The 136,588-nt window shown below is 37.5% G+C and overlaps 1 protein-coding gene and 1 long non-coding RNA gene across 13 annotated transcripts; one reads left to right on the plus strand and one right to left on the minus strand.

The window, feature by feature from the left end:
• Positions 1–32,816: 32,816 nt before the first annotated feature.
• CSNK1G3 (casein kinase 1 gamma 3) lies at positions 32,817–98,002 on the minus strand. 11 transcript variants are annotated; one of them, XM_039334176.1, is made up of 17 exons: positions 97,864–98,002; positions 97,166–97,311; positions 89,725–89,866; positions 89,148–89,219; positions 86,240–86,660; positions 72,095–72,135; positions 60,953–61,022; positions 59,438–59,586; positions 57,589–57,823; positions 56,087–56,172; positions 55,903–55,987; positions 50,171–50,319; positions 48,935–49,030; positions 46,215–46,310; positions 42,348–42,454; positions 40,684–40,732; positions 32,817–35,052 (listed from the first exon to the last, which is right to left on the minus strand). In XM_039334176.1, the coding sequence occupies exons 5-17, from the start codon at positions 86,412–86,414 to the stop codon at positions 34,894–34,896; spliced, it is 1,497 nt and encodes a 498-aa protein (XP_039190110.1). In that variant the 5' UTR covers positions 86,415–86,660; positions 89,148–89,219; positions 89,725–89,866; positions 97,166–97,311; positions 97,864–98,002; the 3' UTR covers positions 32,817–34,893. The 11 variants fall into 11 exon arrangements, with proteins under 11 accessions (XP_039190110.1, XP_039190115.1, XP_039190117.1 ...); XM_039334181.1 differs by having other exon boundaries at positions 50,171–50,316; positions 97,166–97,401; XM_039334183.1 differs by lacking the exon at positions 40,684–40,732 and adding an exon at positions 40,988–41,011 and having other exon boundaries at positions 50,171–50,316; positions 97,166–97,401.
• Positions 98,003–98,878: 876 nt separating this feature from the next.
• On the plus strand, positions 98,879–116,054 carry LOC120304068. 2 transcript variants are annotated; one of them, XR_005555602.1, is made up of 3 exons: positions 98,879–99,016; positions 112,528–112,627; positions 115,194–116,054. It is a non-coding gene; the product is annotated as an uncharacterized LOC120304068 (long non-coding RNA). The 2 variants fall into 2 exon arrangements; XR_005555601.1 differs by having other exon boundaries at positions 115,498–116,054.
• Positions 116,055–136,588: the final 20,534 nt, after the last annotated feature.

Raw genomic sequence — 136,588 nt, forward strand, 5'->3', positions numbered from 1 at the left:
AGGAGCTTGCACAAGGTGATCACGTGACCCCAAGACAGTGCAACTGTCATAAATGACTCAGTTGCCAAGCATCTGAATTTTGATCACATGATTCATGGGGATGCTACAACAGTCAATAAGTGTGAAAAACGGTCACAAATCACTTTTTTCAGGACCATTGTAACTCGAACAGTCACTAAGTGAACTGTTGTAAGTCAAGGACTACCTTATCTATTTTATCACTGCCATGTTTACAGAATGCTTACTGAATGCAAAATGGATGAATTAGGCCAAGGATATATTTTCTAACATAGAGTTTAATATAACTGTGTGGGGAAAAGAAGCAAAGCAAAGTAGGACACTGGACTACTGGCTCCAGATTCAGCGCTAACAGTATGGAAGAGATGAGGTAATTTTAATATGAATCTATTCTACAATGCCACTTGATGGCACATAGATGATTACATTTGTTCCAAACTATTTGCTGAGCATAATAGCTGTTTTTTTCCCCATATTCACATGACGGCCATCCTACTACTGGCAGATTGTGTTCAAAAAGATCATTCACAATGATTTTGCTGTCATTTTAGCCAGTCTTCCACATTAGCTTTCAAAGAAAGGGAATGTCAGAGGCAAGCTGCCTTTGCAAATTACTCACAACTCCTGTGCAAGTTGGCAATAAGAAACAAACCCTAACTTAGACATAAAACACAGATAGGACGCTCAAGCAGAAACCAATAACCCAGCTTGAGCAAAAAAATCAAAAGATGAGAAACACACTGAGCAGATCCCTCATTGTATAAGGTAACAAACACCCATGGATTTTTTTTTCACATTTATGTCTTTAGATATCGCAGCTCTCAGTAACACCCTTATGTGCCCAGATGTCATATGTTCATACATGGAAAACACCAACCAAACAGGAAAGGGTGACCATAAGGAAAAGGCAACTTCTTTTCCCAATCCTCAACTGCTTTATAAAGTGTATAGGTAGGACAATACATATATTGGTGTGAGAGTATATTAAAAATGAAGGCTTAGAAGTAATAACTTGGTAAATGGTGCCAGAGTTTGCAAATTGCTATATTGTATACTATATTGTATATAATAATATTGTATATTGTTTCCTAAGTTTATTTTCTTGCAATACTTAACAATCCTAAACAAGGGTATTTTTTTTTCCTCCTCTCTAATAATTTTGTCTCATTTTCTCTATATGGGTGTTAACGGTCCCATTCCCTGAAGCTGTAAGAAACCAAAACCATGAGGCCTCAAAGACAGCTTCCCCCCTATAGCTTATTGTTTGCTGTGTGGTTTATCCATGGAATACATTGACCCTCAGTGAAGACTGAGGAAAAAGTGTATTGTTGGAAAATGGAGAAGATGAAATCAGATGAAATCAGGAGAACAATTGACTGCAGAGATATTTATTTTTCAATGGTTTTCATATGCGGAAGCAATGAGAAACAAGAAACAATTAGGAACTTTTGAGAAAAGATGTTATGGAAGAAGGATCTTGGGAATGGGGTTGAAAGATTGTTTGAATCCGAGGGGATGGTTGAATTGGCCTGATGAACAGGATGAGGCAAGGAGTGAAGGTTTCTTATACTTAGCCTACCTAATGAAGCATCACTTTCTGGCCATACTGGAAACCTTTCAATTCAATTGACCAAGACTTTGATACCTCAATCACATCTCCATGTTATCCTGATATATTTCCAAGGCCAGAATACTCACTTCTTTCTATGATTCATTTAATTGCACCACTACCTAGAGTGAGCCATTTATCATGTTACTTAAATAACACTTTTATCTTCATGCAGTGTAGTTTCCTTGTCAGTCCTTTGTACTTTCTTTTGATATCTGGAAAATGTTTTGTCTTCCCTCAGATTCTTGAGTGCTTAAAGCAGTGCTTTTAGTGGTCAGTTAAAGGCTCTACAACAGGGGTCTTCAAACTTGGCCCTTTTATGACTTGTGGACTTCAGGTTCCAGAATTCCTCAGCCAGCCATGTTGAAGTCCACAAGTCATAAAAGGGCCAAGTTTGAAGACCCCCTGCTCTACAACATATGAGATATTGCCATCTAAGATCTTACACTAAATTCTGACTGTTGGCATTAAAACTACTAGCAATTGTTGTTTAAAGCAGCAGGGGCCCCATTATCAGCTTTATTTCTCCTCAGTTTTAAGTAATTTCCCATAGATTTGCCCTGTAGTACACATTTCCTTAGTGGATAGTGGCGTTTTACACTGTGTTTTGAAAGACCTGAGAAATTTGAGAAACAAAGCTTCAGCTCTAAATCCGAGTTTTCTTTTGTCTTAGAGGCAACTCATAAATATCCCATAATAAGTAAGTGTAAACTATTCTCTTTTTTCCTCATCATCTCTGCATTTCAAATGCATCATTCCTGTATTCAACCCAAAATTTCTCCTAGTACACATACCATAGCCAGCCACATAAATTTTCCAGTGCCACTTTTCACTGGTATTTGTTATTTATTTGTTATTTCTCAACCCCCTCCCCAGTCACTCTAACATGATGGGCAGTATAGAAATTTGCTGAATAAATAAATAACATAAATTTCTATATTTTTTATCATTAATATAAGCATTGTAAATTGATGTCATGGTACTTGTGCTAGAAATGATAAGTATTTTCCTCTTTGGAATATTAAATATTATTCCCTGCAGTTTTTACTGTGTGTTTATCCTAGAACTTTGCAACTTTGAAGTTTAAACTAATTCATCTTAAATATGAATGAAAATGCTTGAAGTCTGAGTGCTACATGGAAACAATTTTTATCCATAACAAGAGTGAGAAATAACTATTTTTCAGGAGCAAATCAAACTGCATAAATCTTCTATGTGTATGTCATATCCCAGTTAAAAGATCCTTGGGTTTAACATATGCCATTGTGGCTGTACATTAGGACAGAAACTAACAATAATATTCTTGATTACATATACCATATAGCATATAGATTACATATAGCAATATATTTTTATATTTTATAAGTTTAGATTTTAAGTGTCACCAGTCATTCTGCCAAATAACCTCTTCTTTGAAGGTCATATATACCTTTATCAGGCCCTTCTGAATTCTACAAGAAAAAAAAAACCAAACTTTGTTCCAAAGAATAAATGAACACATGATATGAGAACTCCAAGCAAGGACAAAGTAATGTAGGGCATTTTAATCTCCTGGGACATGCCATTACATATTTCAAAAGTAACTATTTTGGTAAAAGGAAACTTGACCATCACAATTCAGCAAGCAACTGCTGAATTCACACATACTGAAAGGTTTTCAAGTTATCACAGAAGGTTTCAGAAACCCTGATACAATTGTTAATCTATTATAGTGTTTCTCAACTGGTTGTCTGATGAATTCTGGGAGCTGAAGTTCATACATCTTATGGATCAAGCTTGAGAAACACTGATTTATAAAGTAATTGTAATCTATTTTACACTTAATCTGCATGTGTATAACTAACCTGTCTTCCATCCCTTTGCCTCACACATTCCAATATCAATCCCTATACCAGTTTAACCAGTCCATTTGTTGAAATGAGGTGTAACTCAGAAAAGTTTGTGTCTTTTCATCACATCTGTTTATCTGAAAAGGGCTATCAAACTGCCCCAGCTTTTTCTACATAAAGAGTGAAAGTTAAACTGGGGCTAAAGCAGGATTTGACACTGTTGAAGCAATCTCCCTTTAAGCCATTATGTAAAACATACATCCACATAGTGAGATAGAATCAAATAGTGTATTTTCCCCTAAACAAACATCCGGGTGAGGTTGCTCTAATCTAGCCCTTCACTCCAAAGAATGATGGTATTCCTCCAAACATTTAATGGCAACCAGTTGTTTTATCTTCTTTCTCTGGTCCCCTGCTCCCCAATTGGGCTTTTTCCAAGTACGGCTCAAACAGCCGCAATTCATCTACCTCTGCAAATCACTGATAGAAAAACATTTACACATATCACATATAATGCAAATCTGCTTTTACTTACTTTAAGTAATCTATCTTTACTTGAAGTTCTATGGGATGGAAACATTGATATTCTATATTTGCCTTTGTCAAGGCATTGCTGGCATACACTTGTCTTGAACTTAAATTGATTCTTATCATATTGTCCTTTCATTCTTGGAAGTTTATTTAAGGAACCCCATATTAAAATTTTCTAATCACAAAGACAACTATTCAAAATCCAAATGGCTAGAGTCACACAATGTGGCCTCTAGAATATTTCTATTTGAATTGAACAATAAAAATGTGCTCTCTGTCCAATTTAAAAATACACTAAATGTTTGGGGAGCAGATGTTAGTTTTTAAAAATTCTATTTATATTAGGGATATTAGCCCTCTAAATGTGAAACTGCTTATTTGTTCTACTTTCATCATGTTTTATTTCAGTATTAATGATGTCAAAATGGGTACTGTTTCCAATATACTGATTAAAATCATAATTGGTTTCCATCTGATAACTCCATACCATTCAAGAAAAGTGACCTGAAGAGAGAATATTTGCATTCTAATTTAATCCAGACAATGCTTTCCAAAGGTGATAGACAGGTACAGCATAGAATTGTACTTTGTATTCTCCAGTCTTTCAGCTTAAGGCCATTTATAACAGTTCCAAATGCTGTTAAAACAGAAATCATAGTGGGGTAAATGGCACCAAGAATGATTGATTTAAATTCAAAGCACCATGCAGAATGATTTGTTTGACATACCCAGTAGGAAAGTGTTATTTGTTGAACTTATTATTCATTTATGTATTCATGGGTGGTGGGGGAGAGAAAACAATAAGATTGTAATCTCTCTGCATCATACCTGGATACTCACATAAAAATGAACTTAGAGCTTTGAGGGGCTATGAGGTTTTTAACTTCTACAAAATAATTCTCCATTGTTCTATCATTACCTTTGTCCAGAATTTAGATTACATTAACAAATCAGCAAGGGAAATTTAACTTGCATGTAATTTAAACTTCTTTTGAGGATTGCACATTAAAAATGAATATGCAATGTGGCAAGTGTTCATGTGGCCTTTTTCAACATTTATTTACTCATTTATGTCCTGAATGCCTCAATTGTCAGGAAAATACTATTATCATTCCTTGTTTACTGGAAGCAGATTCAGTGCATTCAAAGAAATATCACTTATGGTGAAGAACATTCCCTCTATTTCTTCAACTTCTGAATCACTATTTATTTAATTGATAGTTGACTTCACAAGTTAGATGCCCAACTGGCAATTTCTCTCTAGCTTATGATAAGTTTGCAAACTCCTTGTATGTTTGCACCTTCCCATCAGATATACCCCAGATGTTTTAGGCTGCAACTTCCATCACCCTTACTGTGGTGGTCAGAATAATTGGAAATGTAAAGCAGCATTTCTGGAAAACATCAAAGTGGTTTATTTAAGAGGTACTGCATTCTTATGAATTAAATAAAAAGAATGAGAATGCAATGCAAACCACTAAGATTATAAGAAAAGATTGTATAGAGTAATACTGTTGGATCTAGCTGTTGAGCAGCTAATTGCAAACATCTTGCACTTCCCAAGCAATGCAAAGAAAGCAGTTGTCTATGTTATCTTTAGCTAAGTATTCCAATCAGGACAAGCATGCAAGCTCAAAAAAGTGGGATTGCTATTGCATTGCATTGGTGCATATTATGTTATATAAATTTATTAAATTTATGTATTGGTTAAATTCATATTCCACTTTTTCTCCAGTAGCTCAGGCAATGTACATACCATGCTTTCCTCCTATTTTCCCTATCACAACTCTTTGAAGTAGATTGAGCTGATGGGAAATGACTGGCCCGAAGTCATCCCATGAGTTTTCATGACTGAAGGTGGACCAAACCTAGTTCTAGTCCAATGCCTTAATCAACACATAATGTTGGCTTGACACAGATATACTCACATAATTTTTGAACAATACCTAATGATAACGCTAAGTCTCTGTTAATGTTATAATGGGTAGAAAAGACCTTGGGAGAAAGGGCCAAGAGATGCCACCTGGGAAACGGTCAGATAAGAAACCGTTGAGACACACAGCAGGATAGTGGGCATGATATTCAGAAAAGACCCAGCCTAGTTTCTTTCAGTCTTATACTTCCAGAACTTGCAAAACTTTATTGTCAAACTACATTAACAGAATTATGCAAGTCTAAAAGTATAATTCTCCTGCAGTCTTCTTTACAGCTCAAGAAACTAGGGAGGACCTTTTTTGAGCTTGCCCCGCCCACTGTCCAGCTGCACGTTATGCCATCTCTTATCTGCCAGTTCCCTAGATGGCATCTCTTGGCCTGGTCTCCAAAAGTCTTTCCCACATACTATTACAGTTAAAAACTTCTCAAAGGTCCAACATTTCCTGAGGGTTTTTTTTTTTGTTTGATGACCCTGAAATGTGACTACAGCTGGAACCAATCAAACCATTTTAACTTTGTTCCCAAATTTCCTGTCATAACATTCAAACAGCCTAAAAGCTATAGCACAGTGTTGGAATACATGTTAGAATGTATTTTGCATTGCAACAACTACAGAATTGTTCAGCCAGTAGTTGGCAGTGTTTAATTTACATCAATGGCTATAATCTATGGTTCCTTTATATTCTGAGAAGAGTTTCCTGTGACAGTTGAAACTGTTAAATGGCAAGAAACATTTGATTGTACACTGTACATTTTATTTGATCTGTATACCAGTAGCTACATAACCATCCTCTGCTAGTATCTGTATGGCTATATAATAATCCTCTGCTAGTATTTCTATATAATAAAAGAGAACAAAAGACATGTAATCATTACTTTTCTCTCATTTCTGCTGGCTTTGGACCAGTCTGTCATTCATTTGACTGGTGATCTGCAGTGAGTTGCTTAAAGGTCAAGGGGAAAGACCTTAAGGGGCACGAGGAGGAAAAGGGATTAAATGTAATCAAAAGGAAGGAGAGTTTGTATATGTATGCATCTGTATAAGAAACTTTTTATCCCAACCCAATAGTTTCATTTAAGCCACCTTGGGACTCAGAACTTTGTCCATCAAAGGGATGTATAAAGCAAATACTTAGTAATGGAATAACAAATAACAGAGTTGGAAGAGACCTTGGAGGTCTTGTAGTCCAACCCCTGAACAAGCAGGAGACCCTATACCATTTCAGACAAATGGCTGTCCAGTCTCTTCTTAAAAACGTCCAATGATGGAGCATTCCCAACTTCTGGAGGCAACCCATTCCACTTGTTTATTGTTCTCACTGTCAGGAAATTGCTCTTTAGTTTTAGGTTGCTTCACTCCTTGATTAGTTTCTATCCATGACTTTTTGTCCTGCCTTCGGATGCTTTGGAAAATAGCTTGACCTCCCTCTTCTTTGTGGCAGCCTCTCAAATATTAAAACACAGCTATTAGTCCTTCTTTTCACTAGAGTAAACATGCCCTATTCCTGTAACCAGTGCTTTTTTTGTAAAACAAAAACAAAAAAGGTGCCGGAACTCACACATGTCATACAACCCGCCTTGCCTACCCTACAAGGTTCCATCCAAAAAAGATGCCAGAACTCCATTCTGGGCATTCTATGACAAAAAAAGCCCTGCCTGTAACCATTCTTCACATGTTTTAGCTTTCAGCCCCCTAACCATCTTTGTTGCTATTCTCTGCACTCTTTTTAGACTCTCAACATCTTTTTTATATTGTAGTGACCAAAACTGAATGCAGTATTCCAAAGATGGTCTTACCAAGCCATTACAAGGTGGTACTAACTCTTCAAGTGATCTTGATTCTATCCCTCTTTTAATGCAGGCTAGGACTGCATTAGCTCTTTTGGTACCTGCAGCACACTGTTGGATCATATTTAAGTGGTTGTCCACTAGGACTCCTAGTTCCCTCTCATAGTTACTACTATTGAGCCAGGTCCCATCTATTCTGTACCTGTGCATTTGGTTTTTCTTGCCTAGTGTTCAATCTATCAAGATCCTTTTAGAACTTGAGCCTATCTTCTGGGATGTTGGCTATTCCTGCCAGCTTTTCTGCAAATTTGATGAGTTCCCCTTCTTTTCCCCTCATCTAAACCATTTATGAAGGTTTTCTAAATCATTTGTGGATTATCTAAATCATCTAAATCATTAATCTGCCTTGTAATGTATAGTAAAATTAAATCTTTGCAATGCACGTATTAGGTCATTCTCATGACTTGACAACATAAGAGAAAGTATAAGAGAAAAGTAATGACTGTACTATAGCTTTAAAGCTATTTAAATGTTAGTTGGTTCATTATGACAGGAAAATTCTCCTTCCTCATAAATCATAAATTCATCCTCATCTAAATCATTTATGAAAATCTACTTGAAAAAAATAAACCAAATTGTACTGGCCATGAAAGTTTTGTAGGTAATTTAGATAATGGTTTCCAAATTTTTATGGTATAGATTCAGTAACAATCTTCACATATGTGCTGCAATATTTCAATTATATTTTGAGTAAAATAATTGTGCACAAATACCTTAAATAGTGAGGACTTTCAAAGAGATTAAAGTGACAATGCCTTCTGCTCAAGAGGATTTTGCCAAAGGATTTATTTTTCCTTGCAGACAAAGAAAATAAAAGGAAATTACTTCATTTCTAGCTCTTACAAGAAAGAAAGAAAGAAAGGAAGGAAGGAAGGAAGGAAGGAAGGAAGGAAGGAAGGAAGGAAGGAAGGAAGGAAGGAAGGAAGACAACAGAATAGTAATGAATTGTTGATTTGCTGGAATCTTTTGCCTTCTGTATCACATTCAACAATTAACCTGAATGCCAACCAACATGTAAAGGCAATTAAATTTCATAACTTATTTACAGCATCTAAAAGCACTGGGTGTATTTACTTATAAAATGGATGAATATCAGATTTTTAAATATATATATATATATATAAGTCATTCCTAGAGGGTAAGTGCTACATTGACAAAGACACTTGAATGATGCTGATTGTTTATGCTTGCCTCTCTCTATTGCTATGTCAGCAGTAACTCAAAGAAAACTGTAGCAATTAAACAGAGCTTCAGATTGCACAACATTGCCCTGAGGCATGTATGACTTGCAAATTGTAGCAGGAAAATGTGCACACCATCTTCTGCACCTAATCAAAAGAGGTTCAGTTTCCTCCAGCGGTGGCCCAAGGCATTTTGAAGAGCACTACCTTGCCTACTGGAACACATGGGTAGACACTGGTCATTATGTGTTTTGTGAGATGAGCTTAGATAAGAGATCCTTGTATTATAATGGTATCCAAATAACCTTCTAATGTGAGTAATTTCCAAAGTCAAATGGAGGAATATTTCCTTGATGGAATACTCTAAGATACGATGGTGTCATCTTCTGCTTCCTATAGAGAATCCTATAGAGTATCATACAATAATAAGTGCATAGTGGCAAGAAGGTATCTGCATATAGAACAAACCCCTCAGTATATTTATTTAAGTGGTCATGGCAGGAGTGTCTCCAGGGTTCATTTTTTAAAAGTCAAGATGGTGGCAAGGCACATACAAATAGACAAGACTTTAATTCCATTGTCATGGTTACTATCTTGATTTTTTTTAACCATATCCTATAGATATTTCTGACTTTTGTCATAATTGGCATTTTTAGATTGCCCAGAACTCCTTGCGGGAGATTTGGAAATCTTAGAAACAAAGTTGTACAAGCAATTCTCCAAGAATGTTTCTTAATACATTTCAGTTTGAGGGAGAAAAGGCAGTGGTTTACCTAGAAAATTCATTTTCATCCTCTCAATGATATAATCCATTAAACAGCACGCACCAATCTATACATATCAGGGGGAAAAGTGGAAATAGAATTGACTAATGTATATTTCTGCCTTTAGTGTCTTACACATAATTTAAATACAGCTATTTATAAATAAATCAATATCAAGCATAACTTCTGTGTCTGGTGTCAAAACGAGCAGCTTATTTGAGGGTAACTCTAGCAGGCTTTAAGTATGATTCAAGCACGTATACTGGCAATATCTTTGTTAAACGAAACTAGTACATTAAGCATTGTGGACAACTTTTGAAATCTCCAAATCTCTTTATCAGGCAAGAAGAGGAGCAAGGTAATTGAACTTCTACTTCATCATAGTAGAAAAACATCGTAAGAAAGTCATAAGGAATTGCATGAACGGGTACCTTCAGAGGTGGAACCATTAAGGTGTCAATACATCTTTAGAAGAGGTGCAAAATGCTGTTTCTTGGCAATGTCAGACTGCAAAAATCATGAGAAAAGTATTACTTGTTGGGTCAGGAAATGGACATTTTTGTGAGAGGCCACTGAAAAAACACTGAAATATGAATATCTGGTTAAGATCAGTGATTTGCAGACTGCTCCAGTTCCTCCTATGTAATAATGAATTCTACAGTGCTGGAGCCAATTATGGAATTAGATTTAAGGTTTTAAATATTTATTTTTATAATGGCTTTGATCTGATATTTATTGTTCCTAAGAAAATGAAGAAAATGTGCAAGATAGACAAGCACAAACCAAAAAATTTCAAATCCAGTAAGTGAAACTATACTGATAGAGACATTTTTGAATAGTTTTTCTAATGTGTATTTTAAAATGCTACCAAATCTGGGCAACAAATATCCAGAAAATCAGTAGATGGTGTCAAAGAAATGACCACATCGCTCTTCTGAATGTTTGAATCCCAGATCTGCTAACCTTATGCAAACAAATCTGAGAAGCATCATTTGCAATTATGCCAAGGCTGACCTTTAAAGATACAGGAGAGAACCTGTGTGCCACTGAGGATCTAAAGCATATCATTAAGTATGCTAGGAAAGTTATTTTAGGAAGCATTCTCCATACTGTTGCCCTACTGTCACTGCAATGCTGACCGTACACACAGAAGGTGAAGATAGTATTTTAAGCAAAAGAAAGAAAGAAAGAAAGAGAGAGAGAGAGAGAGAGAGAGAGAGAGAGAGAGAGAGAGAGAGAGAGAGAGAGAGAGAAAGAAAGAAAGAAAGAAAGAAAGAAAGAAAGAAAGAAAGAAAGAAATCTATTGAAATGCAATTATTCTTGTGAATCTTCCTCTTGCCACACCCCAGCATGCACTATATTTCTTAGTTCAGTAATACTTGGTTCAGGATTAATTGTACTTGCTAGCATAATATCAGTGTGGTAAACTGAGCATGCTAAACAAAACAGAACAGAACAGAATAACAGAGTTGGAAGGGACCTTGGAGGTCTTCTAGTCCAAACCCCTATTCAAGCAGGAGACCCTATACCATTCCAGACAAGTGGCTGTCCAGTCTCTTCTTAAAAGCCTCCAGTAAGGGAGCAACCACAACTTCTGAAGGCAAGCCATTCCACTGGTTAATTGTTCTCACTCTTACGAAATTTCTCCTTAATTCCAGATTGCTTCTCTCCTTGATTAGTTTCTATCCATTGCTTCTTGTCTTCCCTTCCGGTGCTTTGGCAAATAAGTTGACCTTCTCTTTTTTGTGGCAGCCCCTCAAATATTGGAAAACTGAGGAATATAGTTGTGGTTTTTAAAGGTCATCCTGTATAATTATGCTTCAATAAATAGCAGGGTCTGACTGACCTTGTCTAACTGACCAGCTAAATAGGGATGGTCTTGGATAATACAGATAATCCTTAACTTACAACAGTTCATTTAGTGACCATTCAAAGTTACAATGGCACTGAAAAAAATGACTTATGACTATTTTCCCCACTTCCCTATGGTCATGGTGCTCAAAATTCGGATACTTGGCAACTGATTCGTATTTTTGATGGTTGCAGAGTCCCGGGGTCATGTGATCACCTTTTGTGACCTTCTGACAAGCAAAGTCAATGGAAAATCCAGATTCACTTAACAACCATGTTACTAATTTAACAACTGCAGTGATTCACTTAACAAGAAAGGTGGTAAAATGGGGCAAAACTCACTTAATAAATGTCTCACTTAGCAATAGAAATTTTGGACTCAATTGTAGCTGTAAGTTAAGGACTACTTGTACTTGAATGAGAAAACAACAGGAAATACTATAGCTATAGGATAAACTGGAAAGTTGACCAAAGATCCCAGGACAAGGTAATAGCAGGCCACAAAGTTTCATGAGGGAGTCCAGGAAGTCTGGAAGAGTTAGGTTTGACTTAAGGACAACACTCTATTTAACATTACAGTGGTATCCTTTAGCTTTTAATGAAGTGGGAAAAGGAAGGCAGGAGATATTTAGATATATTGGATTCCTAGTATTTTAAATAGTAGTTAACAAAATAGCACTCTTAATGTACTATAATACACAACTCTTTATTTTCATAATAGCCAGAAACCTCTAAAATGAGTTTTGACTGGCCTAAAATCCCTCAGTGAACTTTAATGGTTTCCACTCTGAGCTCCCCAGTTTAGTCCAACCAACCAATCACAGGCTTCATCAGCCATCTCAGCCATCTCTTATTTGCTTATCTTAAGCATGTTTACAGGCATAATGATATCTAATTGGTCCAAATAATATACTGAATTATAGTTCTTCCATTTAGTCCCAAGATAAAAGCACACGATTTGGCTTTCATCTATATATTTATATATTTTTCACCATAAATACCTAGTGTCTTACTGCTTCTCTTTTCCTTTACCTTGCATTCCACCATTATTAACTCATTAATGATGGTGGAAAATATCCTGCATTATTGATGAGTTCACACAGCACGTTAGTTATAGTAAAATTTGTTCATTTTCATGTGTTTTATTAAATGAGATTATTGTTTTTGTAAATCAGTTTATGTTTTGAGGAACCCAGACAAGGTTAGTCAGAAGCTTCCAGGGCACCTGAAGTCAACTCCATCTAACCCAGTGGTTCTCAACCTTTCTAATGCCGCGACCCCATTATACAGTTCCCCATGTTGTGGTGACCCCCAACCACTTATATATCACTGGGTGCCAGGGGCGTGGCCAAAGAAAAGGGGGGGGAAATGGCGGACAGCCTTGTTTGGCGACCCCCATGAAATGGTCGTTTGACCCAAATGGGGTCCCGATCCACAGGTTGAGAACCATTGATCTAACCAGTTTAATTCCTGGACATTTTCTATAAACCCTTTTCCATGACCCTCTTGATTCTTATCAATCTATCACTACATTCAGGTATCTGGAGTTGCCAGGTCCTGATCATATCCCAGTATGGCTGGAGGTGAGGGAAATAGGATGCTACCTATTTGAGAACCAGCAGTGTGGCTGTAGCACTAATAAATCAGTATTTTCTGCAATATCAGCAAAAGTTGAATTGTGCAGACTTTTCCACATACTGAGGATTGCAAGACTGTCTTCCTCTCTGCTTAAAGTTACATTCTAGAAAATGGCAAATCTGTGTTCCTCCTTTGTTTTTTTAAAAAATGAATACAACCTCTTGATCATAATAATTTCTGCTGTTCTTCTTTCTTTTTTAATGTTTGGGGGAAGTTTGTTGCACACTGTCCCCTTCTTCCACTGCATCTTGATATTCTTAGTATGCTGTACAGCGGACATGTCAAACTTGTGACATCACGTGACGTCGCGCAACATATTGGGACTGTTTTGCCATTGCCGGCAGTGGGGTGGGCGCGGCTTCTGCATGATGCATCTGGCCTGCAGGCCAGCAGTTTGACACCCCTGCTGTAGAGAGGCAAAAGGAACAAAAGCTAGCTATCTCTACTTTTCTATCATCTCACTATGCACACACACACACACACACACACTACACACACAGAGAAACAATAGCTATTGCAAAATTCTATTTTATTGCAAATAGATATATATTTTTAAACAAAGTGAAGGCATAGTTGAGTCTTATCTTAAACAGCTAATGTATGCTGTGGATATTAAGAACACTCAGGGAGCAACATTCAGGTAGCAATTAATTAAGGGACTACTAATATAAGCCAGAGAGCCAAAAATAAAGCTACTTTAAATCAACCTAATGAATTTATAATACACATTAAGAAAGGAAGAGAGGAGAGAGGGTGAAAATATGATTTGCAAGTATGCACTGCAGGACATGAAATGGTTCTACAATCTTTACTTACACTTTATTATGGCCAAAGACCAGCATAGCGTAATACAATATAAAAAGTTTATAAATCATGATGAAGAGAAGGAAACATTTAAAACCCAACAGGTTATAGTCAAAATTGTATCTACAGTAAGTACTAAAAACTAAAATAATAAAAAGATAAAGATAAAAAAATATATAACAAGAAAATTCTTCCTGTACAGAAATAAAATGGACAAAACGGAAATAAAAATACCCTATACAATATAAAACATGTGTAAAGTAGGAAAATACTGATACATGAAAGAAGTAAATCTAAAACAAAATCCTTGCTGAAACCAGAAAATATATATGTTAAATACGATTAACATTATTTTTAAAAGTTATTACAAGTAGCTTAGGGGGGGGGGGGGGAAATCCTGTCTGAAGAAAACAAAGTACAGGTAGTCCTCGACTTACAACAGTTCATTTAGTAACCATTCAAAGTTACAGTAGCACTGAAAATGTAACTTATGACCATTTTTCACACTTAGGACCTTTGCAGCATCCCCATGGTCACATGTTCAAAATTCAGAGGCTTGGCAACTGATTCATATTTATGACCATTGCGGTGTCCCAAGGTCATTTGATCTTTTGTGATCTTCTGACAGGCAAAGTTCAATGGGGAAGCCAGATTCACTTAACAACCAGGTTACTAAAGTATCAACTACAGTCAGTGGTGGGATTCAGCCTGTTCGCATCAGTTCGGCAGAACTGGTAGCTAATTTTTTGTTGCCCAGGCCCAGAATGGATTTCCGGAATTGGGATCCACACAGAGAACAGGTTGTTCACATCTTTGAATCCCACCACTAACAGCAGTGATTCACTTAATAATTATGGCAAGAAAAGTCATACAATGAGACGAAGCTTACTTAACAAATGTCTCACTTAACAACAGAAATTTTGGGCTCAGTTGTGGTTGTAAGTCGAGGACTATTTGTAATAATTTCCAGGAACCAACATCTTTCTCATCTTATTTGCCACCACACAATTTTTTACTGGATTGTATATTATGGTGAAGCTCTTGCCAGACAATAGGAAAAAGACACAGATGTCTCTGGGATGACCTGGAAAATCCACCATCCATGGTATAATTAATACAATATATTTATTATATTATATAAAATAAATATATATTATATATATTATAAAAATATAATTAATATTTATATGTTACTTATATGTAACATATGTAGGTCTATACATATGTTGAATATAGTATGTTTTAAATGTGTGCCATGTATGTGTACACTTAAGAGCAAGCAACTAAATTTCATTCTTAATATGTGCCATTGTGCCCACAGGAAAAAAACAACAATAATGGTGATCTGAATCTGAATAATATATAGTAGATTCTCAATATATGGCTATATTATTGGCAAGCAAGTGGCACATGCTCAGTTGTGCCTAGCTCCCCAACAATCAATTTGAACTGGAAATATTTTTATGTCTCTTCTCGAACACTGTGAAGGAAGGGCCGGCAAAAGCACTTCTATGCCTTGAATAAACCAATTCTGATTCTATCATCAGAAATTCCCAGTTGTCAAGGAATTAAAGCTATGCACAACATATCATTCATTTGCCAAGGGAAAGTTTCTCTCACTGTGTCTTAATTATCCAATTTTACTTGCAAAGAGAATTATGCTATTTTTCTGCTTAGTGAATTGGTGCAATCAGACTAAAAAAGATAAGCCAAACAACAACAGAAACAAATAACTCCATCAGTCATTTACCTGATATGTGATTCATAACATACCTGGAGGGCAGGTTTCTTTAACTATTTGTTCCCTTTCAGATTTTCTGAATTTTTGCATATTTTTTCTACTAAATATGATCAGAATTTCGTGCAGGCCCAGCTGATGTATATAGAGAATTTGGTTGAATAAATAATCAATTTTGGTTGTTACTTCCTTCATTTATCTCATCAAATGAAGTCTTCCAACAAAAAGTAATTATCCCTCAAATTCTCTAATTAGTTGTCCACCTTTGGCTGCAATAAGTGCCAATTAAATTCTTCCCGTAATAAGTGATCAGCCTGTCTTATCATTGGGGGTGGGAATTTTGGCCCATTCCTCCATGGCTGTCTGCTTTGACTCACTAATATTCGAAGGCTTTCTAACATAAACTATTTGTCCCAGATCCTGCCACAATATTTCTTTGAGTTTAGATCTAGACTTTGGTTATTCCAAAACAACAAATTTCTTATTTCTTTTCTTATACCCTTGCTTGTATATTTAGATTATTGCCTTTCTGTATAACTCCTTTCAGTTTAGCCTCAGAGGCCTAATACTGTCTTATACAATTCTTTGATACAAAGCAAAATGCAGTCTTCTTTCAATGAAGGCAAGATGTCTGGGTAGCAACATATCCAGCGATGGGATTCAAATAATTTAACAACCGGTACAGGCAGGGGGTAGGGGGCATTGCCACAAGGCAGGTGGGGCAGGGGGGAGCTGCCCCATGAATCCCGCAATCACTTACTGTGCCAAAGGCCCCCTGCCTGCAGGCCTACCGTGCCCTGACACCTGTCATGTCTCGCCTGTTTGATAGTGATTTCTCCCACTTTGCAGCTTCTTTCTCCTCCTTTGAACAGCTCTTCACTCTCACTGCTGCTTTTTCAGTCCCGGAGTTTTGATCAGAGCCTGTGGAGGGGGTCTTTGGAAAACAAGCCCTGCAGCGATCAGGTGGGGTGGAAGCCATTCCCTTTGCCTTTGGACCAGCTTCAAAATGGGCTGGAAAGAGCAGCCTGAGGACTCCAATCTGGTTTTGCAGCAACCAAGAGGATTGGAGGCACATGAATGCACACTAGTGCCATCTTTGTTCTATGAGAAGGTCTGAATTCTGGTGGAAAAAAATCGAGTGTATGACAAAATACTTCAAGTTTCTTAGAAATCTGCATGATGTGCACTTGGAATTCTTTTCATCAGGGTGCAACCAATCATTTTAAACCAGTTTATCTAAGCCTCAGTTTAAAAGTGAATAAATATTTTCTAGAATTAGCTCCGTACATTTACATCACATACTGTAAATGGATGTGTTACAGGTGTGCCTTAATGTGATCTATTCTTAGCTCATTTGCTTAGATGTTAGATTGTGCTTTCTATGGCCCAATTGTTTTTGCAATAAAGAAATAGAAATACCAATTCAAATATCAGCTGAAATAGATTATATGTGTTGAATAAAAATGCAGTCTAAAGTAGGAAAACTGCAAACACAGTATCTAATATATTAATGTGTTGATACATAATGCCAAAACAGGAATAAAAAATAGTGGAATATATAATCAAACTGACAGTTAAAATTAGATCAGTTTGCTTGGCAGTCTAATTCTTGGCCTTTCTATTGAGAAAGAGCCAATTCAAACAATGAGAGAGAACATATACCAACAATCTATTGCTACAAATTGGGGTAGAATTATTTTTCCAATGCTCTATAATAATTCTTTTAGTTCTTTGCCATTTAACTTATTATTGATACATAAAAATAGATTTCATATGCTAAATACAAGAAAACAGATGCATGTTTAACAAACAGCAATAATTTTAAAATCATATTAACAGCGTTATGAATTTCTTCTCAAAATTAAATAATAGAGGAGGCCAAATTAAATGTCAATAATTTTTCTGGAACTCAACTATAATTCAAGCTACTTGGAATCTGTAGCTAATAGCAAGAGCAAGAGCACTTAGACTTATATACCACTTCACAATGCTTTACATCCCTCTCTAAGTGGTTTGCAGAGTCAGCATATTTCCTCGCCACAATCTGGGTCCTCATTTTACTGACCTCAGAAGAATGGAAGGCTAAGTCAACCTAGCAATGGGCATTCTGGGCTGTTGGTTTGATCTCTGAGCTTGGCAATTTGGCTGCAAACATTTCATCTCCATTTAGGGGGACATCTTCAGTGCACTTTGAATTATGCTCCCACTGGCTTTTAAATACTTTTTTGTGTGATGTAAATTGGTGTGGGTGTTATTTGGATGTTTCTGAGTTATGATCTGGTTTCAGGTTGTTTGGTTGGCTGGCTGTCGTTGAGATGTGGTCCAGTTTCTAGTGAGGGTTGTGATTTTTTTGCTGTGTGGTGAGGTGCAAACACACCTCATACTGCATTCTAACCACTTACCACCTTGGCTCTAAATAATATTTATTTAATATTCAAAACTTTTGGGACACAAAAATGAATAAAGTCTTCAAATTATGATGGCAATTGGAGCTGAATTGCCACCATTAAGCGGTCATACAGTGTGGTATCATGTGTCTCTTAGTGATGGCACTTCCATAAGTCTTCTGTGTTGTAATTAAGCAAGGACCACACAGGTCATCAAGTGACTTCCTGCCAGCTTCCCCACTGAATTTGTTTGTGGGACATTATCAGGGAATGTGGGAAATTGTGATCACATGGCCAAGAGATACTGCAAAAGCTGAAACCATATCACACTTTGTAACTAATTTCTCTTCAGCGTGATTGTAATTCTGAGCAAATGATTGTAGCCGAAGATCTCCTGTATGAACATATTTCTATTGCATTAGCCTTCCGCTAGGAACCTGATAACAGCAACCCTCCATTGTAGGTAAAACTGTACCAGATGCTACACATAATAAATCCAAGGTAAAAAGGAGAGCAGTTGTAGCATTGTGCTGCACAACATAACTTTTTCCAAATGTTCTCTTCTGTGGGCAGTATCGGTCATCATTCTGTTACCTGCCCATAGATAATCCCTACATCCTCTACATATCCCCTACACATAGATCAAGGCGAACAGTGTGTTTGTCTGTCCGCTAGTGTGACTACCATCCAGTTGCTTTGCCCTTAGTGCTACTTTTCCTCAAGTCATAACCACAAGGATTATGGTTTTCTTCTCAGTTTGCAGTTCAGTTCAATAAGACTAAGACCTGTGTCTTTGGATACAAAACTGAAACATGCCCTGAAAAAGGCCACAGCTTCCTGTGTTATTCTGATAACATAGGCTTGGTTATATATAATTAAAAATTCAAGACACACCAAAAGAAATGTCTCAGGGAATATCTTTTGTCTTCCATTAATTCACTGTGAAAACATTAAGCAGTTCTCTTCCTTAACATTTCTTAACAAATAAACCCTGTTATTTGTTTAAAATATACAGGAATAGATATGATTAACATACCATATGCTTTTGTACTCTATCACCACTTAATGTAACATATCCAATGCTCTACCAAAAGAAGATGGAGAGCAGTCAGCATCTTATTGACTTGCAGGCAGAATTCAGAAGAATGTGGATATTGTTTTTCTCAGCACTTTGAAATGTTACCATCCTAAATGGTCAAAGTTTACTTCATTTTACATTAAATTAAACTCAAGAGCAAGAACGTAACTCACATGCTCACCAAGTCTTCTTCCGACAAGCCTTTGTTACCATGGAAACATTTTTTTTCCACAAGCATCAATCAATGAGCTGGTGGAAAACAAAAGATTATAGTGCACCAATTACATTTCAGCCAAATTATAGAGGAGAAAACTGATGGAAAATAAGGGAGGAAGAACAACATATAACAGGAACTTTACAGAGAAAAGGAAAGCTTCATAATAATATCTTATAATGTTAATTTTAAAAGCTAGAATTTTGGAGGCATACACATACATACAGAAACAGTTAAACATGAGTAATAGGAACATGTTTTTGTACTATTTATCAAAGATTGTACTGGCTATAAATGCCTTGTAGTTCCCTATCTGCCTCCCAAAATAACACCTATTGGTTCATATTTTTAAGAGAAAATGTTTTGGAGAAGCTGCTAAATTTCCTTATTTAAACTTTGCCGTTTATAAGACAATTATACTTCTATGCCTAAAAGAGGGCCATGAGTTGAATATTAAAACGGGCAAGATGCTTTGTGCTGATGCATTGGAATGACTGTCATTCTTTGAGGAGCTGGCAATGTGACAGACAAGTTAAGGCCAAGCTTAATGTAAGACTATGAGCCTTTAAAAAGGAAAATACATCCTGCCTGTCAAGACAGCCTGACTGGGTATTCAGCAAAACAGTCCAGACAGTGACCCCGAGCAGCACACAGTGGGGGTCACGATTACATGCCCCTGTGCTTGGAGTCATAGCTTCAGGCAAACAATAGACATTGTTCACACTCCATTGTTCAAGAGCATTTGAAACATTCCATGGGAAAAAAAATCAGTGTTAAAACACAGCTGGAACATTCCGCTATTCTTTAAGGAAATTAATAGTATCAACATTTTATATCCTGTTCTTTCTTCAGTAATGCTGCATGGTACATTTTATCTGAAGAATAATTATATTCTCCAGGATAGGCGAAGATGTGATAAATAGACTGATGTTTTTACAGAGTGATTCCAGATTTTTCCTGGTGAAAATTGACCATAAAATCTGCAAAAATAAGTTGGTAATTCTTACAAATACCTTTATCGTATTTGTTCTTTATTGCTCTAACAAGCTTTCTAGCAAAAGCATTTGGGATCACTTCAACACTTATAACTGAAGTATGGATGTAATGGATTTCTATATGCCTTCTTTTGGATATGCTAGTGTTCCTGCCATTCATTTGAAGATTATTACAATACATAGAAATATATATATATATATATATATATATATATATATATATATACCCAATCCATGGCCTGCAGGCTACATACTGCCCTGGACAGCTAGTAATGCAACCTCACAAGATATAAACTTTTAACATTATTATGTGATTTATAGACATTAACTATATTATGTATTTTGTATGCAGCTCAGGACAATTCCTCAGTGGGGCCCCAGGCAAGCTAAATGTTGGACATATGTGGTCTACACACACATACACAAACACACACATTTGAACTCTAGAAGTGTGTTAGAAGTGATAGAATTATAGTCTAGTTGTTGTTTTGAAGTGGCCCAGAAACAAAGCAAGGTACAGTAACTGGTATGTCAGAAACTTTCTCCCAAGTTAGTGCTAGAGATAGAATGCAACCTCAGAAAGGCTAGTGCTTTAACCTATGTAGTAAACTTGGTTAGCTGATTGGTTTAGTTGTGGTTTGTCGGAGTTTGGAAGTTTTTATGTGCAAAAATATATTTGCCAATATTTCAGAATCTAAACAGGAACATGATTAGTCTGAAACTTAAGCAAGCATTGAGCCTATTTAGTGCTTGGATGGGAGATTTTTGAAGGAACAATGGGATGGAAGGTAGACTGAAAAGTCAGAGAATGTGGCAGAAGAGGACTGCAGTGGCAAATCACTGCCAAACTATCCCAAGAAAACTGCATGATTGGGTTTGTGTAGACCAGAAAAAGCATAATTCATAATTCACCAAACATTTCCCTAGAAGCACTCTTTGATTCCTTACAATCCACTAGGATGTTGGAAAGGAAGCCAGCAGTATAATTGTGAAAAGTGAAAAGTACCAGCCGGCATTTGGTAGGGCAGAAGAATCCATGAACAAGTTTAAAATGAGTAGAATTCAGAGAGGGAGGGATGGGAGAAAAACCCCTTCCCCACAGAATCACAATGGGAAAAGCAGTTAGGGAACTGAGAGCCAAAACAGCAAATGAATTTCTTAGCACAATTATGTGTTTGGGAGCTAAACATTTCCTTTTGTTTTGCATTTAAGCTTTGAAAAGTAGTAGTAGTTGTTGTTTTACACACACACACATACACACACACAGAGAGAGAGAGAGATAGACAGACAGACGGACAGGGGAAATAAGTGAACTGTTAGTTGTTAGGTCTGCTCACCATGCCATCATCATAAAGTATTTATCTAAAGATAAAGTATTTATAATAGGTAGAATGGATTCATAGAAATTCTTCATAACACACTTTCGGTGTATTTGATACACTGCTAGAGAAATGAGGTTATTGGGTGAATGTAATGAATTTGAACAAAATATGTGCTGAGAAATTGAGTTTCGTTATACCATCTGGGAAATCTTTTACTCAATAGTTTATAAAGGCTTCAGATTTCCAGTATTCTGTAGAAGCTTCTTGTTTTCTTTTCTTTTTAAAGGTGAAGAATATTTTAAAATAGAGGTCCCAAATCATTTTTTTTATTTTACTTCTTTAAAAGATTGGATCTACAGCTTGATTTTTTGCCAGGATTACTCTCCAGAAGTAGGCAGTGCTGAAAGTCAAGGCAGGTTATTGTGATTTATAACAGATTTTATTTACTCAAGATAGATTGTAGGGCTTTAAATGGCACAATCCATTTCAAAATCATCATCTTGTTCCACTGATTTAATACATTGCAAATGCAGATACCTTAAATACCATTCAGTAATATAATATGCCAGAGTAAGGAGGGACAGCGGTGAATATTGGTTTTAGTGATCCACAGTTCTAGGTTCAAATTATAGTAACCCTGTGATCAGAGCAATAAGTATTGCCTGACTTTCAATGACTTTGGAAAAATGGAACCCCTAAAGTGATTTATATAGCCTGCAGAGAAGGCCATATTTCATGGGCCAGGAATGAAGATTGGAGTAGGGATATTTGGGAGTGTCACAAAGGTCAAGAGGGCAGCAGTAGCCCTGTGACTGAAGCCTCATCTTTTTTTAACAGATGTCAGAGATGTTTAAATGGTTGAGAATAATCATGTGGCCTTAGCCACAACCTTGATTTTGTTGGATCCCCCTGTCCTCACATCCCTGATCAGATGGACCCAGATTCAGACTGCACAATTTCTCAGTGCTCATGACCTACCATTTCTGCCCAACCCACTCCAGTCAAATCACATTGAAAGGCAGGACTGAGTCTTTTTTCTCCAGTTTTCTTGGCAAAAAATAACATTGGGCTCCTCTTAGTTTATTTTACCATGTGAAACCTGATTTACAACACAGCTATTATTTTGTGTATCAAAAAAGTTGTTGTTTTGGTACAATTAATTAGTGTCACTGGAGAAAAAAAAGGAGACACTTGGCCCAGAGGCTACAGGTTCTCTATCCCAGATGGTCATGATTAGGGTGAAAAAAGGCAGAATAATCACAATAAATATATATTTATGCAACTATTACATATTAAAATGTGAATTTGCCCTTATATACTGCATAATAAACTATAGAAGAGTTAAACTATGGAGTCTTGGTGCTACCTGAGCTTGTTGTTGGCTTTCAGATGTTTCATTATCTATGCACTGATGATGTTAACTAGTCAGGTAATGAAATGTCTGCAAGCCAACAACCAAACTCAAAGAGCACCAAGGATTCCATAACAAATTATGTTACCATATGATGAGATCATATTTGGTGAATATTACATAGCTAGCCATCCTTTTCTTTTACACTTGTACCTACAGGCCATGCACCAATATATATTCACAATTTGTGATCATTGGTGATTATGTCATCACTTCATTGATTTAAATTGGGTGGCTATTCCCATAAGATTCCTGTTATCATTGGGAATGTAAAATGGCAACCTGCATCTTTTTACTACTGCCAGAGAGGCTCAGAAATTCTTGCAAATCATTTCATCAGTTGACTGATATAGGCAAGAGCCATAGCATCCCCATTTTCCCTAAATACAATAGAATCATATATTATCACTAAACTTACCAGTAAACTAATGTTTGTTCCTTTTCCACAGAGCCAGAGAAAACCAAAATCAGTATAATGGTTAAAAATGACCTATGCCTTATTACAAACACTCAAAAATTAAATCTGAATTAGTACCTCACTTTATTCTATTTATTTACTATGCTAAAAGCAAATTAACTCAGAGAAAGTTGGAAAGGTCAGGCTTAACTCAACACTGGCTTTCACACTAATGGGATTTTATGGACTTTATGTTACAGTAGAGCTGAACTGTTTGCAATTCTTATTTGCTCATGCTGAACTTCTCTCATGCAAGACAGCTTATTCATATTACAGCTAGAAAATAGCTTTTTATGATATTGATCCAATGTTAACTAAGACAAGAACAAACTTATAGAAGAAGACTTTTATATATATAGCAATAATAGACAGTTAATTGCATCAATCCTATACCTGTCAATCCTTGTTTCATTGGGTGGGGTACTTAGATGTTTCTTCTGACAGAAATCCTCAACAACTATGACTTAATACTTGTTCTGGCAAAAATTGATGATTCTAATTTTTTTACAAAAATTCTCTCAGCAGAGTTTCCTCTTTGGTTTCAACTCTCACACAAATAATTGTTTTGCTATCATATTATGCAATTAATTGTTTTTCTTTCAACAGAGAAAAGGCCCCGAGCTGTCATACTGATCTGCTGAGATATGGTTCAGTACCTGCAGGTTATTATTTTTTTTAACAAAATAGGCTTTATTTCAAAACTATAATTGATTTCTGCTAGCTTCCATTAAAAAGTGGTTTTGGTACATCACTTCTTTTATTCTTATAAATAAATCTTTCAAAAACACAAGTAGAAAGTATTTTCGAAAATTCAACAGAATTTCTTATACATAATTCGTTCTAATCAATGCATTTTAGATATAGCATGTTACTCTCCCACCCCCTCTAGGTAATTTTGGTTCCCCCCCCCCTTTTGTCATCTTATATTAAGTTTACACATGCAAGGTTTCTGCCTGCACAAATTTCCCAAAAACATCCTGAAATAATGTCACAGAAATCCGTAGAGCTGTAATAGATGTTTTTCCCTCACTAAATCAATTCAGGGGCTAATTGGGGTGGAAGGTGACTATCTCTAGTGGTTATAAATACATTTGCATTGCTATCAATCTTTTTACACAGCCAACATTTAAGTAGGCAGAAGGAGAAAGGCCCATCAAGTTTAACTACATAGGCAATGCTGCCATCAAGTGGCAGAAATATTAGTTGGCACCACTGTGAAATAAAACAAGAGTGCATTAACAGCGCAAAGCAGAGGAAAGAAAGGAAACTGGATCTTAAATTAGAATGTTACCGGAATGGACTGAAACATTTACAGTATAACATTGTTGTGATTTATGCTGGTACCTTCCAGATTTGACTACTAGAACATAGTTTTGTCAAGTCATATTTGAAAAACTGTCAAGCCCCTCTGCTCATTTTTGGCAGTTCCTGAACAGAGCATGTGGGCTGCTGGTCCTCTTCATGATTGCTATATTAAAAATACTCCTATTTAACCTTTCATGACTTTGACAGCCTCAAGAACTGAGTATTCAGAAGTCTGCTACGTGTTTGCATCTAAACCTTTTTACGTCCCTATTTAAGACTCTTGAGGGACAGTTGAATTCTTACATACCCAGCCTCCCACATTTTTCTCTGCCTGCAAAATAACACATGTGATCAAGCAGCCTTAAAAATGTAATAATGGAAGTTGTTCCATCTCAAAAGACTTTAACTAGGCAGATAGTAATTCAAAGTAAGATGCTTAGCTGTAGATGAAATACCAGATTGCCATAACATCAAAGATAATGTCTGTCCTGTGTCAGAATCGTTTTTCATACAAACAGCTTTTCCAGGATGCCAGATAATTTTTAAACTAGATGGGCTTTTACAACTTCAATTGTTTCATTTGTTTGATAGCACTCTTGCTACTTGCACTGTTACTTAAAAGTTTAAAAACATTAGTCTATGATTGCTTTGAGAATTCATTTAAATTTAAAGGCAGCATCTTAAAATCAGAATGCACCATTTTGTGATCTGAAAGTCACATGCACATCTTGAAAGTCTGGAATTTAACCTTCAAGATCATTTTGAACGATTGCCACAGAATTGTGTTTAAAGTGATGGTACAAATCACTACAAACATGGGATTATAATCACATTAATTGTATTCAATTTTAATTTAATTATATCTCTGCTTTAATTAAAACATTTAATTCTAGCCTACCCTGGCAATACTATTCTCTGTTTTATTTAATGCATTCTAGCCAGTGATGTCCAGGTGAACTTTCATTCATATAAAGGGGCCTTTCATTCCCATCTCCCAGTATTGCCTCTTGTGAAGAGCAGAATTGGGAGAGAAAGTTTAGGGATACACTGAGCAGGAAACTTTGCTTGGCCAGCATTTTCACACAAGGATTTGGGAAACAAGTAGCATACTACCTCTAACTTCAGAATACCTTTGCAGAAGCAGCCATGGATATTTCTTCCATTGGTTTACCTGATTTAAATTATGAAATGATAGCATATAAGATAATAAATATCTAAAGGGAATCCATAGAAGACAGTGGTCTTCTTCATAACCTTCCTCACTGCAGGATAAGGAGTAACTGTCTTAAGTTAAGAGAAAGCAGATTCTGGTTGAGCATAGTAATCGTTTTTTTTTCTAACAAAACAAAACCAGTATAACAGGTTTATCAAGCTAGTGAAGAAATTGGTAGGGTCCCCTTTAGATGTGTTCAAGCAAAGGCTAGCTACCATTTTTCAAAGTTGCTTTGATTTGGATTTTTTCAGTAATAAGCTTTTACTTGGGTGAATGGTCCTTACCAACGCTATGATTCTACCTGAAGCTCTTTGTATTATTGTACATTGAGTAATAATTCTGTAAGTGATTGTATTAGAAAAATAGAAAAGTAGATGTATGGCTGTTCAGTTATGTTATACTTAATTTTGCTGAATCTTCCTCAGATCTGATGTGTGATTCTTTAATAAATGACTCCTTTTCACTCTTGGGAATAATCTTGTTAGAGTTTTAGATATCAAATTTATTATACATTTGTACCTCTGGAATACTTAGAAAGACTTGTTTCATCATTCTGAGTAAAGGTTTTGTACATGTCATTCAAAATGAAAGTGAAGACATTCTTCAGAACACAGTTTTAAAGAGGCATGCACAATACGTAATAATAATAATAATAGTAGTAGTAGTAGTAGTAGTAGTAAAGTTAGAAGGGACCTTGGAGGTCATCTAGTCCAACCCCCTGCTCAGGCAGGAAACCCTACACCATTTCGGACAAATGGCTGTCCAGTCTCTTCTTAAAAATTTCCAGTGCTGGAGCATTTACTGCTGCTGGAGGCAGGTTGTTCCACTGATTAATTGTTCTCACTGTCAGGAAGTTTCTCCGTAGTTCTAGGTTGCTTCTCTCTTTGATTAGTTTCCACCCGTTGCTTCTTGTCCTGCCTTCAGGTGCTTTGGAAAATAGCTTGATTCCCTCTTCTTTATGGCAGCCCGAGATGGTATACAAACATGGTATACAAATATGTGAACGATGTAGCATATGAAATAAATATTGGCTTATTACAGCCAAGCAGTATATAAAAAGATAAAAGCTTTTAAGTTGCAGGAAAGTAAAGAGATCAGTGTAAAGATTACAAATATGCCTTTTTAAAGAAACAAGAAAAAATGCCTCCCTTCACATGCCAAATTATGTTACAAAGCAAGGCAATTTATTTAAACTCTTTTCTATTTTATGTTGGCAATTAATAACATCAGTAAGAACTCAGAAATAAAAACATCAAAATAGCAGAGAATGGCTAAAGCAGCAATTAGAATTTTAAAAGAGCAGTTTCATTTTAAAAAAAATTATATATCGAACATGCTCTAAAAAGGGAGAGATTCTTCTGGAAGTCTGTTAGCAGCAAAATGGGTTGGAAAGAACTTCCAGAGTACAGAGTCTTGTTCTTGGATATTTAAGAAAGAGAGACAGACAGATAAGGTGCTACAGAATAGGAAAGCACCTTGGACGTCTTCTAGTCCAACCCCTTGCTCAAGCAGAAGATCCTATACCACCAGTGATGGCGAACCTTTTAGAGACCGAGTGCCCAAACTGTAACCCAAAACCCACTTATGCATCCTCGGGTGCCAAGTGGGTGTGGCCCATTGGGTGGGCGTGGCTGCAGTGGTAACAGCAGACTGGGTGGGACTAAAAAATTCAATCAATCAATTCCAACTTTGCAAGATTTTTTTTTTCCTACGAGAAGTTGAAATTGACTGATTGATTGGACCTTTTTTTTTTTTTTTGCACACGGCTGCGGAGGCCTAAAGCGAAAAGGTTTTATAAAGCCCAGCTGAAGGCCTAGGACTGGGGCGACGGCGCGTGTGCCCACAGAGAGGGCTTTGAGTGCCGCCTCTGGCACCCGTGCCATAGATTCACCACCACTGTCCTATACCATTCTGGACAAATGGCTGTACAATCCCTTCTTAAAAGCCTCCAGTGATGGAATACTCACAACTTCTGAAGGCAAGCTGTTTCACTGATTAGTTGTTCTAGCTGCCAGGAATTTGTCCTTATTTCTAGGTCGGCTCTTTCCTTGATTAGTTTCCATCCATTGCTTCTTGTCTTCACCTTAGCCAGGCTGGATGCGTTGCCCTTGGCAGTCCTTTTTGGACGGTTTAAGGGCATTCCTATGTACCTTCGGTTGTGTCCATGTGGTGATGGCTCTATAGAAACCCTAAGCCATATAGTGCTTCATTGTTCTTTATATAAAGACTCTAGACAGATTCTTATATATCCGATATTGAAGAAGTTTCCAGGTAGGGGATATGAATTTTATCTAAAGCTGCTACTTATATCAACTCAGGTTGCCCAATTTTGTGCCACCATTTGCACAATACGTCGCACCATTATCAAGGTCTGAAAAATTTTAATATGATGTTTTATTTTGAGAAATTTGGATTATATTACATTGATTGTTTGATGGTTTTATATTCTGTAAATATGGAAGTAAAATTGTCACTGTTGTTATATTTTGATTATGTCTGGCCTTATGGCTGTAATAAACAGATTGATTGACTGCTTCTTGTCTTGCCTTCAGGTACTTTAGAGAATAGGTTGACCCCTCTTCTTTGTGGCAGCCCCTCAAATACTGCAACACTGTTATCATGTCACTCCTAGTTCTGTCTCTTTATGCTAGAAGCAGAGTCCCAGTTAAGCCCTGAGCATATTTATCCATATGTAAATATGCTTCCAATTTCTCTAAGTGGAGTTAGAATTTAATTTAATAATTTAAATTTACTCACTCCATTCTAAGGTTGTCCACACTCAATTAATAATGGTTCAAATTAACCATCATCTCAGAAAGGGTGCTTTACAGCCTGTAAAACTTTGGACTGTCACAAAATGTCATCTACACTAACATTGTATAGTCACATGATTGTGATCTGATTGCAACTAGTTGTCAAGCAGTCATGTGATTGCTATTTGCAATCTTTTCTGCCAGCTTCCCAAGAAAATCAATTGGGAAGCAGTCAGGGAAGGTTGTAAGTGTTTGTAGCCCCCTTCTACCAATTAACATGTACTTATAAGGTGAGAATTGTAAGGAGTGTGCAAAAGGTTGATTTTAAATTTAATTTTCCTTTCAAACACAATTATTTAACCATTCACAGAATAGTATTACACAGAATATCATCCCATCTATTCATGTTTCAATCAAATGGGTCAATGAAACATTAAATTGGTAGAGTCAATGCAATTGACTAATAGACTAATTTGATTAGCAATAACACTTAGACTTAAAAACCGATTCATAGTGCTTTACAGCCCTCTCTAAGTGGTTTACAATGTCAGCATATTGCTCCCAACAATCTGGGTCCTCATTTTACTGACCTCAGAGGGATGGATGGCTTGAGCCGGTCAGGATCAAAACTCCTTACAATGGGCAGTTAGCTTGCAATACTGCATTTCTAACCACTGCGCCACCATGGCACTGGCTAAGGTGTCAGATTAGCATGGGGAAGATACAGAAGTTCAGAGATACAGAAGTTCAGACATATTTTACATGTTACTCTCAAACCAATTTACAACAAAAGGTTGTTGCGGTGGACAATGGAAGGACTGCTATGTATGCCCAGAAACTAAAGATACTAAAGTATACGGAACACCTAAGAAATAAAGTTAAGAATATTAATTGTCTATGGAGATTCGCAGAAATCCAGGTCATGGTTGTCCCAAAGATGTTTTTTCAAAAGGCAACTGGAATTTTTTTTCCCTTGAAGATGTTTCGCTCCTCATCCAGGAAGCTTCTTCATTCTGACTGAATGGTGGAGAATAGGGGGATATTTTCCTTGCAGACATCTGATCATTAGCATTCAGTTTCTGAGTTGTTGAGACCACTTGAAGGTTTATCTGTGCCCTCAGGGTCACCTGAATAGTGCAAATGAGTGTGGAATCTTTGAACTGTTGACATTGGATTACCCAGCTAAATTCTTGTATACCAGCGGTTCTCAACCTGTGGGTCGCAACCCCACTTGGGGTCAAACGACCATTTCACGGGGGTTGCCAAACAACGCAGTCCGCCATTTTTTCCTCTTTTCCTTAGCTGTGCTACTCCCTTTTATTCTATTGGCTTTTGAAAGCCAATAGAATAGACTCTCTTGAATAGAATCTAATTTTATTGGCTTTCAAAAGCCAATAGGAATTGTCCAGGCTGTCTCTGCCCTGCTGAGCCCGCCAAAAGTCCCATTCTGCAAACGGTGCTGCAAGCTGTCTGCAGCGAAGGTGAGCTGTCTGGAAGTTTCCACCCCTCCCTGCTGAGAAACTACTAAAAATGTAAGTAAAAGAGGGCCAGGGGCAGGAGGCCAGCAGGCGCAGGGAGGGTTGCTGGTGCGCGTGGGGCCTGTTGGGTGCCTTACCTGCCTTGGGCTGGGCCAGCTGGTGGCCCAGTCGATGGTCGGCCTGCTCTGTCTCTGCCGCTTGCCAGCTATGCCTCAGGCAGCACAGGGGGTGGCATCACGCATGCGCGGCACTCCCGGGAAGGGAAAGTCCTCGACTTACGACCAGTTGGGGGTCGCAGCATTAAAAAGGTTGAGAACCACTGTTGTATACAATGAACTGTGCTTTCCTGTTTTTGCCCTTTGCTTTGCTTTGCTAATTTCTGCTGCCTTGAGCACTTTGAGCAGACCTCAAAGTTTCTGCTGGTGCAGTACCTCCACTGTCATGCAATTTCAATTTGGGTGCCCTGCAACTGCCCCAGATTTCCAACTGTCACAGCATTCTATGGCCACATGCTTGTGATTTGTGATCTTCCCTCTAACTTCCTGCAAACCAGGTCAATGAGGAAGCTGTCAGGAAATTGGAAGTTGTGATCACAAGATTCCTACTTAATGATAGTAACCATGAATCTCTGTCATTAAGTGGTATAATCATATATAATATTCTGCTATATAACAAAATACTTAGCAATAGAAATTGAGTGGTGCAGTGGCCTAGAGGTGAAGACGTTCTCTCCCCACTTGGAAGGTTGAGCGTTCAAAGAGAAAATATTTGCTGTGAATTCCGTATAGATGTCAAGAAGGGCATCCAGCCAGAAAACACTGAGCTCCACTCAGTCACCCTGACTCCACCCCGAAACAAAGGATTAAAGGGTTGTAAAAAGAAAAAAAAAACCTTAGCAATGCAAATTCTGGTTCCAATTACTGTTGTTGACCAAGGACCACCTAGTACAAGTAGAACAAATAAGTACAAATAAAGATTTCACTTTGTTTCATTCAGCATAGAAAATATATGTGAGCTAATGCTTTGAGAATATCTAGGAGGTAAGAAAATGAATATTAATAATTACTCATACGTAACATATTATTTTTCTAGAGTTCAGCACAGCTATTAGAGACTTTTATTTTGAGCAGCTCTAACTCCAGTTGGAATATTCCCCCTAGTAAGTTTGAATTTGTGTCCTATTAAGGAAGTAATTTAGAAGTATTAAATAAAGAGTCAGTGGGATTTTGAAATATTTCTGGTCCCCCCCTCTAGTCACAAAAAAGGTAGAACAATAGACACACACACACACAAATATAATAAAATCTTATTTTTTAAAAAAGGGCAAAAGGGATTTTTCATCCCAATTCTCATACTAAATATGAAATCAATGATTCAGTATATTAGGAACAGATTTACTTGGCAGAAGATTCTTAGGCATGATGAACAGATTAACAGCTTTATTGTAGACAAGAATATTATACAGATGATTTGGCCCTTTCATGCAAAGTCTTTTCTAAGTTAGTATTCCAGAAATTAAACTCTAGGCTTTTTCCTTCCACCAATGAGCATTAACTTGGCAGTTTGCTTGGTGCCCTTAGGCTAAGTAATAGTCTTCTCTAGCCTGAGAACCACTAGTTGCTGCCTCACTAGAGTTAGCTCTTTTTAAAAAAATAAGGTCTTGCACTCTGCCAATACGAATAGCTATGGAACTGAGCTAAGCAAAGAAACAAAAGCAATGAATTCATTCCAATGTGCTTCATGAATGTAAGATCAAAATGTACATTTCTCTAGCAATTTTGTGTGGTTTCAAGCATGGAAGCCTTGCATCAATCTATTTCAAGGTTGGAATGGTTCATTTCAGTTTTCTGTGACTGTAACATTTGAAATTTGCTGCTCATAATAGCTAAGTTTCATTCTCAGTTTGGAACAGCATATTTTGTTCTGACCTTGAAACAAACCCTTGGAATACATGAATATTGTTTCAAGCTCATACACTTGAAAAGGTATCTTGAGCTTCATACATTTTTACATACTATTAATCTAAAGTATGCTGATGATATTTTATCTTTCCACCTTGCCACCCATCTCTCTCCTTTCTTGTTTTTTTTTTTAACCAAAACTCCTTTCTGTGTCAGTGCTTGAAAAAAGAGGATCTACAATTCTCGAAGATGAGGAGTCTTTGATCCCTGCAGATCTACTTCCCTTTGGCCCATTTCCTACCATTTTTTCATTTTCAGAATTTTAAACTAGTTTAAGATGGATTTTTAATACTAGGATCACGTTCACCCATATCCTTCTACTTTCCTATTATTCCAGGCATAGGCACTCAACATTAGAAAGTATGTAATAAAATTAAATATCTACGATATCTGGCATAATCGTTAAATGAAAACACCAATACGTGAAGCTGTCTGCAAACATCCACTTTCTTATCACTTCAATAGTTCAGTGCTATGAAAAGAATGAAAGCAAGGGTTAAAAAAAACTACCTTTATTTTTTCTTCTTCATCCATTACATATTTTTAAACAGGGATGTGTTTTATTATTCATACATTCAGGCAATGTTGATTTTATTAGTTTAGACCGGGAAAAAGCATATAAATGGAGACATTGTTGATTTAACCTGAACACAACTGTGTAACTTTCTACTGACCAAGTCGTTTGTGAGAACATTCTCCTTAGCATTAAAATGGTGTACTTAAAATATTGCTAAACAGCAATGTCTAGATTCCAGTCTTTGCAGAAAACAAACAAGCTTTACATTGATTTAATCTTCACCATAACTGGATTAATATACACAGTGTTATGTGTAAGGAATTCAGATCATATAAACACTGTACAGGGCAAAGAAAACCTTGAAAATGAAACGGCTAGGTTATGATAAAAATATATTGCAAGTATTTACAAATATAATAGATAAAAGAAATTTGGTCAAATACTGAAAAGAAGGTGTTAACCACCTACCTTCTTCTTTTAAAAAAAATCAGCCTCTTTTAGTGTTTAAAGTAAAATCAGCTGAAACGGTCAAGTGGAACTTTTTTTACTAAATTATCTAATTTATGCTTTTATTGGTCAGATCAAGTTGGTAAATTGAGAATTTATTACACTAACAGAAACAGTGATTAACAATAGCCAGATATGTGTGCTTAATTCAAGATAACACAATGCAGTTTGGCAGTTAAGAAAAATAAATTATAAAACAATCCCTGTAAATGCAATAATGAATTCAACTGGTGTGCATTTATCAATTAATACACATTTTGAATGTTACCATAAGATATTAAAAATAAATAATTATGCCCAAAGGCATGCACTGATAGACAAAAGTTAGCTCTAGGAAACCCTTTTTATAAGAAGACACATAATTTGCATTTTGGTCAACAAATCTGTCTAGCCATTTTATTTCCTTTACTCAAATCCTTATGATACTGGCAGCTTAACATGATAAACATACGCTTCTGTCATTATGGCTTTAAACAAAGCAAACTGAAGGGAGAAGGAGGAAGAGAAGAACTGCTTTTTCTAATGAATTGTTATTTCATAACACAGGCACTTTAAGGAATTATCAGGAAAGTACCTAATCAATCCAATCAGCTGTATTTTAGTGATGCAGTATTTTGTTGAAATGTAAGAATGTTCTAGAAACCCCCAGCGGCAATCATAAACCATAGGCTAACATTCACTGAAGGAACATTATGGTTAACCCACTTCCATTTTCCTTTCTTAAACCAATAATATACATACCTCAGTTTATTACTTGGCACATCCAGACCTTCATTTTTAAAACTGTCATTCAACAATAATTTTTGATTAACGTTTTGTGATTCCCATTCTACATGTTTGCAGTAATTTCCTAGTAGTGTGGTTTTATAACCCTTAAGCAACTTTCAGTTGATGTTTCAGCATTGATGTCATACATAACTGGAAGCACAACTTGCATTATACAAATATTTGCATTTCAGTACAAGCACTATTGCCACTTTAACTACACTGCATCTCAACTAGAGGTACAACAAAAGCAGATTTGAAAGCCCAGATTTTACAAACACTGATACACCTCCTCCCTTAGAAAGCACAGCATTTAGGCTTTGTCTTCAAATGATTCATCTAGCTTCTGTCTTAGTACCACCAGGCAGTGACTCTACCATATTTGTAATAATTTTAACTGGCAAGTTTGCAAATGTAGTACCACCAGAGCAACAACTGGAAAAAAAGTTTTTTAAAAAAACTATTACTGAGAAAAGAAATCTTAAAGCAAGATATTTTAAATGCTTGGACAATAATAGCTTTATTTCCAGTGTTGTCTCTTTTAATCACTTTCAGCATTCCCCAAACCTTAGCAAATACCAGGTTTATAAATTATCTGGTCTTCAGCTAATCACTGCTAATGTTTTCTAAGTAATTTTTCTGAGGGAAAAAAAAAGCATTTTTTGTATCTTGGTGATCAAAAGGTACTTTTATGTTGACACAGCATTAAAGCTTCCAGGAGAGATGATCCAAATTAAAAATACGCTGAACCACCAAATCAAATCAAGTATGAGAATCTTCTCACTTAAAGATGATGCTGGAAAAATGTGTGGTAACTAGAGAGATGACTTATCATGATATAGCAGATGAGTAAGTGAGTAATTCCACGCCGTCTGCTTTCCTCCAAAGTCATTTGTGACGTTGAATGGTTTTCCTTTTCCTTCGCTTGAAGAAACAGCAGCACCTAAAATTGTTCATAAAAACAATCTTATATAAACAGAAAAAAGCATGCTTGATAAAGGTTACTTCATAGGTTTTCATAAAGTTTTGAAATTGAAGCCATTCAGGTAATATTAAAATGCATTATAGCAAACAAAAATATTTAAAAATGAAGATATATAATATAGGCCACTCCATTATGCATCTAAATAGATGATGACATAGTACAGTCATAACAGAATATCAATATAAGGACAATGCAGGCATTTTCTTATAAATCTGATTTAATCAGTGTGCAGAAACAATATTACAGTATTTATGTCTCATTATTACAATTAGCCTATTATTTTAATACAATGGACAGATTTTATGGGTATTTGAGAGGGTAATCTTAAAAAAAAGGATTCTCCTTTCCCCTGGACAACTGGGAGAGTAGGATGTGTTATTAAAATTAGGACAAGTGTAAAAATACCTCTCCATAATTCTAGGATTTCTAGGTAATTAATATCTATTAATTTCTAGGTAATATCTAGGTAATTAATACCTATTTAATTTCTTTTGTTGTAGCATTGCTAAAAGCTAAATGCTCATAGTACACTGTAGAATTAAGACTGGCAAACAACAAAGGTAGTGAACATTCCTACTAGTTTATCAATAGGAAAGCATTCTGGACTGCTTGTGCTGTTTTTATAATAGCATACAGACCATATTATAAAAGATAATTACATCAAGTAAAACCATGTTATTAACAAAATTGCCTATGATCCTGGAAGCCAAAAAAATGACATTTCTGTTTACTAAAACCTTGTACAGCAGTTGAACTTCAGAAGACTACATTGGGCTTGCATGGTAAAGATAAATATTCAAGTCATTTTGCCACTGCACAATCTATACCTATCATCTCTTCCTTTATTATACTTCTTGTAAATTTGATGCCAATTGCCCCAAAATAAAAGAGCTTGAAACTTTTTTTAGTTAACATAATTCCCTAGCCCTATTCTGAAAAGGATCAAGTATCTTATACAGTAGTATATCTATAACATATGTTATGTTTATACAAATTGCTGGGAAGGATATTCCCGTCCTTCTTAATATTTTTATACTTTTGTTTCAAGCAAAACAAAAACAAATTAATATTAAACTTAGTCCTAAGTAGCTATGGCTTTCTTTGTGAAGTATCATTTTAAGGCAACTGTAGAACAACAAAATGGAATAATTCAAATCTTTTTTGGAACACCTTACATTCTAAAAATGTTGTATTTCAGATGTATCCATCTGAAAATTAACATTTTGGATCTCTTGCTGTGGTCAGTACTGCCTACAAAACGGATGCATCTTCCAAGAAATATCAGCAATTAAATGAATAGCAAATGTATAAAGACACTTGGCAGAAATCTCAAAATTTCTTCAAGATTTGGCATTTTTGTCTATTTTACAAAGAACTATTATTTCTGCAAAGTTCATTCAATTTCTAAGGAAGCTAAAGTAATCTTTGCTTGAATAAACAGTAATCAGAAATTCAAGGGTATGAAACAAGACTTAAACTTATACCTCTAAACTGATTTATTATAAAATCAGGGATTTAAAAAGCAGATCAACTTGAGACTTAACCAAGTCTTGTTTTAGAACATATTTTGTGGGGTTAGCTAAGCATAATCAGAACTCATCCCCTAGTTTTTAAAACCATGATTAAAAATATATCAAACATATTGTCCTACCAGAAAACTGTAAATTGCTCTTTTTCTAAGTATTTTTTTAAATTAATCTTAAGGGATGACATATAGATGTGCTTCATTGTAAAACTAAAGAAAATGAGAAGAGTAGCATGTATTAAATTATAACATCATTTCTGGGCTTAGAGACATTCTGTAACATTTCAGCTATGTTAAAAGTATTTAAATACAACAAAAGAACTAACTGCAGCGAAATGTGTGCTCTTAAGTAAATGATCACTAGAGGGCCTCACTCTCATATGTACTAAATATTTGTTATTTCCAAATTCTCTTCTCTCCCTCTCTTCTCAAGGGCTGAAATATCTATGAAGCCAGCATTCATACTAAAACTGTTATTAAAACTTATAGTTAGTCTACACTAATTTATTCTACCATGCATTAAATATTCTAAAAAGTTTCAGACCTTATACAGGAAATAGAAATGAACTATTTAACAGAAATTTGTTGGGAAACACTTTTCCGAGAAACTACATTAGAGAATGCAAACATATGTTAATCTATTAGCATGAATACAGTGGTTAATGGATCTTAAATGGGATTAATCAACTAGTCCTGCTTAGAATAGTGAATTATTTTTCAAGAAACCATTGTTTGCCTTATAGTAGGCTTTTTGCAGTGATGATCTCTGGAAGAAAGGTATTTTTAATTATGGACAAAACCCAACCATCTGCCATAATATGAAAATAAAACCAGGAAAAGGAAAAAATCAGGGAAGCACTTTCTCTGAAAAGATTATCTTGAAAATGTTGATAATAAAAAAATGTGTATGGAGGATACTAACAAAGAATTTCTTTGGCCTAGTTTCTTGCTATTAGTGGCAGAAAAGAGGAGCTGGAATAGTTTGGTTTAGTTTAGTTTGATCTTGATTGCCAATATAGACATAATGGTGTATTCTAACCAATACAGCAAGTATATTGTGTAGTCTCTGTACCCCAACTGAAGCGTCATTGCAAACTAAAGAGACTCACCTTCAAATGTTAAGCTCTTCATCCTAGCCTTATACATGATATTGTATTATGTGTTTAAAAGGGTTCTTACTCAATACATTGGAGTTACAATACAAAGCATTTCTTTTGAAAGTGTTCACACTTGTCATTTTACATGATATCATGCCTGTTCTGAAAACTTGGATGGTGTATTAAGCATTTGATTAGTTACTTGGGAGTATACAATTAAAAAAATTAGCTACTTTTATCTTCTTAGAATGATAGTTAAAAATGGGATCTTTAACCTTTTAAGACTTGTTACTTGGCTAGGCATCTAAATGTTCTCCAAAGTGAGAAATTTTCCAGCCAAAGCCATCCAATCTGTGAGCCTTTTGGTCTAGTGGCTAAGGCACCAGGTTAGAAAGCAAGGCATTGTGAATTCAAGTCCTGCCTTAGCCATAAAAGCAGGCTGTTTGACCTTGGGCCAGTCACTCTCAGCCCAATTCATTCACAAGGTGGTTGTTGTGGGGAAAATAGGAGGAGGAAGGTTATGTTTGCCACCTTATTTGTAAAAAACAATAAAGGCGGGATGGATGGACAGACAGACAGACAAAGTTTATATAGATGGCAGTCAAACCAAATCTGCACCTGAGGGTAATTATTTCCTTTTTCTTGTCTTCTCTTCTGTCCATATGACAATGAAATACCTAAATGTCCAATTTCATATTTATCTCTTTAGTGGATGGGAGAAAACAAAGCACAATGGCTGACAAACAGAAGACAATGCCTGGAGACAACTGGGCAACTGAGTCCCCATCCTTGAACATTCAATTCAAAACTCTGATTCTGATGGAAGGCTATATCACTCATTTGGCCTCCAGACTGAACAGTGGAAGAGAATTACAGCAGACCAGTACATTCAACTGCTAATCCAAACTCATTATAGTTTCCTTGATTTGGAATCAACTACCCCCTCCTGATGTGATGACCACCAAGAAAAATGATATTGGATAACTACCGGAAGGTAGATTTATAGTCACTGTCTCAGCAGCAGCAAAATAAAATTCAAATATTCCTATCAACCCAATTACCTCCCTCACAATCCTTACTTGTTCCATTTCAGCTATGTGAATGTCCATCTGTATTAGTTTCCAGGTCCAATATATTATATGTTGCTGTTTTTGACCTATAAAGCCATACATGGCTTGGCACCTGGGTCCCTTCTCCACCTTGTCCAACCAAATTCTGACTGACCAATTAGATCTAGATGGAAAGATTGCTGCAAATTCCACACTCTGGGGAGGCTGAGGCAAAGAGTCTCTGTTTTCTGTTGCAATGCTGACACTGTGACATGGTCCCTTGCTGTGGAATTTAGACTGCCCCCTCTATACTGATTTGCTACAAGCACCTCAAGATCAAGATATTTTTAAGAGTCTTCTCCTGATAAAAGTTGTTATTGTGGCCATCTTTTATTTTCTTCCTATTTTTCTATGCTGTTGTAATTTTATTTCTTTTTAAGGTTGTATTCTTTTTATGTAAGCTGCCAAGAGTCATCTTTTTATTTGCAGCAGCATACAAATATGTTTAATAAATAAATAAATAGGGAGATAAAATTAGAACTTCCTTATGCATACTTTTTTCCATCTAAAATCTGCAACCGAAAGAACATTATTTGTGTGCATTACTTTATTTTTCCTATGCTTTCAACTCCCTGGTAACCCACTAACAAAACTCATTTCATAAATTTATTGAATTCTGTAAATTGTGATGGGTTGTACAAACAAATATAATGGAAAAGACAAAATTATTGTGGTTACCATACGGAGACTGTATGGGCTGAATTATTGGTAGCATAGAAAATGAAATATGCTTCACTATATAAAAATACAGCATAAATTCAAAATAATGCTATCTGTAAAACATACAAAATAAATACTAAATATAGTTACATAATATATATTATATATTATCATATATATTAAAAATGTTTAAGTGTATTTATAGGGACTGCAACTGATAATTTTTCATCAACCTAAATATAGTTGCATGATTTTTTAAAAAATATTATTTGAATAATCCGTCCTAGCCACAGCAATTAAAATTTAATTTCAAGCATGAAAAACAGGTTAAAAGAAACCAATTGACAGAAACTTTAGACATAATCGACTGTATTGTATTATTTAATATATTCTCCTACAGATATCTTAGGATATATTATCATGGCTTCTCCAGGATCTTCCTTAAAAATGAAGGTGTAATAATTTATTAGAAGGGTTAGTAGCTTTATGCAACATCACTGCCACTGAAAGTGCTTTCTGTAGTTTTACTGTAACATTTTTATACACTATTATATTTGAAGGTATGGTTTTTATAATATATTTATGGTACTTTTATGTCATGATTAGTAGCTAGGAATTAACTTTTTTAAATCACTATTTTCACCTGCATTTTTCTGTTTATATCATGTATGGAAGATTGAAAACTGGAGGAAATAAATGTTTAATGAATTTATTTCCTTCAGTTTTAATAATGAAAAGGATGAGAAGTTATGAGGAGAGAGGCTAAAGAGTAGGGTGCTTTTTTCAAACCAACAAATACAATTTCATTAATTATATCCAAATATTTGATTATTTAAAACATAAAAGAACTTCCAATGATATTATGAATACAGCTTCCCTATCTGGTGCAATTATTAGCATTCATAAATTAGAAAAAAAACAACCATCATTTTAGAAAATTTGTCATTCTATCAAAAACTAAAACTTGCCAATAATAAATTAAAAGTGAAAATATTTTATAGACTGCTTTTTGAGGTGAGTACAATGACTGAAATGTGGAAATGTACTAAAATACAAATTGTTCCTTGAGTTTATTAGTTAGCAGTTACCAATCACTAACAACTCAGTAAATATGGGTGAAAACATATACTGTAATTTAGTGCTATTAAAATATTTAATTATTTATGAAGTTAAGGTATTACTGCGGAAATTAAAATACCTGAAATTGTTGTTTTCCCTTTAAAATGGCAAATCGATGGGCAAAACAACTGTATTAAAGCATAAATTAAAATTAAAGCATAAATTCAGGCATATTAGATAAAAATACATTAAAACTACATCACTTCAAAACAAATAAGAATTGAAGCAGGCAAAAGTGCTCCTCAATAAGTTAGCAGGTTTCTTATATTAAAGAAGACCAATATTAAAACAATTAAATTTATTTTGTTTTTGTTTTTTCCAATTGTACTTTTGTTTTTAAATGCTCTGGAGCTATTTCTGCCTGCCTGTGCTTTAAAACTCACCACATGTTCAACACTTTCTGGCAGCTAATATGAGGAAAATACAAGGAAGGGGGGAAAAAAATCAGAATGCAGTATATTTTAAAGAAAACTTTGAATATATAGTCATATAGTCAAGTAATGAGTAAGATAATAACACATCAGTTAAATTAATGAAGACCAAATGAAGCAAACTAACAAGGCCATTCAAAATATTATATTTCAGCTTGTAGTTTAGGAATTTCTTCAAATAGTTTAGGGCACAACAAACGTGCATGTCTTGCTTATTTATTTGTTGCATAGATCATACTTCTTTCTGGGTGTTTTAATGTGGTATAGAATTCCAAACCAGAGATTGAAATATTTTCAGTTACCGTAAATGCCGGCGTATAAGGCAACTTCCGCGAGCACTGAAATCGGTGCCAAAGACGGGGTCGTCTTATACGCCGAGTCGTCTTATACACCGGAAATACTGGTAGTTTCCGGCGTATAAGACAATGTTCTAGGAATGCGGCCCGGCTATAAAGACGGGGGTCGTCTTATATGCCGGGTCGCCTTGTATGCCGGCATTTACGGTAATTTCAATTGTGCCTGTCACTAACACCATCCTTTATAGATGGCAATCTTGACTCATTTGCAATGCAAAAAAGAAAGCTAAATGGTTAGATATACACAAATATCCCACTACTTGGAGATTTTTGGTGCACGTCAGGAGGGGAAAATGAACTATTCTGAAGTGCTTTCATGTATAAAAGCTACACCCTTGCTGAAATACACCTGTATTATGAATGAGAGTATTTTGTACATTATTTTAAAAAGTTCAGGCAATTTTTTTCCTGAATGCTGTTGCAGACAGCAGCAAGCTGCATAATGGCATAAACCCCTCTATCACATTCTTGTACTAGTATTTATTCTACTAATATTCTATATGAAATATATTGTGGGGAAATTGTACTGCCTGGAAAGTCTAATAGCTTCAACTAAGAAACCATTTTATAGACAAGTAAATGGAATTTCTCTCATACACATTTCCCCTGTCTCTTAGAGCAGAGGTCCCCAACCTTTTGGGCACCAGGGACCGGTTCTATGGGGAGAGGTTTCTCCGCAAATCCGGAGGGAATATGGGTTTTGTGTGCTGCCTGCATCACGCGGATGGGGTTTTGCTTGTTTGTGCGGACCGGTTGCTGGCATGCCGTGGACCGGTACTGGTCCACGGACCGGGGATTGGGGACCCGTCTTAAGAGTTAAACAAAAAAATAAGTTTAAGGGCTTCATGTATTACTTGTCACAGTTAAGAACTTATATATCATGGGAGTTTCAATTGGAAAATTCAATCTCATAAAATGAGCTGTCTCCAAAGATATTATTTCAAAGCAATACATACTTGGTTTCATCCATAACTTCTACTTCAGTAGGGGCTGTGATGGGTGCATTTGAACGGCCAGCAGTAGGATCATCAGTGTTGAGTTCTCCATTTGTTGAACTTACAACCTGCAATGGAAACAGATTCAAAAATTATATAATAATAATTGTATAACTTATACAATTATTACTACATGGTAATTCCAATGTAGAGTTGAAATTAATGTATGAACATATTATTTCACAAGTGGTAGTACTTTTTTTTATTCACTCATGTTTCTCTATTACTAATTATTGCAAGATCCAATCTGGATCGGTCACCGGGACCAGAGGTTTACTCTTCCAAGCTTTTAGACTCCTCAGGGAACTTCTTTCTACTGGAATATGTGCTTTGGTCCTCTGAGGATGGGGTCCAGAACAAGTCTAAAAGCTCAGAAGAGTAAACCTCTGGTCCCAGTGTAGACCCAGATTGGATCTTGCAACATTATTCTGGGACACATATATCTGCCTTCATTCATTACTTATTATTCTCCAACTGCTTGTAGAAAAAGCCATCTACAAAATAGGTGCTAGCAATACAAAATATTACAATCCTAATATATAGTAGTTATCCTTGAATAAATCTCTGGCTAACTACCCTGGAATAAATTCAATGAACTTCACTAGATACATAAGATTGATTGATTGATAACAATCACGCTTTAAGCTGATAAGCAATCATCTGTTCTTATTAAGTAATCCTGTTGCACAGAAAGATGGACATCCACTTTTCAATTGCATATAATAAACTGCCATACAACCATTAAAATCAATTTAATAAATAAGTATGCCTATGAAATAGGCTGCAATTTTAAATAATGACATTCTGTCATTATTGTCTGCATAATCACTAATGCGAAAATCCTAGGTAAGGTAATGTGAATGAGGACACGTATCCAGAAAGAGTAAAACTGAGAAGAGAGGCAAGATAATTAGGTAACATAATACCAAGCATTTCATTACTATTTGGTTTTTATTCCTCATAAGTCTTTCATTGCATCAACAACTTAGTTTTACTTATTACATGCCCTTGTAAACTATACATGATCTAGATAGAGTTCATAATGCACGTATAATAAATATGACTTTTCCTTTTAAGAACATCACCTGGTACATTATTTATTCATTTAATGCCTTAAAGTCAGTTTTTGACTTCTGACAGATGTCTGGACTAGTCCCTGCAATTTTCTTGGCATGGTTTTTCAGAAGTGAGTTTTATTGGTGGCTATATAAACTGTATGAATAAATTAAATGCATATCTGTTGCTCGTTTGTTGCACACATCCTCTTCACAACTTGTTTTCCGTGTTGCCTTCTGGGAGGAGGCTTCGTGGTATCTGAAGCAGAGCATCCAGATTCAGCCAGAATTTCATTCCATACAGCATTAACCTTGCGAACTCTCAAGCTTCCTCCTTCCATTATATATTCAAGATGGACAATATTTAATATTTATTTGCTACATATATGTAAGGATGTGGGTCTATACATATGTTGTTCATAGTATGTTTAGGTGTGTGTCATGTATGTGTTTCACTTTGAGAGCGGGCAACTAAATTTCATTTTTGTTGTGTGCCATTGTGCCCACAGTATAAAAATGACAATAAAGGTTATCTTATCAAATTTCAAATTTCTTTGGGATGTTTTTAATATGGGATCAAATCTATAGCACAGCATTTTAAACTCAGTCAAGACAGGAAAATGGAGAATGAATTCAGCTAATTTCTCTCTATAACATGAATCATATTTTCTTTAGTGGAAATGCAAAACACAGAATAAAACTGAAGGAAGAGTATAAAAACAAACAAATTGCAATTCTAAGTGACTTAAAAATATAATCATTACCAATTGATTATTTCAATTCAAGTCAGAGAATTTTGATTCCAAAAATATTATCTTTAAAGATGCTGTTAATTGCTTAATGATTGCCAAATTCAGTAATGTAGACTAGTATCTTAAATGCTAGGAAACTATGTTAAAGAAAGAAAATGATTGTACCAGGAACAAAGTGCACAAACAAATAAACCATTTTGCATAGATGAACTACTTCTCTCATCACTGACAACCTTTAGTAGAAACTAATACTTATGTTTCTTAGCATACAGTTCTATTTTCCCAAAAATATAAAACAGGTCATGGTAATGGCACTAGATTCCCACTCACAGTACAAAATAACAATTATTTCCTATGCCCATTACAAAGGTTGACAAAGTGATTACGGAAGGTTGAATAAGGTGAGAAATACCCCAAAGAGAAATCAAATCATCTTTCTGGCATGCTGTTAATGTATATTAAAGAAGTTTGTTACATGTTTTCAAAAACTGTAGTAAACAACCCTGAAAACAATTTAATTGATGGAAAACATTTTTAAAAGTCTATGAGCTGAAGACTACAATCTAAAAGATATCCTACAGCAGAGGTCCCCAACCCCTGGTCCATGGACCGATACCGGGCCGCAGTATGCCAGCAACTGGTCCGCATAAAGAAGCAAAGACCCATTTGCAGGATGCAGGCAGCACACAAAACCATATTCCCTCCAGTTTGCGGAAAAACCCCTCTGGTCCATGGAAAAACCTTTCTCCATGCAACCAGTCCCTGATGCCCAAAAGCTTGGGGACTTCTGTCCTACAGCAACAATATAAAAAATAATAATTAACAAATAATGCATTTCCTTGGAGATGTTATACTTCAATATTAGTTACAATGCAAATATCTTTTTTTACTTAGGAATTATGGCCAGGTTTCAAAAAATGAAGCAGTCTAATTTTCTTTCAACAAAGCAGAATGTATGATGCATAAAAGCATTATTATCTCTATGGCTTATCCCTAAATTACTAATCCTGTCTCAGATGCAAATTATAGTAATTTAATACAGGAAATTAGATTATCATTAAGTATGAGAGACAACAGCAGACAAGCCAACTACAGCTACACAAATGATTCTTCAAATATATCTTTTTTGGAAGGTCTGGGTGATTTGAAATTGCTATATAGCCATTCAAAAATATACAAGTAAAATATATAATTAGCAATGGAGAGATATTGGTGGTAAAAAAAATATGAAACAAGCCCTTTGGCAGAAGCAAAAGAAAAGGACATCAAGGGAGTAAAAGAACTGCTGGGAAAGCAGCAGGACATTATCCAGATCCTATTGAAACAGAGAAAGAATAGTAGGTGACAGGGAACTTTCCATTTACTTCTCCCTTTTGCACAAATTTATATAATCATAGATACATGAGCTCTCTTTACATCACACAGACTTGCAACAACTTTTACTGTATTTAGTAAACTTGTTTTTCAAGACCGTTTTAGAGAGAATGAACAGCTACATAGGCATAATATATTTGAAATATATTACTCACTAAGCAATTACAAAGTTCACAAGCCAGGCAAATGAGACGTTGAGGCAGGGAATTTGACTATACTTCCAATGGGTTATTATAACAACAGGAATATCAATATTGTTTTCAATCATAAGCATAAAAGGACATTAAATAGGGACTAAAAATCGTTACTATAAATGGTGATTCGTACGATCAAAATATTACTAGTAGTCAGCAATCATTTGAAGCTCTAATGGCACTGCCATTTCCACTACACATCATTCAATGACAATTTTATTGCCTAGGAGTCGTCCAAATATGTTTTCTTCAAAATGCAGATGGCTGTTCTTCTACAAGCACTTGTAGAAACAAAAACAAATGTTGCCTGATTTTTTTATTATGGTTTTTATAACAGAAGACATTTAGTTATAGACACAATTAGAAGTAAATTTTCAGTGGCAACTAAACACATGCCATTTTTGTCCAAGAAGATTAAGATGTGGAAATAGTCATGCAAAAAACAGAAAATACCTGTACCGAGCCACCATGTCTATCTGCTGCCAGGTGAGCTCTCAAGTGATGGGGATTGGCCTGATGGGGGTCCCAAGCTGCCCTGTGGTCTGTTGACTGCCAGTAATATAATGCATTAAGCATGCATACAAGAAGAGGAAAAAGAACCCAAAATATATTAAATACACCATGCAGCTAATCAATTGTATTTTATTCTAAATAAAAAGCACAAAAATTCATAGAAGCCTATGCACATATACTAAAACATGTACAAATGCAAAAAAAAAATCAGTTTAAAGTCCGCCCCCTCCTTTAAAAAAAAAGATGCATAACAATGAGTTTAACAACACTTCAAACATGGAATTCCATACAGAATAAAAATATTTGGGAAACTAATTTTTGGAAACTATACACTTTTATTTAGAAAACTAATTTCTAAATTATTCTGAATAATTAGAGGCATGCAAAATGATTCCAATGAGAACCATTTTGATTATGAAACAGCTGATCAAGAAATATGTTGCTGAAATAAAACACCCATGATCTGAGTGTTTTGAGAGTTTGAGAATGAAACAAAACTCAGCTTTTTTTATTGTCATCATTTCAAGTATTGCTTCAAGCAACTTGAGTGTTTCTTGCTTCCTATGATTGGGATTTTATTTTCTAAATCAAGTTTAATGTATGCTTAGGTAACAGAGAAATGCACTACTGGAACAAAGCAGTGGGAAGGTAATTACACACCACATGTTTAAATCATTACCCATTCCCGACTGAACTTTTCCTGATGGAAGAATAAAAGGAAGAACAGGAGTGCTGTGAGGGACTTGCGATTAGGCTGGAGTCACTGTAGCTGATGCTTGTGTTGCTTAGTTTATATTCTATCTGTGTGCTCTCTAAAGCAAACCCTCTTTGGGGATTCATTTTTTAAATCTTGTTTTAGAGTATTATAGTTATTTTCTGATCTTATCTATTTTGCTTGTTGATGTGGAGTTATCAGAGTGCATTTATAGTGATGAAAAGTTGCTGTCTTGGTGTAGCTTGCTGAAGATTTCTGTATGCAGTCTGGGCATCATCTTCGGCCTACAAATAAGAAATCTCCAGTATGCATTTAGAAATGCAAACATGATTTTATGTTGATTTCACTTACTGAACCAAACTGAACCTAATAGCTAATTAAAGAACACACGCACACATGTACACACACTTTTGGGGAGAAAGCTGTAATAATAGACTGCTATCCTACTTATTCTTGCATCCTCATATGGATGAAAAACAAAGGGGCAAGGGACTTGTTCTGAGTGTCCATTGCTACCAATGGCCACAATACTTGAAACATTTTTAGTTCTGTTCCATTAAGACATGGAATAGCTGGACATAGCCAACTTAAAATATTCTACAGAATGTTTTAGGTGGGCTGTTCTATTGAAAATACTGTTTTGTTTCCCATTTCATAAACACCTCAAGAATTTTCACTGAGGAGCACAAAATAATAAAATGAGAAGAACTTCAGTATTTCCATGGCACGCACACTTAACTTATACATATTGAATTATAGTCAAATTTAATGCCTAAATACTAAAACATGATATGTCCATAACCTATCTTACTATATTTTAAAGTTATAACTTATTTTATATTTAAAGATAATGTCGAGATGGCAAAATTAATATACACTTTATTACTAGCAAACCTGTGACCCAATGGATCACTGTTTCAGAGATACTGTATTTCTTTAGTGAGGAACAGAGAAACAAGATGACCACAAGCAGCGGGGGGGGGGGGAACAGTTGGAGCAGAAGCAACTTCTGACTTCCCGCCAGCTTCCCTATTGAGTTTCCTTGTAGGAAGCTGGTAGGGAGTGCTGGAAATCTTCCTTTCTTCCCTTCCTTTCCTTTCTTCCTGTCCCTTCCTTCCACTCTGTTATTTCATGTCTACCCTTCCTTCCATCCTTGCTTTCTTCCCTCCCTCTCTTTCTTTCTTTCCCCACTTCCATTTCTCAGGTTCCATGCAACAGAGCTGGAAAAACCTGAGTGTATAAAAACACAAAAATTAAGATAAAATACAGTATAGTATGTTATCACTCATTCTTGCTGACAAAAAATATTTTCCATGTGGTTATTTTTCATTCCGAAAATTCTAAGAAATCAAAATTAGTTACAGGAATTATAATAATAATGTTAATTTTACATTTAAAGTTCATTGTTTATTTTAGTTTTTAAAATAAAAAAAAATAGATTCAGAAGATTCAAAATAAACAACTTCAATGATTATAAAAAGATCAAATGAAAGTGGGACTACTTCTACAGATGAATTTTTCCTTTCTTAGACCAAATAAATTATTATCAGTATTATCCCCCAAACGAACAGAATTCAGCAATAAAAATATGTAAAGTATGAGTTTGAAGCTGGCTTCAAATCCTGACCTAAAGAGGATACTGATTATACAGAACTCTAATTAATTCCCATGATAATATGTTTAACCACTGTGAAGACGGAGAAATTCCCTTTGAAGACTGCAATGGGATAATCTCAAATCCACTATTAAACTTTCAAATTCCTTTTAATTATGCCTGTACTAACAATAATAACTTTTAGCATTATATTGTACAATATAGTATTACACAAGATTAAAGTCTAGAGTCAAAACATTGATATTAATAAATGTTTCTGCAAAGAAACAAATGATATATAACTTTAGTCACAAGCTATTACTATTACAATGCAACATGAAACAGGCATACCTGATTTTTGGACTGCTGCATCTTATCTCGGTGTGGATGTGCTTCTCTATTGGAAGTTATCGCAGGATCTGAATGGATGGAACCCACTGGAGTAGGCTGCACAGAATGCATTATAGGTACATAATAAGAAAACTGGGACAACAAATTATTATTATTATTATTATTTTTTGAGAAACAGTGAAAGATTATTTTTTTTTGAGAAATAGTGAAAGATAACTTGACTTGCAAGCCTTTAGTATTGGAACATGTGGACAAAGGGGAATAATTTCATTGGTTTGTTATAAGATTAACTTATAATAAGTTAATGGTATCTTAAAATAATTTATTAGTTTCATAGGTGTATGAAAATTATAATTCAGGAGTGCTCATCAATGTTTTCTCAACAAATTGAAGCAAAGTACTACATGGAATTCAGTAAATCTCTTTATTCTTTAAACCGCTTGCATGAGAAAAGGGAGGCAATGGACCTACAAAATTCAGGTGACACAAAACTGTCCTAACAATAATCTAAAAGAAAGAGATAATACTCAGATTATCTTGCTGGGTTAAAAAAAGAAGCTGAACATAAAAGAATGGAATTTAACTGAGGCAAGTGAAAAGTTCTTCTAAGAAAAAAAGTCAACAGATGTTCATTAAAATATACTGTGGCAATGGTTCTCGACCTGTGGTCCACAGACTCCTGGGGAGTCACAATGTCATCACAGGGGTTCTGGGAAAGCTTGAAGAAATGTTGATTTAAATCTTGAGTTAAGTCTTGGGATCTGTGTCATGGTCTATGGCCACAAAAGGTATTTAAAGGGGTCTGTAGTGAAAAATAGTTGAGAACCACTGTACTATGGGATACTGGAACAGTACTGATTGTAAATTGAATATGGAGTAATAATGTGCCATAGTTCGGTCTCTCTCACCCACACAATATAATTTTTAGCAGAGAGGGGAGGGGGTGGTTTTGTGTGAATGAATCAACATCTTCTATTTAGCAGGGCCATTCTAATTTGAATTAGTTTTAATAGTGAATTGAATGGTTTTTACAAAATTTTAACTATTGTATGCCTTTTACAGCCACTTTGCATCAATGCATAGAAAGCTAGCATATAATCTTATCATAAAGAATGGAGCAATAAAACATTACCTAAGCAATACAATGTAAGCTAAATAAAGGTTACTACATTTTTATACTGTCTATTAGAAAAGTCAATTTTTTAAGAATATAAAAAAATATTGAACTATACTTACCAGTTGTTTACCAATCCAGTCATATTCATAATCAAACATATAACCCTTGCGATCAAATAAGTCTGTAAAAAGCTTTCTTAAGTAGTCATAATCTGGTTTTTCAAAGAAATCTAGCCTTCTCACATAACGAAGATATGTAGCCATTTCTTCTAGGGCAATAAAGAAGCATTGGTTATATTAACTGCTAGAAAAAATAGTGTTCAATTACTGTAAGCCTCAACTTTTTAGCATAAAAAGAGAAAATATCTTTATAAATTAGCATTCAATACACATATTTCCAATCTTATCAAGTATATTTATTAAAATTGTATATGTCTTTCTAACAAATTTGTGATTAGAAGATCTGAAGAGAGAAGGGAGTATAGAAAAATTGTTAGTCAAAGATTGTTTGACTAAAAGTAACATGTTTTTTTTTTCCTAATGCCATTAGTATACCAAAATATAGGAATGGAATGATTAAGCAAGCACAATTTATCAATTAATGTGTCACTCAGATTGTAATGCATCAAATTATTTGCATAGACTTAATAAAAGAAAAGAAAAGAAAAACATGGAAACTACTTCAATATTTTGCTTAATACAGGAACCCAAATTAAGGCACCTCTGACAAATGGCTGTCCAGCATCCACCTGAACACATTCAGTAAAGGGAAGGCCATCATTAATATTATCTAACAAACCCATACAAGTTATAATAGGTACATCTTTTGACTACGTCATTTTGATATAGTCTTATGTAACCAATACAATGCTAATTATCTTCTTCCTACAGTACAATGTTGCTGAAAATTTTCTACAGCATTAGTATCTTCTCTGAGTAGAACTGAAATATGTGTCTGCACAGGATTGTAACAGAAATTAACAATCTCAAAATCACTGGGGAATGTATATGTAATTTTCAGTGGAGAAACTCTGTAGTAGAAATTTATTTCAATTTCTGAAAATAAAATTTATGAAACAGAATGCCAGATCTTCTAAATAAATTCTGTTTGTAATTTGTAGATATTCACAGTATATTTAAATGCCATGCCATAAACATCATGATGCAGGTTACAAAATGAAACCTTTGTTTTGTTTTTTTTTGGGTAATACTTTTATATGAATTACTTTCTGTGTTCTTACACACAATTTTTGAAGTTCCACCAGCTGTACTGAAAAGCTTGGATCTTAATTGATATGCTTACAAACTGTAAGTGAAGTTAGTTCATCAAAAAAATTCTTTTTCATGCCTTTTGGACACCTCAGAAAGTGCTAGAGCAGCAGATATGTGCTGGAAATTTAACATAGGTGATCTGAACCTTCTACTCTTTGGTTGTTTTGTTCTGGTTTAGGTTTTGTATTTTAATCAATATAGTATTCAGAATAGAATTAACATTTAAAATTGCATATATAATGTTGAATGATGTATTGAAAACTTAGAACTTCTTGAGTTATAACAACTTTGGGTATATCAGCATTAGGATGTAGCAAACGAGATACTGGGCAGTTGAAAAAAAATACCTCAGATATCAAATCCTGAATGGAAGCAATTATTATTTTTTAACCTTTGAAGTGGCTCTTTATAAATGTAATGGAAAGACTGACCAATGTAATTCATGAGAGCAAAATTTGATCTGGCTAAAAGAGAAATGGAACAGTGGTTTGTGCATTCATTGTGGTATATTTTTTATAGCAATAAAATATATTGAAACATTTTTTCAGTCCTTAAGTGCATCAAGTGCTTATCTTGATGTTTCAAATTAATCTCATTAAATTTCTGAAATATTCCAGCCAAGTAAATAATATATTTTTTCATAATTTAGTATTTATTGCCGACTTTTTTTCTATATGACAGAATCTTGAATAATTCCACAAACTGTATCAAACAGTTGTCTTAAAAATCTACCAAATATCCATGTTTAAAAAATGAACAGACTTGTGTTTATTATCTTAACAGAGTTGCTGAAATAATTTATTCCTATGAAATTAAATTTAATCTTATTTATTTCATTTACCACATTTAGTGAGTTGTGTACTCTTGGAAATAAAATGGTCAGCAAAGTGATGATTCTTCTGAAGTATACAGTGAATACAGAAACCATTTGGAGCTGCTTCTTCAAAAATGCCATAAATCTGCAATATTTTTCTTCCATAGAACTCTATCAATTACACAAGCAATAATGTTTCTTAATGGAATACTGGCATTTTCAAAGTATGCTTTTAATGCAGCAAAATTGATTTGCTATAGCTATAAGACTTTTTGTAGCTGCATATCTTCTTATAGGATAAAGTTATCTTCAAAATATAGTATATAGTCCATTAATAAAGCTTTGCTGTCCACAGCTTTATCCAAATGTAGGGAGAAAGTTATTCTTTTTAATATCACTACCCATTTCATCAATGCTCCTTTGTACCACTGTACTATTATTTGGTAAGAGTTTCAGTATTTTGGTTGGTTCCTGATGCATTACTATAGAAATAACTTCCTGCAATCATAGCATTATCAATGCTATGTTAGCAATAAACTCTGAAATACCATAAAATGAATAAGTCTGTTTGGCCTTCTTAGAACATTTTTTAAAGTATTGTTTAATGTTTAATAAATAGCCCATGAAGATTTCTGAAATATTCCAAGTTTTTATTATTTTTGCCTGGATGTTTTTCATGAAGATGATTACAGAATTGAGATAGTTTCACTGCTTCATTTGAAAATGTTTGCTGAAATAGTGAACACCTTTGAAGACTCTTTCAACAAGAAGACTTGATGTATATACAAAGTTGTTTGATAGGTAATGAACAGAGTCACTTATATTTGGGAACATGGTTTCAAAACTATCACTTCTTATATTCCTCATGGCATGTTAACAAATATACAAGAATTCAAATAATCAATTTAACTCTTCACGTAACAAGAGTAGCACATGCTTTTAAATTACTGATACTTCTACTGAGTTATAGATGGAATAACTTAGGATTCCAACTACAAATAAAACAGCAAAATGTTCTGACAAACATAAACAAGGAAAACTGAACATATTTTTAAAAAATTAACCAGATAAGCAAATTCATTACTTTCTTCTTTTTCATTGTGTTCATCAAAAATCAAGAAACACTCATTTGAGGGGTGGAAGATGGGATAAACACCAAGATTAAAGAGCATAATGTTAGAGAAATGGGTTAAAAGCAGTAGAATAGGGCAAAATTCTTCATTCAGGGAACAATACTGAAATGTACATACAATGCATTCAGAAAGTATTCAGACCCCTTTCCCTTTTGTTAATTTTGTTATGCTGCAGCTTGATTCTACAGTTGTTGAAATTCATTTTTTCTCATTAATCTATACTCAGTTCCCCAATACAATACAATACAGAACAGAAATTTAAATGCCTGTAAATTTGTTAAAAAGAAAAAACTGAAACATCACAATGCCTAAGTATTCTGACCCTTCACTCAGTACTTTGTTGAGGCACCTCTAGAAGCAAATACAACCTCAAGTCTTTTTGGGTATGACGAAACAAGCTTTGCACATCTGGATTGGGACATTTTCTGCCATTCTTCCTTGTAAATCCTCTCAAGCTCAGTCAGGTTGTATGGTGACCATCGGTGGACAGCCATTTTCAGATCCCTCCAGAGATGTTCAATAGGGCTCAAGTCAGGGCTCTGGCTGGGCCACTCTAGGACATTCACAGAGTTGTCCCTAAGCCACTCCTGTGTTGTCTTGGTAGTGTGCTTAGGATTGTTGTCATGTTGGAAAGTGAACCTTTGGTCCAGTCTGAGGTCCTGAGCGCTGTGGAACAGGTTTTCATTGAAGATACCTCTATACTTTGCTCCATTCAGCTTTCCCTCAATCCTGACCAGTCTCCCAGTCCCTGTTGCTGAAAAACATCCCAACACCATGATGGTCCCACCACCATGCTTCACTGTTGGGATGGTATTGGGCAGATGATGAGCAGTGCCTGGTTTCCTCCAGGCATAACATTTAGAATTAAGGCCAAATAGTTCAATCTTGGTTTCATCAGACCAGAGAATCTTGTTCCTTACAATCTGAGAGTCCTTCAGGTGCTTTTTTGCAAACTTTAAATGCACTTTCATGTGTTTTGCACTGAGAAGAGGCTTCCATCTAGCCTTTCTGCCATAATGCCCAGATCAGTGAAGGGCTGCAATGAAGGTCGTTCTTCTGAAACTCTGTCCCATCTCCACACAGGATCTGTGGAGCACAGTCAGAGTGACCATCGGGGTCTTGATCACCTCTCTTACTAAGGCCTTCTCTCCCGATTGCTCGGTTTGACCAGGTGACCGTTTCTTGGAAGAATCCTGGTTGTGCCAAACCCCTTCCATTTGAGTATTATGGAGGCCACAGTGCTCTTAGAAACCTTCAGTGCAGCAGAAATTTTATTTTGCCTTTCCCAGATCTGTGCCTTGCAATAATCCTGTCTCTGAGCTCCGCAGGCAGTTTCTTTGCCCTCATGGTTTTTGCTTTGCTACCATATGCATTGTCAGCCTTCTACAGAGTGATGTGTGCCTTTCCAAATCATGTTAAATCAATTTAATTTACCATATGGACTTCAATCAAGGTGTAGAAACATGTCAGCAATGATCAAGAGAAATGAGAAGCATCAGAGCTAAATTTAATGTGTTGTTGCAAAGAATCTGAATACTTATACCAAGGTGATATTTCAGTTTTTTAAAATAAATTTAAAGATATTTCAAAAGTTCTGTTTTCATTTTGTCAGTATGGGGTACTGAGTGTAGATTAATGAGAAAAAAATGAATTTCAACAACTATAGAATCAGGCTGTAGCATAACAAAATTGACAAAATGAAGGGGACCTGAATACTTCTTAATGCACTGTATGTACCATGTTTCCCCCGAAAATGAAACCTATTCCGAAAATAAGACCTAATTTGATTTTTACATGTGCGCTTAATAAAAGCCCTACCCCGAAAATAAGCCCTAGTTTTGGGGCGAGGCACACATGTAAAAATCAAGCTAGGGCGGGGGTGGAAAGATGGAGGCAAAAAAAAATATATATATAAGACCGGGTCTTATTTTCAGGGAAACATGGTAATTAGACTGGAGGATAAATTGCCTTAGTAAAGGCACTTGTAAAAAAAGGTCTTTGAATAATTGCAAACTGAATACTATATAGGCAGCAATGTGAATTTAAAGTTTAAAGTAAATTTAATGACAGCAACAAACCAAATCATAGCAAGTAATTATTCCATTTTATTCTACTTTGTTAGGATACCATATGAAATACTATGTCCAGTTCTAGACATTTAATTTTAAAAATAATTCAGTGACAGTGAAACAGGTTCACAGAATACTAGAAATATTAGAAGAGTCAGCATTCTTTAAAATACTTATTAAGTGTATCATACAAAAACTAGGTCAAAACCTGATATCTTTTGTTGCAGACTTAAGACAGCAAATGGTGAATCTAAGTTGCAGGAAGGAAGCTAGATTCTGGCTGAATGTTACATAAAGCTTCCTAACCATATGAGCAACTTCATACTGCAGTTAATTAATCAGAGAACTCATGTGCTCCTCATCATTTGCAGTGTTCAAGGGAAGTCTAGACAGATTTAATTTCAATTCCCAAACTGTGCAGGAAACTATTTGGTGCCCTAAATGGCCTTTCCAACTCTATGACTCTAATTATTGCAGCATTAATTGCACTATCTGGCATTATAATATATTGTACAACAAGCAATATAGCCACCTCATAGCCTCATCAATAGCAGAACACTTTACCTGGAAAGCTTTCACATAGTATTTCAATAGGTGTTGCCCTCTTAGTATCTCCAATTTTCTGATACCGTTCTTTCAATGTATCTGCCTAAGTTGAAAAAACATCAGGTTAACTGCTTCAGAAACATTTTGTAAAACTTTGGTAACATCAGAAGAATCAAGGCAAATAAAAAAAAAATCATACTACCTTTAAGCCTTGCCAGGGAAGGCTGCCTCTTAAAAAATACATGAACATATGACCTAAAGCTTCCAAATCATCTCTTCTACTTTGCTCTGAAAATGTAAATTGAAAATATGAAGGCTAGATTTCTGAACTGATGTATAAAATCAATGGAAAATATGTACAAATATGAACGTGTATAAAATAATATTAACATTTTCTGAAAATTAGAAATAAACAACAAATTGGGAGTTAAGAGCTCCATCAAGTAAACCTAACAAATCTCATGAAATGCAAAAGCATTAACTGACTACATAGATTCATCACTGAACTAATTAGAATGTTACGATTCTTTTTTTTTTATTCTATATCTTTTGACTACAGATGTCCAGGAGACAATGATCCAGAAAACATTTTCTCCAACATTTTAACAAATTTTCACAGCAATTTACAAGCTAAAGTAAGAAAAGAAAATTGTAAGCCTTCTTTAAATCTATATACATCTTCATTAGGAAAATATGGAAGAACTGACACCGTGTTATTTTTCAGGTTTGAGCTGAATGAATTTGTCATTGACTGGTTTCTCCTTGATAACTATTTTCTTTTGTTTTCCAATGTGTTTTATTTTCTGCAATTTGCTACTGATGTTTTATGGATAGTTCTCAACTTATGACTGGTCACTTAGCAACTGTTCAAAGTTACACCAGACTCCCCAAAAGATACTTACAACCAGGTTCCATAGCTTCAACGGCCAGACCCCTCTCATGTGACCATATTTTGGGCGCTTGGCAACTAGTCCACATTCACAGCCATTTGCAGCATCCTACAGTTACATGACTGTGATTTACATTTTTGTTGAAAACCAGCGTTTACTTGTAGTTTTGGGGAAAAATATCCCACAGCAAACAACAGGTTCTCTTTACAACTGTGGCATTCATTTAACAACTGTGAATTCAGTTAATGACCATAATGATTCATGTAACAACTGATGCAAACAAAATCATACAATCAGGCTGGTTATATGATGAGCCAATTTACAATTGTCACTTACAACCAAAATGGACAGGCTCCACTACGATCGTAAGTCAAGGATTACCTGTGATTGTGTTTGCCACCCAGAGCTGTTATATGTGAGGTGGATGGCTATATAAACCTAATAAATAATGCTGCATTATGGATAAACAACTGTCCTAATTACTGGATCTGGTCACAATAAGAAATACTAAGAAATACTAGTTTTAAATCCAGTTTTGCAATAGCACAAAAGGATAACTGTGGAGTTGTACCAGCTGTTTAGAACTAAACTTTCATTAAGAAGAGTATAACTGAACTTGACCATTTATAAAAAAATATTAAAAATTAGAATTTTGCCATGCACTGATAACATTAAGGAATTATATCCATACTCTTACACATGTTTAAATGAAATAGACTGAATTTGTAAAAAAAAAATTACAAATATATAAGCTGCTTACCAAAATAGTGAACCTGCTGTGTTCATTCTTTTACATACATACATATATACATACCTTTTCCTAAATGTGTATTTATACTCATGTATCTAGCAGTTCCTGTAAGGCTTTTGTGTTCTCGATATGGTATGTGCTTCTTTGTTTCTGGATCTATATATTCTTTTGCCAAACCAAAATCTATAATATGAATAATTTGTTGTGTTTTGTTTCCTGGTCGTCCTATTAAGAAGTTTTCAGGTTTTACATCTCTGTATATTAAATTCTTTGAATGAACATACTCCATTCGGGAAATCTATCAAACAGAATGAAAGAAAGTTCTAAAAAATAAAAATTATCACATCTTTATTTGTAAAACAAATGGAGTTACCGTATATGCCGGCGTATAAAGCGACTTCCGCGAGAGCTAAAATCGGTCATCTGATACGCCGAGTTGTCTTATACGCCGGAAATACTGGTAGTTTCTGGCGTATAAGATGACGTTCTAGGAATGCAGCTCAGCGATAAAGACGGGGGTCATCTTATACGCCAGGTCACCTTGTACGCCGGCATATACGGTACTGTGTTTTCCTATCTTGAAATCAAGATTTTTCATGAATGAAATTAAAAATCAAAACATTCCTAATATTATTTTGGTTCATAATATAAATATAGCTGGTGATATACTGTATACCTATCCATTAAAGACAGTACTTTTAAAAAATATCCCTTCATTAAATTATACACTAGTTGCCATTATTTGTTGTTAATGATAGTTTATACAACAAAGGCATTTTAAAGCTTTGAAACACTGAAGAAAAAACAGATACAGAAGAAAAAGTCTTTATTCAATCTGCATAGTTCTAATGTCTTGTAGATTAACTGGCTGCTAGATATCCATAGATTTGAGAATATTCTGCTACATTTGTACCATTTATGTGTAAAAAAGGATACTGCCTGCAGAATCACACTATAATTCAAAGGTTTTTTTTTCATAGTAAATTTCCATTATGGATTGTGCAGTTATTGGCTATATGGAAAGACACTAGTACAACACAGAACCAACAACTATACTACTTTCTAAACACCCATGAAAAGATGCCTTTATCATATATCCTACATCTCAGAAACTACCCAAAAAATTACAATAACTTCTATGCATTAAGGTAGCAATAAATAAATGATATCTATCTAAAGCTATTTAAGCAAAATCCAAAGACCAAAAATATTTACAATATATAATGCAAGAACTGTGAAGACCATTACGTGGAAAGAAAATATCCAGGAATGTCAACTGGCAGTTAGAAGTCATGATTAAAAACTCCTACAGACAAGTTCAACCCACTTTTTGAATAGGGAAACATCTTAAATTAAACTGGTTGAAAAAATGATAGAGAATTCCTAAAGGCATAGCACCCTAATTAATCTCCCATTAAAAGATATATTGAAATAATCTCTATGTACAAACCATTTAAGAAAGCAAACAACCAAAAATAAAAGAAAAAGACGAACAAATCTTTTTTCATCACAACCTATCAATCAATACCCAGATAAGGAACCAGCACTAGTTAAACAGAAAATACAAAGTAAAAGATAATATCACTCTCTATTTTTTTTTAAATAAAAGCAGCATCAAAGTCAAAGATGTCTCCATAGTTTACAATAATAAATGGCCAAAATCAATCAAGGAAAAATAATGTCCAAATCAAATCAGATAATATAACCTACCACTTATAAACAGTTAGCAAACTTCACTCTCCCTTTCACTGATGAAGTTACCTAGACTGGTAATGAAACATTGGCAGGAAGAGAAACAAGCTCAAAAAACACACCAGGAACCTAATAATGATACATTTTTGTGCATTCTTTATATTTTCATATTATTTAAGTATAAGGTGCAGAAGACAATTTATAGAGAAGCTATACTCACCAGTTGTATGGCTATCATAAGTACAGTTTTCAAGGAAAAAGTCCTATCACACAAATCAAATAAATCTTCCAAACTAGGTCCCAGTAGTTCCAGCACCATGGCATTGTATTTGCCACAAGGGCCAAAATAATAAACCTGAGGTATTCCATCTAAAAAAAAATAAAAAATGGTATTCATCACATTAATTGCACTTGGTTCCTAAACAGGTTTTTCTTTATTTTAGCTATAGTATTTGCAAATGAAAATTTATCTTGCTTAGTTGTAATCATTAAATGAAAAACACAACAGACAACAACATCCCTTCATGGAATTTCACAATAGTTCAGTCTCAGTCTTTTATTTAACAATAACACTATCAAGTGAAAAGCTTAAATATATGGAAGAACATTATATTCAATACAAGATATTAATAGGTTTATTAACTATACAAACTATCAATGTCACATTATTAATGCTTTTAATATTAGGATTTCTGTTCTCTTAGATTTTGGGTAAAATGATTCATAAGCAAATCAAATAATGAATGTCGATAATATCTGTACAAAGGCATAACCTGTAACATTTTTCTCCTAAAAATCACTGTATGTCCTCAAATTTCATTGTAACAAATTCCCACTTTATTATAAATAAAAATTTTAATGAAACTATGTTAATAGAAATGAAGGAAATAGCTAATGCTTTTTGCTGCAAGCCTAACCAGTAGATATACTTTAAAGCTTCAAGGACACCTTTCATTAATATCTAAAATAGCAAACAAGTCCATTTTTAAGATGAGTGAAATCTTAATTTATTATAAATTTGTTCTGCAAAACCTTATGTCACAATGACGACTTTTATAATGCAAGTCATAGGAAATATGTGTATAAAATGCTTGTAAATTTTTACCTAGCTCTCTCCATGAGAAATAGAGCATCTTGTTTGAATAGATGATGCCTTATCAAAGATTATTGTACCTTTTAAAAAATTAAATTTACCTTGTGTATGTAGTATCAAACCTATAGCCACATATGACTAAAGCACATTAACTTCTTTTTCAATTACAAGGCAGTTTGAAAAGGATGAATTATGAGGATGAAGGTACTCTGATGGGTGACTTTACCTGTGAATAGCTTATCAGGCAAATGCTAAATGTCACTGCACTGAAAAGTCTAATTTGCTATGTATCAATAATACATATCATTAAATGTTTCACTGTTTAGTACAGCAAAAATGTTCTAGTTAATAAGCATTCATAATCTAAATGGCAATTTCCCAATTTAATACAGATATTACAAAGTAAAATATTGATTAAAAATAAAATTATGTTATTTAAATAATTAAAATATATTTAAAGCAAAACAATTAGAAATAATTAATTAACCAGATTATTTCGCTTTTAGCTGCAAGTTGACTTAAGGGTAAAAGGCTGAGTAAAAACTGATCAAATCTTGTCTGCCAATGAAAGGACAAAAGCTAACCTGACTGCCTTATCAGATTTAGAGAGTCTGAGAAGACTTATTAAGAAATTATACTTACCTCCAGACCCTAGCTGCTTGTAGAATCTGTATTCCAAGTGCAGTTGTGGTGCTCTTGACTTCATTGGCTCCTGGAAAAACCAAAATTTTCCATTCTGAAAGCCAAGATCTATACCAATACTGATAATAAAAAGAGGCAGGCAGAAATAGATTTATTTACAGATATGTAACTCATTTGCTGCACTAGTAATTGCCCCATGGGAAAAAGAATGCCTGAGCACTCTTAATATATGAATCAGATGCATGCCTAAACAGCTACAGAATATATAGTATGGACACAGTGTTTCTCAATCTCAGCAAATATGTGGACTTCAGCTTCCAAAATTCCCCCACCAGCATGTGATATATACTTATTCTAGGGGGCACCATATACTCATATAGAACAAATAATAATAATAACAACAGCAACAACAACAAAGTTGGAAGAGACCTTGGAGGTCATCTAGTCCAACTCCCTGCTCAGGCAGGTAACCCTATACCATTTCAAACAAATGGCTATCTAGTCTCTTCTTAAAAACTTCCAGTGTTGGAGCATTCACCGCTTTTGGAGGCAGGTTGTTCAACTGGTTAATTGTTCTAACTATCAGGAAGATTCTCCTTAGTTCTAGGTTGCTTCTCTCCTTGATTAGTTTCTGTTCTATCCCAGCCTATAGCCGTCCTTGTTAAAGGCACAAGGACCAAACCCCTGTTGATAAAATAGGCTGGAGACTTTAAAACAAAACAAACCCCTTTTAATATGGGTGACAAACCTGCCAAATAGTCCAAAATACAAACAGCAAAACTCAATCCAAATGAAGGAAATAGTCCACAGGAAACACGATGCAAACAGAAGAGTAGTCACAAGCAAGACAAACAGATCAGGATCCAAAGAAGTACTTTGCAAACAGTTGCTTTCAGCAACCAGCACCGCCCACATCTCCTCTTTTTATACAGCAGTCACAAGGCTTTGCCTCTCAGTGCCTTCTCCTTTTACTCTGGAGTTGCCGTATTGACTGCTGCTGATTTACTCTTGCTAATCGACGATGTGTGCATGCATCAATTAGCATGTCCATCATGTGTGAGTCCTCTGAGTCTGACTCATTCTCCTCACACAGCTGAGCTTCATCAGGAACACAACTGGAGGGCTCAGGCTCTGCATCAAACTGTGAGTCCTGTAATACATCAGAGCCTCTCTCTGCCCCTGATGGCCCTTCAAATGCCTCCTCCACCTCCTCCTCAGATTCCTCAGACTCAACTGTTGGGAGCACAGGCTGGCACAGAATCACAACAGTTTCCATCCGTTGCTTCTTGTCCTGCCTTCAGGCGCTTTGGAGAATAGCTTGACTCCTTCTTCTTTGTGGCAACGCCTGAGATATTGGAACACTGCTATCATGTCCCCCCTCATCCTTCTTTTCATTAAACTATTCATTAAACTAAACCCAATTCCAGCAATTGTTCCTTATATGTTTTAGCCTCCAGTCCCCTAATCATCTTTGTTGCTCTTTTCTGTACTTTCTCTCTAGAGTCTCAACGTCTTTTTTACATTGTGATGACCAAAACTAGATGCAGTATTCCAAGTGTGGCCTTACCAAGGCATTGTAAAGTAGTATTAATACTTCACGTGATCTTGATTCTATCCCTCTGTTAATGCAGCCTAGCACTGTGTTGGCTTTTTGGCAGCTGCAGCACACTGCTGGCTCATATTTACATGATTGTCCACCAGGACTCCAAGATCCCTCTCACAGTTACTACTATTGAGCAAGGTACCACCTATACTATACCTATACATTTGGTTTTTCTTGCCTAAATGTAGAACCTTACTTTTTTCACAACTGAATTTCATTTTGTTAAATAGCACCCAGTGTTCAAGTCTGTCCAGATACTCCTCTATCTTAAGCCTATCTTCTGGAGTGTTGGCTATATTGTTTGAAATGCTCAAAGATTCATCAATCTTACTGGAGCATAATGTGACTCTATGGCTATAAACATTTATTACCATTTACCAGATTGGTAACTGAGTTTACTGCTTTCTGGAAAAGAATAGGCTAGCCACCGTCACCCATTTTTAAATTACTGCAATATGATTTATATGGGTCTACACAAGTTCCTAATATTGAAGTTACAGTGACATACTTAGACATGCCCAATGTTGAATCAACTGTGTGACCTATCTATTAGCTCCAGAGCCAGGTTCAAAGCTTTGCTTTCAGCATGTTCAGAAAAGGTCTAAACAACTTTGGGTCAGAAACTGCCTTTCCAGAAACAGGATGGGCAGTGGCTAAGATTATCAGATGCTGTCATAAGATTTTTGAGATTTTTGCTACAATTTCACATATACTTTCTCTGTAATAGTACCTACTTTCTAGAAAGTTTTGTACTGCAGTATTTAGAAGTTACCTACTATTATATAGTTTAGGTTTTTTAAAGAGTTATCTCTTCACATAGGCCTACCTTATCAGATTTTGTTCTGTATCAAGTATTTAAATATCAGAATTTTTATTCTCTGTATACTTCAAAATATATTAACATTCCAATTCAATACCTAAAGTTATTAAAGAAATATTCTACAACTTTCTAGAGCAGACTTGTACAATGTTTAGGGGCATGCAAAAGGAGATAAAACTGCCTGAGGCAGAGTCAAAATCTCCGGAAAATTTGAAACAGAAGAAAACAATTGGGGTGGGGGGGGGAGGGAATTGAAATACATGCAGTACTTTTTTTTAGTACTCTTACAGGTACGTTTTGCTATGCATACTTTAACTAGATTTATCTGTAAAATAATAATCTTTTATTAACTGAAATTATGTTTTATTGCAAATGCAAACTATTATACTGTACTTAAAGAAATGCATTCTCTGTGGCAGATCACAGTCCAGGAATTTCCCCTTGAGAATCAGTCCTGAAATCTATTTTGTTTATCTTTAATATTCTTCCCTTGTGTGCTTCATCCATGCTTGCCCAATAATTATTTGCATTTGGTAATTATTGCTAGGCTTATTAGTGTGAGAAATTAATTCTCACCCAATGCTGATATTCATATCAGTCTTTTGAAGTCTTTGATGAGTACACATAGTTTGCTATATTGAAATGTCTTATTAACGTTTCATCTTCAATATCCTTTCATCACCTCACTGTATATGGTTGATATGTTTCAGCTTGATGGTCCCTTTCATTCTTTATTGTGTTTTCCTCCAGTCTACTGATTCCCAAATTATTCCAGTGTCTTCCACTGGAGCCTCAGGCTTTTGACTTATGTTCATTCGATTCTCTTCCATTTTATGACTCTCACAAAGAAAGTTGTATATTTTTGTTTCATAAGTATTCATAGGATCAGGGAGTTTCTTTTCTTCATTTTTTGTATATATTTTATTAATTTTGTAGGGTTAGGATTACGGTTGGGATTTTTTTAAATAACATTCTTAATATTTAGCAAACAGCATATTGTCTGAGTTCATGTATTTAAAAAACAATAAATAAGAGTTAATTTCTATATTATCATAATCAATATGTTAGTTAATCGCTCAATAATTTTCTTCTTACTAGTATATAGTCCATGTTACATAGTATATATCATGTTCCTTTCTAACTCGCTTTTCTAGCCATTGGTAAAAATTGTCCCATGTACAATGAGTCTTCTTTCTTTTTTATCTTTAACGTCAATCTGTCCATTTCTGCACAATCTAAAACTTTCTTAATTAGTTCTTCTCCCGTTGGTAAGTTTTTATTTTTCCAATATTGGGCAAATACAATTCTTGCTGCAGTTAATACATGCAAAATTAGATATATACAATCTTTCTCGTAGTTTCCTCTATTATGCCTAACAGAAACAGTTCTGGCTTGAAATCTATATGTTTTTTTAATCATTTTTTCCAACCATATGTGTATTTTTGACCAAAATCTTTTAGCTTTAGGGCATGTCCACTAGATAAGATAATAAGTACCTGATCTTTGTTTACATTTCCAACCCTTGTCTGATGTATTTTTAAACATTTTCGCTAATCTCACCAGTATTAAATGACATCTGTAAAACATTTTGTATGTTTTCTTTGTAAGCCACCGCCTTCGTTAATTTAGCATTTCTTTCCCATAATCTTTGCCAGTTTTCTAATTCTATATTATGTCCAAAGTTCTTTGCCCATGTTATCATTGCTTCTTTTACTTGTTCCTCTTCCATCTTTAAGTTTAACCAATATTTATAGAGTTTCTTAATCAATTTTTCATCTGTTTTTAGCAGTATCTGGTCAAATTCTGTCTGTTCTTTATAAAATCCCGTTGTTTTAGCATCTTTTTCATATCTCGTTTGATTTTGAAAGTATGGCCACCATGATAGACCAATACCTTGTTCTTGTAAATCTTGTCAATCTTTCAATTTCCCTTCATTGTCCAAACTAGCTTTATAGGTCACAACTTTCTCGTAATTGATTAAATTTGGGTAAGCAAATGCTTCCATTGTTGAAAGCCATTTTAATATAGATTTTCGCTTTTATTTTTTCCCATTCTAGAAGAAGTGCTTTTCTTATAAAGCGGTTTTGAAAGTATCTATGTATTTTTCTTCCCATACCACAGAAAGGCATGCCATCAAGTTGAAGGTATAATAGTCTTTTATCTCTAAGTATTATCCACTCTTTTAGCCATGTTAATATAGTTGCTTGGTAGTATAGTGTCCAGTCCGGCAGTCCAAGTCCTCCACTTTTTTTTGCTTCTTGTAACATTTATTTTCAACCCTGCCACTTTTCCAAATTCTTCTATTTTCTCCATAAGCTTAATGCTTGTTTCAAGCAGTTCTTCTAATATGAAAACCAAGTCATTTGCAAATGCTTGTAGTTCGTATTTTTCATCTTTTACCTCCAATCCTTTAATTTCTATATCTTGCCTGATATTTCTATTCAATACTTCCAGTGTTAATATAAATAATAGTGGAGATAGTGGACATCCCAGGATCAGGGAGTTTCTGATGCAGAAATCTGGCTTTTTTTCTGGTTGTTTCCCTTGGTTATTTCATACTCAGCTTAGTGCAGTCATCTTTTTGCAGATGCTCCTGACTTCTCTCTCCATCCTTTGAATCCGCAACACTACACTTGGGTATTTCTAAACGTTCCATTTTATACTTACGTCTCATTACTCCAATTCCTATTCCAAGCCAGTTTAAGAGCTTGAAATGCTTTTGTTTAAGAGCTTCTGACTCATCAGTAGTTGCCTGCTTGTTTCTCTACAATCATCCTCTTCCTACATTTGAGCAAGGCATTTTTAATATAGATTATAAATTCTGTACAGATATGGCTTCCCCTGGCCCCATGATGTTGGGGAAACTGGCCCCATGTTGTTGGAATTGGCTTCCTTGTTTCTTTTATTTTTGAGAAAGTTTGATAACCCTTTAAAGGGGGTTATCACAGGGGCGGCGGGGACCCCTGATGATGCAGCAGCGGCCGCCGCTGCCACCGTCCCCGCACTGCCCAGCCTTGTCCTCCATCCATCAATGGAGCCGCGGTGGGGGCTGGTGCCATTCAGCCCCGCCAGCCCCTCCGCCAGCCCGGCTGCTCCCCCCAGGCACCCCTCTTCCTCCCAGCTCCCGCCCGAGCCGCTTTGGGGGCAGCAGGAGGAAGGAAAAACCGCTGCCGCCGCTGATGGCTGAAACATATTGCATTTTTATTTTATACCCTGTGTCTCCACTCTTTTCCCATTTCATTAAAAGAAGCACTTTATTCAACAAATCAGCTATAAATTCCTTATTCAATGATAAAAAGAAAGTAAACTCATTATTGCTTAAATTGGCATAAAGAAGTTCAAATAATGCCTTTATTGACTGAAAGTAATTTGGGCTTCTCAAGTTTATAGCAATAATGGAGGCATAAGGCTATTTGAAGTCTTTAGCATAACAAATACAGAGGCTGCCTAACATTCCAACATCTTAGAAACTTCTGGAAGGTGTACGTAAGCTTGAACATATGCAGGAAAAGAGATTCCTCTTTTTGACAAAGTGTTTTAATCCAAAGACAACAATGGAAGATTTCACTTTCCAACTAAGTAGATAGCCTACTTACTTGACTGCCAATATATTATAAAAGGAAATACAGAAAAATGGATATATTCTAAACATGCAAATTTCAGCAAGATTAATAAAAAATGAAAAACAGATTTAGAAAAAAATTACAAATATTATTGTCAACTGGACAAAATATAACCCATGATGTATATTTGTAAAATCCAAACAAAGCTAGAAGCTTAAAGTTACTAAAATGAGATTGAAAAGCATTATATATCAAAATTGACTTCAAATATATACAAGATATGCTCAAGATATGAATATTTATCACAAAAGCATGTGGGCACTATTCACAAAGTCTTTATACCTTAACTGGTAAGGCTACCAACCACAAGGGATTAATACACACACTCACATATAAATGCTCATGCATGATTCCTAAATCCAAATGAAAATAGCCAAAGAGAAACAGAGAAAGCAAGCAGAAATACAAAGGGAAAAAGGGTACAAACTTTTTTAGGGACAAAAGATAGCAGATAGCATTGAACAAAAAAGGAATCAAAGCACTAACAAAGATAGAATACTTTAAAATTACAAACTGGGAACCAGTTTTGCGTTGCAACAGAATGGACGCAGGAAGGAGGGCTCTGCCTTCCATGCCCAATTTTGCTCTGCTGGGGCCCTGAAAAGGGCCTAAAGTTGCCCCGAAGAGGCAATGAAGAAGGAAGGGTGCCTTGTTGATTCCGGAGAGATGGCTATAAATACTTACTGAGCTTGGACTCTTAATCTCAAGAGCTAGTGGGAGAGAAAGAAAATTTTGACTTTTGAATATATCTGGCTGCAGGGAGGTTAAATATTTTGAACACTTGGAACACTGTGGATTACAACCTTGCCTGACTGATAATTTTCAGGATACATGAGACAAAGGATTACTATAAAATTTTGCCATTAGGACTGGATTATAAAGGCTACATATAAAGACTAGAAAACTAGAGGAAACTTTGTTCCACTCTTACTGAGACTGTTGACACTACTAGAGGATTTCTAGGAATGATGCCTCAAGAAAAAACAAATACCTTTCAGAAGGAAATATTCTCCATGTACAGCTAATTCATCAAACAATTGTTCCACACAAAGAGGACATAAAAAGAAACCATAATGAGACTAAAAATAACCTAGATGATATAAATGACCAAATCTCCAGATTGAAGCTACAATTGGAAAGTTCCTAGATAACGACTACAAAGTATGAACAAATAAACCAGAAACAAGAGGATGAAGCAGAAGAAACGGACCTACAGATGGAGGAGATAGGAGAAGGGAAATATGGACTGCCATACACAAATAAAATACTGCAAGATCTATCTATAACAATGAAAATACAAAAGATCCCTTACTCCTTTCTCCAAAATACACCTGACGACAAGGAAGAAAATTCTAGAAAATGGAACACAGAGTCAACAGGGGAAATGTTTAGGGAATGTGGATGGGCGGAGTTCCCCCAAAAAAATACTCTACCTAAATTGTCTTCTTTATGTCAAGCAGTTTTCACAAAAAGAGCTTTCACAAAATTTTGGGGCGATTTAATTGCCTTGGCCCGGAAATCTACTTGGCAAAGAAAGAAAGCGAGAGTTAGATTTAAAAAACAGAAGATTTGATCTATTAGAGGGGGCCACTATCTGTTTAATATACCTGTTTGAATACGATTAAAAGAATGGATGACCCTTAGATATAACTAGATTTTTATAATGGAAGATATGATTTAGAATTAAAATAGCATTTTTTTTCTTATTTTGATATGGGAAATCTGAAAATAAGAGGAAAATTGGTATGAATATTTTTAGCTATATAAATGTAATTAATATTGAGAAAATTATAAACGACAAAGATACTTTAAATATTAATGTTAAATAAAACTTTAATAAGAGCATGAAAAACAGGATATTGACTTATAAATTGATATTATTTGCATAATACTAGTAAAATATGATGAAGATGTCTATATCTAATTTTGTATACATCAATAGTACCAAGAATTATAATTGTCTAATGAGGGGAAAATGGAAAAATATGGGGAAAAAAGAAGGATCAAGGAAAAAATACTGGATTATGTAGTACTGAATAGATTTATATTGAAGAAGTTAATGTTAAATATGTGAAGCCAGACAACATGCTGTTTACTAAGCTCTAAAGATTGTAATTTTAAAAAAAAAAATAATAAAACTTATAAAAAAATAAAATTACAAACTGAACTCAAACCAGTTATATTAAACTGCTCAGCAATAGGGGCATTATAAGTATTATCTCATGAGAGATCGAAGTTGAGACAAGTGAAAAAAATAGCCAAGATTATCTGAAGGTGGATTATAACCCAGATCTCTAAGTATGGCAGTTCCAATCAATCAATCTGAAGAATTTTCTTTATTCCAAGTTGTGTTTTGTTTCATTCATTCATTCCTAATTAAATTTACTGGCCACCCAACTCCAGCAGATCCTGGAAGGCATGCATAACTTGAAAAAAACCCTAAAAACAGCTAAAGCTAAAGACTAAAACAACAATAGCAAATTCAACAAAACAGGGTCCATTAAACAAATGTGGACAGCAACCTCCAGCACGGGACCAAAGACAAGTTTTCAAAGCTTTCTAGAAACCTAGGAGAGCTAGCACCGCCTTTACACTGTTTCAGACAGTAAAAGACACAATAGAGAAGGCACTATTTCCTAGGTTCCACAAGATGGCAATGTTTAATGGAAGTGACCTGAAGCACATCACTTTGCTGAAATGTACTGGATGGGCAAGTAGTACTTGGAAACAAGTAGTTTCTCAGATATCCAGGCCCTATGCCATACAGGGCTTTAGAAGTAAAAACCAACACCCTGAATTGCACTCAGAAGCCCACGCAGCTCACATAGCAGTGATGACATATATCATACAGTGCCACTTGGGGTAGAGATGTAGAGCTGGGTAACATCAGCATAGTGATTTTATCATACCTTCAACTTCTGGATGACCTAAACCAGTGGCTTCATATAGATATTGAATATGAGAGGAGAGAGCATTGAGTCCTGAGGCACCCTGCATGAGAGGAGCTGCAGACATGATCTTTCTCTACCTGTCAACACCAATCAGAACTGACCACTAAGGAAGGCAGTGAACCACTAAAGCACAGTGACTCCCACTCCCTAACCCCTACAGCCAGTCCTGAAGGATACTGTGGTTGACATTATCAGTTACAATTTCATGTAAAGAGTCAAGATAAATGTAATATAAACTGTATTACTGGTACATTTAATTGCTAGAAATTGCTTGTAGAAATGCTAGAGAGGTGGGAAGCTGACAACAGTTCAGAGTTGACCCAACTTTCTTGGTAAACTTGAAATTCAGATACTATTCTATCCAATCATCATTTGGGCTTTTTTTAAAAAAAAAAATACCTTCATTTTATTTAAGAAAACTGAACAAAGAGAAAACAAAAAACCTGTCAAGAAAAGGACAACAATAAGTGTGCATGTATGTGTGTCTTTGTGAGTGTGTAGGCTTCTCATACATAGTGTGTATGAGATGTAATACTTAAGAATAAATTTCAACAATGCAAAAGTACAATATTGATACTTTGAATAGGAAGTCATATAACATCCATGCAATTAACTAGTGCAGTGGTGGCGAACCTATGGCACGGGTGCCAGAGGCGGCACTCAGAGCCCTCTCTGTGGGCACATACGCCGTCGCCCTAGTCCTAGGCCTTCAGCTGGGTTTTATAAAACCTTTTCGCTTTAGGCCTCCACCGCTGTGTGCAAAAAAAAAAAAAAAAAAAGTTCAATCAGTCAATTTCAACTTCTTGCAGGAAAAAAAAGATCTTGCAAAGTTGGAATTGATTGATTGAACTTTTTAGTCCCACCCAGTCTGCCGTTATCACCGCAGCCATGCCACCCAAGAGGCCACGCCCAGTCAATGGGCCACACCCACCCGGCACTCCACGATGCATAAGTGGGTTTTGGGTTGCAGTTTGGGCACTCACTCTCTAAAGGGTTCGCCATCACTGAACTAGTGATTGCTAGAAGAACCATCAAAACTATTATCATAGTACATACATCTTTTTATTTTATCAGAGAGAGTAGCGTATTGGTTGCTTCCAATAATAAGCAATAACCTCACTCCTGTCCCCAAATCCTTAAAAACTTTTCTATTTTGCCCCATATACAATATATCACTCTCTTTGTACAGTATAAACAGATAGATGAATTGGAATACAGACCAACGGTGTGCAAAAAAAATCATGCTTCAAGTTCAAAAGCTTCATTTGAAGTTCAGAGTAGGGCCTTCAAACAAGCTACATTCAACCACTCCAGAAGTGCTTTGAGTTTGAGCTCAAACATCTTTTTGGAGTTCAGGATATTTCTGGCATGGTCAGAGCACTTGGTTATTGGGTCAAAGTGTTTTGGGGTTTTAAATATTTTGTGCAATTCTAAATATAAGCATGCACATTCAAACATTTCACCTCTTGATATCAATTTTCTTCTTTATCCAGTCAGAGATAAGAGTTTAGGCTACTGCTACAATTCTGGACATGTTTACAACTTTTGCATTACTTTATGAATATGGGATGAAGGCATTCTGTATTTCCTACATTAAAATGTGCATTGCCATATTATTTAATTTTCAATTATTAACTATTAATCATGCAAGAGATTGGAAAAGAGAATATTGTTCCTGGATTGCCTTTTCTTAACTTTATAGAAATTAAAAAGAAAATTTGAGCTATGAAAGAATAAAAGAAAACGCACTTCACAAGAAAATAGTCTAATTTTTTAAAATCACACAAATACTTTTCTTCCAATCCTAAGAAATAAGGTTTTTGGATATGAATAATGAAATTATATTGCTTTCAGAATTATTTCACGAGGCCAAACTCTTACTATGTAACATGGTAAACATCAGCAGAGAACTTCTTTATTTTGACTTTCATGTTAAAGTGTATAATTTCAAGGGATATATATGTTACAGTCTTGTAATTTAAAATCTAAAAGAGTGATGGGGGAGGGATATCCAAATAAAATGAGACAGCCTGTGTATTTCACTGAAATTATTTAAATAAGCTCAATGATTTTTTTAACTTCTTGAAAACAACAGAATAAAATCTTGTGCATTTTTATCTAAAATAATAACTAATGTTAACTTACCAGTTTAATTGCCACATATTCATTAGTATACAAATTTTTTCCTTAAAAAATGAAAAAAAAAAACAGGAATGTTAGAATTTATACCTCTATATATAAGAAAATTCATCCTATTAGTCAAATTATCTTCAATGAAAATATAAGAAAAAAAACTTAAACATATTTTAATAGCTTATGCAAAAATGGCATGCATTAGTTTACAGATCAAAACACACTAATATAATTCAATCTTTTGGCTTATCTTATTATTTCAATGTCTGAACATTATTTTAATATTCTTTTACTTGTGCTCATAGTAGCTAACAATTTAATATATTCAAATGTTACCTTATAGTTAAAAAATAGCAGTGCACATCTTAAAACAATGTTTTTAATTCTCACCTTTCTTCCATAATACACAAAGGACCCTCTCTTCCCTTTTTTAGAGTTATGTGGGAGCTTGAAAATCTGAATATTAGGATTTGTAGGAATGAGTGAGAGGGGAGCATAGATGAAGAGTTCTTCCATTATGTTAATGGAAGAACAAGCCACAGCAAGTACTGTACATTATTAATATGTACAATATTGTGCAAAAGTCTTAGGCCACCACTCGCTTTGTTTTAATGACCATCCATAATTATTTTTCAGTCTCTGAAACAGAAAATATAGGAAATATGTACACAAAAATTTAAACAAACACAGTTTTTAGAACAAAATGGCTTCTTCAGGCAAAATGTCAATATTTAGTGTGACCTCCCTTGGCTCTAAGTACATCTTGAACTCTTTTGGAAAGATTGTCCTGAGGTTTTCTGAGGTAATCTTCTGGTATATTATACCAGGCTTCTTTCAGCACTTCCCAGGGTTCTTCTTCAGATTTAGGTTGTCTTTTATTTCTTTCTCTGTCCAGTTGATCACATACTGCCTCTATAATATTCAGGTCTGGACTCTGTGGAGGCCAATCCATGACTCTCAGTGCTTTATCTGCTGTTTTCCTTGCTAAATATGATTTAACTGTAGTAGCAGTGTACTTGGGATTGTTATCATACTGAAAAATAAACCCATTCCCAATCGGCTGTTTTCCAGAAGGAATGGCATGATGAATTAAAACTTGTCTGTACTTTTCAGCATTCATGATACCCTCAATAAGGACAATATCACCAATACCACTGGCAGAAATGAAGCCCCAGGACAGACCTTCCATCATGTTTCACTGAAGGCCGCAAGCACTTATTTGTCCATTTCTCTCCAACTCTTCTTCTCACATATTACCAAAAATGTCAAATTTGGATTCATCACTCCATAACATTCTTTTCCACTGTTTCCAGTTTTTGTGAGCTTTAGTATACCTTAGCCTTTTCACCTTGTTCCCATTCTACAAAAGTGGTTTCTTGGCTGCTACTCTTCCATGAAACCATTCCCAATCAAGCTTCTCAGACTGTAGAGGGGTCAACTTGGCATCCTGATGAAGCTGCTGGATGCTAAGTCAGGTCCTTGCTGGACCTTTTCCAGTTTCTCAAAAAAGAAACTCTGAGGAACTACTCATAAGAATTTGGAAGTTTCCTTGGCCTTCCAGTTCTTTTTCTGTCCTTGAACTCTTCTGATTTCTCAAATTTCTTTATAAAAGATTGAATACCATATCTTCAATATCCAGTTTGTTTGTTGAGAGTGGCCTTGCAAAACTATGATTTTATGTCTGTTACATTCTGCATTTTGAGTGGAAGGGGCGTTGTCTTACCGGAATGCCTTTTCTCAGTACGGACATGGAGAATCCACCAATGGGTTTTCTCTGTCTGCCTGCTCTTGAGAACAAGTAGCCAAACTTGACATGCCCCCTGATGCTAGGAGATCCAGTCTTGATGAGGGTGAAAGTGGCTGATGCTAGGAGGAGGTGTTGGCTCTCTACCCCCTAATACCGGCCTAACAGACCTGAGAGGTGGATGTGGATTCTCCATCTCCGTACTGAGAAAAGGCGTTCAGGTAAGACAATGCCCCTTCTCAAGTACAGGAGATGGAGAATCCACCAATGGGACATACCAAAGCCTTACTGTCCCAATGGGTGGGAAACAGATAATGCCGGATCTACGTCCCTGGAAACCACCTGTTGGAGGACCCTCCAACCAAAGGAGGCGTCCGCAGAAGTGAAGCAGTCAATCCTATAATGGTGTACAAGTAGGGAGGGTGAGGACCATGTCGCAGCCCTGCAAATCTCCTCGATGGATGCCTGAGTGGCCCATGCCGCAGATGTCGCAGCGCTGCGAGTGAAATGGACTATGATATGACTGGGAGCTGGCAGGGAAGAAGACTGGTACGCCTCCGTGATACAAGCCCTGATCCACCTGCCTATAGTGGCAGCGGACACCTCTGTCCCAGGGAAGCCGGGCGGAAGGAAATAAAGAGGGCCTCAGATCTGCAAAAGGCTTCTGTGCACTTGATGTAATGCCGCAGGGCCCTGCAAACGTCCAGTGTGTGCCACTGCTGCTCCAAGTCATGGGAAGGATTGGGGCAAAAGTTAGTCAAAATGACTTCCTGTGCCCGATGGAAGAGTGAGTTGATCTTGGGCATGAAGGTGGGATCCAACCGAAGGACTACCCAGTCTCGGTGGAAGATGCAAAGATCATTCCTGACCAAGAGAGCAACCAGCTCAGAGATATGCCTGGCTGACGTGATGGCGATTAAGAATGCGACTTTGTGAGATAAGGCCCGCAATGGTATATTAGCAATGGGCTCAAAGGGCGGTTTCGTGAGTGCGCGAGGCACGCGAGGCAGCTCCCAAGAAGGATACCTATGTACCATGGGAGGCCTAGTGTTGCATGCACCCTTGATGAATGCGCGTATCCTAGGATGGTGAGCTAGAGGGACTGAATTCGCGCTAGTGAGCAAAGGTCAATAGGGCCGCCACCTGCCTACGAATGGTCGCAGGGTCCAGGCCTCTGTCCAGACCGTTGAGGAATAGTTAATTTGTAAACATCCAGTTTCCGCCTTAATGGCAAAAATTCTTCCAGGTGGAATCATAAAGGCGATTGGTCGGTGGCCTACGAGAGGCCTGAATCATGGTGATTGCCCATGGTGAGAACAACTCTTGTGTCATGATTCTGTGCTCAAGCATCAGGCAGCTAACTGTAACCACTGAGGGTCCGGGTGTTGGAGGACCCCCTGGTGTAAGGATACGCGATGCAGGGGAATCTTCCATGGAGAACAGGACAGATTCATTAGATCGGCAAACCAGGGTCTCTGTGGCCAGTACGGGGCCACGAGGATCACTTCCGCCTGCTCCTGGAGCAGTTTGCAGATGGTCGCCGGAATGAGCGGGGGGGAGGCATAAAGTAGGCCCTCCGGCCACGGAGTCCACAGGGTGTCTGTCCCCTCCGCCCCTGGGAAGTAATAGCGGGAGAAGTACCTGGGAAGTTGGGCATTGCTCACTGACACGAACAGGTCAAGGACCGGATGGCCGAACCTTTGGGATATCTCGGAAAAAAGATTTGGATGTAGTCCCATTCCGAGGGGTCTGCCTGCTGGTTCTTGACCCCCGAGATATGTTCGGCCAAGGGAGGCCAGGTTGGACTCTGCCCAGGATCCCAACAATCGGGCCTCGGACATAAGGGACTTGGATCTGGTGTCCCCCTGCCGGTTCACATGGGCCTTGGACGCCACGTTGTCCATAAGGATCACTACGTGACGGCCTCTGATCTGGTGGCGGAATTGGCGAAGAGCTAAGTGAATGGCCCTGAGTTCCAGCAATTGATGTTGTGTATCTAGTCTGCCCAGGACCAACGGCCCTGTGCAAACTGAGACTGTAGGTGGGCTCCCCAGCCAAATAGGCTGGCATCTGTCGTGATGGTGAGGCGGTCCGGCTCCTTGAAAGGTGACCCCTTGTGAGAACCACCAGCAAAGAGACCTGAGGGTGTGGACCGGGAGCCTCACCTGCCGGCTGGATGCGCTGGCGTTCAACTGCTGGAACGGTAGGAGGAACCATTGGAGCTCCCACAAGTGGAGTCTAGCCTAGGGAACTATGGCTATGCAGGAGACCATTTTCCCTAGAAGTTGGGAGAGTAAGACCAGTGGAATGGTGCGGTCCTTGTATATTCGGCAAGCTAGGTCCCTGATGCTGACCAACCGCTCTGGGAAAGATAGACTATGATGGCTCCCAGGTGCAGAAGCCTGGATGAGGGAACCGTCTGGCTTTTTTGGAAGTTCACCGAGAACCCATGCTGTTGGAGGATCTGAATAGTTAATTCCAGGTCCGACTGGGCTGCCTGGAAGGAGGACGTTTGGATCAAGATGTCATCCAGGTACCACTGGACGCGTACCGGTACCTTCCGTAGATGGGCAGCCAGCACAGCCAGGATCTTGGTGAACACCCTGGGTGCCGAGGATAGTCCGAACGAAAAGGCCTTGTATTGGAAATGATGGCCCCTGTAATAGAACCTGAGGAACCGCCGGTGATCTGGATGGATATGCTTCCTTGAGGTCTATTGACGCCAGGAAGTCTCCCCGTCTGATGCCTCCCAGGATGGACTGGAGTGATTGCATCTTGAATTTTTTGTATGTGATGTAGTAATTCAGACTCTTGAGGTCTAGAATTGCCCTCCATCCCCCTGAGGTCTTGGGAACCATGAAGAGGATGGAGTAGAATCCCCTTCCTTTGTGATCCAGTGGTACCAGTTCTATGACCTGAATTTCTAGTAGGTGTTGAATGGCCTCCTGCATAAGTCCCTTTTTGATTGGATCCCGCGAAGTGGAACAGGTGATGAAGCGACCAGGGGACTGGCCAGAAACTCCAGGGACAGGCCAAACTGGATTGTTTGTAAGACCCAGCGTCCGTGGTTGTGAGTTCCCACTGATGGAAGAAGTGGGCAAGTCTTCCCCCTATGGGAAGTGTGGTATGAGAGTCACTTGGACCTCCTTTAGGGGCGTCCTGCCCCTCAAAATGGCCTTTTGTTTTGGTTCTGCTGCCTGGGTCAAAATCCCAATCTGTCATACAGACGGTCATATGGCCTGGCCTGTCTGGGCGTGTATGGACGGGAGGGCTGGGTGGCTGCTGAACCTGTTGCTGGCCGAAAGGACTGCCTGCGGAAATAGGGAGTGGCATGTTTGTCAAGCCGTTTGGTAAGATGAGCCTTGACCTTCCGCTTGTCCTTGTTTTCTACAAGGTACGGAGCCAGGGCCTCCCCAAAGAGATTGTTGCCCAGGTACGGGGCTGGTTGCGAGGCGTCAGCCTGCCAGTGTTTTAGCCATAGCATCCTTCTGGCTGTAACACTGGAGGCTAGGGACCTGGAAACAAAGTTTGCTGACTGTAGAGTCGCGTCTGCAGCGTACTCCGTCGCCGCAACCATTTTGCTTAGGTCCTGGTGGGTCGAATGTCCTTGGAAGGGATTCTGGCCTGGAATTGGCGAAGCCATAAAAGGGTGGTTCGGACAAAAAAGGACGCGCAAGTGGACATTTTAATTGCCCATGCAGCTGATTGATTGGTCTTTCAAAAGGTTAAGTCCCATTTTCTGTCCTCCGCTTTAAGCGCCTCCGCCATGTCCCCAGAGACCACGGTTTGAGACTCCAGAGGGGTCCAGGTTTCGTCTACCTTGGGGACCTCCAGAGCCTCAGTTAGGTCTGTTGAGGTGCTAAACATCTTTTTGTCTGTCCCACCTACAGAGGGAAAGGAAGAAGGGGAGACCCATTGCTTCTTGATCCCTTTAAGAAATATAGAAGGACAGGGAATGTGGTGCTGGGCTGCCACCGTTTCAAAGAATATCAGGTTAGGGTTGGAATCCAATGAGGCCTATGGCTGAGGGAACTGATGTTCGCCGTTGTGGTGGCCTTGCGAAGCAAGGGGAGAAACAGCCGGATTGAACAGGCCTCCCGATGGAGATGGTTCTGGGGGAGGTTCCTCCTCCTCTGACAGGTTGAAATCCGGCTGGTCACCACCCTGCAGAGATGAGTATCCGCTAATTGAGGAATGTGTGGGAGACATGGGTTCCTGAAGGCATCCCCACTGGAGAAATATAAGGTGGAATAGCTGATGTGGGAATCTCCTGCCCGGCCGGGTGGTAGGACCGCTCTGCAAGCCCACAGTCCACCACCTTGGACAGCAGGGCCTCCAGGCGGCCATCGGAGAAAATGTCTCTGAGGTCTGGTCCCCTAAGTCCAGCAGCTGTCAGAGTGAATGTGGCCTCAGGAACTGAACCTGAGGGTAGGGTTGGTAGACTGGTTGCCATGTGCTGAATTGGCATTGAAGGGGAACAATGTGTGGCGGAGGTTTCTACCAGGGACCACACACCCTGAGCAGAGGTTGAAGGACCTAAAGGAAGGTCAAATTCAGGGGCCACCAATTGATCCGTCTCGGATCCTACCAGTCTCTGCGCTCTAGAGAACTGCCTACGGCTGGCTTGCTTCTCCGCCAACTTGGAAGGCTTCTTGAGAGTGGCCTTAGCCTTATTCTTGAGCTTGCCTGCTGCCTCCTGTTTGGAGATTTTGTGCCGGCCATAACTGGAGAACGGGGAGGCAGTGCTCATGGGTTGAGTCACCGCGGAGTCCTCATCCTGGGTCAAGCTAACTCAGGAACCTGAGGGGGAGCTCTGGCAGGCAAGCGGTTGGCGGGAACAGTAATTGGAGCAAGTAAAGAGGACTGCTCCCCTGACCACCTGACCAGGTAATAAGTCTCTCTGGGCTTAGGTCAAGATTGTTAAAATAAGACCGAAGGGACAGTTGGGACCCGCTATGGGCTCCACCCGGAGGCCTTAGGTGGCCAGTCAAGGTGCACCAGATGGCCCAATGAAGGGTGCAGAGGGCCTGAAAGGAAGGCCTGGCAGAGGCAATGTGAGAGGAGTTTAAATGGCGGCTCCAATCAAGATGGTGGCCTGAGAATTCGGGCCTAGTCTGTGAATTACTGGGGCTGTAATTAATGGATGCAGGTTTATGAGGCCTAGAAGACAGTCACTGGGGCAGGGCTAAAATAGTTTCTCAGATGTGCTGAAGTAGCCATAATATAGGAAAGACCTTGTAGGAAAGCTTGGGCCTGCAGTCAAGTATAGGAGGTCTGATGTGTTGGTCTAAGGGAGGGCCTCACGATGTTCCCAAGATGGCAACCGCAACGGGCTCCGCCAAAATTCCTGGGATGGCAAGGTCGTGTGAGGGGCCTGAAGTCCTGGGAGAAGGCCCTGTAGCACACTGAGGCTTTCAGCCCTCAATCCGGCTGATGTGAGTTTACAAGGCTGGCCGCATGGCGCGCTCAAAATAGCAGCCGCAGCGAACTTAAGTGCAGCTTCCTAGGATCGGCAAGGATATGCTGAGATTCCTGAAGCCCTTGTCTCAAATACTTAGAAAATGCCGAATTAATTGCCTGCAGAATCTGTCTTTGACAACAAAGGGAAGCTCCGTTAAGCTTGTGAGTTCAGCAGCCATCCAAAAATGGTGGCCGTGACTTTTGGGCCGTTAGAAAGGCCTCCGGAGGTGTCGAGGACGAAGGTGAGCTCTGAGGGTAATTGTGGCTGCAGCACTGAGTGCTGCGCAGGAAAGCCGACAGGGGAACTGGCAAAGAATTTTCCTCCCCCCCCAAGAGCCTTAGGAGATGAATGGAGAAGTACTCTCCCCCCCCACAAGCCTCAAATCAGCCGATTTGAGGCTGCGCTGATCCCAGTGTTCCTGGGGGAAATGTTTGGGGGGAAAAAACTTTTTTGAAATGGAATCACTAATTAGGGGATGCACAAATACCAAAATTAAGGCAAGGAGAATTCAACAATGGATCTCTGACCTGCTAATTGAATTGAAGATCTCTAAAACCTGAGAGCCAAACCTGACACGTCTTCAAGAGCTTGAGACCAAATCAAGACTGAATCTCCTAGCATCAGGAGCATGTCAAGTTTAGCTACTTGGTCTCAAGGGCAGGCAGACAGAGAAAACCCATTGGTGGATTGTCCATCTCCTGTACTGGAGAACGATGTGATTGAAAATAGTCTTATTGGCAAACTTCCAATGAATTACAGTCACACAACATGTGTATGTATTGAATGTAATGCTCAAGCATGTCTTGCACAAACCTGGTGTTACAGACCTTTTGGCATTTTGACATTAAATAGTAGGACACATATAGGTGTTAGCAATGACAGCATGTAACGTTGCATCCCATTTAGGTTTATGGGAACCAAGTGTCTGCTGTTGCTCAAGTTTAGGGGACGTCACACTACATGCCTGCCACTTTGGTCTATGGAAGCTGTTTTTTCTTGCTTTTTCTTGTTTTTGAATATTGCATAAAAATTCCTGTATTTTCTCGTTGTATTCTAATAAGGAGATTGCCACATAATTATATATGGTCATTATACCATTGTTATTACAACAGATCTAATTGGTGACCTAAAACGTTTGCACAGTACTGTATATTTTGTTATTGTCCCATGATTCTTTACCTAAACACAGGAATCAAGGTACTGACAGCAACTTCTTCATCTGAATTTCCAACTTTGATTCTGATTTTTTTGTATCAACAATTAGAAATAGTTATCTCGCATCTCACAGGTAAGAGGCTGTAATTACTGCATGATACAATAACTGACCTCATAGTACTGACTTTTAATCATGTAAACTCTCGTCCCCCTTAGCTTCACTAAATGATCATGGGTTATAATTATGAATAGAAAAGAAGAAAAAAAAACTGATCCCCAAACCCCTTTATTCTTGCTGATTTTAGTTTTATAAAACTCTATGTCAGTATTTAATTCATTTTTGTTTCCGTAAACTATAAAGCTAAGTTATAAAGTCCTGAGGAGGCATTGCAGTCCTCAATATTTGAGATTACCCATAGCTTCTTTAAATAATGTACAGTAGTACATAGTACATAGCTATCTATTTCCTTTTTTGTGAACTGCTCATTCATATGTCTAAAAATCTGAGGAAACTCAGAAATAGCATCCCTGTCATCAGTTGTGCATGATAATCTGGAGATATGAGGAGACAGTGCTAACTTTCTTCATCCCTCCGTCCCTCCCTCCCACTTCAGCATTAAGAAAGCAACACCTTTGCCAGGTCCATGCAAGGCGCATGGCAATAACCTAGTCTTCCGAGCTCCAAGATGTCCCATGCCCACAGCAGAGGACTCAGCAGGGGACCACCAGCTGGTCTATTTTGAGTCGTAATCCAAAACTCACGTATGTTTGCCTTCTAGAGGGTGCTACTCCCATGGAACAAGCAGCTCCTTTGCAAGACCATATATGGCTGCTAGAAGGAGACAGTGAGTCGTGTCTGGCATGTAGAGCACCAGTAGGCAGACTGGGGTGCCTAGGGGAATGTCGGGCAGATTGAGACTGAAGTGACCCAGTATGTGGCGGCAGGAGAAGACAGCCAAAAGGAAAAGAGATTGGGGCAAATTTTACAAGTGCACTCTGTGCTTGTAAAAGCCAGGCCACAAGTGCCCAAATTTTGATTGCATGATTGTAGGCCACTGCAACAATTGTAACTTTGGGGATGGTTATAACTATCATTTGTTTGGTGGTATCATAACTTGGAGTGATTGTTAAGCAAAAACTAACTGTATAAAACACATAGCATCTCTACTAGGTCAAAATAGAAAGTTTTAGAATCAGGTTCAATGTAAGAATTCAGCTATTTATATAAATGGTCGTCTAGATAAGCAAGCAGGGAAGAAGATATAGAACATGGTAGAAACAAAACAAAAGCAGACCTTCGTAACAGTTTAGACTGAAGGGAGAGGAGAAGCAGACCCAATGCGGTGCAATGAATTAGACAAGCAAAGGGGAGACCCTGGTTTAAATCTGTCCTTAGTCATGGAAATTCAGTGGATCAGTTTGGGCCATACACTTGCTTTCAGCTCAACCCATCTGACAAAGTTATGAAAAAAAAAAAATCTCTGCTTTGCTTAGATAAAAAGTGAATACCAAATAAAAATACTAAATTTTTCTAGCATATGATTTCTTAAAGCAGCTACATCTTTTCCAGAGATCATGTAACTACTCTTTGAAGCTGTAACACCAGGTCCAGTAGCGCATTTGGTTCAGGAAGTTATAGAAAGGCATTACATTTAAGTCTACATACACTGTATAGGATCTTTGTGCCCTCAAATCCAAAGTACCTCTCTAAAACTTCTCCCCAAAGGTAGTAAATAATGGTTCCTTAGTGTTCCAAGCAGACCAGCCTTCTGCAAAATATTGTGGGGCTTGCAAACCTCTTTCATTAAGTAGCCGAAAAAAATCTTTGCAGTAAGATTCCAATATCCCAGTTTTTCTTCAACAGAGATGCCATAAGGGCAATGATCACAGATATGTGAAAACAATTAAATACAAGGGATGAAACATACACCAAAGCATCTTATTTCCTTAACTCTGCTTCTAAAGCAATTTTATGTAATTCATAGTTGAATTACATTGATGAATGTGTTAGAAACAAACTATATGGCAGTCCAACAAACTTGGCTGCTTGTCAAGTCAAAAGAAGCACAGTCAAGGGCTGTTTGTCAAGTAGTATATGCAATATATATTGAGTTTTGTGCACTGTGAAGCTTTGTTTGTTGAATCATCATGGCAATAAAATCTTTCCACCAAAGATTCAATGAATATAGATGCATTAAAAATGCAGGAAGATATTAAAAAAAATTCTTGCTGGTGCTATTGCATATATCCAGTTTATATCCATTGGTAAGATTTGACAGAATGGAAGTAAAATTTAGGAATGAAAACATGACAATAATTTCCATATGAGATAAATAAATAGTCATCTCTAACTTAGTTGAAGAATCTAAGAGCTTAAGGAGTTCTTCTGATCCATCATTTTGGCTCACAGACAAAAAAAACCTCCTACAATAAATTAATACAGAAATTGTATCAAAGGAGGTAACTGGTTTGGTTTGGTTTGGTTTCTGAAACCATTACTTGGATAATTATTTCCAAAGACTCTGATAAATGTGCCTGGCAGAGTATCATGAACTTGAGATGTCTTTTAAATTGAATCCTGCTGTTGGGAAGTTTGAGATGAAAAGACAGAAGAAATTCAGATAACTTGTACACTACAGGAGTGTGTCAACATCAAGACTGGACCCTATTAAATTACTCAATTAAAAAAAGAAGAAAATCACTAAATAAATCCTTTTGTTATTCATATAACAACAATTTCAAAAGAAAATTTTTTTTTAAAAAAAAAAGCTTTAGAGGGGCAAATATATTTTAATATGTATAACCTGAGATCAAATGACATAACTCTCATGACTGAAATATTGAAAACTTGAGGATACAGCTTGTTCAAAAGAACACAGCAATAGAAAGAATTGAAATCCTGCTCAGAAATCTAAGGGAGTAAAGATAGTAATGGTCTTGAGAACTTTAAATGCTATGCTAGGAGAAGATAATGCAGAGAATATTGAGAGTTCATAAAAAAAGAAGAAACTAAAATAAAATTGCAAATATTTTCAATAACAAAAAGATAGCAGAAGCAGTTTGTAAGAGTAGAGAAAGGCTAAGAGACTAGACAAATAAAGATTGGGGGGATGGGGAAGAAACAAACCAAAACAAAGACATATGTAAAAGATGGGAAACAATTCAGGTCTCAAAGAAAATTACATAAAATTGGAATTATAGAGAAAATATTCAAAAACATTAAACATTAAAATGAATTCAGCGTAGAAAAGCTGCAGTGATTACAAAAGATCAGCACAGATTTGTGAAGAACTGGTATTTTCAAACTAATTATTATCTTCTTACGGATTAACTTTCAGTTCTGGGTATATTCTAAAAAAGATACAGAGAAACTGTAACAGATTTAGAGAAGGGAAACAAGTATGATCATGGGATTAGAAATCTTAAAAGTTGAGACTGAAGAAACTGGGCATGTTCCAACAGGAGAAAAACTGATGGTGGTGGTGGTGGTGGTGGTGGTGGTGGTGGTGATACAGAGAGATAGACAGATGAGCATTTTTTCATCTACCTTAAGAAATCTTGCACAAAAGATTAGGTCATATCCTAGATACAGAATATATAAAATGATCTAATGATCTGTAAAGTTACAGGAAGGCTGATTTGACAATGGAAACAATTACTAAGGAATGTGATGAGTTCTACTTCACTGGATATATTCAGTCTTAGGAGATACCTTTATTAAGTAGGTCAGTCTTACAAACAAAAGGCTTCTACTTCATTTTTATAGGGAATGTTTGGAATTACTGTTTCTAAAAGGGGAACTGTCATAATGTCAGCCTACCAGGTAGACCCATCAGGAAATTAGTTCTACTTTACTGTAAAGCTATATTAACAGACTATTGTAAGCCTGAAAGTTCTTGCCGTCAAGAATTTCCCTCTGAGGGTTCCTCTAAACCTCTTGCTCTGCCTACTATGCAGCTGCAGGCAATCCTGTCTCTTATATGACTGTTCCCTAGGCACCATCTCTTTCCCCACCTCCCAAAGTCTTTCCCATATACCATTACTCATTACTCCAACCTTTCCGGGCTCGCGGACCAGAGGGAAGGAAAGCAGCTTCAAAACTGGTGTGCGCACACACAGGGCATGCACATTGGCGTGACCCCATTCGCGCATGCGGCATGCGCTAGCACCATGTGCATGCACGAATGGCCACGCACCCCCTGCGCATGCACAAATAGGCTGTGCAACCCACCCAGGCTATCAGCCTTGTTCGCAGATGCGCAAATGGGCCACAGACACCCGCCCCACACTAGCGTCCCCTTTCACGCCCTTTTAATCTTATAACAATCCTATGAGGTAGGTTGAACTAGAGACTGAAGTTCACTTGAATTCAATCAGTGATCTCCAAGCTTAGTTACAGGGCTTGAATCAAATGAAAGTCCTATAAATTATTACACTAAAATGGCTCTCAGCTTAGTTCAAATTTGCTTTTTCACTATAGAAGCAAGAAAACAAGGACTGCAATAAGACAACAAAAGTTAAAAAAGAAAACAGAAATGAAAGGTTGAAAATGAATAGGAAGATAAATTTGCTTGGTAAATAAATAAGTAAATGAATTGCTAAATCAAAAGTTTGATGCTTAAGTGAAACTCTTTTTCTTGGAAAGACTTAAATACTACAAAAATACATGACTTAGCACAGTGGTTTTCAACCTTTTTAATGCCGCGACCCCCAACCGGTCGTAAGTCAAGGACTACTCAGCACCGTTTGCAGAATGGGACTTTTGGCGGGTTCAGCAGGGCAGAGACAGCCTGGACAATTCCTATTGGCTTTTGAAAGCCAATAGAATTAGATTATATTCAAGAGAGTCTATTCTATTGGCTTTCAAAAGCCAATAGAATAAAAGGGAGTAGCACAGCTAAGGAAAAGGGGGGAAAAATGGCGGACTGCGTTGTTTGGCAACCCCCGTGAAATGGTCGTTCGACCCCAAATGTGGTCCCGACCCACAGGTTGAGAACCACTGACTTAGCACAATGTACAAAATCATACAAAACATCACTCTGAAATTGCTCTCTCAGAAATCTCTATCTTGGGCTCAATCATGGAATCCAAAATTACATTTATTTGCAAAAGTATTTTTCTGAAAACTAGGATTCAAATTAAATTACTATCAGATTCTAAATCCACATCACAGTCCAACTGAATTCATCACTTCTTGATACATTACAAGGTTAACATGAGCTTGAATCATCTAATAAAGGGGTGTCAAACTGCTGGCCCATGGGCCGGATGCGTCATGACAAAACCGCACCCACCCCATTGCTGGCAATGGAAAAAGAGTCACAATATGTGGCAACACGTCATGAGACATTGCAAGTTTGACACCCCTGATTTAGTATATATTTCTTCAAACACACCAGTTAAATATCACTGTTAGAGAAAATTGTTTGGGAATTATGGTTTAAGATTAAACAAGCAGTATTTTCATGTAGGTTGCCTGATCATGTCTGTTTTCCAGTGAGAACAGGTAAAATTTATTCTATTATCTTTTTAACATTATACCCAATATGTTTTATTATGAAGTGTGATTCAGCTGACTATAACGGTTCAACAGATTGTAGTTTAAAATTCCAAGTGAGTGTTATATGTGAATAACTCCAAAGACCTAATATGCTGTTACATTATTATATATTATTTCCTTTCAAATGTTAATATTGGCAGAGCTAATTTTGAATGTGCCAGCAAATGAAATTATTATTTAGACACACAATGTCTTTACGAGTTTTTTACTGGAATGTTTAGATGAAGAAAGGCTTACCTAATCGTAGCTCTCCAAAATTGCCACAACCAATTTTCTTTCCAACTCTGAAGTTAGGTCCAACCATTAACACACCAGAATTTGATGAGCTGCTACCTCGTGGATTGTGACTTGAGCGTCCACTAGGCCTTGCCATTCTATCATCCAGTTTGTCTTTGTCTTTTTTTTTATCCATATCAAGTTTATGGTACTCCACTTTGAATTTCTTCCCCCAATCAAGACAAGCCACGTCAAATGGGGTAAAGTAGAAATGAAAACATCCTTAGTTAAGTGCTCCACTTAGTTAATGTGAGTTATGAAGCTGCTGCAGGCAGTCACTCTTTGCGTATTCATCCCATTCGCAAAGTGTTTTTCATTGGTAGCTATTAGAGCAAAATCTCAGTAGATCTTCTATCAGCACCATTTACTGCTTAAAGTGCTTCTGCAACAAAAGTAACCGTTTATTAAACAATTGTGTTGCACACAGCACAAAATTAAAATTTGTTAAACCAATAAACATTTAATAAAAGCTGTACTCAGGATACCACATTACAATACCTGCAATGAAAAACAGTAAAAAAGATACCTCAAATAATTATTCAGAATAATGCACACCAAACTACAATCAAGAAGTTGAAGAAATCCACATGAGTACAAAACAACTGTACACTGTAACATTTGCTGAATCCTAAACTTAATTTCAACCCAGTGTAATCCATATACAATAATGAAGCTGCTCTACCACCAACACAAGACTTATCTTGACTAAATGGAATGCTTGCAAAAAGATAAAAAAGTTGCAGATAATACTGGATTTACCAATGGAATTTCTGTCACTAGGCAAAGCATTCATTAAGTGCGATGTCATGTGGCCACATTGCTTAGTGACAACAATCCAGAAACTCCCTGTTGCCATTGTTAAATGAACCCCATCAGTCATTAACTAAGGATTCCCCCCCCCCCCAATTTTACCCGTGTGTTCTTTTTACTGAAATATGATGCGAAAGTGCTATAAAATAAATAAATCCCACTCCCAATCCAATCTATTCCAACTTGATTACTCATAGATCCAAATCTCAATTAAGGGACCACCTCCTCTGGAAGTCCCCCTGCTTGCCTATCTCCCCCCCCCCCGCCATCTCTGCCTGGGCTGCCCGTCTACTCAATGCTGCCATCTGCTCTTGTCACCTAATCCTATGATCATCCCCACATCTACTGCACTGCATGCCCTTACAGCACCAGCCAGGGCTTTTTTTGCAGTCTTTTGTGTTGGTACTGCAGAGTCTCACTGATGCTGTGGCCAGGGCTAAAAAGGTATCGTAAATTGCTGGACCCTGATAGGCCAAAATTTTGTTCATAGGACTATGGACACACTGCAAAGAATTTTGAACACTGGTGGTCAATCCCTTCCTTCAGGGTCACTGTAATTTTGAATGTTCACTTAAGCAAGGACTTCATGTACTTTTAAATATCTGACCAGCCTTCTGATTATCATCGGTAATCCTGTTCTTCCATCTCACTTTATTTCAGAAAGCAAAATAGGATTTACTGTGTCTCAATTTTCAAGGCTCCAATTCTTTACTGAAGTAAAGATGATATTGCTCAACCACCCAACAATTGTCTCCTCTATAAATTGAATTCTTTGAAAGTTCTTTAAAACTTACAGAAACTGCCCAATATTTTAAGGTGAGGAATTAAAAATTAGGGCTTACCCCAAAATTTTTTACAGCTCCTTTTTCTTTGTTTTATTTTGGAGCATATCTTCAGGTATTTCCATTCTAAATAAGTAGTTCTCAGGTTACAACCACTCATTCAGAGACCATTCAAAGTTATGATATCATTGAGTGAGGGGGAATTATGATCAGCCCTTGAGGTTTGGCCATCATAGCCCCACAATCTCATGCTTGCGATCTGGGTGCCTGGCAATCAGCTCTCACAACAGTCAAGTAATCACTATGTGCAACCTTCCCTGCCAGCTTCTCACAAAGTCAATGGGCAAGCTAGTAAGAGGTTGCAGGTTGCCCCATCTCTGTCAAGCATCAGGGAAATCAGGAGATTCAGGCAATTCAAATGAGTATAAAGATTTATTGCAAGATTAAGCTCTCTCTACAAGAATCTGACCAATTAATGGTCAGCAGAAGATAAGAAAGGCATTCAAAGTGGGCTGGACTTAGATCTCTTGGAGGTGGGCAGGGACTCATGACTTATGACATGGTTAACTCCTCCCTTGGACTCGGCCTGATTATCTCCTAGTCTCTTTTTCACTCACCTGCACTCCATAATGCCTGTCCACTTATGCTCTATAGCACCCACCTACAGTATTCACTTGTAGCTTTCACCTGCCACACTGCTTGCCTGGGACTCCTGTCTCTTCCCACATTACAGTCACATGAACTCTTTGTTTAACATCCTGCATAATCCTAGGGTTATGACAGCAACCTGGATTGCCATCATTAAACAATGCAATTATGTGATGTCGTACTTTACAATTCCATCAATTAGCAACAGTAATTCAGGTTCCAATTGTTGTCATAATCTGAGGACTACCTGTATCTGTTAACCAATTCCCAATTCTCACTAGAGCTAAACTCATAGACTTAACAACGAAGCAGCACAATCTGATGACAGGCTCATAAATATCAAAAGCAATGAGTCATCAAAAATATGAGTGCGGTCAAAGTATTTCAGCAGAGGAAAAAGGAATTTCAGGAATCAAAAATGCTAAGCAAATCTAACTTCTTCTCAGTGCTTTATGTTACTTTTAGCAATTTGTTAATTGATACTCTCACTGCTGTTGACTAGCTGGAAGGCTATCTCCTGAAGGTGTTCACTTTAATAATCTTTCCTAAACTCCCTGCAACTACACTTAATATCTAAGAGCCATTTCTTCGCCCTACTGTAAATAAGATAATTTATAAATCACACTTACCCAAGAAAATGTTCCACCTTTTTCATATTTTCTCATCACAAGTTATACAACTGTTTTATTTGTGCACGGCATCTGAAAATAAAAATTCACTTAACATTAGCAATAAACACAATTCAGTATTTTAATACACAAAATACTGTAATATACTTACTTCTTGGTACAATTAATATTTTTACAATTTATTCTATCAAATATATATGTATTCATATAGGCTGATGGTGAAAAGTACACCAGGTAATATACTTTGGCTGAAAATGTTATTGTGAACATACTTAAGGTTTTCTAATCTTTATGAATTTCTACTCTTGTATTCCTCCACAATAATACATTTAAACCATCCTGGTTTTAGCCACTTTCCTAGTCACCTTCGTTATCACTAAAACCAGCATTCAAACCAGAGGACTGATAGGTAGCTAAAGTGAGAGAGGTTCAAAAAGCAGTAAATGGGATGGACAGCCAGGAAACTACAGGTCAGTTAGCTTAACAACATTTGAACACTCTTAAAAGATAAATATTATCGGTCACATATCTTGCTGATGAAGAATCAGTATAATTCTTGTAAAGACAAGATCTATACCTTTTTAGGCTTTCAGTGTTCACCAGAACTGTGTGATCCAGCATATTTCATTCTTTCAAAAGGAACGTGACTTAAAACTTATCAATTCAACTGGCTTTCTTATACATTGAGCATAAGAATCACTTCATGGAAAAGCAGGATTCTGGGAAGACACAATAGTTTTAAATGTTTTCTATTTTTTTCTGGTAATCTAAGCTTTAAAAGCACTGTTTAGACTCTAGAGACATATATTATGAACTGCTGTCTCAATTCGGTCTATACTCTTTACTCTACTGAAGTTCCAGAATAGACACACCTTCGGACTATATAGAAAACAGATATATGGGAACACCAGCAATGGAATGGGGCTTATCTGATATGGCAGACTGATGAATTGGTGCTCTAATTGTTTTGCTTGCTTTATGTAGGCTCCAAGAAGAAAATATTGACACTCTTTAAAAAATTCACCAACAAGCAGCCTTGCAGAATTTTCTTGTATGGGTAATCCTTGACTTACGTCCATTTATTCAGCAACCATTCAAAGTTAACGCAATCCTGACATATGACTGCTATATGTGACTTTCACTGTGGCTTCTCACTAGCAAAGTCAGAGGGAAAGCCACAGGAAATATCACAAGTCATTACTATCCAAGCACACATCCCCACCAATGTGTAGCCTCCGCTGGGCTGCCTGGCCTTCTGCCAACTCACATGCTGCCTGCATTGTCCTTCCAGGACTTCCCCCATCCCCCAAACCACCTTTCCTAGGACTCCTGATGCTTCCCATTTAACGACCTGCACTGCATATCTTGGGGTTACGACAGCAACCACAATAGCCAGTATTAGTGTTATTAAGTGATGCGGTCACAACATCACACTTTTATCACTGCATCATTTAGAGACAGCAATTTTGGTCCCAATTGCCATTGTAGGCTGAGGGCTACCTGTATTTGTTATATAATTAACAATATTAGTTTCTTGATTTGAAATATAATAAAAGTGAATTCAAATAATGTTTGTTTTAGCATAAATAATTATGCTACCAATTGCATAGATATTTCATGCAACTAACATTTTAAACATATTATTATAATTCCATTTCACTTTGTGATGTCATAGGGCTGCTTACAATAAAATCTGAATTGACTTGGTAACTTTGAGCAAAAACAGAAAATTTCAACAATAAAGTTTTTTGTTTTTTTTTTTAAAAAAAGAGTTATACAAAGAAGTATATTGGGACCAGTGCCTTTTAATATAAATGAAGTGTGGGTAGGAATGGGTTATTGCAGATTACGCTGTTTACAGTGGTGAAACCAAAATAACTGCAAAGAGCTCAAATAGCTCTTTCAGCTCATCATAGGCAACCAAAGGGAAAACACAAATACAATTCAATGTAAGTACAAAGAGATATACAAGTATATTACATATACTGAGGAAGTCCAAAGATAAATGTCTAGTGTTATTTTACATGGTATATAATTTCTGGAAACTAAAATCAGGAGTATCTTTTCCCCTTTTATGTAATTGGATACAGATTTGAGATTCTATATAAGTTACTATCAAAATGACTGCAAGTTGGAGTACCATTCACTTAGAGCTAATATAATATCTGGCCAACCAGTCATGGATTATCTATTTCATAGGAAACAAAAACAGAAATATACTCCTTCCTCAAATTAATCCCCATACTGAACACTTCTCAGTGTTTTCTATAACCCTTCATTGTTTGGGAATATGGAGTGGGGAGAGGGAATTATGGCAACTTTTGTGAAACTTTGACTCTGTGGTTTGTGGTACTTTGCCCAGTTTAGGATGAAGAAATTATATTAAATACAATTATACAAAGCCTAAAGACCTTCAACATTTTTTCAGCTGGAGGTGGGGTAGAACATTAAATCTGACTGTTTAAACTTTGTCACTGTTGTCTTTGTTATATTAGTTGCTATGCTTTCAAATGCACATTTTAACAATCTGAACATTCTAGAATAATGTATAACATTTGCAGTACAATCCTACGCTTGTCTGCTCAAAAGTTAACTCCAAAGTTATGACTATAAATGGATTGGATTGCATATTTTAAATTACATCATCAAGCCATGATTTAAAACCTTTTTATAACCCAAAGAATGCACTACTAAGAGAAATGAAAACGTCACAGGGATTATTTGGGTGGACGAAGGGAAAAGATGCTGCCTGGGAAACAATTAGAAGGAGGGAAAGAGGGAGGGAGAGAGGAAGGGAGGGAGGGAGGGAGAGAGAGAGAGGCGTCCTCAATGGATTAATGGTTAGAGGAAATGTCAGGACCCCTTTAATTGAGCAGGTGGTTAAAAATGCAAAGTTTGTACCTTCAAAGTTGTAAGTTTCTGCTAATGTAGCCTCACAATAAAGTAGAATTAGCTCATCTAGTCAGGTTTTCTCGCTGGTTTAAGATTGACACTGTTAGGTCTATCTGGTTTATGGCAGACATGTTTCCTCTCTGGGAGGGCTGACATTGTATGACTGTTGCAAGGCCAGGAAAAGAAAAACATGGGGTGTGATGAGTGAAAGGTGAAAGAAGGGTGTGATGTATGGGAGCAAAGAAAGATGAGGGAGGTTGAAGTCTTACCAAAGCAACTTGCAAGCTTCATTGCTGGCTTCCCTACGCGCTTACTTTGCTTGTGGGAAGCTAGCAGGCAGATCACAAATAGTGCTCACGTGATTATGGGATACTGCAGTGCAAACTGCTTACCAAGTATCCAAATTTTGTTCATGGAGTGCTGTAACGGCCAGAACTTTGGAGTATTCATCCTAAGTCCTTTTATCCACTGCTGTCATAACTTCAGACAGTCACTGAACTAATGATCATACATCAAGGGCTACCTGTACGTAGCTTTGATTCATTTTCCTCAATAAATAAATGGACAAGTAGGTTTTGTATTCACTTAAATGGGTTGTTTTAGGACATGTGGAAAACATAATTTTTAGGTCATATTTATGCAGAAATATTGAAAATTCAAAAAGCTTCACAAATTTTTAAACACCACTGTACATCAATGCTACTTTGCAGTGTAGCCATTTTATATTAAGCTCATAGGTTAATAATACACAAGTAAAAGTGCCATTATTACCTACATTATATGGAACAAATGCCAGTGAAATAGGACAGAGGAAGCTCTTATAATTTTAACCAATTTCGGCTTTATTATAAAACTCCAGAAAAACTCTCTCTGAAAAACTATAGAATTAACACTTAAACCTCAACAGGTTATCTATATAGATAATACTTCATATTCTTTAGTATATATAGTCCATATAATTGCTCATATTTCTTCTAAGAAACATTTTCAAATTTAGTTTCCCCCCCCCCCAGATTGTTATGATCCTAACCAGTCTTTTAACTTGGGATAGGCTATTAGAATTACGGTAGCAGTCAAAATGTAAAGACATCATCATTCTCTCTTTTTTCCTCAACTGACTTTTTTACAATACAAAAGGTTTTAAAAACAGTAAAAACTACTGGCCTCTATGTAAAATTGTATGAATCAGGCAAGACAATTCCCCAGTAAAAGCTTCACTGGAAGAGTTCATTTTGGTCAGGGAAGTAAAATTACTTCAGTTTAAGAAGACACTTTAGTTACTCAACAGCACTTTTTGCTGTTTACATCAAAAGAACTTATATAAAGAAAAAGGAGTAAATCTTTTAAAAAGTTGTTCTCTAATTGCTTTAAATATAAAAACTGTGGAATAAATCCCACAGCCCCCTCCAGGAACAAATGTATTCAGAAACTGCATAACTTTTTTTTTTTTTTAGTTGGGAAGTAATGATATACTGAGATCTCCCAATAGAATGGTAGTTGAACATTATTTTTTCCTTACAAAATGTATTAGTGTGGTGCATAATCTTAAGAACAGTTATAACACTTTCTCAACAGGTGGGAAAACTGGTAACCAAAATATAACATTATCTGAGGTTGATCCGAGAAACAGAATGGGGCAGGTTTTGAAGTTCAATGGTTTTCTTTGAAGTATACAGTAGCTTTCATGTGTTTTCACTTCAAAATTAAAAGAAACTTTATAAGGATTTATTATGGTCACTCATAGCTTTAGGGGCTATAGGCTGTCATCCTGTTTTATTTAAACTACTGCTATTGCATCAACAAAAATTAGAATGATGTGAGATGACGCCCAATCCTGCAACCACACAACACTGAAGATATGAACAGCTTTTTGAAACATAATTTTTTTCAAATATATTTATTTGCATGTATTTTTAAAAGATCACATATAACATGTTATTTTCAAAGAAACTGAAACAAAAAACAACTATATTACAATGAAGCAATACAAAAGCTAAATTAATTATGGTTTATAGATTCATTTTAAGATTATTATAATCTTAACTCAAGGATATGCAACCTGGCATCCTTCAGATATTTTGGATTTCAACTCTCATGAATCCCAACTACAATGAGATAGTAAGATTATGAGAATATTAGCCACATTAGGAGGACAACTTTATGACCAAGAAAAAGTAGTCTGAACTACATTCTCTGGTTATTTTTAATTGTGTTTCTGATTCTGTAACAACTGAGTGCCTCCAAAAAATACCTTTTCTTGAGGAGGAAGTGTTTGAGCATTTATCATTTTTTAAATCAGAAATGGGGAATCAATATACTTCCTAGATAATATTAACAATTTCCACCAGGAATGATGGGATCTGAAGTTGGCATACCTGAGCTTGAATATTCCTCATTCTTCTTCTACATTATGATAAACTTCTTGAATTAGGACTGATAATCAGATTGGCAAACAGAAATGTTGTGTCTTAGTTAAATGGAAAACACTGTATTATTACTGTTTTACTTACAATAAAGGGGTCAATCATTATTTCTCAGCCTAATTTCACACATTTATTCATTTGCGTATTATCAAATTTATAACTGGACATTTCTAGAAACTCAGTACAATACACTATAAAATCAGACAATTTTTAACACGAACTCCCAACAGCATCAAATGTAAAACATGTAAAAGCCAAATCAACATCAAACATCATAAATATTCTGGGAATAAGGGAATGTTTATTTATAGAAACAGCTTTTTATTTTATTTTTTAAAAAATTATCCAGTAGAAATGGACCTAACCATTTCTAGCAAGCCATCCATTTTTCAGTTGCTCTTGCTATAAGCCCATAGATGATAAACAGAGACCCCAGTTAATGAGATAAAGTTGTTTAGGTAAACAAGACAAATATGTAAAGAGTTTTATTTGACTCAGGGAAGCTAGTGCAACTGAGCCAGGATAAGTACTACATGCCTTCAATGGAGAATGCAAGGCAGAAACCTCACCACAGGATTCCTAAATCATTGCAGTTTCAAAGCCATCACCCATGTAAAGTGCTTTACAGCAAACTATTCATAAGGTAATGAATGAGTTCGTTTAGCCCTAATGGAGAAATATGAATGCAGTAGAAAAAAGGAATTCTTCACCACCAGTCACCTGAACAATCAGACTAGCAGGATGGGAGGGGGTGTTTGTCAACAAGTACCCCTAGTCCATCCATGAGCCTTTTTCAGTGAGTTTTAAATCTCATATGCATTGAGATTAAATAAATTGGTGAACCAAATAAGAACTGAGTTATTGTTACGTATTAATTATTCATATTACTTATTCAAAAGATCAAATGAAACTAAGTCATGTTTAATGTTATGTAAATCCTGCCATATTGTAAATATGTATATTTTTTCAGTTTTGCTTCTTATAATTTATTAGTCCATACTCAGAAAAAAGCAACATGTATCCAGAAATTTAATCAAGCATGGAAATAGGTTTTTCAAATTTTATATTAGGCAATTTTTCACCTAGTATCAAATTACTCTCTGAATTCCAGGTACTATAAAACAGGAAGATTTGCTTATTCTGCATTAGCAGCTTTTACAAAAATCATAACTGATTGTTACAGCTAGCCAGCTCATAAGCTCAATAGTTTATCCTCTTGTGCAGAAAAGTTTTTGCTTATACTACACCAGTGTTTTTCAACCTGGGCAACTTTAAGATCTCCGGATTTCAATTCCCAGAATTCCCAGTCAGCTGGCTAATTTTCAAGCTTGATTAAATTTCTGTTTAGCCTTGTTAAAACATAGTTGACAGGGGAATTCTGGGAGTAGAAGTCCAGACATCATAAAGTTGCCCAGGTTGAGAGCCATCACTAGACACCCACATTCTAAAAAACATAGCATACCCTAACAAGACTGAATTGTGTATTTTTCATACACATTTGTTAAAATCATTCTATTCTTGAACAACTTAAGAATATTCTACTTTCCACCACCTGAACATTCAAAATTAAAAACAAAATTCAGAACTCCATAGAATAGTTTGTTTAGCACTGTCTATTATGTAAACCATGTTTTGTAAACAGTCAAAATCTTTGTTAAACTTTTTCATATAGAAAGGAGCAAAGTATTAATACATAAATTGTTATATGCTAACTTTCCAAGAACTGTAACACAATTTAGCAATAGACATAATGCAAGACCCTCTGAAGTTATTTCATACAAATATTTTAACAAGTTAATCAGAGTATTATCCCTGATCTAATGTACAAGTACAGTATATTTGTGAAACTGTGAGTTTTCATAACTAAACCTGAGAACAGTATTTTGTGAACACATTATGAGTCATCTATTAAAACATGAAAACAGTTTTAGATTGTATCATATATCCAAATCTTGAAAGAAATGGTATCAAATTATAAAGATAAAGGTATATAGTAATAGGAAAAGTCTAATAAAGAGCTATCAATATTACTGTGTGACCTGCTATTATACATTAATCCAAACTTTACAGTCTTAACACAATTCCTAAGAGCTTTACAAAAGAAAGACAACTTTTCAGAGTGCAATGCTTTTATGGATTCTTTGAAGAAGAGATTGAATTGTTCAAAATGAATTTGAATAGGCTAAAAATATGATACAGACAAAAGCCTTTATAACAACTTACAAGTAAAAGTAATTACCAACTTTGAAAGGTAATTGGGTTTCTACCCATTATATAATTTTGAATTATTATAATGTGATACCTCAATATAATACAAAAATTGCATATAAGACCAGTAAAATGCACAAAAAGTAAATAAGAGTGTTCACTCTTAAGATAATTCAATGCTCATTGTAAATACTTTTTTCCCAGTTGAACAATTCATATAAGTCATAACTGCTGCTTAATAAACCCATTTTTGAAGAACAAAGATAGGAGTAAGCCTCCAGAGAGAGACCTTCAATGTTTTGCGATGTTGCCATCAGTTTTTTGAAACTCTTGAAGAAGGTCTAACGGTTAACAGATCTTTACAGAAGCTTTTCTGGATTTTCAACACAAGCATCAGTGAGTGATCCAAAGTAATCGCCTTGCTTTGTATCCTGGATGATTGAGAAAGGGAGACCAGATACAACCAAGCAAAAAACAACAACACTGGTTTCTTACCATGATAATAAATCTCATCTGCGGAGGATGGTCCCTCATTGGAAAAGGATCAGGCTGCTAATTGTCTTCTGTTTTCGGGATGGAGGAGCAGCCAAACTGGAAAGCCTTCGTCTCACCTCCCCAATCATCACAACGCATTAACACTCCTTCGCAAGGAACAGCAGATGCGTGCGCGTGTGAGAGAGACTTCAACCCTCATGTATTATGCACACATAATCCTTTCCACTGTACCCGCGCTGGAAAAAAAAAACCCGAAAGAAAAACCACGCATACACAACACGCTCCCATCCATGGCACGGCAACAGAGGAATTTTCAGAGCAACCTCACGCCTGTTCCGATCAGAAGCTGCGCTTTACCCTTCGCGGCGCGAACCCCCAAGCTTTCCAGCGGAGCCCACGCACAAGGAACATAAACACCTACAATCCGCCGCAGGGTTACGACTGCCTTTTCCACAAAAAGCAGCAACAAGCCTCACAACTAAGAGGTGGGCCCCGATCCTTCGCCTCTTCCGCCCAGACAAGAAGCCCTCCCCGCCTTTGCCACCTTCTCCATTGTACACCGTTCAAGGAGAGCACCCCTCCCCGCCGCCGCCTTTCCTCCCTCTCTCCTTCCCTCCCTCTGGAGCCCTCTCCATCCCCGCCGCCGCCACCGCCTCCCCCCCCCTTTTGGCCACGGCGCGCTCAACAAGGGACTCTACCTTGGAAGAGCCACTGCGGCCGACTCCGGCCTTGCCCTTCTCTCGCGCCGTGGCAGAGAGGTGCAGGTGCGTCTCAGACTCGGGGGCAACAGGAACCGGGAAAAGGAAGGAGGGAAGGTGGCGCTGCTGCTGCTGCGGTTACGGGGGAGGGTGGGAAAAAGAGGGAAGGGGAGGAGTCTGCGCTGCCCCTGGCCGGCGCGAGGAGGCAGCGAGGCGAGGGAAGGCTTTGGGGACAGAGTCCCGGGGACTGTGAGCGTCTGGGCCGTCGTCCTTCTGGTTTCCTCTCCTCCGTCCCTCTGGCCACCGGGGGGAAAAAAGAGCCCCGCGAAATCTGGACGGAGATTCCGATTCAGCAAAGAGCCGGCTTATACGGAACTCTTTCCGGGACTGGTTGCGGCGATTTGATGCAACGGAGCTTACTCGCTGGCTCTTCTCGCTCCGCCTCACGAACCCCAGGAGCGGTAGCTATCCGGGCCGCAGGCCTGAAGTGGAGAGGCGGAGCCTCTTGGAAGGGGTGGAGCCGCGCCCACGAGCGAGCCGACCATGAGGACTGTTTTTTTTTTAAACGGATTCAATCAGGAAAGTGGGCGGAGCTAAGAGTGGTGATGACTCACGCCGAGAGAAAGAGGAGGAGCCTCGGGAACGCGTGGGGACGGAGAGAGGTTGGTGGGAAAACGCTAGCTTTCGTAGAGGTTTGGCGAGCTCGCCTTCCTCTTTCTCTTGAAAGACAAATATTCTGGCCAATCAACAAGAAGAGGCAGGCTGAGCGAAAGGGGGAGGTTTCCTTCTTTTGCAAGCCATGTTTGTATACCTGCCGGGAAGAAAGAGGGACCTGTGGGTTGGTGGTTGCTTTTCTTTTTTTTTACCCGCGTAATGATTGGATTGGAAGCATGGGTGGCGGGTCTGTCCTGCCTTTATCCGAAAGGGGTAACCTGTCAAGGGATTACAGTTTTATAAGGCATTCCTGGTTTCATTGACTGCAGAAATCAGTTTCTCTGATTAAATGGAGTTTACTCCGAAGTGAGCGGACGGGAGATTGTATTTGATGGGGCACAATGGCTTTTTCAGTAACCTCTAGTCTTCCCGGTGGACAGTTGAATAGGGGATTTGCCAGGTGGCTCTCTTCTGGAAGGGATTGTCACTTTCCCCAGCGGTAAGTGCTAAGATGGTTTAGTCTATAGTAATTCTGGACATATTAATTTATTTTATTGTTTGTTTTTTATCCAGTATTTAAATCCCGGATATTCCATTAATCAAGACCAGAGTTTGATGTATTTGTTAGTCCGAGGCTTTAAAAACAGAATTAAAATATTTTTCTCTAATAGCAAGATAAGAAATTGAATGATTGATTGATGGATATAGGATTAGAATTGCACCTAAAGTGAAGCGGATGGATGCTTCAATCAAACATAAGATTGGAAAAATAGGGGTAGAGGAGGGGATCAGAGCTCAGACAGTATCTTATCTTGCTTATTTATCAGGCCTGTAGCACATTCTCTATCCCCAACAACACTGTAAATGAAAAAGACTGTCTTAACCAAAGCCTTTAAGAAACATTAGGCAATTGGTGAGCTAAAAACGCTTAAAAAAGAATCATTGAGCAATTGTTTTATGCTGTGTTCTAACTACTGTTGTGCTGCTGCCAGAACTTGCTTTCCAACTAGTGATCAAATAAAAGTCATGATTTCTTCATGACTTTTATTTCTTCATGTTTCTATTGTTATTGTAATTGACAAAAATATGGGAATCTTGGATAATTGGATTCAAATACTGCCTTAAGCCAGTGGGACTTTTTAATTTTTTGTCAGAAGATAATAATAACAACAACAACTTTATTGTCACTTTGAATGTACACCAATTGGCATACATCAAAATGAAATTTCATTGCATACAGCTCTCAAAGGGTCACCACCTCCGACATACTCCTTGTTGGTGGCCAGTTCAAGTTTCAGATCGTCCATTTTAGTCTTGTGAAAATTGTGAAAATTCAGCCAATTGTCATTTATTGAAAAAAAAGTGGGACTTAGCCTGCTGTATAAACTTGGTAGCTTTTACAGCTGCTCTTTTATTAGACCTTAATTATGCTTTTTCCTGTGTCATGTTCCATAGTGGTGCATTATATTTTATAGTTAGTAGTAAGCCCTCCGAGTCATTGAGTGAGTTGGGAGGCTATATAAAATTGTTTAATAATAGTTATTTTCTAGAAAACATGAGATGAAAAATGCATTTAAACAGAGAATTGTCTTCTGATAATTGATTACTGAACACACCATGGAACAAGACAGCACTTTCGCCCACACACAATTTCCATCTATCCCAGCTAAGAGTCTACATTGGGTCTGGATCTCTCCATAAGAAGATAGTAAGAATGGATTTATGGCTCTTTGTGAGACTGATCTCCAGGATTCTTGAAAAACCAGTTGGATGACTTTGAGCTAGTCACTCTGTCTCAGCCCAGTTCACTTCACAGGGTTGTTGTTATGGGAAAAATACTGGAGGAGGAGGAGTGATATATTCATTACCCTGAGTTGTATATGAAAAAGGATTTTTAAAAAACCTCTTGAATCAAAACAATTGCCTCAATTAACTTTGGGAACTTTCAGTTATTTCAAATAACTGATTGTGGTTTGACTCCCTGAATTCCCTAAAAAAAGTGTGGTCTTTAGCAATTCAGTTTATGATAATAGGTAAGATATATTTTTATATAGGTAATAGGTGGGAATAGACACCTAATTTCTGGCTTTATTTTAAGAAGTTCCTTTTTTTATTAAGTTGTGCCTCAAATTGGCTATTATGATGTACATGGTTGGACTACATGGTTTTTTTTATCACGTACATCAAGGATTATTGCTAACACTATAAAGTTTAGACATAATAGCTCATTTATGTTTAGAAACTGTTCTGCATCAGTGGAAGAAATCAGAGCAATTTTTCAACAGGTGAAATTGACCTGATCTAAATTGGATATAATCAGTGTCAGTTTCCTTTTTTCATATCAATACTCAAGCCTGCTGAAGACAATAACTTTCTGAAAAACATAAATACAGTAATAGTTATATTTTATTGCAATATCCTTGGTTACGACAGATGCATTCTCTTTCAACTGGCCTTATGAATTATCCACATAAAGCTCCTATCCTTTGACCTAGGCCCTAGGGAATTGGTTGCTTAATGTGCCAGAGATTCCCATTCCATTCTGGACCATCCCATTGATTGTTGGATTTGACCATTGTCTGAGAGGAAGCATGTTTCCCTTATTTGTTAACTGCTTGATAAAAGAATAGTGAACTCTGGAATACTGTATGTGTGGACTGGGTTCCTAGTATAACTATGGAACTTACTGATGCTTTCTGTGCACATAAAGGTTGACTCATCCTTCCATCCTTCCGGGGTAGGTAAAATGAGGACCCAGATTGTTGGGGGCAATGTAAATATATATATACATTGCTTACTGGTGTACACCGCTTAGAGAGTGCTTGCACTTAAAGCAGTATATAAGTCTCATAAATAAATAAATAAAATAAATAAATAAATTATGAAACCACTGTTCAATGGATTGGTGCATTCAACCAGAATTATTTTAGATCTCCTGATTATAGCACTGAGTGTTAGTATGTTATGTACTATTTCTTTGTTTTCTGTTTTGCAAATTAAAGCACATAGCAGTTAGAAAATTATATTAGCATTACCCTGGAACAACAGTTGCTAGTGTAATATGTAAGCATCTAACCATAGCTAATTAAGCATATTGCATAGATCAGACATGTCAAACACAAGGCCCGCGGGCCGGATGCAGCCCGGGGAGGGCCAAGATTTGGCCCCCCGGGGCTGTCCCAGAAATGGCAAGGGACCGGCCCCCACTGCCCCAGGCCTGGCCCACCGCAACCCAGCCAGGCGCTTTGGAGCACGCCCAGGAAACAGCAAGCGCTCAGGGGCTGGTGGTGTACAGCAGCAGCTCATTTGCTTTAGCATGGCCGGGCGTAACCCTGTCATACCTGGCCATGCCCCACTTTGCTGGGCTTCTGGTGTGGCTCTGCTTTGCCAGACCAGAAAGGGTGAGAAGGAAAAGAAAGCAGGAAGGGTTAGTGTGTGTGTGTGTGTGTGTGTGTGTGTGTGTGTGTGTGTGAGAGAGAGAGAGAGAGAGGAAGAGGAAGAGGAGGAGGAGGAGGAAGCTGAGGTGTTACAAAAAAGGAGAGCTTCCCCCATTCTTCCACCCCTTCTCTTTTTTTTAACTTCCTCCTACTCCCGTTCAGGTGCAGCTGAGGAAAAGGATGAGGAGGAGAAAACAGGAAGCTGTGTGTGTGTGTGTGTGTGAGAGAGAGAGAGAGAGAGAGAGGGGAAGAGGAAGAGGAGGAGGAAGCTGAGGTGTTACAAAAAAGGAGAGAACTTCCTCCTACTCCGTTCAGGCAGCGACGGAGGAGAAAACAGGAAGTGTGTGTGTGTGTGTGTGTGTGTGTGTGTGTGTGAGAGAGAGAGAGAGAGAGAGAGAGAGAGAGAGAGCGCCAGGAGGGGAAGAGGAGGAGGAAGCCGAGGTTTTACAAAAAAGGAGAGCTTCCACCTTTCTCTCCCCTCCTTCTCTTTTTTATTAACCTGTGTGTGTGTGTGTGTGTGTGAGAGAGAGAGAGAGAGAGAGAGAGAGAGAGATTGAGCCAGCAGGGAGTTGCAGAGTAAGTAAACTGACAAAAAGAGGATCTCTCTGTCTCTCATACACATACACGGAAAGGTGGTGTGCAGGCAGGTGAGAGAGCAAACTTGCAGATTAGCTTTGTGGTCTGTTCTTGCCTCCTCCCCTCCCTAAAATCCAGGCAATAATAAAACTCTTTAGATTGAATGGGAAGTTAGGAATTGGTGTGAGTTGAAATTAAAAGGCCGAGTCAACTCAATTATTTTGTCTCTTCATTTGCTCTTTTATAATTTAATCCAGCCTTACCCAAACTAATATATTTTGGGTGTCACGAACCACAGTTCCATCATCCTGTGGCTATGCTGGCTGGAAATGCAATGCCTTATTTTCTCTGCAGTATGTGCCTAGGAGGCAGTAGGTCTGTGGGATTTAGATGTATTTAAACATTTGTTTTTTCTGCCTAATTTATTAAATCAACATCTAATTTGAAATTAAAAGTTTCTGAGAAATCCAGGGTGGTTTACAAGAAAACTCTCAGCTATTGTAAAGCATCACTAGCACTGCTTAAAACAATATTAAAAGTGTGTATTTTAAGAAAGAAAAATAGTAGTAGTAATTTACTTAGTACTGTTTGACCATAAAATGTGTTGTTGTTTTGCATATGCCTGGCTGAACAGTGTGTTTGGAGTTGCCTCTGAACGGGTGAGGGTTGCACTGTTCATATTTTCCTTGGGAGAAAATTCTATAATGGGGGTGCTGTCTCTGAGAAGGCTCTGCTTTGTGGCCACTGTTCTATAAACCAAACCATGGGGACCATCTGGTCTAAATGGACGGTAAACATAGATGATTAGGGGGCTGGAGGCTAAAACATATGACAAATGTTTGTGGGAATTGGGTATGTCTAGCTTAGTGAAAAGGACTAGGGGTGGTGATATGATAGCAGAGTTCCAATATTTGATGGGCTATTTTCCAAAGCATCAGAAGGCAAATAATAGATGGAAACTAATCAAGAAGAAAACCAGCCTAGAACTAAGGGCTTGTGAAAACAACTAACCAGTGAAAAGGCTTGCCTTCAGAAGTTGTGGATGCTCCATCACTAGAGGCTTTTAAGTAGAGATTGGAAATTCCATTATCTGGAATGGTATATGTCCCCTGCTTGAGCAGGAGCTTGGACTAAAGACCTCAAAGGTCTCTTCCAACTCTTATTCTTTGAGAGAAGTGCTGCCAACCTCGCCCCCTCCCCTCATCCCTTCCTGGGCACAGAGAGAAGGAGGGAAGGAAGGAGGGGAGGGAAACAGGAAGAAAGGAAGGGAAGGAAGGAAGGAGATGGGAATGAAAAGGAGGGAGGCAGGGAAGAAGGGGAGGAAGAAAGGAAAGAAGGAAAGAACGAGAAGGAAGGAAGGAAGGGAAGAAAGAAAGGAGAGGAGGAAGGAAGGAAGGAAGGAAGGAAGGAAGGAAGGAAGGAAGGAAGGAAGGAAGGAGATTGGAATAAGAGGGAGGAAGGGAGGGTCTGAGGGAAATCCTGCTTTAGCACTTGGCCACCAGCAACCCTGTTGCCCTTTTGCCTTCCCCTGGTGGTCAACCATCCTATTGCTGAGGATGCTTTGGTTACAAAACCAGGTTTCCTTGCATGGAGAGGGAGTGGGCCTCCCTCTGACCCACGCATTTGTCCTCCTGCACCCACCATGAGTAACCTGGCCAAGGAGAGTGAGCGCAGCAGCAGCAGCAGCAGCATTGAGGAGGAGGTAAGTGCAGCTGGGTATCCCCTCGGGGAAGTGTGGCTAGGCTAGGCAGGGCTGTGGGGTCCTGGTGTCGTGGGAGCTCAAGGGCCGGGCTGGGCTCTTGACCTCCATTGCCCAGGGCTCTGGACAGTCCATGCCACTGTCCAGGGGCCCCATGCACAGCTTGAGGTTCCTCCAGTGGACCATGCCCTGGTGCTTGCCCCCTGTCCCACCCACCCTTCCTCACCCTTGGATGCACCCCAGTCCTGCCCAGGCCCGCACAGGTGCCCCTGACGTGAGTGACATGGAGCTGGCCACACCCACCCAGTAGGCCACGTCCATACCCGCCGTGCCCCACCCAGTAGGCCATGCCCATGGCTGCCACACCCACTCGGCCCCCCAATGGCAACCACGATGCTGATGCGGCCCTCAATGAAATTGAGTTTGACACCCCTGGCATAGATGGAAAAGATAGCTGAGGCCATTTCTTTTAAATCCCTTTGCTGAAATGTAAAGATTCAAAAGATACATTTTATGCTTATTTTTAAAATAAGCCATCTCATCTAGGAAAAAGTTCATTTTGACAGTGGTTTGCTTTCCAAGCTTGTTTCAATATAGTTTCTGAACATTTCATTACCAAACTAGGTAACATTATCAACAGGATTTTCTTGTCCTATTCTCCTTAGCTTACAAGTGTCTTGTGTGCCAGTGTGGTCAGTTGGTTGTGCAATTGGTTGTTTATTAGGAGATATATTAGATCAAATGGTCTGGACTACCAAGACATGACACTTATCAGCTAAGGAGAATAGGACAAAAAAATCCTGCTGAAGATGTTACCTAGTTTGATAACAAAAAGTTCAGAAACTATATTGAAACAAGTTTGGAGAACAAACCACTGCTAAAATCTAAAAACCGAGCTACAAGTATTTCCTATTATTTAAAAGTTCATTTTGTTTAGTTTTTCTCCCCAAGTAGCAAAGATAATCGATACTAGGAAAAAAACAGATTTTTTTTTTAAATCTCTCATAGAAATTCTGCTATTTATGGTATTTTTGAGAGCTTTTATGCCTATAAAATATGTTATTTTTATTAAAAATATATTGCACCTGAATTATTTTGCTGAATTTTGCATGTTGTAATGTCTATGTGTTTTAAACAGTATTTAGCATGCAGTTCTATTTATTCCTGATTCTGGTGTTTTATCACATTTTTAGCTTTTCAGAATATCCAGAGTTGTTATTAATTTATGTAACTCGGACAAACACAACTTAAATCATTAAAGAGGTCATCCTTCTAAATCGTAAAATGGTAGATTCAGTCTGATACTAACTAGATTTTAACAGAACGTTTTAATTCTCACATTCAGCTTGTGCCCCAGGGGTTGATTCAGTTTATATAGAATTGGGGGTAAATATTCTGTATTGATAACCTACCTTAAATGTAACAGGACATCTTTTTTGTTTAATTCAAGGTGTGAGCATGTTTTAAAACACAATTTAAGATTTAATTAATGAAATTCATTCAGCTTCCTAGAGAGAAGGAGAAATGTCTCTCCTGTCTTCCTCCCTGCTTTATTCAGTGCCTGCCACTGATATTGTATGTAACCAACTAGTAGGAGTCAAACAGGTGTCTGAATTGAAAGAGAGAGTGGTCCTGAATAGTTTATATGGCAAAACAAAGATGAGAAAAAACATGAAGATAAGTAAAAAGAAGTCAGTGCCAAAGTGGTCAGGAGCATCAAAGAAAGATAGGTTTTACTCCTACTGAAAGTAATTAAAACTATTCTGTTGGCCTTGTTGCTAGCTAAATGCTACTTCAAAATTCCATCATGAATCTTCATAGTGTCTCTCATATCAAAATGTACTTTTTAAAAACTGCATTTCCGTGTCAATTTCAGTTTATTATTTCACATGCTCACAAGCTCTGAACCAAAATCCATTTGTTGAAGATGATTAGAAAATGGCCGCCATCCAGTGTGCTGTTAAGCACATTAACTCCCATTGTGTTCTTTTTATTTCAATGGAACTTAAGCATCCTTAATTGTACATTGGATTGTTGCCTCTTCCTGGGTCCTGTTCAAAAAATGTAATAAACATTTTACTCTCAGTCAGTGCAGAGTATAAAATGAAGAGCAAATAGAGATCTTGGTTTGCATAATCTTCAGTCAATCCCATTTCTTTAGATAAACATTTCATGATAAATCCTGAGATCAAAATAAATAAAATTATGATGCTATGAACCGAGCTTGAATCATCAACACCAAATATGCTGTTGCGTTTGCTGTAAAAAAAATGATAGTATATTTTTGACTCTAAGAATTATTCAAACCAAATATTGGTTATATATCTCTTAAAAGAAATAAAAGGCTTCTATACCCAATGAATCAGTGTGGTATAGTGATTAAGGTGTTGGACCACAAGTAAGGCCTGAGTTTTGTCTGCTCTTTCATCATCCACATTTTGTAATGCACTCTGCATCAAGGTATTGTATATCTGAATACAAAAGACTGTTATTTACCTACTGCTGGAAATAATGTATTTATGGGGTTCTGATTTTTCCTGAAATTTATTTGTAACCAGTAACCTTCTAAATCAATCTCAGATTCTTTGATGTTTGTCTTAAAAGTTGTCAATCACCTAAAATTGAAGTAAACTACATACTGCATATATTATCTCTTCAATGTGGGCATTTCATGGAACAATTGTGTTCACTGTGATTTTGTTAAATTAAGATTTGTTCTAAGTAAATGTAATTGTATCTTTCTCGGATATGACTAAATAATAATAGCCAGAATGATCCTTGCTAAGAGGATATTTCTATTGAGGTTAATTTTAGATTCTAGCTTTAGTAAACCAATTATTTGTATTTCTATACACTGTATTTAACCTGTACTTTGTAAAATATATCAGATAATTGATCAAAGCAATTAATATTCTTCAAAGCTTCTTATATTTAGGTCAATACTGTGTAAAGTAGAAATGTTCTTTTTGTGGCTGTATTTGGAATTTCAAGCCATCTTGTAATACCTTACAGCAGGCATGTCCAACCCAAGGCCCAGATGCTGCATTCAGCCCTGGACAGCCAGTAATGCAACCCCACAAGATCATAAATGTTTAATATTGTTATCTGGTTTATATATTTTGTGTACTATATATTTTATATGTGGCCCAAGACAATTCCTCTTCACACAAAGAAGCTCAGGCAAACCAAAAGATTGGGCATACATGCCTTATAGTATTGTTTTTTGTGTGTAGTCAATGTTGACTCCTGGCAACTTCAGTTTTATTCACAGTGCAAGTATTACACTGAAATATACTATTTGCGTCATGGCAATCTGTGTAAAGGTGGCTAGCGGTTCCTTCTCTGTGCAGTAATTTGGCTATCATTAAAATAAGTACTTGGGATCTTTTCCCATCTCCAAACAAATGACTTTGTGCTACATTTCAATTTAATATCAGTTGACTTCATGGTAGAGATAAAGACATGAATGACCTGACTAGCAATTCCCAAAGAGATGATATTTTCCTTTGCATCAATAGCAGACATCTGGTTTCTCATTGTTATTTTGTACCCTCTATAGTAAAACTATATCTCTTAGACCAGCGGTCCCCAACCTTTGCGGCTTGGAGGCCCCTGGAGGGGAGAGGTGAATTGGGCCACACGAGAGGTAGGCTGACATGCATTTGCCCCTGCACATTTCAACTTACACAAGTTGAGCTGTGCACATGCGAGCAGGCCCACCACTTGCAAGACCCATTTCCAAATATGCCATGGCCGGTACTAGGCCGCAGCCCAGGAATTTGGGACCCCTGTCTTACACCATATAGTCCTTTGTGAACTGTTCCTCTGGTTGGTCAGATGTGAAAAAAGTCAGCTACAGTGTTCTTCCATCACTTCACCATTTTATGTAATAAGTGAGGCTGTGTGAGTTTTACTGATATATCTAAAAGTTTAATAAATAAGCTTTTAATAAAGATTTGGCTCAATTTATCATTTCATTCTTGATTGAGATAATATCATGGTCATCTATATACTATTAAAACTCTCAATCTAACTTTCAATTGGCAACTATTATTGAACCAAGGTAATTCAAACTTATAGAATTCTGGGACTTATAAGTCCCATGGAATGAAATTTGGAAAAATTGTGATCACTTTAGTGTTGCTCCACTGGTGTTGCTTCAGCACCACAACTGATCAGCTGCATCGTATAATTCTCATTCCCAACATTCCCTGAAACCTTCCCAATATGCTTGTGGGAAGCTTTCAGGGAGAAAGTCAATGGAAAAGCCAACAGGGAAGATTGCAAGTTGCTGGGGTAAGTCTTTCCACCCATGCCCCTCATCCAAGGTCTCTATATTCACTCCAGTGACCCACACAACCCCTCAATCTCTCCTCCACTCAACAGCAGCTATTCACTTGCCTGATGGCTTGGACTTGCTAATTCCTGCTGGCTTTATGATCCTCATTTAAGTCAATGGGAATGCCAGCAGGAAGTCTAAACATGATGTGGCAAAAGGAAGAGGGGGGGGAAGGAAGGAATAGAGAGGAGAGAAGGGAGAGATAAAGATTTCCAATGCTCCCAGTTTCCCACTGGGATACTCAATGGAGAAGCCAATAGAAAGCAAGAAATCCTATTATCACGTTTTTCCCCTATCGGTGGTCACTCTGTTTTTCTGATTAGTGAAAGAAATAGCTCTGAAGTGATGACCCAATGGGTCCAGTTATCTAAATGACACAGGGACTGATTACTTCAAGGAAGACCTATCTTCCATAGACTCTACCTGGTTGATTCTGTTTGTCAGGATTGGCATGCTCCGGGTTGCTTCAGTTAAACAGTGCAGCCTGTGAAATATACCTGCCCTCTGGAATGAGATTCCCTGCAAGACCCAGATGACTCCTGTTCTTCTGATGTTTCGAAGGACCCCAAAGATCTGGCTTTTCTCCCAGGCCTTTAATGAGCATGATTGAAGCCCTCTTGGATTGTGTGCATCTGTTTCATTTTTGTTCTTGTTATCTTGTTGTATTTTACCTGTTATAGTGTATGTGTGTGTATATATACATAAATACATAAATATATACACTGTTTAATATTTTTTACTTGTAAACCACTTAGAATTGTTGGGAGTCAGGCAGTATATAAAGTTAATAAATATTTTAAATTAAATATATCAGGATTTTTATGAAAAAGTAAAATTAGACACTTGGGATAAATTTTATAATCGTCCTTTCCTGCAAAACTTTTGTTTGCATGATTCTAAGAACCTCACAGGGCCTCTAATCAATAACCAATACCCCTCCCCCTAAGTTCAAACCAAGCAGACTACAAATTCCATAACGTAATGTCTCTTTGGACCTATTGCACTGAAGAAACCTTGCAAAGACATGGGGTAAAGCATCTGCAGAAAACCAGATTAGCATCTCAGTATTAGTGCTGCAAAGTCTGGAGAACCTCATCACAAAGCATGTAGAAGGATGAATAGGTTGCTAGAAGCTACAGAAATAGCTGATAAGACCAAGTTTTCCATGTTCTGTTCTTCATCAAGATCATCCAAGATGACCAAATTAATCTCAGTTCCATATTACCTGAAAATGATTTGAAGCCCTAGTTAAGACCCCACCACTCAGTCCTGCCATGGGTTGAGGCGCACACATAAAAATCAAGCTGGGGGGGTGAAGCTGTCCCACATGCCCCCACTTACCTCAGAACTGCTGCAGCCAGGCCTCCCATGCCCCGACACCTGTCATGCCACCACCCAACTTCTGCAACCGCTCACAGGCTGTGTGGTGCATTGCGCCGGTGCTACTGCTCACACATGCCATGTGATGTCCTGCCGCGATCAGCAGCACCAGCGCAACGTGCCCTGCTGCCTGCGAGTGGCTGCAGAAGTCAGGCAGTGGCGCAACAGGTGTCAGGGCGTGGAATGCCTGGCTGCGGCGGTCCTGAGGTAAGCAGATAAGACATCCTCTGAAAAGAAGACCTAGTGCGTCTTTTGGAAGCAAAAAAATATAAGACCAGGTCTTATTTTGGGGGAAATACAGTAGGTCTACATAATTAGTAGTATCCTTGTGTATCCTAGAAAGTGTAAAGCAAAGTTCATGTAATAAAAGTTTATTAATGATTTTTTTAAACAAGAACAACTTTCTCCCCTAAAATTGTGTTTCTCACTTCCATGGGATAACTCCTCTTTGGGATTGTCTTATGGAACAAGAAAGGCAGAGGAAAACAGCTGATAGTCTTTACGGATTCATATGCCTATCAAGATTTCCAAGTCAAACAGAATCCTAAACAATACCCAGATGACTTCCCCTGATATTGGAGCCAAAATTATTGTGGATCATTGTCCTCAAAAAATTAAGTGTCACCAGTGTATAAAGTTATTTCAAATGAATGTTGGAAATGTAAAGAAGAGACTTTTTATCATTTATGGTGGACATGTGCCAAGGCAAAAAAATATTGAAGTAGGATTCATATATTAATGCAGAAAAATTCTTAAAGTGAACATAAAGATTAAACCAGAAACTTTTCTTTTGGGTCTAATGGAAAGAGAACTGGAAAAAATTTTTGGAACTCTGATTTTATATATGGCGACAATAGCAAAATTGCTCTATGCACAAAAGTGGAAGGATGCCTTGATTCCTACCATGGACAAATGGTTACAAAAGGTGATGGAATTAGCAGAGATGGCCAAATTGACTTGTTAAAAGACTTCTGATAAAAGAAAAGAGCATAAGTACTTTTGTTTCTAGTTGGAAACCGTTTCTGGACTTCGTACTTGAGGTAGAAAAAAATGAAATTATGATTTTGGGTTTTACTGATTAGACTGATTCGACGATATAAAACTGGCTAGTGCATACTACTATAGAAGTGTAAAAAGTTGAGATTTGGTTTTAATGTCTGATTTTACTGCAACAGAGAGACTTGGAAGTCAATGCCTTTTGTTTCGTCTCCTCCCTTTCTTCCACCTTTTTTGTTTTCCCTTTTTCTACTGTTGTCCCCTACTATTTGCTTTTGTATTTTCACATTTTATAAATAAAACTAATAAAAAAATTTAATCATCTCTTATACCGCCCATTCCATTTATATGCTACCCATGGAAGCTATTTTAAGAACAACAATCTTGTGAAATAGGTTGTGCTTAGTGACTGAATCAACAGAATGATTTGTGTGGCTGAACATTGTTTTAAGGCTAGGCCACCTTGTTTCTACTCTTACTCTTCAATGATTACATTAGACTGATTACAGAAGAACATTACCAATCTGAGAATCCAGTAATGACAAAACACCATTGGTTTTAAATTTTCTTCATTGCTGTAGGCTATATATCTTCTTTTTTTACTCTTCTTTCTTTTGTTAACAACATCCAATTTTGTTCTGTAAATTAATCTGTAGTGCCCTGAATCCACTGAAAATTGCCAAATACTGTAATGAATATCTGTAGCACAACACTTATTTTATTCAGCCGGAATTCATATCAGATTAAATCATAGAACTGCAAGCAAAAATGAATTATAAAATATATTATTTTTAAAAAAAAATCTCTTGAGGCTACATTTCCATAAATTGTTACCTGAGAGTAAATCCTAGTAAGGTTTTTTTTTTCAATAGATGCATAATTACAGCATTAATGTTGCTATAGCAATATTATGTAAGCAGTGTCTTGGTTTTTATTAGTCTGATGATATTTTTGCTTCATTTTTTGTTACATAGAAAATAGCATAGTTAGGATAAATTGTCCATCTAACAAACTGGTTTTCCACATTTTTGCTGAAAATATCTTTAAAGAGCCTATTTTGTTTTTACAAACAATCCAAAGCTCATAAGAAACTTATGTGCTACCTAAATCACTATAGAAATCATTTTCAGAATACTTCTTAGTGTATTTCCTTCCTAGAAATGAAATCCTTCCAATTATACATAATTTGGCATCTGTCATTTCTACTACTGCTGATTTTTAAAATGGTCCATAGAGAAAAATTCCTGACTGAAATATTTTAAAACAGGTATAAGAATGGATAAATGCAGTTCAAACAATATATTCACTATTTCTACCTAGAAAGCTATTTCTGGTATAAAATATTAATATAATTTTGAAATGGCAACCAGATTTGGCTAAAACTATCCCTAAATGTAGCATTCTTCTGAGCTTTTTGCTCTTGTGTTTGCTGTATTTTAAGCTTGCTGTTTCTGCAACTAACAATAAGAACATAATTAATTTCTTATGCTACACCGGTTTATAAAGCTGACCAGTAAACCAGTAGCATAATTATGAATAATAAGTGAGAGATTTTCACAATTTCCTAAAACATTTTTTATCAGAATGAATAACCAAATGAGCATGCTCTCCAAAAATGGTTATACAACTCCCCCAAAACAATGAAGGAAGAATGCAATTTATGAAATGCAGCTTTATGAAAAGGTAATGTTATCTTTTATGCTTAATTCTCTGATGACTTGCCAAAATAGATTTTAAAAGAATGTTATGCCACAAAGAATTTTAAGTAGAAGATCCTATCTCAAAGTATTTTCCAGAATGTTTGAACCTGTCAAGTTTGAAATACAGTACTAATAAATTTTCCATATATTATACATTGGTGTCAGAAGCATTGAAGAATTTCCGTGGTGAAAAGATTAACTGGTGACATTGCCATTGCTCAGTGGACACCCAGTTGGGGACTCCTTTCGTATCCCCATTAATGAGCCCACCGAAGTGGTACCTATTTATCTACTCACACTTGCATGCTTTTGAACTGCTAGATGAGCAGGAGCTGAAGCAAATGATGGTAGTTTACCCCATCATAAAGCAGCAATCAGGCTTCAAATGTGGGCTTGCAGATTATCAACCCAGTGTCCTCACCAGGTGAGTCACTGCACTCCTATAAAATTTTCACAATATTACACAAGGTAGATCTATATAATTCTGATGTTATAAATCATTAATACTTATCTGGTAATCATAATAAAAAATCTAACTTGGCTTATGAAATCATATTGAAACGGATAGTTAAATCTTCAATATATATAATGAAGATTTTTAATTATAATAAAAACAAATACAATCTATATTCAGAAAAATAAGGGAAAGTAAAAAAGTAAAAAGTACAAAGTAAGATAAAAAGAAAAAGAAACAAATACAGTGACTTCAAATCTTAACAACAAATATAAACAAGAAAATAAATATATTTTGTTTCCATAATCTCTTTTTTACCCAACCTGTTCACGATTGAAAATCCTTCAGAACTTGCAAACTTTGTATTCACTGAGTGAGCCTTTCTTCTATCAGTTTAAGAAGAAAAATATTTGTTGCCAGTTTTGTAGCATTTTATCTTAAGTAAAAATTGCAAAGGGGAACGATAGTGTGGTTTTAGCTTTTAAATACTAAGAATGTGGATGAAATTGATTTTTAAAAAGATAAAGAAGTCAACTAAAAATACCCTTTCCTGTGGGAAGAGTGATTGCACTTATAAATTGCTGATAAGAAGGCTTTGAAGGTTACCCATTAGAAAACACCAGATGGCCTCCTTAACGAAAATTTACAACTGATGGACTCAAGAATTATTTGAGTTAATTAATTTTATTATAACCAAAATTTTTTGAAAACAATCAAGTTCCTTTGAATAAAATTGAATGTTTTCTGTTTATTTATCTTGAAACCTGTTAAAGTTCCAAAGTCATTTAACTGTTTCATCAAGTATTCTATACCAGTTTTTGGGTCTCGTAGAAATATAACTAAATCATCAGCAAAAGCCCTCAATTTATAAACTTTCTAATTTCTATGTTGTTATTTCCTCATCATGTCTAATATTTCTAGTCAAGATTTCCAATATTAATATAAACAACAAAGGAGATATGGGACATCCTAGTCTCATGCTCTTTTGAATTTCACGTGGTTTATTTAAGTCTCCATTAATAATAGTTGCTTGTTATGAAATTTAAATCACTGTAACCCCTTGAATAAATTTCTGTCTGAAGTTTGTATCTTCCAAGACTTTAAACATAAAGACCCAATTTAAATTGTCAGAGGCTTTCTCCACATCCAGAAATATTAAAGTTGTTTTCTCGTTGTATTGTAAATATTCGATAACATTCAAAACTCTTCTCACATTGCCGTTTTTTGTCTGCCTGCTCCTTCACTTTATTACAGCAAAGTGGGGCACCGGTGACTCAAGTGACTGAACTTGTACGGTTGGAGATAAGAGATCATTGGGAATTAGTACGTTGTATGTCCATACAGTAATATGGGCAGTAATCAATTTATTCTCAAAACAAGCCCATTTCGTCCCATGCAGAAAGTTGCCGACTGCTCAGAAATTGGCTCACATGTTCCTTACACTCATATACCGTATCCATGGGGCTCCCCGGCGAATAATATCTGACCGGGGGGTTCAATTTACGGCACGATTTTGGAAAGGATTCACCACCTTGCTCGGGTCTTCGCAGGGACTTAGCATCGCATACCATCCAGCTACTAATAGAGCGGCTGAACGGGCTAATGCAGCGGTGGAACGGTATTTGAGAAGTTATGTATCATACCAACAAACCAACTGGGCAGATCTGCTGGTGTTCGCAGAGGTTGCGTATAACAACGCAGTACACGGCAGTACAGGGTATGCACCATTTAAAGTGGTATCTGGAAAAGACTTTTTTCCTATCCCTGAGTGCCAGCAATTTGATGCACAATCATGTCTCCCACAAGAATGGACACAAAGGATTTGTGGGGCATGGGCTGCTGTGAAGACAGCGTTGGTAGAATATGGGCGAAAAATGAAGGAGCAGGCGGACAAAAAACGGCAACCCTGTAAGCCGTTCGTTGTAGGATAACTAGTTTATTTGTCCACTAAATATATAAGACTGAGAGTACCATGTAGGAAATTGGGACCTAAATACATTGGACCGTTCAAAATCATTAAAATCATTAATCCAGTTACTGTACAATTACAACTACCCAGGTTGTTAGGGAAAATACATCCGCTGTTTCATTGCAGTTTACTGAAACCAGTATATATGTACCGGACAAGAACCGCACCAGGCCCTGTTAATGATGACGAATATGAGGTACAAGAGATACTTGACTCCTGTATTAAGCAACGTAAATTGTATTATCTGATTAGATGGAAAGGTTACCCTTTAGCAGAGGCTACATGGGTACGGGCTGATAATGTACAAGCTCCTCGCTTAGTTAAAAAATTCCATGTACAAAATCCCGGAAAACCAGGAACCATTAACACAGTGAGGGTCGGGAAGGTGGACGTGTGTGAACCAAAGTAACATGTTTTGTCTTTCCTCCAGGGGGAGCCCTGGTGAAGGGGGGCAGTATGTCGGGCCGTAGCAGAGGCTGCCCTGGTTACCTGCTCTGAATGCACCCCGACTCTCCAGGCGCGCGTCCCGATGGCCCGACATCCAGCTGACTGGCGGGCATGCGCGGAAAGCGCTCTGATGACCAGCTGGCCTTGCCGGCTCTCCACATGCGCAGACGATGACCAGCACCCTACAACACATGCGCAGATGGTTGAAAGGGCTAGAACTGCCCAGTGCTCATGCACGGACGCCGAGATGAAGCCAATGACAGCAAATGAAGCAATACAAGCTGCCGAAGCGTCGGGAAGCCGTCGAAGCGTCGGGAAGCGTCAGGAGGCGGCAGCTGAAGGCTAGCATAATCGGGATGAGTGCCCATATATGGGTATGTAGGGCGGTCCGGAAGAGGGTGGTGGTGCCTGGGTGTTAACGTGGGTGTGGGCTAGGCGGGGTATCTTTGCATTGTATAAAAGAACCATGACTGTAATGGTTGTCAGTGCTGACTTTAAACCACATTTTTGCTGTAATAAAGTGAAGTTCTTTGTTCCTGACGTGGTGGCTCGTGTCTGTTAGTTGTGAAGTCAAGACGAGGCAACATACGGTTCATTTGTAAGTTGTCTCTAAGCTTGTAAGAGACTAAGTAAATATTGTCTTTGTAGATCTTTTTTTGCATGTCTAGTTCCTGTTTTTTATAAACATTGGAATAAAAGTTATAAAAAGACTTTTTAATAAGGTCATTTTTATTACCATGTCACTTTTTGGATTTTCTCTATCACTTTCTTTTCTGTTTCTTTTCTCAAATTGTATGCCAGCCATCTTCCTGATTAATTGCACATTTAAAATGTTTCTGTTTCACATTTCTCAGACTGTTAAGATAGATAATTGTTGGTAGAACAATTTGATGTAAGATTTTAGAAACCATTGGTACCTTTTGCAGTTTGATTTCTTTATTTCTAATTTCATCCAGTATTTTTTGCAGATTTTCCTGGATTTCTTGTTCTCTAAATGGTTATATTGTATAACGTAACCTCTTTATTAGCATCTGAAATAGTCATTAAATTTGTCCCTTTTCCAAACTATTGCCAGAATATTCATTTTTACAGTATTTTATAATTGACTCCCATTGTAAAATATTCACTTAATCTCGATCTGTAATTCAAAATATTTTTTCTGACTATCAAAAGAACTAGATTATGATATGAAAAAATTAGGCAAAATATCAACGTTTAAATTTTATTTGTGAAGTTTTTAGAAATCTATATCATATCAATTCTTTGAGAATGATTTATGTTATTCTGAAAAGAAAACATATGCTCTGACAAATCCATTTTTGGCCTCCCTTTCACTCAAAACAATTGCATGGATTGTTTCAGGAAATCAGGCAAAAAATAATTTCATGTTTATGAATGAAACGAAATCATAAAGATGTACAAGAGTATTTTCACATGTTTAATCAATATACCTATCAAGGAACTACAAACTCAGATAAACAATCTAACAATAAACAGCCTAATCACAAGACTACGAAGGCCACTCCCATCAAAGCTGACAGGGCAAACCAGTCAGTGATCAGTGCAAGATTTCCTTAGAGACATCTGAGCTTGGATGACCACAAGGAAATATCCAAATTCAGAAATCACCAAATAACCCCACAAATCTGACATTTTTACATCATGCACTAATCTTTCATGGTAGTCTTTGGCCTTCTTTAACATATATTTCAAGGGCAAAAACTTGAAATCAATATGGAATTAAAAGCAATCATATCATCAACAAGATGAATACAAATGTCCCCCCTTAAATTTTGGTAATGCTCAATCTTAGAATGCATTGTCGAAGGTTTTGCTTCCTGTATGACCATGTCTAAAATGAAAACAGACACCCTTGTTACAGAGCATGTGAAAGAAGATGCATTAGAAGGATTCGCCCAGGCCCTTACTAGATGCTTTTGAAAATGTATCACTGATCAAATGTTTAGTCCAAACAATATAACAGCTTACTTACATTTATGATAGATAGGATTATGCTATTCAGTATAACAGAAACTAAACCTGATTCACATGACCTGCATGCACAAGGATAAATATTCATATAAATATAGTCTGTATTTATTTAAAAGAAGAGATACAATCTTTTATTGTCCACAGTAAAAGAAACATGGTTTTCTCTGAGCAGTGTTTCCATACCATCCAAATAATTTGTGCATGTTATAACCAGAGAAGTGTGGGACTATGAACTACATGTTTGTTGTCCTTAATAATTTTCTTAGCTGAACTTTTTACAGCATTGCTGGCATTTTCCTATATTGGGACTTCTACTTTGGAACCAAACATAATTAGGAATTGTAAGCTACAGTATACTTCATCAGAGACATAATACATAGCCTCTGTTTAATTCAGAGATTTCTGCTTCATCTTTTTATCACTGGAATACCTATAGATTGGTTTCCTTGCTAGGACACTTAGAGAAACATAACTGCAGATAAGCCAAATAAGAAGTTTTTAACTAAAATATAGTGAAAAATGTACCACCCACAAATGCCATCCCTTGAAATTTTTAAATGTTTTAATTTGTACAACTGGATTGTCCATGGATAGATTTTCCATTTTTCAGGATATTTAATTGAAAATTCATGATCAGTTTATATAGGTTTTGGTTACTGATATCACTTCCCCAGTACAGTATTTAACTATTATGAGCTCAACAAAATTATTTACCTTCATTTTTTTTCATTACCAAGATGACAGAACGTCCTAACTGCGCTTCACGAAAGCCAGGAAACAGGAACGTTGCAGTATTCAACAAGTTTTATTCACTATGATGAAAATGAAGTTAGCACTGAAAGGAAACTCCATCTATTGCCCTAAATACATTACGCCACCACGCCCAGAATACACACCCCAAGTAACAGTTAAATAGTCAATTAGCTTCCACCCGCACCACGCCCCAGACCCGCCTCGTGATAGACCTCCGCTCTAACCACGCCCCAACCCAGCTAGCACTTATGTTCAATATTACATTGAGTCCAAGTGTTACATTCACACCATTCTTGTTCCTACAGTCTCGGTAGCTCCAACGGACTTAATCTCTTTCAATATTATCCCCCCCCCTTTCTATCCCGGTATCTAAGCTTTGTCAGACCCAGCGACCCAATTCCTAACAATCACAGAGTCATGGTTCCAGCGACCCAAGTCGTAACAGTATTGAAATCATTCGGCTCCTCTCGCATTCTATTGCTGCGTAGCATCCGTCCGGTTGTTTTCTGTCAACGTGAGATGGTCACATGACCCATTCGGCTGCCGCTGCGAACACCCTAGCACCACCTTCATATCGTTGATGGCGATGTAACTCACGAAGCCACCGGACTCGGCTGGAACACATGGAACCTTAACTGAACTTCGGAAGGTAGGTATCACGCTGGGTCTGACATTCGGCCCCCCTCACCACAGGGCCCCCTGGAGTAAAAAATAGAAAATTGATTAACTCTGCGAGTGTACACATACAATAAACTTTCTAGTCACCCCCTGGTTTATGTGGTAGTGTTCTGTGATACCTGCGGATCAGATCAGGAGCGGATATGTCCTGTTCGTCTACCCAAGAGGCTTTGGACAGAGGGTATCCCTTCCACAATATCAGATAATAAAGTCTACCCCCCCTCACTCGTGAATCAAGTATGTCTTGTATTTCATACCGTCCTGGCATGACAGGCCCTGGGGGTTTCTCATGGGGTGGCCCTCCCATGGGTTTCAACAAACTTACATGGAAAACCGGATGTATCTTACCAAGTAGTTTCGGTAAGTGGAGCTTCACCGTCACAGGATTGAGGATCTGGATTATGCGAAATGGTCCGATGTATTTTGGTGCTAATTTTCTGCATGGCACCTGTAGCTTAATATACTTAGTTGACAGATACACTAGGTCACCTACCCGTAATTGAATTGGTATTCTACGACCTTTATCTGCCTGGTATTTTGCCATCTGTGCTGCCCGCTCCAGAGCGTGTTGTACTGTACTCCATACCTTACTTACTTGCGACAACCACTCATTTGGTTGACCGACCTGGGTTTCCCGGGCCCTACATTCCGGTAGTGGAGCAATGTCATGTCCATAAACCACTTGGAATGGGGTTAGGCCAGTACTTTTATGTACCACATTATTATATGCGATCTCTGCAAATGGTACAAAATCTACCCAATCTGACTGTTGGTAGGACACGTAACACCGCAGATATCGCTCTATAGCCGCATTGGCCCGCTCTGCTGCCCCATTGGTACAAGGGTGATATGCAGAACTAAGCCCTTGTGTGGTACCAATAAATTTTAGAAATCACTGCCAGAAATGAGCTGTAAATTGGACACCCCGGTCCGAAATAATCCGGCGAGGCGCTCCATGCAATCGATAAACTTGTTGTACGAACATTTTAGTCAATTTCCTCGCTGATGGTAGTCCCTTACATGGTATGAAATGGGCGTGCTTTGAAAATAAATCGACCACCGTCCATATAACTGTGTATCCTTTTACATTTGGTAAATCAACTATAAAGTCCATCTAAATATCCTGCCATGGCCGAGTTGGATTAGATACTGATTGGAGTAAACCCATTGGTTTTTTAGGGACTACCTTCGCCTGTGCGCAAACGTGACACCTTTTCACATACCTTTCAATGTCCTTCCTCAAACTCGGCCACCAGAACTGACGTCTTGCTAAATGTAATGTTTTCAAAAACCCGAAATGGCCTGCTAGTTTGGAATCGTGGCACCGGTGGTACACTCGGTCCCGCAACTTCTGTGGTACGTATAACCTATCACCGTACCAGGCCAAACCATTTCGGTAGGTCAACAATCCGGGATTAGCTAGTAACCAAGAGTCATTCAACAGAACTGACTTTACTTCATCATCGAATGCTGTCGTCTTTGCGCAGGCATCTGCTCGTATGAACCCAACGTCACAAGGAGGCATAATAGCCTGGACCACCTCTTCCTTTTTGCTGTCGTATTGCGGTATACGGGAGAGTGCGTCCGCTAGGAAGTTCTTCCCCCCTGGAACAACTTTAAAATGGAACCTAAATCGTTGGAAATATTGCGCCCAACGAACAGCTAATCTCCTCGGTGTTTGGAGAACCGTTAAGTTCTTATGATCTGTCCACACCTCGAAGGGATGCTGTGCGCCTTCCAACAAATGGCGCCATGTGGACAGGGCCCATTTCACGCCCATTGACAGGCGACAGTCCAGTCCAAAGATTGTCCCGGGCGGGGTTTCCTTGCAGTATGCTTGGTACGCAATAGTTGAGTCAACGGCAGTGCCACATCAGCGAAAGAGGGAATAAATTGCCGGTAGAAATTAGCAAACCCCAAGAACCGTTGTAACTGGCGACGGCTCTTTGGGGCTTGCCACTCTAATACACTTCGTACTTTACTGGGATCCATCTCTATACTAGCTGTTGAAACTTGGAATCCCAAGTATTCAATGCGCTCCTTGTGAAATTCGCACTTTGATAGCTTACAATATAATCGAGCATCTAACAGTTTTTTTAACACAGTACGCACCAACTTTACATGCTCGTCCAGTGTTTGAGAATAAATGAATATATCATCCAGATATACCAGCACACCCCGGTACAAATGATCATGCAAAACTTCATTGATAAGCTGCATAAATACAGCTGGGGCCCCTTGTAACCCGAAAGGCATCACTTTAAATTGATAGCTGCCCAGCGGGCAATTAAACGCCATCTTCCACTCATCCCCTTCCTTAATTCTTACCCTATAATATGCTTCACGGAGATCTAACTTTGTGAAGATTTTCCCAGCAGCTAGATGGGCAAGGAGATCTTTCATCAATGGTAGGGGATATGTTTGTTCTATACATACAGCATTAAGGCCCCGAAAATCCACACATAACCTTAATCCTCCATCTTTTTTCCCTTGGAATAATACCGGGGCCGCTATCCGGGAACGTGCCGGTTCTATAAAGCCCCTGGTCAGGTTTTTATCTATGTAATTCCTCATTTCCTGTAGCTCCGAGAATGTCATCGGATACATCCTGGGTTTCGGCAACTTCGCCCCAGGAGCAATTTCAATTGCGCAATCCGTTGACCGATGGGGTGGTAAACTATTACATTCTTGTTCGCTAAAGACTGCTGCTAGATCGTTATACACCGCCGGATATCCAGAATCACTCCCAGCCAACACCGATTTCGAATCTTTGCTTGCCCTATCCTCACTATGCTCACACGGGTGGGGTGGTTGGGGACCTACTGCAAGTCTTAAATGACGGGACCCATCCGCCCACCACATGTTCAGAGTCCATTTATCCAACCACGCTAAACCAAGGATGATAGGTTCGGACATAGAAGGCACTACTATAAATCGTATTACCTCCCAATGGACACCTATCTCCATCCTTACAGGCTCCGTCACCAAGGTGGTCGGGGCTCCCCCCAGGAGGGACCCATCTACTTGTTCGAAACGAATTGGAGACTTTAACCGGGTCACCCTAATACGCATCTGCCGTGCCACCTCCCTACTAATTAGGCACCTAGTGCACCCGGTATCAATCAATGCCTGAAATAACCCTAACTCACCAGTAACCGGACTTGTTAATGTTATTGGAATGGTGAATGGGACTATGGGATCACTCACCATCGGATCCTCCACCGGACCTTCTTCTTCATATTCCTCCAATGCCGGAGAAGCATCGCCTGGAGTTTGTTGGACCGATGACTGTCCTATTTGATGGGCAACTTGTGATTTCTCCGTCATCTTCTTTGGTGTAGTACCGGGTCTGCCTACGGCTGTTGGTGTGTTAGTCAACTCAGGAAATGTGCACTCCGCCGCACGGTGACCCGGCCGGTTACAACGAAAACACCTTGGGTTGATCCTGGCTCCGACGGGGCTGCATCCGTTCTTCTCGTGCTCCGGGCAATTCCCTTAGCCCAGCATCTAACTCCACCGCTGCCTTGAACCATTCGGAAAGGCGCCCTGCAATCCCTCTGACCACACATGCCCGGCGTAAGTCAATATCTAGTCCCGTGCGAAACTGATGGACCAGCAGACGATCTGGCCACGATCTAAGCCTCCCTGCAACTTTTTGGAAGTCCCGTATATAATCTTGCACTGGCCTGCCCCTCTGTCACAGACCTACTAACTGTGCCTCCGCCCGTTTTAGTCGGGTTGGATCCTCAAATCTAGTTTTCAAGGCATCTAAGAATAGACCTATATCCGCCAACTCCCTGGCATGGTTGCTATACAGGTCAGCGGCCCAAGCAGCAGCTTCCCCTTGCAGGCTGGCTGTCACCGCAACCACCATCGCCCAGTTAGACGGATATAGGGTAGTAAAACGATCCAAATGGCTAAGCACATGGCTTAAGAACACAGCCAAATGATCTGGATTGCAGTCAAAAGTGAGTGTAATGGGGGGTGGAGTCCACATCACAGTTTGTGGCCAAGAGGCTGGTATCTGGCCGCCATATGGGATATTTTCTGGAAGTAACATGGGTTGGTCACCTGAGCCTACTGGGCCCGCCCCTTGCCTAGCTGAATCCACTGGCGGAACTCCGGCCCCTCGCGCTTCCTGCCGGTATTGGGAACGCTCAGCTGTGCCTTGCCTCCCCATAGTATTCTGCAAGGAAACACGGCTACTTGGTTGTAGTTTGAGCTTCGGGCTCGCTAACTGGAAACGGGAGGACTCAGATGTTATACGCGCCCCTGGGGCAACCCTAGACTGGGGAAAGAGACTAGCGGGAACTGAATAACCCGGCTCTCCAAACTGGTCCCTAAGAACGTCCAATGTGTATTGCCCCGGAGCCGTGGAATAGCTCCACTCGTCTTCGTCATCCCCAGTCACCCGATGTTCCCTCCATCCACTCAAACTCGGCGGCAATCCCCGTTCTCCACGCTCTTCCGGATGCTGCAATGCAGGACTCAGCCACCATTCTCTGTCCGCAGCTGTGGCTGTTCGCGGCTTCACTCCAGGCTCCGTAGTCCCGGGAACTTGCAGCTTCTCCTTTGGTCGAACTACCATCTGAGGAGCCCCTGTATCACTGGCTGCCAGTACCTCCACCGGCTCAGCTGACTCTAACTTCTCCTCCTCCAACGGATCCGCTCCCTGCGTCCCCTCTGCCATTACGCTGTAAGCTAGATGGTTTCGGGGTGAGTGCTAACTTAATGACAGAACATCCTAACCGCGCTTCACGAAAGCCAGGAAACAGGAACGTTACAGTATTCAACAAGTTTTATTCACTATGATGAAAACGAAGTTAGCACTGAAAGGAAACTCCATCTATTGCCCTAAATACATTACGCCACCACGCCCAGAATACACACCCCAAGTAACAGTTAAATAGTCAATTAGCTTCCACCCGCACCACGCCCCAGACCCGCCTCGTGATAGACCTCCGCTCTAACCACGCCCCAACCCAGCTAGCACTTATGTTCAATATTACATTGAGTCCAAGTGTTACATTCACACCATTCTTGTTCCTACAGTCTCGGTAGCTCCAACGGACTTAATCTCTTTCAATATTATCCCCCCCCTTTCTATCCCGGTATCTAAGCTTTGTCAGACCCAGCGACCCAATTCCTAACAATCACAGAGTCATGGTTCCAGCGACCCAAGTCGTAACAGTATTGAAATCATTCGGCTCCTCTCGCATTCTATTGCTGCGTAGCATCCGTCCGGTTGTTTTCTGTCAACCTGAGATGGTCACATGACCCGTTCGGCTGCCGCTGCGAACGCCCTAGCACCACCTTCATATCGTTGATGGCGATGTAGCTCACGAAGCCACCGGACTCGGCTGGAACACATGGAACCTTAACTGAACTTCGGAAGGTAGGTATCACGCTGGGTCTGACACAAGATTCATTAAGTATGCAAGATGACAATTTTTACTTATTTTTACCTGGATAATGAATTTAATTAACTTGTCTATACTTTCAGCTAAAATATTATCTGCCTATCTGAAACTTTTAGTAATTTAACCCCCAATTTTGACTGCAGTTATCTTTTTTCAATCCTGCTATTTTTATATTTTTAATAATTACTTTACTAGGAACAAGGACAGCATGTATTTTTGTCTCACTATCATCCCTATTCTGAAAAATTCTGTGGTTTTTTTTTCAAATTCAAGTTTTACAGTAGATTGTTGTACAATGTGAAGTTCATTAAAGGAATAAATTATTCATTCTGGCACTACTATTTCACTTTAATATACTCTACATTTTGCCTGAGCTACACACTTAAAGACCTCTTTCTTAGTTCCTTCCATGGTTGAAAAACTCAAATCCATCTTGGCAATAAGATCAAAGTAGTCAGTTGTTTGTTTTCACAGTCCTGTTCTGTCAGCTTATACCATGACTAAATAGACTGACAGTCCAAGGCTTTCAACAAATGACAAAAGCAGAGTCATTCCATAACAAAATAAGTTCCTCCTCTTTGTAAACCCAATATAGCACAACCAACATAATCTGTAAAAAAGAATACATCAAAAATTTCTCAGAAACAACCAACAATCTATTACAACCACAACGAATTAGCACAGCACACACACCAACTAAAGCCCTCCAAACATCCTAAGTAAACCAAAACACCCAGTCCCCTCAGAAGAAAAACCAGGAGTCATCTACAACATATAGTGTAAAGACTTGAAAAGCTACTACATAAGACAAACTAGCAGAATGCATCCATGAACACCAACTAGTAGATAGAAGGCATGATGAAAACTTTAATTTCACAGCATATAGAGAGACTATAGTTTCAAATGGAAAACCGTGACCATCCTAGACTAAGCCAAGTCCAAAAACAATACAGAAGTCCTGGAAACCTGACACTGACAAATTGGCCATTAATAAACACATAAACAACATCTACATACTGCACAAAAGAGACAATCAACAAGCCAAAAAGGGAACAAAAAGACCAAAACACCTCTCCACCAGCAATCAACACACAGATGAGCATGGATTAATAACAAAATTAACATCAGACCAACAATCAAGAAGTAAACAACACTCCAATCAAGGAACTGCCAAACAAGCTAAGAGTAAATAGCCCTCCAAGACCACTTCTACCAACACTGACAGGACAAGCCATTAGAACAGGGGTGTCAAACTGCCGGCTCACAGGCTGGATGCATCATGCTGAAACCGCGCTCCCCCCATTTCCAGCAATGGAAAAAAAGCCACGATATGTCGCGACACATCACGTGACATTGCGAGTTTGACAGCCCTGCACTAGAATATAAATAGAAAGTAAACCTACTCCTTACTAGCACTGATGATGTTACCTAGTTTAGGTAATGAAACAGTTGCAAGAAAACAACCAAGCTTGGAGAGCACCAAGGACCCCTCTGTATCATATGATTTTTAAATGGCCTTGCTTCTCTCAATGGTTGCTTTCTCATAACAAGCTTCTCCATTGTTAATTGAATCATGACTTATCTGACTCTTTAGGTTCATATAATACATTGAACAAATTAGTCACAAGGGATGGGTTTGCATAAGATTAATGTAAAATATACTTTAGTTTGTGGTTCACTGTATTGGACAGATTAAACATCTTTAAGAGCATTTTAAAGCTTCCTTCTATGATAACTAGTTTTAGCTGTTATAATAACAAAGACAGAAAACAAATGAACTGTATCTCTTTTGAATAACTGTCCTTTTAAAATCAGTTTTCTCCAGGCCTCAAACCTTCTGTTGATCCACAATGATAGGTATATAATCACAGAATTAGGTCAGCTGTTGAGCTAATCCCATGAGTGACTGGAAAAAGCCTCCTGTAGGAACTATTTCCATATAGTGGCCTGACTCACATACTACTTAAGACATACAGTACTGCAATTTGTAATCTGTAGCTTCAGATGTAGCTTTAGTAAAACTAAAAATACTTCATATGACATGTGCCCTATTAATCAAAATGCAATATAAAGTCAATCCTTATGTCCCAGGACATGAGCACTACACAATGACTTTTTTTCCAAGCAATTTATATTTTCCTGTTTTCCGTAAGTCCTATGCTTAAACTGTGTGACAAATACACAGTAACATAATCATAGACTTAACCTATAATATTTCTCAAGCAAATCCTCTTGATAATTCCGGTTAAGAATAAACATCTGTTGTCAGATACCAGTTTCACATATAACTGAAAAGCTTTTGAAAGAGAATGCTATTGGGCAAAGAGCCAAGAAAAAGCAACACCGGTTCTGCAAGATGGAAAAAGTCAGAGCTATACGCTTCCATCTACTGACAGAATGTGCCTCCTAGGAATTCTTGGCAAGTAAATTAAAATTCCTGACTTATTCATAGCAGCAACTGAAGAAACTCTTATTTCTTATAAATAACGAAAGCCAGTTGCTGGGATTTCTCGAGTGTATTTCAGATATGAGGACAATAACTCAGGTAAAAATAATCACTTATAATCACATAATAATTAAGGAGCGTGGCTCACGTGGTTAGGACACTGGATTGACAATCAGTAAGCCCGTGTTTGAGATCCGAGAGTTGCTAGTGGCATGCAAGCTTCTGTCATTTGCTCCAGCTCCTGCTGACCTACCAGTTTTAAAATTAATAATCATGAGTAGATTGATAGGGACCATTTCAGTGGACACATTAATGGGGACATGAATGGAGCCCCTAACTGGGTGTTCCCTGGGCAACGGTAGTATCAACAGCTAATCCATTCACCCTGGAAGCACCTTGGTTCTTTCCAACATGAAAGCAGCAGCAATGTATGCTCATTGGTGGACGAAGAAATTAGAAGAAAACCAAACTTCATTTAATTTTCTCTGCTACCTTCTGTTTCATTTTAGCCCAGCCATGTCACCAAGAAAAATATCCATTGGAGTATATTTTGATATGTGAAAATGCATTCTCTGCTTTATTTTTGGGTCCTCTTCCTTTTATTACACCAATAGTCTGGGTTCACATGCCACATTAGAGCTCAAAGTCATTTGCTTTATGGTTTAACATGTTTTTGAATTAAACCTTTGTGCCTTAGCAAAACATGATTTATACAAACATGATGTATAAATCTAATGTGTTGTGCTGTAGTTTCTTGAAGCCCAATTCAGGTACTTTTAAATGTGTAACTCAACATTGTGAAAGGGAATAGGGCTCTGCCAAGTGGCCACATACTTGATGTATCACACAACAAAGTTCAAATCCTGGAATAAAAGTGAAATAAATATCCGACTATAGAGATTTTCATCCTTTCTGTACCTGAATTCCTGCAGCTCATTCATCTGGATTTTGACTACCGACTTTTAGCAGAACATGACTAATTTTTCATTTTTAGCCTTTGTCTTTTGACTTTTGAATCATATTTTGTGTTTAGACCAGTAATTTCCAACTTTTTTGGATTTATTTTTAATGTCATACTACAGTATGAAATGTGTTCATTTCTTTTTTAACGATATGAGTTCATTCCCCATTTGTTCTATCTTATTGTTTCACTACATTGTCCTATTTCTTCTATAAAATTTCCCACAATAAGTGAATTCTGCTGGGTGACTTAGCTCATACTGAATATGACCCAGGAATGAATCATAATTTTCCACCCAGCAGCTTTAGACAAATGTGTTAGACAAAGCACAATTCTCAGATTAAGAAATAGCTCAGTCCATCTTAAGAGTTGTCCCAGCTGTTTCTAATGTTTGCCATTTTACCTTGTACAACTCCAAGTTTTCATCTATTTTTCTGACATAGTGTTTAAAAATATATTTCATATTCTGTTTGTGAAATAAGAATAATAATAATGATAACGTTGAAAGGGACCTTGGATGTCATCTAGTCCAACCTCCTGCTCAGGCAGGAAACCCTATACCATTTCGGACAAATTGCTGTCCAATTTCTTCTTAAAAACTTCCAGTGTTGGAGCATTTACCGCTTCAAGAGGCAGGTAGTTCCACTGGTTAATTGTTCTGTCAGGAAGTTTCTCCTTAGTTCTAGGTTGCTTCTCTCCTTGATTAGTTTCCACCCGTTGCTTCTTGTCCTGCCTTCAGGCGTTTTGGAAAATAGCTTGACTCCCTCTTCTTTGTGGCAACCCCTGAGATATTAGAACACTGCTATCATGTCCCCCCTCGTCCTTCTCTTCGTTAAACAAGACATACCCAATACCAGCAACCGTTCCTTATATATTTTAGCCTCCAGTCCCCTAATCATCTTTGTTGCTCTTTTCTGTACTCTTTCTAGAGTCTCAACATCTTTTTTACATCGTGGTGACCAAAACTGGATGCAGTATTCCAAGTGTGGCCTTACCAAGGCATTATAAAGTTGTAATGAGTGTGGCAAATGCATAATTTAGATTAGTCTGCAATATGGCTGTAGAACAACTTATGATACTAGTATTTACCTTTCCACTTTGATTAGATAATTGTATACCATCTGGGATAAATTGCTTTTATGGTTGTGTAACCACCTCAGCTGGTACAGTATGATACAGCTTTATTCACTTATTTCTGTGCACAGTGGAAAATTGGCAAAGAGAGATTGCCTGAAGACTGAAAAATACTCTAGCAAGCTATTAACTTCGGCAAGTATTAGATCAGCTCCAAAATGAGCACATACTGTAATGTTATTACTAAAATGCTGAAATGTAACCTTTTGGAATGCTGTATCAAAGTCTATTTCTTGGATGATACTTATAGAAGATGAATGGGACTAAAGATCAAAGTCACAGAGCAGTACAACATGGCATTATCAGGATTATGATGACAGAAGTGCATCTTCACAGCTGACCAAGGGTTTTTTTCCTATTCAGTGGTAATTCTACCAAAACAATGCAGCTAAAGAGGCGCATTTTATTATGAACAAAGAAATACTGTATAGGATCAGACCAAAGATTATAAGCAAGACGTGAGAGTAAGAACACTTGCCCATCCTGCCCATAGCAACTAATATAAAAAGGGGAGTTGCGCATACTATATGAAGTACACTCAAAGGTCTTTTTTCTTCAAAAGGCAAGGTTTTTTCCTTGAGGAAGAAGAAGAAAATGTTTCACTTCTCATCTAAGAAGCATCATCAGTTCTAATGGATCATTGAGCCTGGATAGTGGGGAGATGGAAGGATAGGTTTTGATAGGATGGTGGAGTGGGGGGATGGCAGGATTATATTTCTTTGCAGTCATCTTGTCATTTGCATTTTTTTGAGAGCTGTTGAGGCCACTTAGGGGTTTATCTGCACCCTCAGGTGAACCTGACTTGATGCAATTGGTTGTGGAATTTTTTGGGAACTGCTACAAAGGCTGTGTTGTAAAAAAGAGATCAATGGTGTCTTATTCTGCCCCTATTTTATTTATTTATTTATGAGACTTATATACCGCTTTACGTGCAAGCACTCTCTAAGCGGTGTACACCAGTAAGCAATGTATATATATATTTACATTGCCCCCAACAATCTGGGTCCTCATTTTACCTACCCCGGAAGGATGGAAGGCTGAGTCAACCTTGAGCCGGTGAGATTTGAACCGCTGACCTGCTGAACACAGTCAGCTAAAGTGGCCTGCAGTACTGCACTCTAACTGCTACGCCACCTCGGTTCTTTTGAGGGACGGGTGTTCAATTCTAACATAGATCAATTCTTTTACCCCTCTTTCTAAAATCTGGACTTCCCTCTTTTCAAAAGAGTGACCTTCTGCCTTGGTATATTCTTGGGTTTAATGTGTACATGTATGTTGTATTAGGGTTTTATTCTTGGGGTTGACAAGCTTCTGCCTTAGTGTATTCTTGTGTATTCTTTAAACCAAGAATACAGTAAGGCAGAAGCTTGTCCACACCAAGGGTAAAACACCCAGATTCAAACTGAGCGATGTGATATATGTAATACAACACAGTGAGACTTATACAGATCTGTACATTGATGAAACAAAACAATCACTTACAAGTGCATGGCACAACATAGGAGATAAAACCCATCAGGACAAGATTCAGCAGTTCATCTGCATTTGAAAGACAACGGCCATTCTTTTGAAGTCAGCAAAGTCCAATTCTTAAAAGCAGCTGCGTTTGGTGGAGATCTTTTCAACATCGATGAGGCTCAGAACTGATAAATGGAACAAAATATTTGACAGCAGAAGGATTGTACCACTTTTGAAACAGAGCAAGCAGAAAAGTCAACAATATAATTTTTTTACCATGTATTTCTGGAAACAGGAGGGTTTTTTTTTTTTTTTTAAGTTTGAAACTGAAGAGGCAAAATGATGTACTCATTACTGGCCAGCAGAAACACCAATTAGAAACTGTACTTGTCCATTGGCAGGAATGGCAAGTTGTTACCAACCATTGATTCTTTATGAGTGAAATAAACTCAGTAAAGAAAACAAGCCCACACTGATTATTTTTTAAACAATCAGGATAGCTTGCTGAAGTTATATTTTATTTCACAGGGCTGAGAAGACTGGCCTGAAGTCATTCGGTGAGTTTCAAGGGCTGAGGATTGACTTGGGTCTGAGTCTTCCTCGTTCTTGACCTATGACATTGTGAATCAGCTGTTACCTATTTTCAAACAAACAGGTAAAGATATTTTAGTGATACTGTAATATTATGGGTTACATGGGTAGTCAAAACCTTATAATATAACTTTACAGATGTCTTGGATAGCTATTGGCGGTATAAGCTACGTATAGATTCTTATGTTCTGCATCTTCTACAGGAAATGGTTTATACATATATTCAACATTTTTATGATAGAAGTCATTGGGAGAAATGGGTCAAGCAAATAAGTTAATAAAGAATTCCCAATAAATATGGTTATCATGGCAGGGAAAAAAAAGAGTATTCAGTGAATTAAAGTCTTTAACAACATATCATTTGTAATTATATGAATGTATGGCATAATTAATTCCCCAAAGAAATGCATGCTATATATTTCACTCAACAAATTTTAAATATTTCATTTAATGTTTACTATTAAATTTATTCTTATAATGCAACTGATAATTTGTAATATGTGAAAATACTAAACCTCTCCTTTCCTTTTTCAGCTTCCTTGACAAGTTAAGGAGAAATGAGGCTTGGAGCACAAGATGTAAATAAAATATGCTGCTGACTGATCAATTTGATTTTTACATGATAAATGAATAGTTCCACTACTAAATGGCTAGCTTACTATTATTAGTTTGTGCAGCATAAACACAAAAGTAGCAACAAGATTTTTATGTTGTCTTGTAGGCATAATGATTTTTTGGAGGAAAAGAAGAATCACATGGAAATTGATTCACTGTTCATATTCCTGCCAGCAGCTGCAAAACAAACAAACATTAATTATTTTAGTAATGTGAATGATTTGCAAAATATGCTTCATATATTTTATGGTCCATAAAGTCCAAAAGCTATTTTGCCCTTTACAGTTAAAACTCCAGCATTTATTTATAAAGAAATAAGTTCAGTTTTGACAAAAGTATGCTCCTGGGCTTTGTTTTGAAATTTAAAATTAATTATGGTGCATAAGGAACTGGCCTTAACCAAGCTTTTGGTGATGATGAGATATCAAAATACCATACAAGCAAATTCTCAAAGAAAGATCTATTGGGAAAAATGAAACAGCAGTTAAGACAACTTCATAGAAATACTTTCCAAGTATATTTGATTATTTTCTTATCAAGATCTTCTGAAGTGGAAATACTTTACAAGAGATCATACATGAGAAACATGCTAAATCAATAAAAGCCTTTAGAAACATTTCAAAGGAATTGGTCCAGATAGGAGTTTGGTCCAGTGGTGTGTTGCTATTCCCCAAGAAAACCTACTTGCTGACTGGACCCATAAATCACACTATGCCATAGCCCAGTTTGTCTGATTTTACCTTACCTTAGCCAATGTGATATGTAAACCATAGTTTTTATCAATTTTTGCCTTTTGGGGCTTCTGTTTCTATTTGTATTCTATTTCTCTTGCTATTAAGGCATATCTCGAAGATATTGTGTATTCAGTTTCAGTCTCCTACAATAAAGCAAATTGCAGTAGAGTGACACATTTTTCTTTGGTTCCCAGTAAATATAAAAGTTATGCTTACACTATACTATAGACTAGACACGTCAAACTCGCGACGTCACGTGACGTCGCGCTATGTATCAGAGCTTTTTCTCTATTGCCGGCAAAAGGGTGGGCGCGGATTCCTGGTGACACATCTGGCCTGCGGGTCAGCAGTTTGACACCTCTGCTATAGACTATTCAGTGTGCAATAATATTGTGCTTAAAAATGTACACGCCTTAATTAAAAATACTTTATAGTTAAAAATGATAGTCATCATCTGAGCCTTCACTGAGTCATAATCTTTTTGCTGATAGAGGATCTTGTGAAAAATTAAAATTATGTGTGAAGCGCAACAAAGGAAATGCAATAAAATGAGGGATGCCAATATATTTTCTTTTTTCATTGTTTTTCTACTACTATATATAACTATATCACCCCATGTGCTTCATAGTCGTGTGTTTGTATTTTCTATTACTGTTTCAACTACTAAATACATACACACACACAAACATGTATGTATATGTATGTGTGTATGTATATGTATACATACATAGAGCTTACATGTTTTATCGTAAAGGCTACTCTGGTTTTAATCAATAAACCATGATTAAAAATGAATTGCTTGTTATGGTTTCACATAACAAGCATTTTTTGTCTTTTAACTCCTTCGATGGGGTGGAATCAGGGTGATTGCATGGAGCTGAGTATTTATTGGCTGGATGTCTTCCTCACGCCTATGTGGAGTTCACAGCAGACAATTTACTTGTGCCCAGAGAGAGAAATATATGCCACTACCTAGAATCAAACTCACAGCCTCCTGATTGTGAGGTGAGAACTCCACCACTAGGCTACCACGCTGCTCACATAACAAGCATCATTAATGCCAACAAAACAGTGATGAACATCCCAAGAAGAGCAACAGTGCAATGTGTAGGATTCATCTTTAATATAGGAAAGAGAAATGATGCTGTCTAAGTCCCGTAAACAGTTGTGACTATCAGGTTTAAAGTAGCAGTAAATCAATCAAGCCTGTTTCAAGTTCATAAATTCAGCCCACATTTCAGGCACATCTATCAGGCTCATCAGACAGGTGAATAAATTTGAAGGAAGAGCAAGGGAAAATAACGGAAATGGTAGCTAGGAATTGTAAGGCAAGAATCAGTAAGGTTTTCACAGAACATCATTGCTGATTCCAGGTTGTTTTCTAAATAATTGCTTCTTATTCTGTCTGATCACAGTTGGCTGAGGCCTGGCTTCCATCAGCAACTTACTGCAGTGGAGCCTTGCCAGGTTTGCTTGAAGACCAAACATTCCTGTGTCACCTTTTGATGCCTTCTCTTCGGTGCTGGCAGTCTTTGAGGACTGGGAGGAGGAGGAAATGGTGGTTTCTGGCCTGGGTCAATTTCCACTGAGTCCAGAGCCAGAATGGTGAAGCTAATTGCTGATTCAACATTTGTATGACCTCAATTTTCACATTGAACAGAATGGCAGGTATTACTACTCCCCAAATAGCACATTCTGGGTCTACTTGCCTATTGTTTTTCAGAAACCCTACTGAGAAGCTTCCTCAGATAAAGAAATTATCCGAATAATAATAATCTGAAATATCTGAATAATTTCTATACCTTAGAAATTCCTTTGAAGGGAGAACTCGAGGGCTGCTTTTCCCCACCAGAAAAGTACAAGAAAAAGCTCAATTGTCGCCAAAGGAGGCAAAATATCTGCTATAAATAAACTAGGAGCCTTATTACTCAATCTGTATTACAGTAATTGGACCCTAAAACAAAAAGATGGAAATACAGCTTTGTTTCCTTGTAAAATGAAATAAAGATGTTTTGTTGTGGGCAACAAATTAGCCACACACAGATTTTTTTTTTTTTTTTTTGCTAAAAGCATTAACATCTATAATATCTAAGTATTTAAACCATGGGCAATTATCCCAATGTAACTTAAGTGTATGCAGCTGGCATTTTACAAAGTCTTGGATGACATGCCACAGAATAATAATGCAGGGCTTGTATTTATATTTCTATTTATTTATATTTTTCCACTAAGAAAAAAATAATTGGAACAACTTCAATAAAAGAATGCACAAATATATGACTTTGAATATACATCTCAAATTACATAATGAAAAAGTGTTTGGGGTACATGCTACATAAAAAAAATGGAACTTAAATCAGCTTCTTTCCTTCAGCAATACAATTTAATCTGAGAATAACTAATGGAAAGAAAACTAGGAATAATACAAGAATAGCCACAAATATATAGAGACCACCTAATTAGCTCTTGAGGCAACTTTTTTCCAAAGGTAGGCATCCTTGAGCTGACTTTGATTCCCTTGACTGCATGAATTACAACAATATGAAAATATTTTGCCATTCAATTTTTTTAATTTCACTGTCTCATCTAAAATATTAAAAAGCATGAAATAGGAGAAAACAGACAAAATAGTTTTCTATAATAGCCATTTTATCATAATAAATATACATAAATTATTGGAAAAATTGCAAAGAGTTTAACTTCTTCGAGTTAGTGCTACTATACCAAAATGATGTGAAAGTTAAGAAATATTTTATTTTCCCTTCTTTGGCATTGTATCATTCCCTCACTGTTTTCCAGCTTTTCTCTCAACTTTCTGCAGAAACTGTTAGGAGTCTTTGTGCACTTGCACCATTACAATGTTATAGAATTCAACCCGCATGCAATCATCTTTCTTGGCTCCCTGCTTTCTCTGACCTTTAACCAGATAAGTAATGTTACATTTTAAAAGTGGAATAATGGCATGCTTTAAAGCAAAATGCCAGCTTTCTGCATCATTAAAGCACTCGTCTAAAAGGGAAAAATGGTGGGTGTTTGCACCCCAGTATTTCTTTTGGAAGTGTGACCATATACCCTCCCTCCCCCCCAAAAATCCAAAAACAAAACAATAAAAAGTAGAAGGCAATATCTTTTTGGTATCAGGGAACAATAAACTACTCAACCAAGTTTAATTGATTATATGGTTTAAATGCATCTTTATGTGTGTGTGTCTATGTGTGTGTGTGTGTGTGTGTGTGTGTGTGTGTGTGTATACTGAGGTTTTCGCGGGTGTTTGTATGTAGGTCTTTGGTTATTTGGGTTTTTCTCCCGTGTAAAATTGGAAGTGTCTTGGCGACATTTTGACGAAGTCCCATTCGTCATCTTCAGGCTGGTGCTTTCAGCTTCTTGCTTCTAGGAGCAATGTGTGGTCGTAACTGTTTCTTCCTTTTAACTGCCAGTGGGGGTATAAACTGATTGGATGGGAGCTTGGCTGTGTTCTGATTGGGTGGAGGTGTGCTCTGATTGGCTAGCTAATCAGAGCACAGCCAAGCCCCTAGCCAATCAGAGCACACCTCCACCCAATCAGAACACAGCCAAGCTCCCATCCAATCAGTTCATGCCCCCACTGGCAGTTAAAAGGAAGAAACAGCTACGACCACACATTGCTCCTAGAAGCAAGAAGCTGAAAGCACCAGCCTGAAGATGACGAATGGAACTTCGTCGAAACGTTGCCACGCACACACACACATATAATTGCAATTGAAGCTGAAATCTTCAGTAGTTTTTTTGATACTAAGGTCATGTCACATAATTAACAGGAAGAGTCAAATAATACAGATATAGATGGTTGATGTGTGTTAATTTAATTGCTGGTAGAGATACATATACATATATTCTGGTATGAATTTATAAATTTAAAAATAAATAGCTCATCTTAAGGAGGGCTTCTCTGCAATAAAGCCACAGAAGATCTACAACTCTAGATAAAAAGATAATGTAAACACATTAGAGACTGAGTGATGCATATGGCTTCATTTCTGAAGTTCACTGAAGCTAAAATTAGCCTTACCAGTAATCATAAAGAAAAACAAAGACGTTAAACCAAGAGGAAGGATTATTCCCTCCACCCTTCAAGAATTATATAGGGAGACGTAATGTGACTTGTTTGAGATGACACCAAACTAAAAAGGGGAAAACCTTTCAGAAGACTGAGTGTTACATATGGTATGTTCGTGAAAAAACAGATGACTTATGTGAGAAATCCCTAACCAAGTGGGTGCTCCTTCAATTAAGTCTTATCACCCGCACATTTG

Source organism: Crotalus tigris, unplaced genomic scaffold (genome assembly GCF_016545835.1).
Source record: "Crotalus tigris isolate CLP2741 ecotype Arizona unplaced genomic scaffold, ASM1654583v1 scf7180000017628.32516253702:7417878, whole genome shotgun sequence".
NCBI classification, from domain to species: domain Eukaryota; kingdom Metazoa; phylum Chordata; class Lepidosauria; order Squamata; family Viperidae; genus Crotalus; species Crotalus tigris.

Coding starts and splice junctions, on each gene's coding strand:
- CSNK1G3 (XM_039334176.1), bottom strand. CDS start 86,414: ATGGATAAAAAAAAAGACAAAGACAAACTGGATGATAGAATGGCAAGG. Junction 50,320..55,902: donor ACTATGTGAAAGCTTTCCAG/GTAAAGTGTTCT, acceptor TTATTGCCCTAG/AAGAAATGGCTACATATCTT. Junction 46,311..48,934: donor TGCAGCAGTCCAAAAATCAG/GTATGCCTGTTT, acceptor TATTACTGGCAG/TCAACAGACCACAGGGCAGC.